We start from the raw sequence: 144,179 nt of genomic DNA, 5'->3' as shown, positions 1-144,179 counted from the left end.
ATGCCCAGCCACCCCAAACTGGGCCAGCTGGGAAAAACCCTCAGAGAGTACTAAGTCTGAGCCGGCAGCTTGAACAAAGCATCCCTCTGCCATTTATTAACTGAAGCCCCGAAGGCTTTGCCTGGGTTGGTATGTGCAATGGATGCATTATGTTCTAGCTGAGGTGTCCCATTGGGACACCTAGCAGCCAGCCACTGCCTCCAGGAGTGGTCGAAAATTCTGGATCTATATTCTCTATCCCACTGTAGGATGTGAGCCTAGGCCTCTGGGGCCTGGTGGTTCTCACTCATTCATCATTCCTCATTGCTGAGTCATAGACTGGTCCCAAATCTTGGCAAAGTTATGAAATAGTCAGCGATTTCTATGCCAAATGGTAAGCCAATAAATCCCACCCATATAACTCCTGTTACAAGTCAGCCTTGGGCTGTGAATATGGCTTAGCGGTAGAGTGCTTACATACTATGCACAAAGCCCTGGGTTCAATTCCTCAATACCACAGAAATAGAAAAAAACAAAAGTGGCCCTGTGACTAGCCTTAAGAAAAAGAAGCTAAGGAACAGGCCCAGAGCCTGAGTTCATGCCCGAACACTGGAAAAAAATAAAAGGGAGCCTGATGAGACATATTCTTCTGGGACACAGGAGGGCCAAGGTTAGAGGAAAGAGGTAGAGGGCAGGTGATTGTGCATCACCCCAGTAATTTCAGCTACTCAGGAGGCTGAGTTCTGAGTTCTGATCACAATGACAAGCGGGAAAGTCTATATGAAACACTTTTGTCTAATTAAACACCCAGAAAGCCAGAAGTAGAGTTGGGATTCAAGGAGTAGAGTGCTAGCCTTGAGCACAAAAGCTCAGAGATAGTGTCCAGGCCCTGAATTCAAACCCCAGGACTGGCACAGACACATAGACACAAACACTGACAGACACAGACAAACACACACACACACACACACACACACACACACACACACACACACACACACACACACACACACACACACACACACACTAAGATAGAGCATTTGTTAGCCTTCAAAATTTCCATCTCTATAGTGAAGGAAAGACTTGCTCCAGGAGGTGATATAAGCAGTGCCAAAATTCCACAGGAGTTCTAAGGCGTGGAACAGGATAGAGAGCCTCAGGCAGAAGGTACAACATGGGTAAAGGTCCTGAGGTGTGGTGTAGAGCAGGTGGTGTGAGTGGAATGAATGTTCTGTGGCTTCAGACAAATCTGGCAGGACATTCGAGTCTGGGTCAAGGTTTGTATTTGAGTCACAGGTAGGGAAGAGGATGGGGTCCCAGAATGAGGGCCAGGGGGAAGATTAGCTTGACTTTTCACCATGGACCCCAGCCATTTCTTGTGGCTAGAAGCCTATTTTTCACAGCTCCTGACATTCAGGCATCCTTTGCATTGAGGAGTAAGGGCAAACGCAGGGAAGAACTCTTGCTTAAGAAAAGATTCTGGTCCAATGCCAACAGTGGCTTAACCCCTGAAAATCCTGGCTACTCAGGAGACTGGGTTCAGAGATCATGGGTCAAAACCAGCTCAGAGGAAGAAACTTAGTGAGACTTTTCTTTCCAGTGAACTACCCAAAGCCAGAAATTGTGCTATGACTCAAGTGGTAGAGTGCCAACCTTGAGGGAAAAAGTTAGGAGATCATAGCCCAGCCCTGAGTTCAAGGCCAGTACTGGCACAGAAAAAATAAAGAAAAGCTTTCAGGAGCTCCTTGTCCATTGTTGTGAAAGGCCAGATCACCAGGCACTGGTGACTCATGCTTGTCCTCTTAGCTCCTCAGGAGGCTGAGATGTGAGGATCACCGTTCAAAGCCAGCCCAGGAGGATAGTCCGGGGGACTCTGAAACTCCAGAAAACTGGAAGTGGCCCTCTGGCTCAAGTGGTAAGCTGAAGCTAGGTGACAACGCCCTGGCCCACAGTTCCAGCCCGATGACCAACAGGCCTGCTTGGATCTCACTTTGTGGCTCTAAGCAGAATATTTTCCAGTGGGCCCCTGAGTTCTCCCAATGTCTAGGTATCCTACAAATCTTGAGAGCAGCCCATTTGGAGGCCTTTGCCTACAGATTGAGCCACATTATCAGAGAAGTGTCCAGCCTTGGGGCATGGAGGTCATCGTCTAGCTCATCAGAATGGAATCTGTCATGGGTACAGTGTGGGTCTGAGCAGTAAATCAATATCTCTGGGCCAGGAGGGGCAGAAGATGGCATGGCAGGTAAAGCCTATTCACATAGGTATCACAAGAGTGCAAATCTGTCGGCACACCTCGGATGGGTGTTGAGTTGGGCTCATGAAAGACTTGTGGATTCAGGAATCCACAGCCGGCTGGCTGGTGCTTGTAGCATTCACTATCCCTGGAGTTCTAGGGATCACCAGTGCTTGGGGTCATGGACCGACTACAAAAGAGCATCCATATTGTCCTTTCCCTTGGTCATGTGGCCCTGTGCACAGATGGAGCAGCAGGTTCCATGGAACTTACTGCCATGGACCAGACACAGTCAGGGGCTGCTGGGAGCTGATGTGTACTGTAGTTCAAGTGGTAGATCACAAACCTTGTGCAAACAAGCTAAAGGATACCACACAGGCTCTGAGTTCAAGCCTCGGTAAACAACAAACACACACACGCAAACACAGACGCAAATACACACACACACATGCACACACACATACACACACTCATGCACAAAAAAGCACACACAACATCCTTTGCCATTCCCAATGGCTCATACCAGCAATGTTAGCTACTTAAGATGCTGAGCTCATGGGATGACAGCTTGAAGCCAGCCCAGGAAGGAAAGTATGTAAGACTCTTCTCTCCAGTGAACTACCAAAAAAGATGAAAGGTGAGCTGTGGTTCAAGTGGTAGAGTGTTAGCTTTGAGCAAAGGAAGCTCAGGGACAGTGCCTAAGGCCTGAGTTCCAGCTCTAAGATTTTTTTTAGACACCTTTGCCTCCACCCCACCCCCAATCAGGCCATAAATCTAAATTTTGGTCACTTCCACTCCTGCCACTTTCATAGCACTGCCACAAATGACCAGTGTGTGGCCACACTAGATTAAGAGAACTTTCAACAAGAGGGGCATAGCCAGGTCAAGGCTAATGCCCCAGAACATTGAGGTATTGGCCATACCAGTCTCTCATGCCCCAGTTCCCTGGACTTAGAATCTAAAGTCTGTGCCTCTGTATTCTGGACATCCAGAATTGTCTAGAAGGACCTGAGAGGCCAAGCTGGGGCAGGAAGATAGACTTTCCTGTGACAAGTTACATTGACATTTCCTAGACACCAATGGATACTCCAAACCACTTTGGACTCATCTCCCATGTAGCCCCGGACCCTCCTTGCTTGGGAAGCCTTCAGTCAGCTATCAAGTTCAAGTTGGCCAGAGCCACCAGAAACCCCTTTTCCTCCACTCCACTGCCAGCTTGAAGGGAGGGACGTGCAGCCAGAGGCCCAACTGAGAAAAAATCAGGATATTGCATGACTAAGGACCCCCAGAGGCAGGGGAGACCCTATGCCAGTCGGCCCTGCTGGCCCAGAATCCCCTGGAGGTGCCCAAAGATTTGGACAGGCCAGACTTTGGTCCCAAAGTAAAGCTGAAATGCAGGCCTCTGCCAATTTAGGACTCATTGTTGACCTTGACAGGGGGCTAAAAGACAAGTTCGGCATGGAGGAGAAGCACTATCCGAGGCAGAAAGAGTCAAACAGGCACCCAGGAAGTGCACAGAGAAAAAAGAGGGAAAACACACACACACACACACACACACACACACACACACACACACACACACACACACACACACACATAAGTAGCCCAATGCCTCAGCAGTCCCTGAGCACTCTGAACATCCCACCCCCAAGAAGATGGCACTACTATCCTCAGACCAACCGTAGACAAAACTCATGGCCTCTCACATATCTGGAATGGCTCATAACAGAGGTTGGAATTTCCTAAAAGTACACACCACTATGCAGAAAATTCATCTACCTTATTTTTGGTTGTCTGTCATGGAGTTTGAACTCTGGGCCTGTGCACAATCCCTCAGCTCTTCAGCTGAAGGTGGGCACTCTACCACTGGAGTCACAGTGCCACTTCTGGCTTTCTGGTGGTTCACTGGAGATAAAGTCTCACAGGTTGTCCTTCACAAGCTGGCTTTGAACCATGATCATCAGATCTCAGCCTCCTGAGTATCTAAGATGACACAGTGTGAGCCACCAGTGGTGCCTGGCTTCAGCCACCTTCTTAGACCCAGGGGAAATTCAACTCGTCAGGCCACAAACCACATGCAGCCCTTCACTTCAGACTTTGACACCAGCATCCAAAACCATTCTTCCATGGATGGAGATCATATAATTGACACTAACATCCCAACCCTGCTCCCATTCACCCACTCCCTGCCTGCCACAGGCCACGACCTATGGAGTTCTTGGTAAGACACTACCCACCCTACTGTGGTTTCACACTGGGACAAATCTGGGAAGTTCTTAGAAATGTCTGTACAGTGGGGCCAGCACCTGGTCTCCCAACCACAGCAACCCCACTACTTCAACATCTCTTGCAAGCAAGGAAGGGGTGTCTTTCTTTCTTCCTTCCTTTCTTTGATTTTTGGTTGTGGGGCATGAACTCAGGGCTTGGATACTGTCCTTGAATTCTAATTTTCCTTAAGGCCAGTGGTCTACCACTTGAACCACAGTACCACTGCCAGTTGCAGATTGGAGATGAGGCTTTCCTGGGACTTTCCTGCCTGGTCTGGGAAATGAGGTCCTCTGGATCTCAGCCTTCTGAGTGGCCAGGATGACAGGCGTGGGATGACAGGTGTGAGCCACCTGCACACGGCTTAAGGTGTCTCATTCTTCAGAATTTCCAGCTAGTCCTCCTCTAGATGCTACCACCTAAACACCCCTCTACCTCCCTCAGTGACAACAAAGGGAAGCTCAGAATCTGGGTGGGGCCATGGGCATTAAAGGGCCCCCTCCACATCACTAATACTCTCTAAGCTCCCATTTGCCTCCTATGGATGGCCTGGTCGTCCAGGGCATATCAGACCCACTAGGAGTTCTGGGGCCTTCCCTCTATCCCCCTGCCCAACCCAACCAGTACCTGACAATTTCTGGGGCCAGTTGTTCCATGTCCCAGTGGAAGACGTTGGAGGGTTGCTGATAATGGGTCCAGGGGTGTCCAGGGCAGAAGGAGTGTCCATCTCCCTTCTGTCAAAGAAGGAAACACAAAGCATGGATGATCTATTAAGAACGACAGGGCATAGCCATCCACCAATCACCAAGGTCCCTTGGAGAGCTGTTTTATATTGACAGCCCTTGGGCATGGCCTTGGGCCTGGGTGGTATCCCCGAGTTTCTTTGGCTCCACGTAAGCACTTCCACCTGAGCCACGGTGCCACTTCTGACATTTTCCGTGTATGCAGGACCTAGGAATCGAACCCGGGATGTCCTGCATGCTAGGCAAGCCGTCTACCTCTAAAACACAATCCAAGCCCTACATAGGTGTTCTTCTGTGACCCATCAGGCTTGTCTCCAGACAGTCTTGCACATCTCTACCGAGTTTCTCACCAACAGTCCTGGCTGGAAATGAACACACTATGCTATGTTGTCCATCATCTGCGGCAACTTTGCTCTCTCTGCTTCCTGACAGCTCCTCCTTGTTAAGCAAGTCCCCCTTTTCAAGTGATGCCTCTAAGAAGCCCGTTCTCATCACCTTGGCAGAGCTGGAACCTCTCTGCTCTGCAGGCTTCCGGCCTTATCACGCCCTGCCTTCCATCCAGTGTGGGTTGAGAATGCACAAAGGGGAAGTCCTGGCTTACACCACCGGATTTCTGAAGGCACTGATACACCACCCAGAGACAGCTGTTGTACCACACTCTGAGATAGGGCCCTCCAAGCACAGGGCAGTCTGTGGGCAACAAGACGGGGCCATTTCTTTGTGTGGGGTTGAGCTCAAAATCCGGGAGCTGTCTCTGACTTTTCGTGCTCAATGCTGGTGCTCTAACACTTGAGCCACAGCTCCACTTCAGGCTTTTTGGTGGTTCCATGGAGAGTAGAGTCTCACAAGCTTTCCAGCTTATGGCTGGCTTTAAACTGTGATCCTCCGATCTCAGCCTCCCGAGTAGCTAGTATGACAGGTGTGAGCCTTAGCTCCAGGTGACGGGCACCAAAGGCTTTTCTTTTGTGCTCCAGTTTCAACTAGCAAGCCCAAGTTAAAATAATCAGTTACAGGGGATCAAGATCCTCTCCTAGGTCAGTTAATCCAAGGAGATAAAGTGTCTTTGGAAAAGGCTAGTCTGAGTAGGCCTAGTCGTGTGGGGGGGGGGTGTGGGTTTGTGGGAGTGTGTCGGGGATACCTACCCCCATCTCTCTGGTACCTCATCTTTCCAGCAGGGAGTGCATCCAGGATATTCACCCCAAGGAAGGCGAATGGGGGAGGGTACCTAAGGTCACATCCAGGGGGATGATCCCAATTATGTCCTCTAACCGAACCTGGACTGATAAAGGAGAGAAAGAGAAGTTTTGAGAAACATCAAGTTAAGCCCCTTACCTTTGGCTACAAGTACCAGTGAGAAGACTGAATCCATCTTTCTTGGTCGTCAGATAAAATGTGTACACTGTTCATTTATTCTATTATTAGCTTGTGAGTCCTAGGGCTTGGATTCAGGTTATCTCTGAGCTTCTTTTGTTCAAGTCTGAGGCTCTACCACTTGAGCCACAGCACCAAATCTGGCTTTTTTGTGCGTGGGTTTTGAGGGGGAGGTGGTTCATGGGAGATAAGAATCTCATGGACTCTCCTGCCCAGGCTGGCTCTGAGTCACGACCATCAGACCTCAGCTTCCCAATAGCCAGGATGATGGTCAGGAGCCACAAGTTCCTGACCACCACCATCCATTTATAATCCGGTAGGCCCAGGGCTGAGCCACCCACACTGCACCCCATTATTGGGAGTGGGAAGCAGACATGAGTGATTTTGATACTTTAACAGCCTACCTACCTCTGAGCATTGTTCTGGGTCAGTCTGATGGAGGCTTCCTTCTTGTCCACAGCAATGACTTGGCTCTGTCACAAGAACAAACATCCCCAGGGAGGTTTCAGGTCTAGGGTCTTTCCTCTGCACTCCGTTTCCCTAACCGAAATGACACACCCTAGCAAAGGATACTAGACACTGAATGTTTTCATTGATTTATACCAGGGTCTGGTCAGATAGGTGAGGGTGAGGGTTAGAGGCCCGAGATCATGCTGGGCAGGGGGACAATGCCTTCTAGTCCAATTTCCTTCAATGGTCTATCAGAGGGATTTGGGGAAGGACTCATGGGATGGATAATGAACAACCATCACGGTCTAGCCAGGGAACAGAGGGGCTGACCTCATGAAGCCGGTTCAACAGGCTAACCGACACACCTGCTGACCCACAGCTCACATCCAGAATGAGAAGGCCAGCTTGGGTTCCAGCCAGATAGGGATGCTGGGCCACCTCCTCCAGCACCCTTCAACCTTTTCCTGTGTGAGAGAAAGACAGAGAGAGAAAGAAGGCCAAAATTACACTTATGCCAGGTGCCAGTGGCTCAGGCCTATAATCCTAACTACACAGGAGGTTGAGATATGAAGATCATGGTTCATAGCTGGCCCAGGCAAGAATGTCTGTGAGACTCTTATCCTCAAAGAACCACCAGAAAACCGGAAGTGATGCTTTGGCTCATGTGGTAGAGCGCTATCCTTGATCTGAGGAGCTTAGGTACACTGCCCTGGCCCAGAGTTCAAACCCCATGACTGACAAGCAGTGGACTTCCCACCATAAGAAGTGGACTGCATAGCACCCACTGTCCTAGGGAGCATGGCAGAGTAGTCAGGCTGAGCTTCCAGTGTGCTGGGGGTCACGAGTAGATCACCTAGCTTCTCCATGCCTCATTTTCCCCAGCTGCAAAACTGAATAGAGTGAAGGATCCCCTTCATCATGGAGATAGGGTAATGATGAAAAAGAACCATGTTTTGTTTCATTATTCCACACTTATTGCATGATTAAGAGCAGACTCCATCTGCCACATCACCTCCTGCTGAGTCTGCCTGAGAGATCATGCCAGGCAAAGCATAAGCTTCATGGAAGCATGCCTGCAGGAAGGGGGTGTTGGTTCAAGCCTTCCTATACACTTGGCTGCACCTTTATTGCCTCTGCCTTTATTCTTACTATATTCTTCTTGACTGTACATTTGTTGCCTTTATTCTTGTTTTGGCTATTTTTCTATTGATCCACGAACAGAGCATGTTGTTTCTTTCCAGTCCAATAGAGACGGCTTCTCTAAATAATAAAGACTAGGACCAAAGTTTAGATGTGGACAATTCCCCAATCAATATATCATCTGATGAGACGTTGCCTCCAGAAACTCCTGCAACTTCAAAAGCAGTTTTGTGGCTCCCTCACAGTAAATATAGAAATTTAAAATTTCCAGATATGTTACAATAGGCAGAATTAATGAATTAAACTAAACCAGAAGGAGTTATCCCAAAAGCACAGAGACTTATAGAAAAAGGTACCTCTGATAATAAAAGGAAAAGAAAGATTCCCACAACAGTTATGACTAAGTTTGGTCCAGCTTACATTATAAGGAATAGATGGTGGTTTCCCACCTCTTTCATTTGGAAATATGATGGCTGACTTATTAACTAGGAGAAACCATCATGCTTTATTTGTAATTAATCACCTTAATACTAATGAACAAATTCTTACACGTATGCAAAAACATTGGAGATAAATTGGATTTAAAGTTCAGCCAAAAGTTAAAAGGAAAGATTTGCTCACAGGCACATGGAAAGGGCCTGATGAATTTAATCACCTCGGGAAGAGGGTACACATGTGTGTTTCCACAGGATGCCGAGTCACCCATTTGGAATCTCAACCGACTCGTGTGCCCCTACAAAAATAAGAGAAACCCAGGGGAAAAAAAAACAGAAGATGCAAATGAAGAAAGCAATGCAAAAGCACAAAAGTCTTCACCTTTCTCCTCAAAAGGCGAAGACAACAAAAGAAGCCCAACGACCAACTTGGGAACAAATTAAGAAGCTCACCCATTCTGCAGAGGAGGTTGTGGTTTCTACAGGAAACACTGTCACTGTTGAAAATATGTTTCTTGCTATGCTTGCCATTATTGCTGTGCAGGCAGTGTCTGTTTCAGGAGAACAATATTGGGAATTGAAGAATTAGAGAAATTAGGGCTGCGTCCATTTTACAATTTACTAACTGCTGACTCAGCTTCTGTAAACTTGCTTGCTTGAGCTAACACCAACCCCCCCCCCGGAAATAAGGAATTGGGTAAAGTCTCAGAGCCCAGGTGTCGTCCCAAGGACAAGGTCAGTGGTCGTAGATAAAGAACAGACAGTACGTGTTCCTCAGTTCCCATTGAGAAATTCCTCAGACAGGACCTTGAGATAATGACCACCTGGCAAGACCACAAGCTAAGCCAAATGTAAACCAATCATAGGCCTGTAACCATGTAAACCCCCTTAAACCAACCATGAGCCAGTCATTTTACAAAGAGTGTTATAAAATTTCCCGTGTGGCAAAGTGATTGTTGGTGTATATGATGACCTTTAAATGGACCAATCATGGGATGCTTTGTGTTATGCATTAATCTTGTGGTTTTTGCCTTTAAAAGAAGGCTTGTAACTGCTGCTCAGGGCTCCCTGTCTGCTCGGGACAGAGAGTCTGTTTGCGCAAACGTCAAATAAACTCCTCTTGCTTATTGCATCTCCTGGCCTGGAGTCTGAGTTTTCTGGGGCGCCCTCCCATTGACGAAAGTATCCTAGGGGACTAGGGTCTTTCATTTGGTGCATTGGCCGGGAACCAGGCGCCCCAAACCCCAGATTCCAGGACCGGCAGGAGGTAAGATAGAGCTTTTGTCTTTTGTGTTTGTTGTGTTCGTTTTATGTTTTGGAGATCCAAAACATAAAGGACATGTGTGGTGGACCAGAGGGAAAAGCAGACGTGCCCACTACCCTGGTCCCGCCCAGGGGTCCCACCCCAGGGTCGTGTGAATTCATGGTGGACTAGAGGGAAAAGCAGACGTGCCCACTACCCTAGTCCCGCCCTGGAGTCCTAATCCAGGGTCGTGTGGCGGGGGGACGAGATCCAAGTGTCTCTGTGTTCGGGGGAGTTAAGGCACGGCCGGCCTCTCCCTTCTGAAGTTTCCCTCCTCATTTGTGCTCACTCGGGGACCGCGCGGCATTTGTCTACTCTTGTCTGTGTCTGTCTGACGTTAATTGTCTTTGGTGTTTGTTTTGTGACTTTCAAGAAAATGGGTCAACAAGTGAGTCCACTCCTAGGACACCTGAGACCTTGTCCTAGTCAGTTTAAAAACAAAAACCGCTGGTTCTGCGTTTATAACTTGCTTGTTTTTCAATTATGAAGCTGCCACTGACCATCTGCAAGTGGCCCCAGTTAGATCTCAGCATTGGGCCGTGGCTCAGGTGGTCTGAGCGTGGGGGAGAACCTGTCAGTCTGAGGGGACGGCAGCTAGGGACTTCTTTCCCTTGCCCCAAGATGACTGGAAATTCTCCTCTGCCTTGGAAGGCCCCTGGGTCAACGTCTGCAGGAATCTAAGAGAAAAATCCTCCGGAGGTGAGTAGGGGTGTTGAGTCCCCTGGTAAGTGAATGGTGGTGAGATGTCGCCCCATTCACTGAGACTTGATTTTGTCTTTGTGGCCACTTGTTTGCCTTGTTTACTTTAGTGTGTGTGTTTGTTTTATGTTTTCTGGGGTAGGGAAGTTCTGGGTGAGTGTGGCAGGCTCACTCAGCAGACTCTGGATTCAGCTTGCTGAGTGAGAACAGCACAGAGTTCCGGTAGGGATAAACAGGGGCCCATTAGTCCCCAACTCAGCCTTCAGTTCTTGTCTAGTTCTGTTTTAGAATTGGTACCAGTTTTAAATGTGGATCCTTGGTTTTTGTGTTTATCTGTGTTTTTGTTATTTATTTGAACATCTCTGGGGGAATAAAAGTTCCAGCTGGGCTCGGTCACAGACCTGCTATTCCCCCCCTCCCCGTGAGGCATGGAAGGTTACTGGGCTAGTTTGGTTCCCTTCAAGCCTCAGGTTGCATTTTCTTCCTGTGGAGGCTGCCGGCAGGGAGGGTGTAGAAGGTTGTGTGCCTAGTTTGGACTTTTTCAGCTAGTCCTGACAATGTAACAATTTGTAAAGTGCTCTTGTCTAAAATTGAATTAAAAAAATCTGGCTAGTTTAGTTTTAGGTGACCCTATCCCCCAGCCCTCCTCCAACAGAAGGGATTCAAAGAGACTAATTAGTGAATTGCCTTGCTAGATAAGCAAGGTCTGGAAAAATAAAGCCCAACAAAGGTACCTAGTTTAAAAGAAATACTGTCTTAAATTTTTGTTTAAAAACTTTAAAACATGTACGTATGACTGATTTTGATTTTTGGGTGCTTTAAGACCTGTGTGAGTGTTTTGTGTGTGTGTGTGTGTAAACGAGTTCAAAGATAAAAATTGTCAGCATGCTGTAACAATTGGGTGAGTTTAAATTTAAAATTCAAAATGTTATGAGGTTTGCACATTACCAAAAATTCTAAAAAAATCTTCACATTGTTTTAAATGGCTTTTTAAAGATTATTTTTTAACTTGCAAATTAGAAAATCTGGTATTTTAAAAAAACTAATATTTTAAATGCATAAGACTGTTTATACTGTAATCAAGTTATCTGGCTTAACAAAATGCATTGGCTGTTTGGGAACTGGTTCCCTTGGCTAAAATTTGGGATAAATATTAAAAATTTAAATGTAAAGGTTAGTTTAACACTGTCAAAGATGTTACCTGTTCTGTCTGTCTAAAAACTGTGTATTTCATTCAAGAACCAAGAAAAGAGACAGGGGAAAACTTAGAAGCCAACAGAAGAACTATCTTTAGGGATAAGGGGTAAGCAAGCAGAAGTGCAGTTCAGCTGGTCATGCATGGTGGGACAGGCCTTAGGAGGAGTCCACACAGGGTAAAAGAGGGCAAGCTGGCACAAACGCAGTTCATCTAACCCTAAAGAGTCGGATTGGGTGTGTACCCATTCCATAGAAGTTGCTGAGTGGCCCATCTTTGTTCTTTCTTTTCCCTGCAGATAGACACTAAAAACATGATGGTTAAAATGAGTGATGTAATGATCTGATTAGTATTGCTAAAACTTCCCCTTGGATGTGTTAACATTAAAATTAAAAAGGCCTTAAAAAGAGGGTTAAAAGTTAATTATATAATGTGACTTGCTTTTAATGTTTTACAATTAGGATGTTTTTAAAAGTCATAAAGACACTAAGTCTAGCTTTTTGGTTCAGTTATGATGATTGTTATTTTCGCATTAAGAAAAAATTTTCATTTGAGTTTAAAAATCTTAATGTGTGTCTGTTTTAAAACAAGCAACTAAGAGGCAATGAGTGACACTTGGCCTCAAGATTTCAAGGGATCTTTTCAAAATGCAAATAAGAGGTTTTAAAAAAAATTAAAAATGGATTTTTGGATATAAAGTTTAAATGTAAAATTGTTCTTGACATTGGCCTCAATGTGCACAAAAGAAAAAAATTAGGATTATCAAAATGATTGCTATTCTAGTTTGCTCTTATAGGTTTTTTTAAGTTTCCAGCAAGCCCAGAGCAAAGCACAGAGGATTCTTAAAAGTTTGTCAGATGTAACTTTGGCTCTTAGCAAGTTTCAGGTAAGAGCATGCTTAAAAGCTACTTCTATGTTGACCGCCTTGTTGCTTTTAATTGATCTACAAACTGGTTCAAAGCCAGCCCGGGCACAAAAAGGTTCCTCTGAGACTGTCACCTCTCTTCAGCCAGCAGAGTACTAGCCCTGGACTAAAGAGTCAGGGGACAGTACTCAAGCCCCACGCTCGAGACTCACAGTGGCAGAGTACTAGCCCTGGACTGAAGAGTTAGGGGACAGCATTCAAGCCCCGAGTCTGGGACTCAAAGTGGCAGAGTGCTAGCCTTGAGCTGTAGAGCTGAGGGAGAGTGCTCAGGCCCCGAGTTCAAGTCCAGTGACCAGCTAAAGGGAAATGACAATGAGGCATTTATCCAAATGTGGAGAAGACACTCCTGGGACAAAAGCAATGGAGGAGCATCCAGAGGCAGTAAGCCACTGCTTGGATGGCAGAAATGTCAGATCCTAGAGTCATTTGTGTGTGGCCTTTCAAAACTGGTCAGAGCCGGGAGGTCATAGGAAGATATTTGAAAGCATGCCTAATGTTCATGACTACCTTGTAAGGGACAGGAACTTGCCAGTCCTCTTTGATAATAAAAAGCTAATGTTATAAAATGTGGGGGATAGTTTAAATCTCAACCCCTTTATGTGTCAAAAGCTCTAATTGGCAGCTCTAATTGAGCTGACACCAGTTACATGAAATTCATCTGCTCAGGAAAAAGTTTGTAAACCTGAGAGAGTGTTTCTATTGATATCTGTCTAAAGGCCTGCAAAGGTAACTTAGGCATTATTTGGGATCACTAGAGATCACATTCCTAAGCCATCTAGAAAGATGCTTTTGCAAACCAGAGTGCTAAACAAGCTACACTGTTGTAGCCGGAAAAAAGGTCTGTGCAGTTGTCAAAAGTTAAATATTGTTCTTAATGACATCTAACCCTGATAGCCTCTTTGTAAAATAGGCTAAGGTTATAGGTTCCTGGCTAGGTAAGATCAATGCCCCTGAAGTCAGCTTGAAGAAATTACAGAAGATGGACCTTCGCCCTTCTACCTCTTTTTTTAAGATCAAGGGTCCAGAGTCAGAAATTTTGGAAAAATGAGGCAAAAAGGCATAAAAAACAGTGTTAACAGTTGTCGGTGTGCAAGGTGTGGAGACTGCATCTGTACTAAGCCTTCTGAGCCTTCTGTGTCTATTTACAAAAATATCTGGTTAGTAAAAAAACGTTGTGATTTTGGTAAATTGTCCCGGACTATTGTTTGAAGATCTTAAAATCCAGCAGGATCAAAGCCTGCCAAGCCTATGCAATGTATCTTTAACCAGTCTTTGTAGGAATTTACAGCCCAGCATGAGGTGTGACAGTCCCTTGGAGCCACTGAGAGATCCTGCTGCTGCTGCTGCTGCTGCTTCATACCCTAATGGGTAAAGTTCAAAGACGGCCTGACAGCCACCTGGAGAAACTCTTGTCTGATTCCATCACCTGAGTCTGATTCCTGGTTGACTGCTGCTAAATCTAAGATCTTGTGGGACATTCTTTTGGCTAATATCCAGAAACCCTCTCTTCCCACAGTGGATATTGAAGACAAGGATCTCACTGGCTTAGGCACCTCAGTGCATAGTGACTGAAAATCCACTCTATGGTCACAGCCTAATTTGGCTCTGGTATTTTAATAACCTGAGTATGTTATCAATAAAAATTGTAAAGGAGAGGGGGGTAGTAAAGAAAGCCTTAGGAAAGGAATTGTACAGGAGAGGGGGATAATAAAGAAAGCCTTGGGAAGGGAACTGGGGAAAAATTGGTATCCCCTTTAGATAAGAAAGGATTTAAAAAGTAAGGATTGTCTTTAATTGTTTAAAAAAAAAAGAAAAAGAAGACACACCTCAGAAAGTTTAAGTATGTTGCAAATGGTATGAGTATGTCGCAAATGGTACGAGTATGTTGCAAATGGTGTAACTATGTCTTAAAATTGGAGTTTACAAGTACAGTTAACTGTGATACACGGAGGCAGGACTGGTAAAAAAATGTAAGGGGCTCTGGTACTGTTACTTTTGTTACAATCGGACCTTGTATACTCAACAGACTGATGTCTTTTGTAAAAGAACAAAAATCAGCGCAGTCCATCTATTAGTTCTGAGGTCTCAATACCAAGCACTGAGAACAACTGACACCCCACAAAATAATACAGAGACACCCTAAATTTTAAGATTAAAATTACTCCAGAGAAGAAGTGGGGAATGAAGAATTACAAAAATTAGGGCTGCGTCCATTTTACAATTTACTAACTGCTGACTCAGCTTCTGTAAACTTGCTTGCTTGAGCTAACACCAACCCCCCCCCCCCCGGAAATAAGGAATTGGGTAAAGTCTCAGAGCCCAGGTGTCGTCCCAAGGACAAGGTCAGTGGTCGTAGATAAAGAACAGACAATACGTGTTCCTCAGTTCCCATTGAGAAATTCCTCAGACAGGACCTTGAGATAACGACCACCTGGCAAGACCACAAGCTAAGCCAAATGTAAACCAATCATAGGCCTGTAACCATGTAAACCCCCCTTAAACCAACCATGGGCCAGTCATTTTACAAAGAGTGTTACAAAATTTCCTGCGTGGCAAAGTGATTGTTGGTGTATATGGTGACCTTTAAATGGACCAATCATGGGATGCTTTGTGTTATGCATTAATCTTGTGGTTTTTGCCTTTAAAAGAAGGCTTGTAACTGCTGCTCAGGGCTCCCTGTCTGCTCAGGACAGAGAGTCCGTTTGCACAAACGTCAAATAAACTCCTCTTGCTTATTGCATCTCCTGGCCTGGAGTCTGAGTTTTCTGGGGCGCCCTCCCGTTGACGAAAGTATCCTAGGAGACTAGGGTCTTTCAGGAATATGTTCCTAATACTCCTCTTCTACATCCCGTGGGATGGGTGGGATGAAGATATTATACAACTAATGTCAAACAATAGTGACCCGCTAGGGGATTTGGAGGACTATTCTAATTCTCATATGACTTCTCAAACAATTAATTATGAAGGAATGACAGATACCACTCTAATTTGCATAACGCTATCAGGAGAAAATCTCCCTGGGTGTTTGCCTATAAACTATAGAACTTTTTTGACTGATGCCCTTGATCAATCCAATGATAAAAAGTTCTAAAAAAAAGATTGATGTGGGAAATTGGCATGATGACATTAGGCTTTCATACTTATAATGAATCCGTTTTTCATTCCCAAGAGGAATATACATTTAGATAACTGTCTACAAAAATATCATGAAAAGAATCAGTTTGGGGATTCATTAATTACCTCACCAAAATGGTGGGAACGTGGATTTCCAAAGGCCTCTTTTTTACAACCCTATGGGGCACCAGATGGTATTTTTGATGTTTTCCATTGCTAACCCTGATTATGATTATGCCTCCTACTTAAAACATAATTCATGAAAGTTTAATGGCTATGCTCCTGATACGCATGGGGAACCCCTGAAAAGATGGCTCACTCCAGGGTGGGTGGCTTCCATTTTGGTGAGTCACTCTCCCTCTCACAATAAAACTGGCATTCAGCTGGATTTGTTCAGACTTTTTGCAGCAACAAACATAATTTTACTGAAAAAGCCCAAAGAAACTAAGAGTACTGCAATTGGAGTAAGAGCATGTGTGGGTTATCCTATGGGAATTTTAGCTGGAAAACTAGATAATTTAATCTTTATTAATCAAGGAAAATCTTATTATATTAGCGGTAAGGATTGTATTTTTACTAATTGTCTTACTTCTTCTCTGGATAAAACATATTCTGTAATTTTAATTTTAAAAAGACCTTCGTATGTAATGTTATGTGTAGATCTATAAAATGACCCTTGGTTTAAAAATTCTGCTTTACAAATGCTGAAAACACCGGATATTATGTTGCAGCCAAAACGCTTTGTTGCGGCCTTGATTTTAGGAATAAGTGCTTTAATAACAATTATTAGCTATTTAGCGATCTCTACAGCAGCCTTAGTAAATGAAGTAAACACTGCTCATTCTGTTACTGATTTAAGCAAAAATGTTTCATTAGCCCTAGCAAAAAAATAAATAATAGATCAAAAGTTAGAAATGAAAATAAATGTCCTGGAGGAAGTGGTTCTGGCTATAATAGGTCAGGAAGTTCAAAATTTCAAAACACAATTCTCAGTTAAATGTCATGCTAATTTTAAATATACCTGTGTTACTGCTCTAAAATATAACTTTTCTTTTAATTGGAATACCACCAGAAATCATTTGTTAGGAGTGTGGAGAGATAAAGATATCTCTCATGTTATGGAGGTTTTACAAGAAAGAATTACAGCAGTTAGTAAAGCTCATTTAGATGTAAAAAACAATTACAATCTTTTTTTTTAATTGTATTTTATTTTATTTGAGAACATACTGTATAGAGGGGCTACAATTACATGGGCAGGATAATGCATACATTTCTTACCAAGCATTGCAGCCTCCTCCTTTGTTTACCCTTCACTTCCCTACCCCGCCTCCCCCCTCCCCCCACCCAATTTTACCCCCCTCCCCCCCACACCGACATTGTAAAGCTGGTTTTGACATGACATTTTGTACTTCTCATTGTTGCCACAGGTCCACCTGAATCCTTAAACGACTTGTTTGTCCCCATCTGCTCCACATGTTATACTGACATCAAATATAGTGAAAGCGGGGGTTACACTGTGGGGGAGGGACATACAAAGCAACAAAGAAATAATCTTATAAATGCGTTAGAAACACATGCATGAAAGAAACGAAAACATTAAAATACATATTTAAGGGTTCATTTTCCTAACATCACATTATCTTACCTTTTCCCCTTGACTCATACCTATACTAGATATTGCAAATAAGGGAAACCATGGGACCTATGCTTCTTTGGGCCTGGCTTACTTCACTTAATATAATTTTTTCCAAACCTTTCCATTTCCTAACAAATGGGGAAATGTCATTCTTTCTGATGGAGGCATAGAATTCCATTGTGTATATATACCACATTTTCTTGATCCATTCATCTACTGAGGGGCATCTGGGTTGGTTCCATATCTTAGCTATGGTAAATAATGCTGCAATAAACATAGTTGTGCTGATAGCTTTAGTGTGGTCTTGTTTGTAAACATTTGGGTAAATGCCCAAAAGTGGGATTGCTGGATCATAGGGGAGATCTATGTGAAGTCTTTTGAGGAACCTCCATACTGCTTTCCAAAGTGGTTGAACAAGTTTACATTCCCACCAACAATGAAGTAAGGTTCTTTCTGTCCACATCCCCTCCAGCATCTGTTGTTGTTAGAGTTCTTGATTTTTGCTGTTCTAACTGGAGTGAGGTGATATCTCAATGTTGTTTTGATTTGCATTTCTTTTATGGCTAGGGATGTTGAACATTTCTTCATGTGTCTATTGGCCATCCTTCTTTCTTCTTCAGAGAAGCTTCTCTTTAAGCCTTTTGCCCACTTATTTATTGGGCAGTTGTTTCTTTGAGGATTTGTTGTTGGGTGGTTTAATTTTTTGAGTTCCAACTATATTTTAGATATGAGACCCTTGTCCGTTGTATGGCTAGTAAAGATCTTCTCCCAATCGGTGGGCTTTCTATTGATCTTGCCAGCTATGTCATTTGCCCTGCAGAAGCTCTGCAACTTCATGTAATCCCATTTGTCCAACCTTTCTTTGATTTGTTGGGTTTCCGGGTCTCTATTCAGAAAATTTCGGCCTGAGCCAAGGAGACGTAGGGTTTCTCCTATTCCATCCTGTAATGTTTTCAGAGTGTCTGCTTTGAGTTCAAGGTCTTTGATCCATTTGGAGTTGATTCTGGTGCAGGGTGATATATAAGGATCTAGCTTTAGTTTTCTACATGTAGTTAACCAATTTTGCCAGCACCATTTACTGAAGAGGCTGTCTTTCTTCCATTCTATTGTTTTAGCTTCCTTATCGAAGATTAGATGGCTATAGGTCTGTAGGTTCATTTCTGGGTTTTCAATTCTATTCCATTGGTCCTGAGGTCTGTTCTTATGCCAATACCAAGCTGTTTTGATTACTAGGGCTTTATAGTAGAGTTTGAAATTTGGTATTGATATTCCTCCAGCAGTGTTCTTTCCGTTGAGGAGCGTTTTTGCTATTCGAGGTCTTTTATTGTTCCATATGAATTTTTGGATTGCCTCCTCTATTTCCTTGAAGAATGAGGGTGGAATTTTGATAGGTATCGCGTTGAGTTTGTAGATAGCCTTGGGAAGTATTGCCATTTTCACGATGTTAATCTTGCCAATCCAGGAGCATGGGAGGTTTTGCCATTTTTTAAGTTCTGTGTTGATTTCCTTTTTCAAGATTTTAAAGTTTTCATCATAGAGGTCCTTCACTTCTTTGGTTAAGTTAATTCCTAGGTATTTTATTTTTTGTGGGGCTATTACAAATGGAGTTGCTTTCCTAATTTCAGCCACACTTTTCTCATTGTTGGCATATAGAAAAGCCATTGATTTTTGGGGGTTAATTTTATAACCTGCTACTTTCCCAAAGTTTTGAATCAGCTTGAGTAATTTGGGAGTGGAGTCTATGGGATTCTTTAAATACAAGATCATGTCATCTGCAAAGAGGGAGAGTTTTATTTCTTCTTTCCCTATTTGGATCCCCTTTATGTCTGCATCTTTTCTTATTGCTGTAGCTAGCCATTTTAATACTAGATTGAAGAGAAGTGGAGAGAGTGGGCATCCTTGTCTTGTTCCTGAGTTAAGAGGAAATGGCTTTAGTTTTTCATCATTGAGTATAATGCTGACTGTAGGTTTGTCATATACAGCCTTTATTGTATTGAGGAATGTTCCATGGATTCCTAATTTTTCCAGAACCTTCATCATAAAGGGGTGTTGGATCTTGTCAAATGCTTTTTCTGCATCTATTGAGATAAACATGTGGTTCTTATTCTTGCTCCTGTTGATGTGATGAATAATATTAATTGATTTGCGTATATTGAACCAGCTTTGCATCCCTGAAATGAATCCTGTTTGATCATGGTGTATGATTTTTTGAATGAATTGTTGAAGTCGATTGGCCAAAATTTTGTTGAGAAGTTTTGCATCAATGTTCATCAAAGAAATGGGTCTATAGTTGTCTTTCTTTGATGAGTCCTTGCCTGGTTTTGGGATGAGGGTTATGATGGCTTCATAGAATGTGTTCGGTAGTGAGCTTTCTCTTTCAATTTCATTGAAGAGTTGGAGGAGTATTGGTGTGAGCTCTGCTTTGAAGGCCTTGTAAAATTCCGCTGTAAAACCATCTGGTCCTGGACTTTTCTTAGCTGGGAGGTCTCTTATTGCTGTTTCTATTTCAATGCTTGATATGGGCCTGTTAAGCTGGTTTAACTCATCTTGGTTTAGTTTTGGCATGTCAATATTTGCTAGGAAAAGGTCCATTTCTGTCAAGTTCTCAAACTTATTAGCGTAAAGTTTTGAGAAGTATTCCCTTATAATGTTCTGAATCTTGGTTGTTTCCGTGGTGATGTTTTCATTCTCATCTCTGAGTTTATTAATTTGGGTGTATTCTCTCCTTTTTCTGATAAGGTTTGCTAAGGGTCTGTCAATTTTGTTAAGTTTTTCGAAGAACCAACTCTTTGTTTTGTTGATTCTTTCTATAGTTTTTTTGGATTCTAATTAATTTAATTCTGATTTAATTTTGATTATTTCTTTCTGTCTACTGGATTGGGGTTTATCTTGCTGCTCCTTTTCAAGGAGGTTTAGATGTGTCATTAAATTGTTAGTTTCCGATCTCTCCAATTTGTTGATGTAGGAGCTCAGAGCTATAAACTTGCCTCTGAGTACTGCCTTTGCTGTGTCCCAGAGGAGCTGGTAATTTGTGTGTTCATTTTTGTTGAATAGCATGAACATTTGAATTTCCTTTCTAATCTCTTCCATGACCCACTCATGATTCAGCAGTGTGTTTTTCAGCCTCCATGTGATACCGGACTTTCTTTGGTGGCTTTTGGTGTTGAGTTCTAATTTTATTCCCTTGTGGTCAGAGAGAATGCCAGGTATAACTTCAATGTTTCTGAATTTAGACAAGTTTGCTCTGTGGCCTAAAATGTGGTCTATTTTAGAAAAAGTTCTATGTGGTGCTGAGAAGAACGTGTATTCTGATGCTGCTGGGTGAAATGTTCGGTAAATGTCTGTTAAGTCTAGTTGATCTATGCAGCTGTTTAGATCTGCGGTTTCTCTGTTGAGTTTTTGCCCAGTTGATCTATCTAGTGTGGAGAGTAGTGTGTTAAAATCCCCAACAATTAATGTCTTCGTCTCTATATGGGATTTGAGGGAAAGTAGTGTTTCTTTGATAAATTTGGGTGCTCCATTGTTTGGCGAATAGATATTTAGAATTGTAATATCCTCCTGAAGGAGAGATCCTTTAATCAGTATGTAGCGACCTTCTTTATCTCTTCTCATGAATTTTAATTTGAAGTCTATTTTATCTGATATTAGGATTGCAACTCCCGCCTGTTTATGAGGGCAGTTTGCTTGGTAGATTTTGTTCCAGCCTTTAACCTTGAAAATATGTTTGTTTTTACGGGCAAGATGTGACTCCTGCAGGCAGCAGATAGAAGGGTCTTGTTTTTTAATCCAACTTGACAGTCTATGTCGCTTAATTGGAGAGTTCAGTCCGTTAACGTTAAGAGATAGGACTGAGAGGTATTTGGGAGTTCCTGCCATGTTATCCACCTTCTTGGGGGCTGTGAAAACTGGGTTCTTCCTAAGGTTCTTGGATTCTCAGTTTGGGTGCAGTTTCTTGGCCTTTGTTGCGTTCTTGTTGGTTTTCTATGTGTAGGACATCTTTAAGAATCTTTTGCAGGGCTGGTTTGGTGGAGATGTATTGTTTCAATTTTTCTTTGCTATGGAAGGTTTTTATTTGGCCCTCAGTTATGAAGGAGAGTTTATCTGGGTACAGTATTCTTGGTTGATAGTTGTTTGTTTTTAGGGCATGGCATACGTCATTCCAGGCTCTTCTTACTTTGATTGTCTCTGCTGAGAAATCTGAGGTGATTCTTATTGATTTCCCTTTATAGGTGATTAACCTTTTCTCCTTGACAGCTTTAAGGATCTTTCCCTTGGTCTGGGTTGATCCTGTGTGGATTATAATGTGACGGTGGGATGTCCTATTCTGGTCTGGTCTATTTGGGGTTCTAAAAGCTTCTTGTATCTATATAGGCCTATCTTTTTGTATGTTTGGGAAGTTCTCTGCTAGGATCCTGTTAAACAAATTTCCTAGACCATTAACTTCTGTTTCTAGGTGCTCCTCTACACCCATTATCCTTAGATTGGGCCTTCTGATGGTGTCTTCCAGGTGTTGGATAGACCTATCATATTTCTTGGACTTGTCTTGGATGGTTGTATGTTCTTTCTCTATAATATCTAGGCTGTCTTCAATCCCTGAGATTCGATCTTCTGCATGGTCTACCCTGCTGTCAAGACTCTCTACTTTGTTTTTTATCTCTTTTCCTTCTAATTGGTCAGCTTTGATGGCTTCAAGTTCTTTGTTGAAGCTCTGTTTTAGGTCTTGTATGAATTTCTTTACTTCCTTAATTTGGTGTTCAGTGTTTGTTCTCAAATCACTTAGTTGATTGGTTATGGTTTCTTTGGACTCCCATTCCTTCTGTTGGGTTCCATTCAGCATTCCCTTTGTGGTCTCCCTGACTTCCTTCAGCTCTTTGTTAATGGCTTCCATGAATGCCTTTAGTGATCTTTGTGTATTCTCTACCTGGTCTCTTAATTTGTGAATTACTCTTTGATTAGTTTCCTCCCTTCTGTGGGATTCCTGCAGTTCTCTTTGAGTGTTCTCTGCCTGCTCACGCCATTCCTCCCATTCTCTTTGAGTATTCTAAAATTGTTCACGCAAATCCTGTATCAGTTTTTGAGAAGCTTCCTCACGCTTATGATATTCTTGTATAAACTTCTGGGATGCCTCCTCTCTCTCCCTATCACGCTCATACAGAGTCCTTTGTACATTGTCAAACTTCTCATTTATCATGTTTGCTATTAGCGTTTGTAGAGCTATTTGGGAACTCTCCTCTGGATTATTCTTTATCTGTTCTAATCCCTGATTATCAAGGTTGGAAATTGAGATACCCGAATTTGCCATTTTTCTTGTGTTTTTCTGGCTTACTCGGACCATTTGAGATAAAGATTGCACCAGTTTTGTGCTAGAACACTATCTTAAGGCAACCATCAACCAAAGTTTGCCTTTATACAGTCAATAGTCTACAGATACAATCTAGTTCAACAGATACATCTATTCAACATCAAACGACTATATGTTAAAGGACTTCGAACCGCAGAAAAGAATTTGGAAAACCAGAAATTATTAGGATTAGGGAGAGATGTGGGTAAAAAATAGGAATAGATTGGTGTGGGGAGGCACAGGGAGAGTTATCTATGTCCTAATCACAGTGCAGTAAATGGGTTGGGTAGGATGCAAGTAGAGAGAGAGAGAAAAAGAAGAGACGGAAAGGGGAATAAAGAGAGACCAGAAAAAGAATAGAAACGTAAAAATTAATGTTATTATAGAGGTTAAAAGACCGTCTATTTAGAGAGGAATGTGAATATGTTCAGAGAAGGGGAGGGACATAGAGGAGATGTGAAAAACTTTAAGGATGGGAAAGGGAGAAGAAAAGATCAGAAGTTCAGTAGAGCTAGATAAAAAACAAAAAGATAATTAAGAAAGAAAGAAAAAGAGAAAGAAGACAAGAAAAGAAAGGAAAACTCTCATTCACGTATTCCTAAAATAAAAATTATAAGATGAGAAAAAAAAAAGTTACTGGAAAACAATTATTTTTTCAGAAGAGGCAAAAATTAAAGATTAATAAAAGTTTTAGAAGGGAAAAAATTTATATATATATATATATATATATGGTAACAAAAAACAAAAAACAAGCAAAAAAAAAAGAAAAGAAGAAGAAGGAAAAAAAAAAGTCTTTTGATTTTTTTTTTTGGGGGGGAGGAGTGGGAAGAATCCTGTATCTCCCTTTTGTCTGCAACCAGTCTCTTGTTGGAGTCTCTGGTCAGCTTGTGGTCCTGTGGCTTGATTGGTTTCTTAAGTCGGTTGGTTGGAAGAGGCAGAAAAATGCTCTGCTTTACCCAAGATTTTGAGATCCCCCTCCCAGGTTAGTTTTCTGGGAGGGTGGTCTGCTTTGAGAGTCACAAAAGAGGGGGATGTGGTGATGAGGCTAGGTTCTGGGTAGAGTTGAGGCCTTTCAACAAACAGTAGCTTTTCCCTGGGGCTATTTTGTGATAAAGCTCACAGCGCCCAGCCTGGAGCCATTCTCAGGGTTTCTGTTTTTCAATTGATTGTGGTGGCTGCTAGAGGGAGGGGCAGCCTCTGGCTCTGGTTACCCAGTGAGGCAAGGCATTCTGATGGCTGGCGCCTGAGCTGGGTGACTTTTCCCTGGATGGAGCTGAGTCTGGCAGGTCACTTCACCGTTAAGTTCTTGTGACCTGCTAAATGACTCATTTTATTCCAAGGCCTGAGCTGGAGCTAGCAGCTCCTCCGAGCTTTGTCGGTATCCAAGATGGAGATCACCGGTGCTGGGGGGGGAGGGGTGGCCTTCCCTCCTCTGCTCCCTGAGGAGTGAGGACGTCGGGCTTGTACTCACGCCGAGTCTTGGATCCTGGGTCGTCTCTGGTCTGCAAACAGCAGGATGAAGATGTTCGCTCCTTGTCTGTTCTTGTTGGTGTTGAGTAGAATCCGCTCGTCCGCTGCGTCTGGCTCCTTCGTCCCGGACTCTCTGTGTCTCAGGTATAACAATTACAATCTTTGGCAGCATTATTTAAGCATAAATTGGAGGCCCTCAATCCTCTGGATTGGATTTATGCAATAATTATAATTGCCATTGTCAGATCAATTCTCCCAATTCTTATTATTATATTTCCAGTCATTTTCCAGATGATCTTTAGATTTTTCTCTTCTGTGCACCAAGACATTCATGAGCTTCAATTAAAAAATAAAAAAGGAAGAAATTCCATGACATCTCCTGCTGAATCTGCGTAAGAGATCGCGCCAGACAAAGCATAAGCTTCATGGAAGTATGCCTGCAGGAAGGGGGTGTTGGTTTAAGGCTTCCTATATACTTTGGTGCACCTTTATTTCCTCTACCTTTATTCTAACTATATTCTTCTTGGCTGTACATTTGTTGCCTTTATTCTCATTTTGTCTGTTTTTCTATTGATCCATGAACAGAGCATGTGAAGCCACTTCCCCTAGTGCCTGTCCTCGCTCCTCTCTGCTCTCTCTCTCAACCTCCACTTCTCTCGCGGGCCGCCTCACACCCCCTGTGCATGCACACATGCCCCTCTGAGACCCTGGCCACTGCTGCCTCCACAGTGAGGCCCCTGGGCCCTGCCTCCTCCAGCCCTCGGCCCAGTCCCCTCTTCCCCTTGGCTCGACCCCTACCCTTGCCCACAAGAACAACTCTGACTGGGCCCTAAGGCTTCCAGGCCATGGGAATTACAGCTTCACCTCAGCTCAACACTCCCCGCCAACCCTAGCCCTTGCTCAGGGGATCAAATCTCCCCTCAGCCTCACCACTAGAGGAGACTCTCCTCCAAGCCTCTCCACTCCACATATCAAGCACGTGCACAGTGACCCAGTGAGAGAAAGAGAGAGAGAGAGAGAGAAAGAGAGAAAGAGAGAGAGAGAGACTGAGAGACTGAGATACTGAGAGACTGACAGACTGACAGACTGACAGACTGAGAGAAATTGTTGGGGAAAACTACCTCTCAAGGACTCAGAATGTAGCACCCTTTGGGATGACTCAGCACAAAGCATACTTCAAAAAACAGCAAAAAGCACCCTGAGTAAAAGACTCAGCACTGCCCTTTGAAGGACTTAGCATATAATAGCCTTTGGGATGACTCAGCACACAACACCCTTTGAAGGAGGGAGTCCACAGCATGCAGTATATAGGACTCAGTGCATGGCACGCTTTGAAAAACTCAGCATGTAGTACTCTTTTCCAGGACTCAGCACATAGCACCCTGTGTTAAGACTCCATACACACCACCCTTTGAAGGGCTGAGTATGTAGCACCCTGTGTAAAACACTCAGAACACAGCACCCTTTGAAAAACTCAGCACATAGCAGATTTGAAGGACTCAGCACATACCACCTTGAGGAAGAACTCAGCACACACCACTATATGAAAGACAGTTCAGAGCACATTGTCTACAGGACTCTGTACACAGAACTCACTTCATCCCTCTCTTCTCAAGGATGCAGCACATTGCACCCATTGGAATAACTCAGCACACAGCCCTCTTGAAGCACTCAGCACAAGTACCCTGTGTAAAGGACTGGGCCCACAGCACCCATTGAAAAACTCACCTGTCCCTCCCTTCTCAAGGAGTCAGCACATAGCACCATTTGGGATGAATTAGCATACCACACTTTTGAAGGACTCAGCATAAAGTACATTGTGTGATGGACTCAGCACACAGCACCCTTTGAAAAACCCAGCACAGCCTACTCTTCTCAAGGACTCTTAACATGGCACCCTTTGGCATGACTCAGCCCACAGCATGGTTCGTGAAGACTCAGAAAAAACACCCTATGTGGGAAGGACCCAGAAAACAGCACCCTGTGAAGGACTCAGCACATTCCTGTATGTCACAAGTTCAGGCGTCATTAGAATTAGGGTGCTTTGTTCAGTATCATCATTCTTCAGAAACACTTCACAAATCCTACTAGTTCACATTTAGCTAATGTGTGTTTTATGGGGGAAGGTCAGCTGGGGGTCTTGAACTCAAAGCTTGTGGCCCCTGTCCCTGAGCTCTTTGGTTCAATGCTAGAACGCTACCACTTTGATTCACAGCTCCAATTTTGGTTTGTTTTTTTGGCGTTGTTTTTTGACAGGCCTTATGGTGATCAGGAAGGCCAAGTTGGGGTGTCCATGGGCAAAGGCTCTTAGCTGGGCCTGGAGCTGACTTCTCACTTCCTTGTGCCCCTGGGATCAGGGCCTCCTGGAGCTCTCTTGGCCTAGGGTGGAACAGATCTACTCTGGAATCATCACTCAGGGTGAGCAAAAGTCAGGTTGGCCCCGGTCACTTCTCCAAATTGAACTCTAGAGGACTATAGTCCCCATGATGGCACAGGGACGCATGTTCCACCTCTGGCCACCAGGAGGCAGGAGTTGTCCACCATAAGGATTGTATTGAGTTGTGTTTACTCTTGTTTTCCTGGGGCTCCCATCATGCTTTGAAGCCACCATGGACAGGAAAGTCCTTGAGACTTCCCTACAAATAACCATCGAAAAGCAAGTGGGGCTGTGGTTCAAGTGGCAGAACACTAGCCTTGAGCAAGAAAACTCAGGGATAGAGCCTTGGCCCTGAGTTCTCTCTCTCTCTCTCTCTCTCTCTCTCTCTCTCTCTCTCTCTCTCTCTCTCTCTCTCTCTCTCTCTCTCTCTCTCTCTCTCTCTCACACACACACACACACACACACACACACACACACACCCCACATGCATGCAAAATCAAAGAATTCTACACTGCAATCTTTGGGTATTCTTTACCTTTTCCCCACTGAGTCTGGTGGCTGTTGGCCTAGATGTTTGATGCATCCAACACCACCTGGCATCTTTAATTTTGGGGAACAGAATGGCTAGAAAGTCAGCCTTTCCCCATACCAGCTCCTTGATTGGTTCAAGGTCTATCCAGGCCCTTTAGGTCTCATTTTAAAGACTCGCCAAGATGCCTTCAAAAGGTATCAAATGCTGGGCACTGGTGGCTCATGCCTGTCATCCTAGCTACTCTGGAAGCTGAGATCTGGAGGGTCATGGTTCAAAGCCAGCCTGGGAAGGAAAGTGTGTGAGACTCTTATCATTGATGAACCATCAGCAAACAAGAAGTGGCCCTGTGGTAGAGTGCTAGCCATGAAAGAAAGAGCCCCAGGACTGGAAGAACAAATCTTTATTGGGCTTATTTTCCCTTTGAAAACAATTTATTCTTTGTGATAAGCATAACATGGGTCTCTTCCCTGGCCACCAATAGGCCATTAGATGTCCCTTGAATATGGGCCACCTTTGCCCTAACCGACCCGCAGTTTACCCTTCCCATGACCAGCAGATGGAGGCCTGAGAGAAGGCCACCTGGCCACCTACTTATGGTGGCTGCTGAGGCTTTGGAGAGTCATTATGTCACAAAGCCATCATCTGCATCAGTCTAGAGAAGAAAAGGAGCGCTCCTCACCTGAGCCCGTGAGTTGTGGGTGGCTCTGGATGTAGGGCAGCTGTGGCAGGATGTGCTTTGTGGGGGAGGCCTCTATGGGGTTGGGAATCTCGATCTCTCCTCTGGCAGTTTCCACACTGCGTTGAAGTGGCAATTCTTCAAAACCTTTCTGCTCCTCCCTCATTGCTCCCTCCCTGGAGCCTGGAGGCATCCAAAGCGGCAGCAGTGACAGGAGGCTCAGCCTGTGCTGGCATCTGGAGCCCGTTGTCCATTTCTTCCCCTGTGAGGAGTGACAGCGGCTCCCGCAGCTCTCTCCTCTTCTCCCTCTTCTCCTAGGACAGCTGGTACACACGCTCAGGTTTCTTCTGACACAGCTCAGCCAGAATGAACATCTGCTCTTTACATGCCATGAGGGAATCCTCAACAGTGCGATGTGTGCCGACAGCTGGGTGCATCTATGTTGAAGATCACCCGCTGTACTATGGAAGTCCATCTCATCAGGCAGTTCATGGACATAGTATATTTTCTTCTCGGACGCCCACATGTCCTGATTCCCATCCCCACACAGGCTGTGGTGCCAGCTCATGGGATGGAGGGCCTTTGACTCAAGCTTTCTCTGGCACTGAGCTGCCAGGTGAACTGGGTGCCCGCATCAGGCCTGCCACTCCTGTTGCAGGAGTTTCCCTCTGTGGATTTCATCCACTAAGAGTGCTCACAAATCCACGTCCTTCTCAGTTTGGGGAATGTCTCCATCCTCTGAAATGGTCATGTGTAGGGGGGAGAGTCGACTCCTCACCTTTTGCTTCTCCGGGGTTTTCGACTTCCCCTTCCCCAGGGAAAGTCAGGAAGGTCAGCTGGGCCTGCAGCCGCTCTTCCTGTGGTCTGATTGCTTTCAGGCACTTGAGAGTGTCCTGCCACTTTGGGAGCACCACCTGGTCTCCCCAGTTGGTCGGGCCATGCACTTGCTTCAGCTACTCCAGGAGTTGGGTCTGCCTCTCCAGGTGCTGCTGCAGGGCCTCCTTCTTGGAGCTCAGCCACTAATTGGAGGTGATGTGCTGCTCACAGGTGGCTCTGAGCTCCTGTGGCTGGGCCAGGGACTGCTCCTGCTGGTCTTGAGATGCTTGGCTTTCTTTCTATGTCAGCCACTTCTTTCCATTCCTCTATCTTCGCCTCTGTGTGGACCAGCTGTTCCCGCAGGTGTTTCTTCACCTGCTGCTCTGTGTCTAGGATGCTGGAGAGCTCCTCCTTCTCACCGCTCACCATGTGGAGCGCGTCCCAAAGCAGGGCCAGATGCTCCTCCAGCTGTCCTTCACACACATATGCGCATCATGGGGTCTCAGGGATCTCCTGCCAATCCTTGGCCTTCTCCTCCAGTCTCCAACATTGCTCCTGCTTCTCTGGGTTCTGGAGATGTAGCCTCTTTTTTTCCTGGACCTGGATGTGAAGTTATTCCTTCCGGTTTTTCAACACTATCTGTGTGCAGTACGTCTGGGCCTGGAACTGCCACTTGGCCTGAGATGGGCCATGGTTCCTCCAGCCTGTTCTCTAGGCTGTTCTCTTGCCCCTTGGTCCTTCTCCTCTGTCAGTTGGTTCACCCAACTGACAGCTGCCGGGCCTCCTCCTTTCCTGTGGACCTCTCAATGCTCAGGTCTTCTGTGAAGGTATCTCTCTCTAGATTCGCTGTGTTCACTAGTCAGCTCACATTGTCCAGTAGTCTCTTCAGTAATTCATGCCCCACCAGTGCTTGTTGGAACTTGCAGATTCCTCTCTTCCTGTTGTCCAGAGCACTTCAAGCTTCTCCTATAACTTTGAGTTCACTTGCTCCAGGTCATCGAAGCTTCTGGCCATTTCCTTGAGCAGAAGGGTCACATCATGCAGCTGTTCAAAGAACATTTCAGTCGCATTCAGTGATCAGTGACCACAGAAGCTGACATCTCCAGCTCGGCCATGCACTGCTCTGTGGCCTGCCGGCAACTGGTGAGAGCTTCGTGCTCCCTTTCTGTATCATCGGCCGCCTGCTGCATGCAGGCGGGATTGTAAATTGCTTTCTGCCAAAACCAACCTCTGTATAGGTGCCTTGTGGCTCTCTAGCTCTATTTTAAGTGCTGCATGCACCTGTGCTATCTTCTCCCTCTCTTTCTCCCGTTGATCCTGAAGGTCTGTCTTTTCCTGCTTCAGTGATTGGATCTTGGCATAGAGTGCCTGGTTTCTTCTTTTCTGGGGTCCAGGGTGGGCACCACGTGTCGGTAGCACCTCTGCAGATCCTTGGTGGTATCAGGACCATTGACAATCTAGAACCTCATGGCTGTGACTGTGTCCAAAGGCATTCGAAGCCCATGGAGGGCATCACTTTTGGCCGGACCCTCCATTGAATCACGCTCCCCTGTGGTGTGTCTTGGGGATCCTTCCCTTTTTCATGTTCTTTGTTTTCTTGAATGCTACAGGTCTGTCAGGAGGATTCTTCTACCGGTGTTCTGGCGGCAGTTTCATGCCCGTAGCTTTCTCATGGAGTCTTGTTGTTTCAGACATCTGAGCGCTGAGATGGGAAAGATGGGCTGGCCATGTTCCCAGGCTCTGGGAAATCCTCTCTTCTCCGACTCACTGATTAGAACGTCAATTTCGTACTCTATTCCAAAGTCGCATGGAGTCTCTTGATCACCACTTAGCCACCACTACCTTCCTCAACTGCTGGTAGTGGTGTCAACCAACAGAGGGAATCCTGGTGCTTCCGGGCAGCATGGAATGTGGGTGTGGCCGCCATTCTTGTATCCCATTGGTCAGAAAGAACCGTGAAAGAATGGAGGTGTGACCAGAATACTGTGATGCAGGCAGAATGGGCGGAGTCAAGATGAGAACAGCCACTTTCCCAGGAAACTGTCCAATCCAGTTGGGGACAAGAAGGTGACCTGCTTTAGCTGGATGGCTGCACAGATTGTTCTGTATGTCTGTTTGTTGCCAGTCCCAGACCTTTAACTCAGGATCTGGGCACAGTCCGTGAGTTGCTTTTGCTCAAGGCTAGCCCTCAACCTCTGGAGCCACACGGCTCTACTTCTGGCTTTGTTGGCACTGAAGTTGGACAGAGGTCTCAAGGATTTTCCTGCCTAAGGTGACTTTGACCATGATCCTCCTATCACAGACTTGTAAGTATTAAGGAGGACTGCTGAGAGCCACGGGTGCCTGCCTAATCATTGGTCTTGCTGATGTTTTTGGACAGACCTGTGAGTTCCCTATCCTGGGGATTAAAAGGTGGAAGCTGGAGCCCAGAGTTTGAATCCTGTTCCTGCCACCTCCAAATGGCAGGAGATTCTAAGAAACTCATTCTTATCCATATGAATACCAATGGAATGTGATATATGTCATGATTGAATGGGCACTTCTTGAATGATTCTAGGATAAAATTATACACAATTATATCCTAGGACTCTGATCAATTTTAACTAACATTTCATGAAACTACTGCTTGAGTCACAGTGCTACTTCCGGGTTTCTAGTGGTTTATTGGAGATAAGATTCTCACGGACTTTCCTGCCTGGGCTGGTTTTCAACTGAGATCTTCAGATCTCAGCCTCCTGTGTAGCTTGGATTACAGTTGTGAGCCACAGGTGCCTGGCTTTGCCACTTTTTTTATGTGCATATTTTTCCCACTTGCAAGGCTTGGGGATCTAGGATCCCAGGATTGGCTGTGGCTCCAGTGGCTGCACCCCAGCCTAAGACAATGGAAGCTGAGGCAGAGTTGTCATGACCTGAGTTCAAGAAATTGCTTCGCAAAAAAAAAAAATAAAAAAAAATTGCTCCCTGGCTTGCAATTCACGCTGTTTTTTTTTTTCTACCAGGCTTTGGATTTGAACTCAGGGTCTGGGTAACTCTGTAGCACTGTGGACGAAGGGGAAGCTCACCATGCTTGAAGACAAGAAAGTCCCGCCTGGTCACTAGGCCTGAATTCAAAAGCCCCAGCCCTGGAAACCATACTATTTATATTCATTGTAAAGATAGAATTTGTATTTACCTATAGATGTTCAGTCCATATCCTGTTTGTTGTGGTTATTGATTGTATTTTTGTTTTATTCAATTATTTACCATTTATTGACTGTGATGATATGCATTCCATTTATTATACTGATGACATCCCATCACATAGTATCTAAATTTGTAGACATGATGTCCATCATGTCTGACACCCAGGACTCTCAGAGAAAAGGAAAACAGGTGTCACACTTGGCTTCTTATTCCACAATCCAATTGTTTGCAGTGAACTCAGGGCCTAGCAGACCCAATTCATGAATGAATGTGTCAACACGGCAACCTCTAGCCAAGGAAGCTGCCAGGCAGTTCCCAGACCCTGACATTGAGCCACAGGGGTGGACAAAATAACCATACATGGATAGGCAGGTGGTAGTATACCAATAAATATATATTTGTATAGAATTCCACAGACATCTACTTAGGATTCAATGACATCAACTACATTCCTACCAACTCTTAGGTATTTATTATGCTGCTATTGAAGGAATAGTATTGTTTTCATGCTTAATAAACCATTCATTAAGATCAATCAGCGTCCTAGGATCATTGCATCCCATTTTAGATTAGACCGATGCCCGCAGAAACTTATTCAGTCATGAGTTTCCAAACATTCCATCATTATTCCCGTGCATAGGAACAAGTCTCTTGGGAAGTCTCCCCACTGATAGGTGTCAGGACCAGGATTCAGTATCAGGACCTTCGATGACATATGGGCCTGTGGCTTCTGCGATAGCCCTCTAGCCTTGGCCAATGCAAAGTGAAGTAAACTTGTATCCATGTCATTCAGATCCAGGTTGGTCACCATGCAAAGGAATAAAATGTAAAAAATCCATACGGTGGCTATTTCTCAGTGAGGGTTTTTTTTTTTCTCCTGCAAGGCTTCAGGGTCTAGGATCACAGGATCGGCTATGTGCCCATGGCAACTCTGCCTCAGCTTCTGCCTCAAATCTCTTGGTTGGAAAAAAATATAATAAAATAAAAAATAATAAACCACCCTAGCTCAGAATTTGCACCATTTTTTCTGCCATAGCTGGGATTCCAACTCAGATCTGGATAACACTATAGCACTGTGGGTGAAGGGGAAGATCACCGTCCTTGAAAACTACAAGGTCAGGTCTGCTCCCAGGGCCTGAATGGAAGCCCCCACACTGGCAAAAATCATATGCCCACCTATTTCAAACACAGGATCTCTATTTAAATACATGTGTGGAATGCATCATGTGTTTAATGTAGTTATTCTTTTTATTGTGTCTTAGTAAGGGATACATTTTGTATTTTATTGATTATGATGACAGATATAACTGTGCTGGCAGGGATGAGAACTAAATCCCATGTCTATAGCATTGCTTGAGCCTTCTCCATCCTAGCTGAGACTCAATTTTCACAGGGCAGTAAAACAAGTGGACATCTTAGATTCTCACATCTGCATTCCTCTTTTGGCAGTGTTGGGGTTGGAACTTAGATCTTAGCAAACCCAACAGGAGAAAGGGTCAAGGTGAGGATACCATGCTGAGAGCTAATAAGGAACTAAGCTGTTCCCAGGACCTGAGATTGAGCCCCGGAAGTGAAAGGGGGAGAGCACAATACTCATCTATTCATAAGCTGAAGATAGTCTGCATATTTGTATACAGTAGGAGAGATGGCGACCTGTGATGGAATCCAATTTACCCCATGACTACCGATTCTTGGAGCTTTCCCGATGCCTCCATTTCATGACTGTGATGATTATGGTCAAGCTTCATCAACTCGTCATTGAAAATAATCGATACACAATGAGTCTTGCCTATCATTTCCTACGTGCATCTTGCAGGATGTACTCAAAGATGAGATTGATCGAATTCCACGACCCTTCCAAGTGCCGGAAAAGAGTATCTCAGGATTGCCCGCCATTCCCTCATTGGATGGTGTCTGACCTGGATTCGACCTTGAGGTCTCTGATATCCCGAGGCCCTTGGGCTTCAGCGAGAGCCAGCAGACCTTAAGTCAGTCCAGGTCACCTTCACTCTGTAGGCCGCCAAGTTCGGACCCAGCATGGTCACCAGGCAAAGGAAAATGAACATAAAAGCGATAGGTGGAACTTCCTGCAACTTTTTTTCCCCTTCACGGCTATTTCTTTTTTCCTGCAAGCCCTGGGGTCCTAGGATCCGATGATGGATTGTAGGTCCAGAGGCTACAGCCTAAGATTATCGGAACTAAAGCAGAGTTACCAAGACTTGAGTTCAACCTCTGACTCTGTTGAAAAAAAAATATGAAGGAATTTGCCTAGCTCCGAATACGCTCCATATTACTGCCAGAGCTGGGATTTGAACTCAGGTCTGGGTAACTCTGTTGCACTGTGGGAGAAGGGGAAGATCACCATACTTGAAGACTACATGTTCAGGCCTGCTCCCAGTGCTTGAATTGAAGCCCAACACTGGCAAAAATCATATGCCCACCTATTTTACACATAGGATCTCTATTTACATACATATGTGGAATTCATCACGCTTTCAGTTTAGTTATTTATTTTATTGTGTCTTAGTCAGAGATGCATTTTGTATTTTATTGAATATGATGATAGATATAAATGTGCTGACATGCATGACAACCTATTCCTATGTCTATAGAGTTCCCTATGCCTTGTCCATCTTAGATGAGACCCAGGACTTTCACGGGACTGGAAAGCAGGTGAACTGATGTACTGCTCACATGAGGATTCATGTTTCGACAGTGTTGTGATTTGAATTCAGAACCTAGCAGGGCCAATTGGTTAAAGGGTCAAGGTGAGGACACTGGCCTGTGAGCAACTGAGGAGCTAGACCATTTCCAGGACCTGACATTGAGCACCAGGGAGGGCCAGGATGGGCATAAATTCATAATTTAAACATAGGATCTCTATTGATATACATGTGTGGACAGCATCTTTCATTCAGTACACTTCTCCTTAATTTGTGTCTAATTCATGGAAATATTGTGTATTTTACTGAATATGGTGACAGGTATAACTGTGCTGACATGGATGTCAACCTGTTCCCATGGCTATAGAGTTGCCTATATAGCATGTACCATTCCTAGCTGAGAAGCAGGACTTTCACAGTACAGGAAAAGAGGAGCATCACTTGGCTTCTCACATCAGTATTCATCTTTTAACAGTGCTGGGATTTGAACTCAAGGCCTAGCAAACCCAAGTGATGAATAGTTCGTGGTGAGTACACCAGCCTGTGAGCCAAAAGAGGGTTAGGTCCATCCCGGGACCTAAGATCGAGCCCTGCCCGGGCTGGCTTTGAACCGTGATCCTCAGATCTCAGCCTCCCGAGTAGATAGGATTACAGGTATGAGCCACTGGCCCCCAGCACTAATATGATTTCTGTGTACTCCTTTTTATGCGCCTGACACAAGTCTGTTTCATGTACTCATCACTGGTCACCTAGTCTTAAATACCTTTTTACAAAGTATGTTTTTTCCCCATAGTGTTTTCATATTGGTCCTCTCCATCAACAAATTACTGTTCCTTGTAAGTGTGCAGAGGGAAGAGCTCAGACACAAATTCTAGTATCATTATTTACTCACTACATTTACTTTTGGCTTTACATTTCTCATCTATAAATGGATGTAATCTACCAGAAATATTGAAGAATACTTTGCTTACTCCTAGAGCAATTAAAAAGAAAAGTGCAGAGTCCTTACATTTCCACCTTAGCTTACAAATAAGGATAGAGTCAAATTCAGATTGTTGGTATAAAGTCACAAATTGCTTCATGCAAAAATAAAAATAAAGTTTACCTCCTGGCTCTAAGGGTTGTGTCCTTTTAAGGCAACTACAGATATGTAAGTGGTATTATGTAAATTGGGTCATGTGTCCACATTTGTATTTAAGAACATACTCAACATATCATTGGAAAACATTGGTTATTGAATAGTATCTATATGAGAATGTTACTTGAACTAATGACACTAAGTTGAAAACTAATCTTTTTCCATCAAAATTTTCTTATTGCTTTATGTGCTGCCAAGTGTTCTTCATAAATTTATACATAGATTTTCTTCAGTGAACTGGATAGAAACTAAAACTGATTAAGGATTTCTGCCTACTGAGTGAAGCAGGCTTGAGGCTTGTGTTGTTACCTTCTAGGTATGTATAACTAAGCTACTGGCTATGTCGGTGGTGAAAGGCTTTCTCCTAAGTTCCCAAGACTAGAACAAACAAGATCATTTGATAACAAAGCACAAATCTTATTATATTTTATCTATGTGGGATAATAAACATTTGAAAATAAACGATTTTATTTATAAGAAAACAATACCACCAAGAAAAGTGAGGATACATTAGAGAGACTGCAAGAACATTAGGGATTTACTGTCTCACCTGATTATGTGATTGTTATTTCTTGATATTGAAACTCTCCTTTTGTTATTCTTATTGTATGTAATCCAACACTGTTTATTATTATGTATTCAATGTGGGAAATCTAAATTCAAAGATGTCTAAAAATTTTTCTTTTTCAATCCTAACATTGCCATTATCAAGGTCACTCTGGTCATCATCATCTTCAAAAAATTACTATTAGCATCATAAATGCTAATTATTGAAAGTCTGGTATGTGTCTATGATTTTGTATTATTTGTATTTTGATTAATAATTTTAATATTATGACTGTGCATGCATCCGTGTTAAATTTTTGAATAAATAAACAAAAAAACTAAACCATAACAGGTAGCTTGATTATGTGATTATAACAAACTATTGAACAGATTTTTGAAGCATTGCCCATTTCTAACCAGTATGAATTAACTTCCCCTCTCTCTGTCATTACACACAAATATTAAAGGGTTTGAACAGAATTTTTTCAAGTAATATACTATAAATATTACTACTACATCATGTGTATATCTAAAATTCGTTTGAAAATAATATATTCTACTTTCAATTGAAATATTAGTCATTTTACTCTAGGAAACTTTTGGAAAAATAGACTATATCTTTGAAATGAAAAGCATAAAAGTTTTAGAGGGAATGTATATATTCAGAAATATATATATGTGTGTGTATAAATTTTATATGTAGAAGTCATACATTTTTAGAGGGAATTTGTCGTCATATATATATATATATGCATAGAATTATGTGCATTATAGTGAAACAAACATCTTAAAACGTAATTAAAATAAAAAAAAAATCATCAAACCAAGTGCCGGTAACTCACACCTATAATTCTAGATCCTCTGGTGGCTGAGATCTAACAATTGTTTTCACATCTAGCCCAAACAGAAAAGTACATGTTAGAATCTTATTCTCCAATTAACCATTCAAAAACAGAAATTAGCCTTGTGCTTCAAGTTGTGCAGTGCTGGCCTTGAACACAAAAAAAGCTTAGGGACAATGCCCAGGACTTGTAAACAACAACAACAACAACAACAACAACAACAACAACAACCTGTCTCACATTAATTTCACAAAAGCATTTTTTAACTGCTGTGATCATTTCTTAGAAACATGAATATACGCCCTTGGAAATTTTTAAGTAAAAAGTATAGAATATTTATGTCTATGTTAAAAACATGACTATTTAGATTGTGTAAGATATTTAGGTAATGATTAGGAATTAAGTATAATGATAGGTAGGTAATAATTGGGACTGGTCTTTTATTCTATTTTATGATAGTGATAAAATGATACCTGTAATGATTATATAAAATTACTCTTGCTTGGTATTTGAATTATAATAAGTGATAAACATTTTCTGAAGTTTTTTATTGTGAAAATATTGTACCAAGGGGTTACGATTACATGGGCAAGGTAATGAGTATATTTCTTTTCAAGCATTGTTGTCTCCTCCTTTGTTTCCTCTTCCCATCCTTTTCACTCCCCCCCCCCACTGATCCCCACGCCCTCCCTCCCCCATTCCCAGGCCAAAGTTGTAACATTCGTTTTTTAGACATAACAAAAAATAACTCCAGTTTTCACTGTGTTTTATGTTGGTATAATTTGTCGAGGGTTAGGGAAAAAACAAATCATTTAAATACGAATACAGGTGGAACCACTGCAACAATGAAATGTACAAGTCGTTATGTTGAAAAATGAACTTTACAACTTTGGTGGGGGGGGAGAGGATTGGGTAAAGGGAGTCTGGGAAGTGATGGGATGCGGAAACAAAGGAGGAGTCAACAATGCTTGATAAGAAATGTACTCATTATCTTGTCTATGTAATTGTAAACCAACTGTACTGCATTTTCACAATAAAAAAATACCTCTCAGTCCTATCTCTCAACATCACAGGATTTAATTCTCCAGTTAAGAGACATAGATTGTCTAGTTGGATTAAAAAGCAAAATCCTTCTATCTGCTGCCTTCATGAGTCACATCTTGCCCATAAAAACAAACACATTTTGAAAGTGAAATACTGGAACAAAATCTACCAAGTAAATGACCCCCATAAACAGGTGGGAGTTGCAATCCTAATATCAGATAAAATAGACTTCAAATTAAAATTCGTGAGAAGAGAAAAAGAATGTCGCTACATACTAATTAAGGGATCATGCCCTCAGGAAAATATTACAATTCTAAATATCTATTTGTCAAACAATGGAGCACGCAAATTTATCCTAGAAACACTACTTTCCCTCAAAGCTCACATAGATCCAAAGACATTAATTGTTGGGGACTCTAACACACCACTATCCCCACTAGATAGATCAACTCGGCAAAAACTCAATAAACTGCAGATCTAAACAACTGCAATCATAAACTAGATTTAACAGACATCTAACGAATATTTCACCCAGCAGTATCAGAATACACCTTTGTCTCAGCAGACTATAGAACATTTTCAAAAACTGACCACATTTTAGGTTACAAAACAAAAGTCCAAATTCAGAAACATTGAAGTTATACCTTGCATTCTCTCAGACCACAGGAAATAAAATTAGAATTCAGCGCCAAAAGCCACCAAAGAAATCCTGTAAGGCATGGATGCTGAACAACACACTGTTGAATCAGGAGTAAGTCATGTAAAAGATTAGAAAGGAAATTAAAGTGTTCATGATATTCAACAAAAATGAGCACACAAATTACCAGTTCATCTGGGACACAGAAAAGTCAGTACTCGTGGCAAGTTGGAGATATATGAAACCAACAATTTAATAAGATATCTGCACCTCCTTGAAAAAGAGCAGGAAGATAAACACCAACCCAGTAGATGGAAAGAAATAATTAAAATTAAATAAGAATTAAATGAATTAGATTCCAAAAAAAACATAGAAAGAATCAACAAAACAAGGAGTTGGTTCTTTGAAAACATTAAAAAAAATTGACAGATCCTTAACAAATCTTATCAGAAAAAGAAATAAATAAACTCAGAGATGAGAATGGAAACATCACCAGAGAAACAACCAAGATTCAGAACTTTATAAGGGAATATTTCTCAAAACTATGCTAATAAGTTTGAGAACTTGGCAAAAATGGACCTTTTCATAGCAAATATCGACATGCAGCTGAAACTAAACCAAGATGAGTTAAACGATTTTAACAGGCCCATATCAAGCATTAAGATAGAAAAGCAATAAGAGAAGTCCTATATAAAAAAGCCCAAGACCAGATAGATTTACATCAAAATTCTACAAGGCCTTCAACACAGAGCTCACACCAATACTACTCCAACTCTTCAATGAAATTGAAAGAGAAAGTTCACTACAGAACTTACTCAATGAGGCCATCAAAACCCTCATCCATAAACCAGGCAGCGACTCATCAAAAAAGAGAAGTTTAAACACATTTCTTTGATGAACATTGATGCAAAACTTCTCAAAAAAAATTTGGTCAATTGACTTCAACAATTCATCCAAAAAATAATACACCATGATCAAACAAGATTCATTTCAGGGATGCAAAGTTGGGTCAATATATGCAAATTAATTAATATAATACATTGCAACAAGAGCAAGGATAAGAACCACATGGTTATCTCCATTGCTTGAGAAAAAGCATTTGACAACATACAACAATCCCTTTATGATGAAGGCTCTCGAAAAATTAGGAATCCAGGGAACATTCCCCAATAGAATAAAGGCTGTAAATGACAAACCTACAGCCAGAGTTATACTTAATGGAGAAAAACTAAAGTCATTTCCTCTTAAATCAAGAAGGGGACAACGGATTGCTGGGTCATAGGGAAGCTCTATGTGGAGTCTTTTGAGGAACCTGCATACTACTTTCCAAAGTGGTTGAAAAAATTTACACTCCCACCAACAATGCAGTAAGGTTCCCTTCTTTCCACATCCCCATCCAACATCTGTTGTTATTAGAGTTCTTGATTTTAGCCATTCTAACTGGAGTGAGGTGGTATCTCAATGTCGTTTTGATTTGCATTTTTTTTATGGCTAGGGAGGTTGAGCATTTATTAATGTAACTATTGGCCATCCTTCGTTCCTCTTCAGAGAAGTTTCTCTTTAAGGCTTTAGCCCAATTATTTATTGGGCCGTTATTTCTTTGAAGATTTGTTGTTGGGGGATATAATTTTTTGATTTCCAGGTATATTTTAAATATGAGACCATTGTCCATTGTATGGCTAGTGAAGATCTTCTCCCAATCCGTGGGCTTTCTATGGATCTTGCTAACTATGACCTTTGCCATGCACAAGCTCTGCAATTTCATGCAATCCCATTTGTCCAACCTTTCTTTGATTTGTCGTGTTTCTGGGTCTCCATTAAGAAAATTTTGGCCTGTGCGTCATTTACCCAAATGTTCACAAACAAGAACACACTGAAGCTACCAACAAGACTATGTTTATTGTAGCATTATTTACTATAGCTAAGATAAGGAAACAACCCAGATGCCCCTCAGTAGATGAATTGATCAAGAAAATGTTGTATATATACACAATGGAATTCTATGCCTCCATCGGAAAGAATGACATTGTCCCATTTGTTAGGAAATGGAAAGGCTTGGAAAAAATTATATTAAGTGAAGTAAGCCAGGCCAAAAGAAACATATGTCCCAGTATCTGGTATATGACTGTGTCAAGCGGAAAAGGTCAGATAATTTGATGTTAGGGAAATGAACCCTAAATATTTATTCAAATGTTATTTTTTCCTTCATGCGATTGTTTCTAACACAATTGTAAAATTATTTCTTTGTTGCTTTGTATGTCCCTCCCTCACAGTATAACCCCTGCTTTCACTGTATTTGATGTCGGTATAATTTGTAGAGGGGAAGGGAAAAACACATCGTTTAAATACGGATACAGGTGGACCCATTGCAACAATGAGATGTACAAGTCGTTATGTCGAAAACGAACTTTACAACTTTGGTGAGGGGGGGATTGGGTGGGGGCCTGGGGAGGATGTGAAGGGATGGGAAGGGGAAACAAAGGAGGAGATTACAAAACTTGATAAGGAATGTATTCATTATCGTGCCCACGTAATTGTAACCCCTCTGTAAATATTTTTACAATAAAAAACAAAAGAAAGGGACAAGGATGTCCACTCTCTCCAGTTTTTTTCAATTTAGTATTAGAATGCCAAGCTACAACAATAAGACATGGTGCAAACATAAAATGTATCCAAATAGGGAAAGATTAAGTAAAACTAGCCCTCTTTGTAGATGGCATGATCGTGTATTTAAAGAATCCCATGGAATCCACTCCCAAATTAGTCATAGTGATTCAAAACATTGGCAAAGTTGCCGGTTATAAAATTAAACCTCAAAGACAACGGCTTTTCTCTAATCCAACAATGACAAAAGTGTGGCTGAAACCAGGAAAAAATTCCATTTATAATAGCCCCCCCCCCAAAATAAAACACCTAGGAATTAATCAAAAATGAAGGACCCTTATGATGGAAACATTTTTGTTTTTGTCAGTCATGGGTCTTGAACTCTGGGCCCTGGTGCTGTCCCACAGGTCTTCAGCTCAAGGAGAGCTCTCTATCACTTGAGGCACAGCACCACTTCCGGTTTTCTAGTTGTTTATTGGAGATTAGAGTCTCACAGACTTAACTTCCCTGGCTAGCTTTGAACCATGATCGTCAGATCTCAGCCTCCTGAGTAGCTAGGATTACAGGCATAAGCCACCAGTGCCCGGCTGATGAAAACTTTAAAAACATAAAAAAGAAAATCAAAACAGTACTTAGAAAGTGGAAAAACCTCCCATGCTCCTGGATTGGAAGGATCCACATTGTGAAAATGGCAATACTTGCCAAGGCTATCTGTAGTGACCGTCCACTCGACCAGCGAGGAAAAACGACCACCACACCAGGAGTCTTCTCAGATCACACTTTATTGGAGAGCCTTTTAGTTGTAGGAGAGCTTGGCCGCGAGAGAGCGTGCACCCGAAACACAGCCGCTTATATAGGAGAATCGGAACGCGGGTCTTTCTATTGTTGGTCGCCTGCCTTTCACCATCACCAGGTGTCATGGGATTGGCTGGGGGCTCTACCTGGCTCGTGCACGCGCACAGCCCAGGCCTCCCACCAAGCACCGTCTGGGGTGGAAACCTCAAAGCTGCAAGGGAGTGGGCGGAGTCTCGCCTCGGCTCCCTACAGCTATCTACAAATTCAATGCGATACCTATCAATATTCCAACCTTATTCTTCAAGGAAGTAGAAGAGGCAATCCAAAAATTCATACAGAACAATAAAAGACCCCGAATAGGAAAAATGATCAAAAACAGAAAGAAAAGTGCTGGAGGAATATCCATACCAAATTTCAAACTCTATTACAACACCATTGTAATCAAAACACCTTGATACTGACACAAGAACAGATTGAAAATCCAAAAATGAACCTACAGACCTATAGCCATCTAATCTTCGATAATGGAGCTAAAAATTAGAATGGAAGAAAGTCAGCCTCTTCAGTAAATGGTGCTGGCAAAATTGGTTAATCACTTGTAGAAAACTAAAGCTAGATTCTTATATATCACCCTGCACCAGAATCAACTCCAAATGGATGAAAGCCTCCGGAGTCAAAGCAGACACTCTGAAAACATTACAGGATGGAATAGGAGAAACCCTAGGTCTCCTTGGCGCAGGCCGAAATTTTCTTAATAGAGACCCAGAAATAAAAGAAATCAAAGAAAGGTTGGACAAATGGGAATGCATGAAGTTGCAGAGCTTCTGCATGGCAAAGGACATAGCTAGCAAGAACAATAGAAAGCCCACGGATTGGGAGAAGATCTTCACTAGCCATACAATGGACAAGGGTCTCATATCTAAATTATACCTGGCAATCAAAAAATTAAATCCTCCAACAACAAATCTTCACACAAACAACTGCCCAATAAATAAGTGGGCTAAAGCCTTAAAGAGAAACTTTTCTGAAGAGGAAATAAAGATGGCCAGTAGATACATGAAGGAATGCTCAACCTCCCTAGCTATAAAATAAATGCAAATCAAAACAACATTTAGATTCCACCTCACTCCTGTTAATATGGCTATAATCAAGAACCCTAACCACAGATTCTGGATGGTATGTGGACAGAAGGGAACCCTACTTCATTGTTGTATGGCTTGTAAACTTGTTCAACCATTTTGGAATGTAGTATGGAGATTCCTCAAAAGATTATACATAGAGCTGCCCTATTTCCCCGCAATCCCACTTTTGAGCATTTATCCAAATGATACAAACATGATTATTTTAAAGCTGCCAACACGACTGTGTTTATTGCAGCATTATTTACCATAGATATAGATATAGAACCAACCCAGATGCCCTTCAGTAGATGAATGGATTAAGGAACTGTGGTATATATGCACAATGGAATTCTATGCCTCTATCAGAAAGAATGACATTGCCCCATTTCTTAGGAAATAGAAAGACTTGGAAAAAAATTAATTAAGTGAAGTAAGCCAGGCCCAATGAAACACAGGCCCCATGCTTTCCCTTATTTGCAATTATGTATATATGTGTGAGAAGCAGAAACGGTCAGATAAGTTGATATGAGGTGAAATGAACCCAAACATAAGTATTCAAATTTTTTTCTTTCTTGTGATTGTTTCTAATGTTTATAAGATGATTTCTTTGTTGCTTTGTATGTCCCTCCCACACAGTATAACCCCTGTTTTCAGTGTATTTGATGTTGGTATAATTTGTGGAGGGGAAGGGAAAAAAACAAATAGTTTAAATAGGGATACAGATGGACCCATTGCAACAATGAGCTATACAAGTCGTTATGTTGAAAAATGAACTTTACAACTTTGGCCTTGGTGGGGGAGTTAGGGAGCACATGGTGGGGGGATGAGAATGATGTGAAAGGGAAACAGAGGAGGAGGCAACAATGCTTGATAAGAAATGTACTCATTATTTTGCTGATGTAATTGAAACCCCTCTGTACAGTATTTTCACAATTGAAAAAGAAATATACTATTCAGGAAAAAATATATAGAATTAGGGGCTGGGAAGGTGGCTCAGTTGTAGAGCACTTGTGTTGCATATGCTTGAGGCCCTGGGTCCAATTCCTCGGCACCACATAAGCAAAAAGAAAAAATCAGCAAGTGGCGCTGTGGCTCAAATGGTAGAGCACTAGCCTTGAGCTGAAGAGCTGAAGGACAGCGCCCAGGCCCAGAGTTCAAGCCCCATGAGAGGACCCCAAAAAATATATATCAGAGAGAATTATAAGATATAAAAATACTTAAGACTCAGGATCATTGTAGCATTAATATTGTAGCATTAACAAATATATGCCCTTTATCTGTTGCATGTATTTTCACTTCTGTTATAGTGTCCTTTGAATTATGAAAATTTATCATTTGATATTATCCGATTGATTCTTGCTTTTCTTTAGCCACGAATGAGCGTCCTGAGCATGTTGGATTACAGGCATAACATATTGGTGCATGTTTGTCTTTCAATATTTTAAGGGTTGTCTTCTTTCCTTTGAATTCAAACATTGTCCTGTCAGTAAATCTGCAAATTCTCCAACTGCTGTTCTCAAAATGATAAGCATCTGTTCGATGGGTAATTGTCCTGTTCATTGTGTTTGACATAGTTCTCATTTTTTCTATTGATTTGCCCTTCCTAATTATTTCATATGATGATTAGAATATTTAATATATAGACTTCGGTTTTGCCTCTATGGAGATTGTCAAAAGAATGTTTTAAAAGATTCTTATAGAGACAGAATTGTGAACTTTATACATAAAAACGAAAAAACTTTTAGTTGGTCATTGTTCCTATGAAGAAATTTTAAAAATAGGATTTAAATTATATAGTAATTATTTTTAAATGCCATATGAACCAAAAATATGATAATCAGCACAATTTTCCCTAGGTGACTGTCCCATTTATTCCCCTACCCCACTTTTCCCTGTTCTGGAGCCTAGAAAGGAAAAGGAAAATTTGTGTTGATTATTAAACATTGTGAAATTCTCAAACTAGCTTTTTAGAAGCTGTAGAGGGTTGGGATGTAGAACTGTGTTAGAGACCAAGCCTTTTATATTCAACCCCCTGCGCTGGATCTTCAGCACTGAGAAAAGAGGAGGAGGAAGAAGAAGAGCAGAAGGAGGAGGAGGAAGAGGAGGAGGAGGAGGAGGAGGAGGAGGAGGAGGAGGAGGAGGAGGAGGAGGAGGAGGAGGAGGAAGAGGAGAAGGAGGAGGAGGAGAAGAAGAAGAAGAAGGAGGAGGAGGAGGAGGAGGAGGAGGAGGAGGAGGAGGAGGAGGAGGAGGAGAAGAAGAAGGATGTCTGGGAAGATGGCTCAGTGGTAAAGTGCTTGCCTTGCATGCTCAAGGCCCTGGGTTCGATTCCTCAGCACCACATAAGCAAAAATAAAAAAGCCGGAAGTGGTGCTGTGGCTCAAGTGGTAGAGCACTAGCCTTTAGCTGAAGAGCTGAGGAACAGCACCCAGGCCCAGAGTTCAGGACCATGACCGGACCAAAAAAAAGAAAAAAAGAAAAAGAAGAAGAGGAGGAGGAGGAGGAGGAGGAGGAGGAGGAGGAGAAGGAGGAGGAAGAGGTACAGAATCAAATTTATCCACATTTTATTTAATGAATATTTATGGCAAAATAACAGGTTCAAGTTTCATTTTGATCTTTACAGTAGTTCCTATTTAGCCTTTGGATATACATTTCAAGTGGATACCTGAAATCCATGAAGTACTTTATATAGTTAACCCTCAGTATCCAGAATTTCCACATCTAGGTGTTCAATCAACCAGAAATTTAAAATATTCAGGAAAAAAATGATCCCCAAAGATTCAATATAGCAACTATTTACATACTGTTACATAACCTTGATGTAATTTAATGTGTAACTTACTTTGTATGATATACTATGCTATTTTTTATATGGGACTGGAACCTATCCTGATTTTAGTGTACTCAATCAGTTCTGGAAGCAACACTGTAAATACCGAGATGACCATTTTATGCTTTTACCCAACAAATATAATTACAATAAAGCTCCAGGTATAAATTAGGTACAGTAAGACAATTATAACAGTAACTAATAAAAATAGAAAAATTATAACAATATACTGTAAAAAAAAAAAAGTAATGTGAAATGTATGTGGAAGTGCGTACCTGTAATTCCAGGAAACAGAAGCCTAGGGAGGAAAATAATCAAAGATATATACAGTGAAACTTTAGCTCCAAAAGAACCCAAAAAAACAAAATAAAGGTATTATGTGAATGTTGTCTCTTTCAAATTATGAGATGATTTTCCATTAATCTTTTCAGAGCACAGTTGAGCACAGGTAACTTTTTGGGTCTTTGTCCATCCCAGGAAACAAGAAAGACAGAGGGGTCTGAGGAAAGGTAAGTGCGGTGCTGGCCCATTCTCCAGCCTCCCTCAGCCCGGGAGACAATCAGATACAGCGAGGAGCCAAGTCAAGTAGGAAGAAAACACATTTATTAACAGAGAGCAGCCCTTTTTAAAGCCAAAAAATCGGGTGGCATGGCAGGCAGGGAAGAGGAACCAATCACTGTCAAGGTCACACCCTATCATGCACCTAAGCTTTCACGGGCTGGTTAAGCACTGAACATAAGGTAAATTCGGCTCTGCCAACTCAACTCCCTCTCAGCGCCATCTTTGCTGCCCATGTGCTCTGCAGTAACTAACTACAGAAGGGGAAATTACAGTGAAGGGGACTACTGTATAATTGTTTTGTGAAGAGGAAAACTTATCTTATTAAAAGGTTATTTTCTGAGAAGAAAAAATATGCACAATTCTTTTGCCTTTTTCTGAAACTCTAAGACATTTCACCTCTCCCAACTAACCATCTTCCCACCTGGGTGCTGGAAAGGACAAGCACTCCCAAACTAGCTTAGCTCTGCCATCAAGTTTTTCCATAGCAACAATGTTTGATAAGAAATGTATTCATTACCTTTCTCAGGTAATTGTAACCTCTCTGTACGGTATTTTCACAATTAAAAAGAAAAAGCAGAAGTACAAACATGATTTATTCCTGAGCAATCAAGCTTCCTGTAGGCTGTTTCACTCTTCCTATTTTGCTCCCAGATGCCCGGGAGACCTTGGTTTGAAGACATATTCTGTATAGTCAGGTGTGTGAGATAAATGACTTCCTTAGAAGAAAATGTGAGTTTGAGGATTGAAATTGAGAAGGGAAATCAAACTCTTCCATCATTTTTACTAATGACCAGAAAACAATGATAATGTGCTTACTTGGTGAGAGTAAGCAACTTTTGCCACCTGTGGTAATGAATTTAATTTTGATGCTGTTGTGAAATGTATCGGACATGTGTCTTGAACCCTAATTCCTTATTTTCTGAAAGCACCACCTATTCAGAAATTCTGATTTGTGCTGTGAATATTTACTTCCTGTAAAATGCAGTTGTTTGGATATTTTGATTTTGTGAAATCTTGGTTAGTTTGATATTGTTGTCTCATTTAAATTATAAGCAAGTAAAAATCAATTGAACCTGATTAAATGAAGTTCTTTCTACCCATTTACTCTGGTACAGATTTCTCTGATTTAGGAAATCTACATTTTAAGTCATTCTGGATGCCTAACTAGGTCTGTGTATGTGGATGAGTCAATAAGAATTGCAGACTTTGCCACATTGATTTTGGAGCAAAACCTTATAGCTGGTAACTGCGCAATGATTCAAAAGACAGCTGAGTCTGAAGCCACGAGCTCTCCTGCCTGTGTTCAGCTCCAAATCTCTTCTAAAACACCACTCACTTCCCATGCAGTGGTTTCTTTTGCTATCCAAAAAGGTTTATGGAGCTTAATCTTATGCTGGCCTCCTAGTATGCCAACATGAGGGGAGTCAGGAAAGCAAGGCTGATGTGGCAGAGGCATTTTTTTGGTCAGTTGTGGGGCCTGAACTCTGGGACTGGGCATTGTCCCTCAGCTCTTCAGCTCAAGTCTAAAACCGCTGATCTAAACAGCTGCATATATCAACTAGATTTAACAGACATCTATTGAATATTTCACCCAGCAGCATTAGAACACACGTTTTTCTTGGCAGCACATAGAACATTTTCCAAAATAGACCACATTTTAGGTCACAAAGCAATCTTGTCCAAATTCAGAAACATTGAAGTTATACCTTACATTTGCTCACACCACAGGGAATAAAATTAGAACTCAACACCAAAAACCACCAAAGAAAGTCCTATAACACATGGAGGCTGAACAACACACTGTTGAATCACCAGTGGGTCAGGGAAGAGATTAGAAAGGAAATTCAAATGCTCATGATATTCAACAAAAATGAGCACACAAATTACCAGCTCTTCTGGGACAGAGCAAAGGCAGTACTTAGAGGCGAGTTTATAGCTTTGAGTTCCTAATTGGAGAGATCTAAACAAACAATATAATGAGACATCTGAACCTCCCTGAAAAAGAGCAGCAAGATAAACCCTAATCCAGGATATGGAAATAAATAATTAAAATTAAATCAGAATTAAACTAATTAGGATAGAAGAAAACAAAATTGACAGACTCTTAGCAAATCTTGAAAAGAAGAAAATTCACCCAAATAAATAAACTCAGAGATGAGAATGGAAACATCACCAGAGAACCAACCAAGATTCAGAACATTAAAAGGGAATACTTATCAAAACTGTGCTAATAAGATTGAGAACTTGGCAGAAATGGACCTTTTCATAGCAAATATTGACATACCAAAACTAAACCAAGATGAGTTAAAACATTTTAACAGGACCATATCAAACATTGAGATAGAAACAGCAATAAGAGAAGTCCCATCTAAGAAAAGCCCAGGACCAGAAAGATATGCAGCAGAATTCTACAAGGCCTTTAAAGCAGAGCTCACACCAGTAGCTCTTCAATGAAATTGAAAGAGAAAGTTCACTACTGAACTTATTCTATGAAGACATCATAACCCTTATCCCAAAAACAGTCAGGGACTCATCAAAAAAAGAGAACTATAGACCCTTTTCTTTGATGAACATCGATACTAAATTTTGGCCAATCAACTTGAACAATTCATGCAAAAAAATCAAACACCACGATCAAACAGGATTCATTTCAGATATGCAAAGCTGGGTCAATATATGCAAATCAATTAATATAATTCATCACATCAACAAGAGCAAGGATAAGAACCACATGGTTATCTCAATAGATGCAGAAAAGGCATTTGGCAAGATTCAACACCCATTGATAATGAAAACTCTGGAAAAAATAGGAATTCCGGGAACATTCCTCAATACAATAAAGGCTGTATATGACAAACCTACAGCCAGCATTATACTTAATGGTCAAAAACTAAAGCCATCTCCTCTTAAATCAGGAACGAGACAAGGATGTCCATTCTCGCCACTCCTCTTTAATCTAGTATTAGAATGCCTATCTACAGCAATAAGACATGATGCAAACATAAAATTGATCCAAATAAGGAAAGATGATGCAAAACTCTCCCTCTTTGCAGATGACATGATCTTGTAGTTAAAGAATCCCAGAGACTCCACTCCCAAATTATTCAAGCTTATTCAAACTTGGACAAAGTAACTGGGTATAAAGTTAACCCTCAAAAATCAATGGCTTTTCTGTATGCCAACAATGAGAAAAGTGTGGCTGAAATCAGGAAAGCAACTCCATTCATAATAGCTCCACATAAAATAAAATACCTAGGAATTAACTTAACCAAAGAAGTCAAGGACCTCTATGATGAAAACTTTAAAAACCTGAAAAAGGAAATGAAAACAGAACACAGAAAGTGGCAAAAACTCCCATGCTCCTGCATTGGAAAGATCAACATCATGAAAATGGCAATACTTCCCAAGGCTATCTACAAATTCAGTGCATTACCTATCAATATCCCAAATTCATTCTTCAAGGAATAGAAGAGACAATCCAAAAATTCATATGGAACAATAATAGACCCAGGATAGCATAAAAGATCATTAACAGAAAGAAAAGTGCTGGAGGAATATCAATACCAAATTTCAAACTCTACTACAACACCATAGTAATCAAAACAACTTGGTAATGGCAGAAGAACAGACCTCAGGACCAATGGAATAGAATTGAACCTACAGATATATAGCCATCTAATCTTCGATAAGGAAGCTAAATAATTAGAATGGAAGAAAGATAGCCTCTTCAGTAAATGGTGCTGACAAAATTGGTTAATCACTTGTAGAAAATTCAAGCTAGATTCTTATAAATCACCCTGCACAAGAATCAACTCCAAATGGATGAAAGCCTCCGGAGTCAAAGCAGACACTCCGAAAACAATAGAGGTCTCTTAGCACAGGCCAAAATTTTCTTTGTAGAGGCCCAGAAACACAACAAATCAAAGAAAATTTGGACAAATGGGATTGCATGAAATTGCACAACTTCTGCAAGGTAAGGAACATAGCTAGCAAGATGGATAGAAAGCCCACTGATTGGGAGACGACATTCAGTAGCCATACAATGGACAAGGGTCTCATATCTAAAATATACCTGGAATTCAAAAAATTAAATCCCCCAACAACAAATCCTCAGAAAAACAACTGCCCAATAAATAAGTTGTAAAGACTTAAAGGGAAACTTCTCTGAAGAGGAACAAAGGCTGGCCGGTAGACATATGAAGAAATGCTCAACCTCTCTAGCTATAAAATAAATGCAAATCAACCTAACATTGAGATACCACCTCAGCCCAGTTAGAATAGCTATAATCAAGAATTCTAATAACAACAGATACTGGAGGAGATGGGGACAGAAGGGAATCTTACTGCATAGTTGGTGGGAGGTTCCTCAAAAAGACTCCAGACAGAGCTCCCCTATCACCCACTTTTGGGCATTTACCCAAATGATCACAAACAAGATCATACGAAATCTACCAGCACAACTATTTTTATTGCAACATTATTTACCATAGATAAGTTATGGAACCAATCCAAATGCCCCTCATTAGATGAATGGATCTAGAAAATGTGGTATATTTACACAATGGAATTCTATGCCTCTATCAGAAAGAATGTAATTGCCCCATTTGTTAGGAAATGGAAAGACTTGGAAAAAATTAAGTGAAGTAAGCCAGGCCCAAAAATATAGGTCTCATGGTTTCCCTTATTTGCAATAACTAGTATATTTTTGACACAAGCAGAAAAGGTAAGATAAGTTCATGTTAGGTGAAATGAACCCCAAGATAAGTATTGAAATGTATTTTTTTCTTTCTTGAAATTGTTTCTAACATATTTATAAGATTATTTCTTTGTTGCTTTGGATGTCCCTCCCCCATGGTATAACCCCTGCTTCCATTTTATTTGATATTGGTATAATTTGTGGAGGGAATGGGCAAAGCCAACCTTTAAATAGGGATACATCGGACCCATTGCAACAATGAGCTATACAATTCATTATGTCCAATAACGAACTTTACAACTTTTGCCAGGGGCGGGGTGTTAGGGGGTTGTAGAGAGGAGATCAGAAAAGATGAGAAGTGGAAACAGGAGGAGGCAACAATGCTTGATAAAAAATGCACTCATTACCTTACCCATGTAATTGTAACCCCTCTGTACGGCATTTTGCGGAAAAAAAATGTTTAAAAACGTTTGGCAGAATAATGTCAAAAAGTTTTTGACAGAATAATCATTAGTGTATCACCTAGAATCTGGATATGGTTAGGAACTCTAGAGGATTTTCTCATACTTTCAGAATTTTCCTAAACATACATAATAAGTCAAATGAGGTGTTTTATACATATAATCCTAGCTACTCTGAAAATGGAAATGTCGATAGTTGCAGTTCAAGGTCAAGCTACAAGAGACCTCCAGCTCAATCAATAAAAGCTGGGTGTGCCAATGTGTGGCTGTCTTCCTACCTATGTTGGACATAAAACTATGAAGTTCACTATCCAGATAGCCTAGGAATAAACAAATACAAGATTCTATCTCAAACACAAACAAAGCAAACATTGCTGGATGTGGTATGGTGCAAGTGGTCAGATGCTTGCCTGGCAAATGCAAGGTTCTGAATTTGAATCCAAATACTTACCTCAAAAAATTAAAAATAAACAATATGAATTAATTCTCTAAATCACTTCTCAGTGCAATTATCTTATGTATTCTTCAAATAATCTTGTAGTGAAGGCAGAGAATTGATTAAACCAGATCAATATGATAGGTGAAATGAACCCAAGAATAAGTATTGAAATGTATTTTTTTCTTGCTTGCAATTGTTTCTAACATATTTATAAGATTATTTCCTTGTACTGGGAATGCCTAGCTTCTTCATAGTTCACAGGCTGGTGTGCTCATGTGGACCCATTCACCAATTATGCCTGCTATGCCCCGAGTTCAGATTCCAGCCCTGCCAAAAGATTCATCTTGATGTCAGAAGCAAATCGTTGCCCTGTTTTCCTTTCCTGTGCAACTCCTGGGTTTCAGCTATGATGGAAAATGCATGGGCCATCCTGTGGTCATGGGAATAAGTTGCTATACATGTCAGCCGAGTTATACCTGTCTTCATATACTCAAGAAAATACACAATACATCCATGAATAGCATATAAAATAAAGACAATAACTACACTTAACATACCATGCAGTCCACACACGGATGTGAATATATATCTCATGTTTCAATGATGCATTGAGGACTATTTTGGCCTCCCTGGGGCTCAATCTCAGTTCCTGGGAACAGCCCAGCTCCTTACTGGCTCACAGTCTGGTGTGATCACTTGGACCCAATGGGCAGTTGGGCTTCCTAGGCCTCGATTTCAAATCCCAGCACAGCCTAAAATTCCCCCTGATGTGAGAAGCCAGTCATTGCACCTGTTTTCATATGCTGTGCAAATTCTGGGTCTCAGCTAGGATAGAGACGGTATAGGCAACTCTATATTCATGGGAATAGGTTGTCATCCAGTTCACCACAGTTATATCTGTCAACCTATACTTAAGAAAATACACAATACATCAATGACTAAGACACAAAATAAAGAGAATGACTACACCAAAGGCAAGGTGTCGCCCACTCATGTTTGGAAATATAGATCCTTTGTTTAATTATGAATTTATGACTATATTGGCCCCCACCAGGACTCCATCACAGGTACCAGGAATGGCCTACCTCCTTAGTGGTTCACAAGCTGGTGTGCTCACCATGACCCATTCACCAGTTGGGCCTGCTAGGCCTTGAGTTCAAATTCCAGCACTGCCAAAAGATTCATTCTAATGTGAAATGCCCAGGGTTGCTAATGTTTTCCTGTTCTGTGAATGTCCTGAGTCTCATTGAGGATAGAAAATGCTATATAAGCAACTCAATAGCCATGGGAATAGGTGGTCATCAATGTAAGCACAGTTCTATCTGTGACCATATTCAATAAAATGCACAATACATCCATGAATAAGATAAATAAAAATGAATAAAAAGTGTAACTACACTGAATGCAAGATGCATACCACACCTGTAGGTAAAGAGAGATCTTATGTTTAAAAAAGGTGGGCTTGCTATTTTGTCCAGTGCTGGGGCTTCAAATCAGGCCCTAAACCAGGCCTGACATTCTAGTCTTCAAGGATGGTGAACTTCCCCATCCCTCTCAGTGCAACAGAGCTATCCAAACCTGAATTCAAATCCCAGAGCTCACAAAAGATTCTTCCTGATGTCAGAAGCCAGTTGTTGCACACGTTTTCTCCTCTCCTGTGAAAGTCCTGAGTCTCAACCAAGAAGAGGAATTCATAAGCAACCCTATAACCATAGAAACAGGTTGTCATCCATGTCAGCAAAGTTATACCTGTCACCATATTTAGTAAAATACAGAATACCTCCATGAAATAGAGACAAAATAAGAAGAAGTTCACACAAGATGCTGTACAAACATGTATGTCAATATAGATCTTATGTTTAAATTATGAATTCATGACTATAGTGGACCACCCTGGCAATCAATTTCAGATCCTGGGAATGGCCTAGCTCGTTAGTTGCTCACAGGTTAGTGTGTTCACCTTGACTTATTCGTCAATTGGTCCTACTAGGACCTGAGTTAAGATCCCAGCACTACCAACAAGTGGATCTTGTAGTAAGAAGCCAAGTGTGAAACTTATTTTCCTTTTCTCTGAATATCCTGGGTGATCCTGAGAATCCTGGCATGATGGAGAACATTTCTATAAATCTAGATGCTCTGTGATAGGATGTCATCAATGTAATAAAATTAAGGTGTTTCATCTTAGTACAGTCAATGGTAAATAAATGAATTAAACAAAAAATACAAGAACAACCACACCAAACATGTATGGACTGAACATCTATAGGTAAGTATAAATCCTATCTTTACAATGTATATAAATAGTATGTTTCCAGGGCTAGGGCTTGAATACAGGACTAGTGAACAGGCCTAACTTTCTTTTCTTCAAATACGGTGATCTTTCCCTTCATCCACATTGCTGCAGATTTACCCAGATCCTGAGTTCAAAGCCAAAGCCTGGAAGAATAAACAGCGTGAATTGCAAGCCAGGGAGCTAAATTTTTCTTAAATTTTACTTTCCTCAATATGGCGCTTGAACTCAGGTCGAGGCAACTCTGCCTCAGCTTTGATCACCCTAGGCTGGGTTGCAGCCACTAGATCTACAGCTCCTCCTGGGATCATAGACCCTCAGGCCTTGCAAAGAAAGCAATGCACAGAAAAAATATGGCCATTTTATGTTTTCTTCCTTTGCATGGTGACCCTCATAGGTCTGAATGACACTGTTGCAAAGGGTACTTCATCTTGCATTGCTGAAGGCTGCCAGACTATCAGGGATGCCATAGGCCCACGTGGTAACATAGGCCCTGATTTCGAATCCCTGTCCTGAGACCAACCAATGGCAGGAGCTACTAAGAAAATGGTTCCCATCCATAGGATTAACAATGGAATATTGTCAATGTCACGGTTGAATGAATTGACCATGAATGATGCTCCTATAAAATTAGACAGCATCATTTCAGGAGGTTGATGCATTTTATTTAATATTTATGAAGTATTGAAAGAATATTATTACTTAAAGGAATGCAATAATTAAAGGACACTGATTTCATTAACAGTTTAAGGATGAAAACAATTAATTACATTACCTTAATTACATTAATTACATGGAGGTATAATTAATACCCAGGAATTGGAAGGAATGTAGTCTATATAACTGAATACTGTATAGACTTCTCTGACACTCTATAAAGATTTATATTTATTAGCATACTGCCATCTGCATGTCAATCTTTTCTTATTTTGGTCACCCCTGGGCCTTGATCTGAGGACCTGGAAACAGCCTGTCAGCTCAATTTGCCCCAGGATGGCATGCTAACATTCACCCATTCATGAATTGGGCCTTGAAGGCTTGTAGGTCTTGAGTTCAGATGCCAGCACTCCCCAAAATTAATCATGGAGTAAGAAGATGATGGTGATACATGTTTTCCTTTTCTGTGAAAGTCATGGGTGTCAGGTATGAAGTGGAATACATATGCAGACCTATATCCTGTGTAATCAATGTAATCAATGTTTTATGTTCCATAATAGTCAATAAAATAAATGGTCAATACATGAATAAAACAACAAAATAAAATAACTACACTGAATGCAATATGGAGTCAACATATGTATATAAATAAAAATCATACATGTAAATTGTACATGAATAGGATGTTTTCTAGTGATGGAGATCTATTTTAGGCATAAGGAACAGACCTGAATTTCTTGACTTTAAGTTGGCCAGCTTCCCATTCCCACACAGTGCAACAGAGTTACCAAGACATTGAGTTTCAATCCCAGTGCTGGCAGAAAAATGGTACCTTTGCAGTATGTGAGGCCCAATTCTTAAGCATTTCATAATGTCTCCATTTTATGAATGTGATTGTTTAACTGCTTAATAAAGAATTAACTAAAATCAATCAGTGTCCTATAATATAATTGTTTATAATTATATCCTAGAATCATTCAAGAACTGCCCAACCATGACATACATCACATTCCATTGGTATTAATATGGATAGGAATGAGTTCCTTAGGATCTCCAGCCATTTGGAGGTGGCAGAACCAGGATTCCAACTGTGAGCTCCAGCTCCCACCACTTCAACCTGGAGATAGGGTACTCACCGGGCTGTCCAAGAATATCAGCAAGACCAATGATTAGACAGGCACCAGTGGCTCTCAGCAGTCCTCCTTGATACTTACAAGGCTGTGATGGGAGGATCATGGTCAAAGTCATCCTAGTCAGGAAAGTCCTTGACACCTCTGTCCAACTTCAGTGCCAACAAAGCCAGAAGCCCAGGGCTCCAGTGTGGAGGGCGAGCCTTGAACAAAAGCAGTGCTCAGACTGTGCCCAGATCCTGAGTTCAAGGTCCGGGTCTGGCAACAAACAGACATACAGAACAATCTGTGTAGTCATCCAGCTAAAGCAGGTCACCATCTCATCTCCAACTGAATTGGACATTGTTCAGTGGGAAAAGGGCTGGGGGAGCTGCTATCTTCTTGACTCCGCAAATGCTGCTTGCATCACAGAATTCTGGCCACACCCCCATTCTTTCATGATTATTTCTGACCAATGGGATATAAGAATGGTGACCACGCCCACATTCCATGCTGCCTAGTAGTACCCGGGATTCCCTCTGTTAGTTTACAACACTACCAGCAGTTGAGGAAGGTAGAGGTGGCTGAGTGGTGAGGAAGAGACTCAAGCAACTTTGGAATATAGTAGAAAATTGAGATACCTGCCCACACCCTCGCTCCCTCCTCACCTTTCCAAGTTGCAGGATTTCAAACCTCAGGCAATGGTACACTGCCAGCCCGCCTAAAGACCTGACCTGGTCCCTGGCCCTGGTTCTCTGCTCTTGGCCCATGTGTTTGCAATGCCGCTGCCATTGCTGCTTGCCCCACCTGGAGCAGCCTCCAGCAGCTTTTCCCAGCAGCACAGGTGAGTGGCTGCTCCCAAATGACCACTACCTGGGATCAGACACGCCTCTGGGGGCACCATGACCCCTTTCTTGGATCTGAGGAGCCACCTTTCTGTCTTGGGCATTTCTGAAACAGAAACTCAATATATGCTCTAGTTGGATTGGATTGAGGTTCTCCTATCTGGGACAGGTATGCCCCACCAGGCCTGGTCCTCTGTAGTTGTAAACATGTAGCGCCATGCTCAGTCAGCGATTTAGATGGATTATCCCAAACTTTTAGTTCACAGCACCCGATTCTTGACCACAGGTGAAGCTCTGGGTAGGGCCACAACCATCAGACCTCATTCTCCTCACAGGACGGTTTTGAGGAAACAAGGGATTTATAGAGAGGGAATCTCTGGAGCATGGCTTGGCATGGAGTGAGTGGCATACAGAGAAGGTTCTCTGCAATTCTGTGAGCAAATGACAGGAAGATACCCACAAAGGACTCAGGTGGAGCAGTTATTAATCATGCAACAGCTGGGGATTTTGAAACAAACCATGGCTCTCTTTCATCATTACCCTATCCCCATGAGGAAGGGGATCCTTTACTGTGTTGAATTTTGCATCTGGGGAAACCGAGGCACAGAGAAGTCAGGTGACGTCCTTATGACTTCAACTTCACAGGAAGCTCGGCCTGACTTCACTACCATGCTCCCTAAGACAATGGGTGCAATTCAATTCACTTCTTGTGGTAGGAAGTCCACTTCTTGTCACTTGTGGGGTTTGAACCCTAGGCATGGGCACTGTTCCTGAGCTCCTCAGCAAAAGGCTAGTGCTCTATCACTTGAGCCCACAGCACCACTTGTGGTTTTCTGGTGGTTCTTTGGAAATAAAAGTCTCAAAGACCTTCCTGCGGGGGCTGGCTATGAACCATGATCCTCATATGTCAGCCTCCAGTGTAGTTAGGATTAGAGTTCTGAGCCACCGGCACTCAACTTAATTTTAATTCTGACTTCTCTCTCTCTCTTTTACAAAAACTGGTTGAATAGGTGCTGGAGGAGGGGGTCCAGCATCCCCATGTGGTTGGAATCCAAGGTGACCCTCTCATTCTGGAGGTGGGCTGTGGGACAGGAGCTGTCTTGCTCAGCCTGTTGAAACAGCTCCCTGAGGTAAGCCCCACTGTTCCCTGGCTAGACCATGAAATTCATTGTCCATCCAGCCTTACTGGACTTATTGAATTGTATTGCTTTCTACATCATTTTCTAGCACCTGGCCAAACTTATGATACATAGTTACGGAGTGAAAATGTAATGCCTTCTTAAGAAAGTCATTTAGGGCTCTGGGAATGTGGCTTCATGGTACGGTGATTGCCTAGCATGCATGAAGCCCTGGGTTCAATTCCTCGGTAACACAGAAAAAAGAAAAACACTAGAAGGAATGCTGTGCCTCAAGTGGTAGAGTGCTAGCCTTGAGAAAAAAAAGCTCAGGAATAATTCCCTACCCCTGAGTTTAAGCCCCAAGACTGGCAAAAAAATTAGTAAATGGAAAATAAAGAACCCATATTTGAAATACATAATTGCTACTTCCATACTGACACCTAATAATAGCCCGTAATTCATGTATTTTACTTATGTTAGGATACTGTGTTGAAAAAAGTTTTGTTCATTAAGTCACCGCAATTAATGCCAGGAATGTGCTTAGATGTGAGCTGAAGATTAATTCTGCAAATTCAAGGATTCAAGGATTTTGTGTCATCACTGCTCATCACAAAGTGAAAAGTAGTCTAAGTGTGATTTTGAATTCCTTTTGATCAGTTTTGGCATCAAAAAGGCAGAGGCTAATTAATAGTTGTGACAGAAAATAAGGAGTAACTCCAGATGGAAGGAAAAAAATGATAGTAAATAAGGTATACCAGAAACTGGTCTAGAGAACCATTTTTGGTTATTGAAGAAATAGTTGTAAACTAGGCTTTTGCTCATTGCCTTTATCATTCTAAATCTCTTAGGCTACTTCTTAATCTCTGCGTGATAAAAGTTTCTTTTTTTTTTTTAACTTGTGTGCATTTTTTCCTTTTTTCTTTTTAAATTTTTTTTAATTTTTAATTTTTATTTTTTGTGAACACACTGTACAGATGCGTTACAATTACATGGACAAGATAATGAGTACATTTATCAATCATTGCAGCCTCCTCCTTTGTTTACCCTTCATATCCCTTCCCAGCCTCTCCCAACGCCCCAACCCCAAAGGCCACACCCCGCACCAAAGTTGTAAAGTTCGTTTTTGACATGACAATTTGTACTTCTCATAGTTGCATCGGGTCCACCTGTATCCTTAAACGACTTGTTTTTCCACATCTCCTCCACAAATTATACCAACATCAAATATAGTGAAAGCAGGGGTTGTACTCTGGGGGTGGGACATACAAAGCAACAAAAATATAATCTTATAAATGAGTTAGAAACAAAGGCATGAAAGAATAAAACATTTAAAAACATATCAAGGGTTCATTTTCCTAACATCACATTATCTGACCTTTCCTGCTTTACTCAAACATATACTAAATATTGCAAATAAGGGAAACCATGGAACCTATGTTTCTTTGGGCTTGGCTTACTTCACTTAATATAATTTTTTCCAAGCCTTTCCATTTCCTAACAAATGGGGAAATGTCATTCTTTCTGATGGAGGCATAGAATTCCATTGTGTATATATACCACATTTTCATGATCCATTCATCTACTGAGGGGCATCTGGGTTGGTTCCAGATTTTAGCTATGGTAAATAAGGCTGCAATAAACATAGTTGTACAGGTAGCTTTAGTGTGGTCATGTTTGTGAAAATTTGGGTAAATGCTCAAATGTGGGATTGCTGGGTCATGGGGGAGCTCTATGTGAAGTCTTGAGGAACCTCCATACTGCTTTCCAAAGTGGTTGAAAAAGTTTACATTCCCACCAACAATGAAGTAAGGTTCCCTTCTGTCCACATCCCCTCCAGCATCTGTTGTTGATAGAGTTCTTGGTTATAGCCATTCTAACTGGTGTGAGGTGGTATCTCAATGCTGTTTTGATTTGCGTTTCTTTTATGGCTAGGGAGGTTGAACATTTGCTCATGTGTCTATTGGCCATCCTTGTTTCTTCTTCAGAGAAGTTTCTCTTTAAGTCTTTAGGCCACTTATTTATTGGGCAGTTGTTTCTTTGAGGATATGTTGTTGGGGGATTTGATTTTTTTGAGTTCCAAGTATATTTGAGATATGAGACCCTTATCCCTTATATTGCTAGTGAAGATCTTCTCCCAATCCGTGGGCTTTCTACTGATCTTGCTAGCTATGTCCTTTGCCATGCAGAAGCTCTGCAACTTCATGCAATCCCATTTGTCCAACCTTTCTTTAATTTGTTGTGTTTCCGGGTCTCTATTAAGAAAATTTGGACCAGAGCCAAGGAGACCTAGGGTTTCTCCTATTCCATCCTGTAACGTTTTCAGAGTGTCTGCTTTGTCTCCGAGGTCTTTGATCCATTTGGAGTTTATTCCGGTGTAGTGTGTTATATAAGGATCTAGTTATAGTTTTCTATAAGTAGTTAACCAATTTTGCCAGCACCGTTTACTGTAGAGGCTGTCTTTCTTCCATTCTATTATTTTAGCTCCCTTATCAAACATTAATTGGGTATGGGTCTATAGGTTCATTTCTGGGTTTTCAATTCTATTCCATTAGTCCTGAGGCATGTTCTTATGTCAGTACCAAGAAGTTTTGATTACCATAGCTTTATATTAGAGTTCGAAATTTGGTATTGATATTATACCAGCAGTGTTCTTTCCGTTGAGGAGCATTTTTGCTACTTGGGGTCTTTTATTGTTCCATATGAATTTTTGGATTGCCTCTTCTATTTCCTTGAGGAATGAGTTTGGAATTTTGATAGGTATCGCATTGAATTTGTAGATAGCCTTGGGAAGTATTACCATTTTCACAATGTTAATCTTTCCAATCCAGGAGCATGTGAGATTTTGCCATTTTGTAAGTTGTTTTGATTTCCTTTTTCAAGATTTTAAAATTTTCATCATAGAGGTCCTTCACTTCTTTGGTTAAGTTAATTCCTAGGTATTTTATTTTTTGAGGTGGGATTACAAATGGAGTTCCTTTCCTAATTTCATCCACACTTTTCTCATTGTTGGCATACAGAAAAGCCATTGACTTTTGGGGTTAATTTTATACCCTACTACTTAGTCAAAGTTTTGAATCAGCTTGAGTAATTTGGGAGTGGAGTCCATGGGATTCTTTAAATACAAGATCATGTCATCTGCAAAGAGGGAGAGTTTTATTTCTTCTTTCGTTATTTGGATCCCCTTTATGTTTTTTATCTTGTCTTATTGCTGTAGCTAGGCATTTTAATACTAGATTGAAGAGATGTGGAGAGAGTGGACATCCTTGTCTTGTTCCTGAGTTAAGAGGAAATGGCTTTAGTTTTTGACCATTAAGTATAATGCTGGCTGTAGGTTTGTCATATACAGCCTTTATTGTATTGAGGAATGTTCCATGGATTCCTAATTTTTCCAAAACCTTCATCATAAAGGGGTGTTGGATCTTGTCAAATGCTTTTTCTGCATCTACTGAGATAACCATATAGTTCTTATCCTTGCTCCTGTTTATGTTATGAATAATAATACTTGATTTGCGTATATTGAAACAGCTTGCATCCCTGAAATGAATCCTGTTTGATCTTGGTGTATGATTTTTTGGATGAATTGTTATAATCGTTTGGCCAAAATTTTGTTGAGAAATTTTGCATTAATGTTCATCAAAGAAATGGGTCTATAGTTGTCTTTCTTTGATGAGTCCTTGCCTGGTTTTGGTATGAGGGATATGATGGCTTCATTGAACGAGTTCAGTAGTGAACATTCTCTTTCAATTTCATTGAAGAGTTGGAGGAGTATTGGTGTGAGCTCTGCTTTGAAGGCCTTGTAGAATTCTGCTGTAAAACCATCTGGTCCTGGACTTTTCTTAGCTGGGATGTCTCTTATTGTTGTTTCTATTTCAATGCTTCATATGGGCCTGTTAAGCTGATTTAACTCATCTTGGTTTAGTTTTGGCATGCCAATATTTGCTAGGAAAAGGACTATTTCTGTCAAGTTCTCAAACTTATTAGCATAAAGTTTTGAGAAATATTCCCTTATAACGTTCTGAATCTTGGTTGTTTCCGTGGTGATGTTTCCATTCTCATCTCTGAGTTTATTTATTTGGGTGTGTTCTCTTCTTTTTCTGATAAGATTTGCTAAGGGTCTGGCAATTTTGTTGATTTTTTCGAAGATCCAACTCTTTGTTTTGTTGATACTTTGTATAGTTTTTTTTTGGATTCTTATTCATTTAATTCTGATTTAATTTTAATTATTTCTTTCCGTCTACCTGATTGGGGTTTATCTTGCTGCTCTTTTTCAAGGAGGTTCAGACGTCTCATTAATGTGTTGGTTTCAGATCTCTCCAATTAGTTGACTTGGGAACTCAGACCTATAACTTGCCTCTGAGTACTGCCTTTGCTATGTCGCTGAGGAGCTGGTAATTTGTGTGTACATCTTTGTTGAATATCATGAATACTTGAATTTCACATCTAATCACTTCCATGACCCACTGGGTGTCCAACACTGTTGTTCAGCCTCCATGTGTTACCGGAAATTCTTTGGTGGCTGTTAGTGTTGAGTTCTAATTTTATTCCCTTGTGGTCAGAGAGAATGCAAGGTATAACTTAAATGTTTCTGAATTTGGACAAGTTTGCTTTGTGGCCAAAAATGTAGTCTATTTTAGAAAATGTTCCATGTGCTGCTGAGAAAAACGTGTATTCTGATGCTGCTGGGTGAAATATTAGGTAGATGTCTTTTAAATCTAGTTGACCTATGCAGCTGTTTATTTCTGATGTTTCTCTGTTGAGTTTTGCCGAATTGATCTATCTAGTGTGGAGAGTGGTGTGTTAAAATCCCCAACAATTAATGTCTTTGGATCTATATGGGATTTGAGGGAAAGTAGTGTTTCTTGGATATATTTGGGTGCTACATTTTTTGGCGAATAGATATTTAGAATTGTAATATCCTCCTGAAAGAGAGATCCCTTAATTAGTATTTAGCTACCTTCTTTAACTCTTCTCACGAATTTTAATTTGAAATCTATTTTATCTGATATTAGGATTGCAACTCCCGCCTGTTTATGGGGGCCGTTTGCTTGGTAGATTTTGCTCCAGCCTTTAACATTGAAAATGTGTTTGTTTTTATGGGCAAGGTGTGACTCCTGAAGGCAGCAGATAGAAGGATCTTATTTTTTAATCCAACTAGACAGTCTATGTCGCTTAATTTTAAAGTTAAGTCCGTTAATGTTAAGAGTTAGGACTAAGAGGTATTTGGGAGTTCCTGCCATGTTATCCACCTTCTTGGGGTTGCGAAAACTGTGTTCTTCCTATGGTTCTTGGATTCTCACTTTTGGTGCAGTTTTTTGGCCTTTATAGTGGTCTTGTTGGTTTTCTCTGTGAAGGACATCCTTAAGAATCTTTTCTAGGGCTGGTTTGGTGGAGATGTATTGTTTCAATTTTTCTTTGCTATGGAATGTTTTTATTTGGCCTATAGTTATGAAGGAGAGTTTAGCTGGGTACAGTATTCTTGGTGGATACTTGTTTGTTTTTAGGGCTTGGCATACATCATTCCAGGCTCTTCTTGCTTTGATTGTCTCTGCTGAGAAATCTGAGGTGATTCTAAATGATTTCCCTTTATAGGTGATTAACCTTTTCTCCTTGACAGCTTTAAGGATCTTTTCCTTTGTCTGAGTTGATCCTGTGTGGATTATAATGTGACAGTGTGATATTCTATTCTGATCTGGTCTATTTGGAGTTCTAAAAGGTTCTTGTATCTGAATAAGCCTATCTTTTTGCATGTTTGGGAAGTTCTCTGCTAGGATCCTGTTAAACAAATTTCCTAGACCATTAACTTCTGTTTCTAGGTACTCCTCTACACCCATTATCCTTAGATTAGGTCTTTTGATGGTGTCTTCCAAGTGTTGGATAGATCTATCATATTTTTTGGACTTGTCTTGGATGGTTGTATGTTCTTTCTCTATAATATCTAGGCTATCTTCAATCCCCGAGTTTCGATCTTCTGCATGGTCTAACCTGCTGTTAAGACTTTCTACTTTGTTTTTTATTTCTTTTCCTTCTAATTGGTCAGCTTTGATGTCTTCACATTCTTTGTTGAAGCCTTGTTTTAGATCTTGTATGGACTTCTTTACTTCCTTAATTTGGTGTTCAGTGTTTATTCTCAAATCACTTAGTTAATTGGTTATGGTTTCCTTGGACTCCCATTCCTTCTGTTGGGTTCCATTCAGCATTCCCTTTGTGGTTTCCCTGACTTCCTTCAGCTCTTTGTTAATGGATCCCATGAATGCCTTTAGTGATCTTTGTGTATTCTCATCCTTCTCTCTCAATTTCTGTATTACTTTTTGCTTAGCTTCTTCCTGTTCATGCCATTCCTGCCTGTCTCTTTGAGTATTCTCAAGAAGCTGCACACGCAAATCCTGTATCAGTTTTTGAGTATCTTCCTCACCCTCATGATATTCCTGTATAGAACTTTTTATTGTCTCCTCTCTTTCCCTCTAATGCTCATACAGAATCCTTTGTAAATTTTCAATCTTTTCCTGCATTGACCTTTTGTTTGTGTCCTCTCTCTTTCTATCATGCTCATACAGAGTTCTTTGTATGGTTTCAACCTTTTCATTTATCATGTTTGCCAGCAGTGTTTGTAGACCTATTTGGGAACTCTCCTCTGAATTATTCATTATCTGTTCTGTCCTCTGATTATCATGAATGGGAATGGAGATACCCGGACCTGCCATTTTTCCTGTGGTTTTCCGCCTTACTCTGCCCATTTGGAATGAAAGTAACACCAGTTTTGTCCAAGAACACTAACTTAAGGCAAGCATCAACCAAAGTCTGAGTTTGCATAGTCAATAGTCTGCAGACACAATCTAGTTCAACAGATACCTTTATTCAACCTCAAACAACTATATATTAATGGGCTATGAACCTCAAAGAAGAATTTAGTAAACCAGAAGTTATTAGGGTTAGGGAGAGATGTGGGTAAAAAAATACTAATGGAGTGATGTGGGAAGATACAGGGAGAGTTAACTAAGTCCTCGTCTCAAAGCAGGAAATAGGTTGGATAGGATGGAAGTAGAGAGAGAAAAAACAAGAAGAAATTGAAAGGGAAAAAAGAGACCAGAAAAAAATAGAAAAATAAAAATTAGTAATATGCAGATTTGAGAACAAACTATTCAAAGAATGGGAATATATTCAGAGAAGGGGAGGGATATAACGGAGATGTGAAAATTTTAAAAATAAAAATACTTAAAATGTTATATAGGTATAAAGAGATAGTACTGCTATTAAGGAATTTAAGTCTCAGAAGTTTTGAATTGAGTAATAAATTTGGATTAAGTGTGTACACAATGGGGGATAGAGCCTAATAGTTAACTACGGGTTTATCTGAGGATGTGCATAACAACAATTAAGTCCCATAAAGAGGAACAAAAGAGAGGAAAAGATGAGAAGGGTAAGGAAGAAAGAAAAAAAAAGATCAGAAATTCAGTCGAGCTAAGCAAAACACAAAAAGAAAAAAATTTTTAAAAGAAGAAAAAAAAAAGAAAGAAAAACGCACACACACATGTGTCCCTAAAATAAAGATTATAAGGGGGAAAAAAGTTACTAGAAAATATTTGTTTTTCAAAAAAGGTAAAAATTAAAGATTAAAAAAAGTTTTAGAAAAGAAAAAAAACTTTTTAAAGGTATAATAAAAAAGAAGAAGAGGAAAAAAAAGTTCTTTGATTTTTTGGGGAGGGTTGGGAAAATTCCTGTATCCTCCTTGTGTCTGTAATCAGCCTCTGGTTGTAGTCTCTGGTCTGCTTGTGGTCTTGTGGCTTGGTTGGTTTCTTAAGTCAGTTTGTTTGGACAGGCAGAAAAATTTTCTGCTTTACCCAGGATTTTTCGATCCTCCCCAAGTTAGTTCAATAGGAGGGGGGTGTGCTTTGAGTATCACAAAAGAGGGAGATGGCTTTTTCCTCAAGTTTGGAGATGCTGTGATGAGGCGATGTTCTGAGTAGAGTTCAGGCCTTTCAGCAAAGAGTAGCTTTTCCCGGGGCCTAGTTTGTGAGAAACTCACAGAGGACAGCCTGGAGCCACTCTCAGGTTTTCTGTTTGCTGATGTCGAGGCTACTAAAGAGAGGGGCAGCCTGTGGCTCTGATTACCCAATGAAGAAAGCCAATCCTAGGGCTGTCGCCCGAACTGGGTGACTTTTCCCTGGGTGGAGCTGAGTCTGGCAGGTCACGCCATTAAGTTCTTGTGACCTGCTAAATGACCCTAGTTTTATTCCAAGGCCTGAGTTGGAGCTAGCAGCTCCACCAAGCTTTGTCGGTATCCAAGATGCAGATCTCCGGTACTGGGGGGGGGGAGGGGTGACCTTCCCTCCTCTGCTCCCTGAGAAGGAGTGAGCAAGTCAGGCTTCTACTCATACTGAGTCTTGGTTCCTGGGTCATCTCTGGTCTGCGAAATGCAGATGTCTGCTCCTTGTCGGTTCTTGCTGATGTTGAGTAGGATCTGCTTGCCCTCCGTGTCTGGCTCTTTTGTCCCCAGACTCTCTCTGTTTCAGGTATGTCGGTACCTCCCCCACTGCCACCACTGCCACAACAGCAGCAGCAGTTGCTGGCAAGAGCGCAGATCTGTCACCTTGCCTGGATTTTCCCTCTCTGGCCTCTCTGTCCTGTGATGGCACACTTGGTGTGATTCCTGGCTTAGGACTGTCGACTGGAACTCTATAACTGCTTTCTATGGAAGAGCTTTTTATTTCCCTCCAGCTTCTCCTCTGCCATCTTCCCAGAATTCCCGAAATATACCTCCTTCTATGCTGTTGTTTCATACCTTATTTCCTTTGTTTTCTAAAAATCTCAGTCTTTCTATATTTCTCTATGAACATTTCCTGATAGTAAATACACCTATACAGATGTCACAGGATGCTAATATAAGGGTCCCATAACTCATGAGTCATTAATGTAACAAAATGGAAAACAGGACATATTTACTGCTACCTCAATTTTTCTGAAAAGCTGCAATGTCATCATTTGGTTAAAATTCCATTCTTTGTCTACACAGTGTCATTCAGTCCACCTAAATGCAAATATGAAATGGGTGCTGTTGGTTTACAACTGTAATCCTAGCTACTCAGGAGGTTAAGATGAGAGGATTGTGGTTCAAAGCTAGCCTTGTCAGGAAAGTCCATGAGACCCTAATCTTCAATTAATCACCAAAAACCCGGAAGTGGTGCTGTAACTAAAGTGGTAGTGCGCTCAACTTGAAATGAAAAGCGGGATCCTGTGCCCAGGATCAGAATTCAAACCCCACAACCAACAAAACAGGTGAAATATGACTTTAAGGTTCCCCAGAAGGAACGGCAAGATCAATAATCTTCCCAAGCAAAAAAAATTAATTCCAAAATTATTCAGTGCACCTACTTTTGGTGAGTTATGTTATGGAATCTGTGCTGGACATATTCTCTAAAAACAAATTGTTTAGGGATTCAGGTGGACCCATTGCAACAATGAGATGTACAAGTCGTTATGTCAAAAAACGAACTTTACAACTATGGAGAGGGGGAGTATGGGAAGGAATGGGAAGGGGAAACAACGAAGAGGCAACAATGCTTGATAAGAAATGTACACGTTATCTTGCCCGTGTAATTGTTACTCCTCTCTATGGTATTCCCACAATAAAAAAAGAAAAAATGTCAAATATTAGCTTCACAATAAACATCTAATATTTCTTCTTTGAAGAGAGACGTCTATACAGTTGATGTCACTTGGCTTTCTTACTATCTTAGTTCGAATCCAACCCTGGGAGGAGAGTCTGTCAAACTCTTATCTGTAATTATACAGCAAACAAGCCACAAGTGGAGTTTTGGTTCAAGCAGTAGAGTACTAGCTTTGGGGGCAGATTAGCAGGAAAAAAAACTGTTCAGGGACAGGATCCAGCCTATGAGTTCAAGCCCCATAACCAACACAAACTAAAAAAAACAAGCAAACACAAAAAACCCAGATATTTCATTGGGACCCTCCTTAAAGGAGTACTGATCATACTCACTGGATGCTTTTTTGGAATCCTTATTGCTCTGGAGAATTCAAGACCAAACTAAAGGAATTGAAAACTGACTCCTGAAACAAGAGAATCATCTCAGGAGTGAAAATACCAGCGGTAAGACACTTTAAAACTTCCATGTCATTGTTTCTTGGCAGTTGAACTGTTTTGGGGGGTCCAGTCGTGGGCCTGAACTCTGGGCCTGAGCGCTGTCCCTCAGCTCTTCAACTCAAGGCTAGCGCTCTACAACTTCAGCCACAGCACCACTTCTGGCTTAAGTTTTGCTTATATAGTGCTGATGAATCGAACCTGGGCCTCATGCATGCAAGGCAAGCGCTCTACCACTGAGGCAACTTCCCAGTCCCTGCATTAGAATATGTTTAAAACAATTTTATTTCTTTTTGTTCTATGCTGGCCTTCAAATGGCACATTATATCTTTTTGTAATTCTCTCAATTAGAAGTTTACAGAAAAGTTATATATGAGTAAAAACACACACGAAAAAGTCGGGGACAGAGTTTGCTTCAAGCCTTGGGACTTTCTTGTACAGTAAAAAGGAAAGCACAAGTTAACTTGAACTTTGTCAATCCTCTATATTCCATTCATCTCCTGGGATCAGTTTCCACATCCAGTAGCAGTTATTTCCAGGAACAATCTACGGTGCTGCCTGAGATATAATGAATGTTTTCTTGCTTTACCGAAATAACACAAAGACACCCTGATCTGAGGTTACACGTGTTTCAGAGACAACTTAGTAAAGAGAAAATATGAAATTTATATTGCTCTTAAATACATTTTCCATGAGTATTTTGAGTTCAAACTTTGTAAGTTCTCTATAAATTAAGGCGAATTTTAAACGGGAAGAAGGTTCTCAGATCATTTTTTTGTAAGTGTATGTGCTGCGCATTATTTCCCAACTGTTCATGAGTTAACAGTAAGAAAACAATAGCAATAATAGGAGAAAGAGAAGTTTTGTGTTTAAGTATAAGGGTTCAATACACTATAGAAGATTCTACAAATAAGACCACATTGAAACAATAAAACCAAGTCCAGTATGTAAATTTGAGAGTGATATAGAGAAAGCACTACTCCTACGTGGAACAGGAAGTATGAGGCCACTCCCTTTCTAAATCACGCTTGCTAATCACGCAACTTTGTAGACAGTAGAATGGAAGCATAATTCTCTTTCCAATGCAATTCAGATATAAGAGCATGGACTTAATTGGAAAAAAATTCCATCCTGAGAGAGCAGGGATTATACTAGCCGTGAACTGGTAGAAAAGATCACATTTATTTTCTTTCTTTTACTTATGTATTTTTTGTTGTTGGTGGTCTTGGCACTTGAACACTGGGCCTGGGAGCTTTCCCTCTGTTATTCAGCTCAAGTCTAATGCTCTATACTTGAGCCACAGTGCCACTTTCAGTTTTCTTGTAGTTAATTGGAAAAAGAGTCTCCGGGACTTTCCTGCCCGGCCTGGCTTTGAACCCTATCCGAATATCTCACCACCACCCAGCTTAGGATCACACTTCTAACAGTGTACACACAGCATATATAATGTGCATGTTCATCTATCTTTATATGAATTCGTAAGTTAAAAATCTAGGCTACAGCTTAGCCTTTACACTAACAAAAATGTTTGTAATTTAAAAGTTGATACTACTGGAGAAATAAAACCTAACAATGTAAAGGTGTATGGGAAGTTCAGTTTGCATCCAGCCAGGGCAGGACAGTCTTTGAGAAGCTATAATTAACCAACAAAAAGCTGGATTGGAAGCATGGCTCAAGTATTGGAATACCACTCATGAGCAAGATTGCTGAATAAGAACTTAACCCTGTTGTATACATGCATACAACCATACACATATATACAGAGACACTTATATGCACACACAAATACACATATGAAGCAACTCTCAGAATATGTGGAAAAGTTGGAAAACAATAGAAAATATGTCCTGAGTAAGACTAGAACCAAGTGATAATTTTTAATGTTAGAAACTCCTCAAGAGAACCTTCTTCAAAAAAGTTTATGAATATTACATAGATAGGGACCAGAGATAGTAAGAGAGTCAAGTAATTATTATTCATGAGAACGGGTCCATGGAGGAATTAATCAGAGACTCCTGCGGGTGCATCTGAAAATGTTCATATCCTGTGTCAAATGTTAGAACATCTTTGAAAAGAGTACATGAACACTTTGAGCAGTATTGTGGATAATATTACTGGAGAAATTCAGAATTGCTAGTCTGTATCTAGATTAAATAAACCAAGAAACTATGGAGGGGCAATGTGATACAAGGCTAGAATTCTAGCACTCAGACTAAGACAGGAGATTAGATAGTGGAATTATACAGTGATACCTTCCCTGGACCAGGTAGTATAATTTTGTCTTAATAAAACAAACCAAACAAGAAAGGAATACAAAGTTGGAAGTTTGGGCTAATTTTGCCATTATGTTTTGAGAAGTCAAGTTTCCTATTGAAATGCAACTCACATGTAATCCTCAGTTGTGTTTGAAATGTTCTCTTCATTACAGAACATTCTTAGATGCAAAATGGCTCATGATTCCCATCCAAAATTTGAAAAACTAAGTAATCATCATTTTGATATATTCCAAGGAAAGGATGAAGGATTACAAAAGCTTAAGCCTGGAAAAACTAAGTAATCATCATTTTGATATATTCCAAGGAAAGGATGAAGGATTACAAAAGCTTAAGCCTGGAAAAACAGCAAAGTTAATCTAATGTAGCACTATGTAGATCTTGCTAAATTAGAGTTTATATTTAAAATAAATATTTTGGTTTTGTTTGTAATTTCATATTCTATAGGATACTACAAAATTCTTTTTAAGTAGAGGTTTAATTGAAAAATTTACAAATGTTTCTTGCATTCTATTTGCCTAGAATTTTCTTTCATGAGAGTAATAATTAGAACTCAGTTAATAGATAATACCAACACTTCATGTATAAAATGATAATGTGAATAATGAAGACAGAGTTGGCAACAAATGGATGATATTAATTTATACATTTAGAAAAAGGGCAATTTTTTGAGGCTTTGGTATAACATCGTATGAAGAGAATAATTGTGTGAAATCTTCTTTCTTCTACCTGTATGTAACACAGGAAGCAATTTCCTTAATTACGTGCCTCTGTATACAGTGAGAAAAATGCTAAGTTTGGGATTTGTTTTATTTTCGTTTTTGATTTATTGGTTTGTCCTAGTCTTGAACTTCGAGACTGGACACTGTCTCTGAGCCTGTTTATGCTCAAGGCCCGTGTCCTACCATTTCCAACCTCAGCTCACTTGTGTCTGGCTTTTGCTAAGAAGTTTATTGGAGATAAGAATCTAGAGAACCTTCCTGCCTGGGTGGGTTTTTCTCAACGTCTAGTGCGTTGGGGTCCCTGGGTAAGGGTAACGAAATCACAAGGACACTGTGGATGCAGAGTGCAAACAGCAATTGTCACTGCATGCTGTGCTTTATTGTTAGTGGTATTTAATGACAAGCAAGCATGATCTTTGCCAAGATTTGGTCAGAAGACATTGACACAAAAATTTCAAAAGATACATTTTTACTTGACCTGTGAGACAATGTCTTGGTATATTATTATCTAAACTATTTTAGAGCAAGCTCAAACCAATCAGGAAAATGCTTGACCAGCTGTTCATCTATGATTAAGCAAGAAGAAGGGCTACTTCCTCAGCCTTCAGGAGTCTGTGACATGTCTTTTGAGATAGGGAGAGAGAACATTTTCCCTCTCTAGCCCGGCATACCAAGAGCTTTCCTAATACTCAAATACAGTCTTCAGATAATCCTGAGGCGAAGCCTGCATCATTCTGCCCCCTAAACATAGACCCTGAGTCTTCACAATTTCCTTCTTTTTTCTTTTGTTTTAAAAGTAAAGCTTTCCACAGAGTTATCATAGATGCTTGCATTGGTTTCATAAAAATCAAATATAACAGTACAAGTGCAAACAAAATAATAACAATCATAATTCCCATACCACTAGCAGTATGTGAAATGCTTTGTAGTATTTCTTTCAGATCCAACCCTTCCAAATGTTTAATGAATGCATTAGCAATATTAGAAGCATCATCATTTGTAAATTGTTTACCAAAAATCTCATGTACATTAAATTGTAACTGAGCAATCAATTGAGCAGCAGTAGAATTTCCAGAAAAATACTGCTGTATTACATTCTAATCATGTATAGATTTCTTATATTTTACATTAGTAATGCAAAAGGTAGTAAAATTCCAATTACATTTTAACAATAACTGTTTTTCTACAACCAATAACTTGTTTCCTAACCATTCCACTGTCTGTTTAAGAATATTAATGTGTTTGTAATAGAGCATCAATTTCTACCTGTGAGACCCACAATTCATGTGAATCCCGGTGCCATTCTTCCACAAAGTGCTAATTTGTAAGGAAGTGTGTAGGGCAATTCCAGACACCGCAGCAACAGTGGTAATAGCAATTAAGCTTAAGATCACAGCTACAATGGCTCCAATCATACGCTTTGCACGTTTTAGTAGTTTGGTAAAAAAATTCAATAACAACACTATCCACAGAATTTTGGGACTATTCTCTTCCTAATTTATCAGGCCAATATGAGTTCTTTCTTGTAATATCATAGTACGATCACTGTCATTAAAATTAAGAGAGGAATTATGCAAGAACACAGGTGACAATTAAAAAAATAAATAGTAGGAGAAAATGTAAAATTTCCCACTAAAAATGCATAAGGCAGAGGTACACAAGCTGTTGCATCATAAGATTTGTACAAAGTAAAATTATAAGTGGATGCAGAGTTCACCGTCCTTGAAAACGATCCATTTGATAGCATCACAGGTTTCAGCGCCGCTGCGACCTTCCAAAGATGAGTCTGAACAGCAGTGGGTGCAGGCATGAAAACCCATAGAGCATTGGCAATGCTTCCATCTCTGCAGGCCATCAATCGAGCTCCAGTAAGCGATCCATTAATGGCTTCCGGCATCCTAGTAACATTTGATAAATCATATATGGTAATATTCCATTCTGAACATGTGTTAATAAACTGTCCAAAAGGTCCTCAATTAATAAAATTATTGAACATTTTTCCAAATGTTCCTCTACACTCTTGCCACACAAAAGGCTGATATTTTAAATCAATATAAGTAAATCATTGCACATAGGTAAGGATAACTCTCCATCAGTGACATTTTCCCAGCTGCTATTAATGGCCAAGTAGTTAATCGCTGCAGCTGTGTTTTAGAATTGGAAGTGCATTTCCCAGGTAAAACCCAATGTTGCCAATTCATTACTAAACATGGAGGAGGCCCCAGACAAACAGGCAAGGAATGAGTATAGTAAGTAAAATTTTAAAAGCTACCATCATCCTTATTGCAAAATGTGAAATTATTCCAAGGAGGAGATAAAACAGCAGGAACAGTATAGATGGTTATATCCATGTCTACCCAAACAACAGGTTCCAATAAAGGAGGGTTAGGAATAAAGGCCCCAAAACTTACATTAGCATTAGCATGGACAGAGTTTACAGTAAGCAGGGCACACATGGCCAGGAACAAATTCTCAGCTGGGACAGGTTTACCATTGCATTGTAACATCTTTTGTCTTTCTCCAGGCAACTTTTTAACCTGTCCCTAGGTGGGCAGGGGGATTTCTTTTTCCTCAATTGGTGGCTGATTCCTTGAAGGATACAGGGCTGTCCTCACTGGGCCTCATCTGTATCCATCAGGCAGGAAGCTAGTATTGTTTGCCATCCTGTGTAGACACAAAATCTTATCCTCTCCCCTTATGTAATAATGTTCCTAGTTGCCATTCTGCATCCAATGCAATCTTAATCCATACCGAAGAATTTAAATAAGGTTTCTCTGATATATGTTCAAAATGGTGCTCAGCTCTAGTTAAAATATCTCCTTGTGGTAAGTTTAAAAAATTAAGAATATAAAGAGCTAGATGTAAAATTATTTTAAGATTTTGCATGGAAAACCACAAAATTTCCATACCCTCATCCAACCTTTTCCTCCTTTTTAATTTTTTAATTTGTTGTTGTAGTGTGCCATGAACTCGTTCAATAATGGCTTGTCCTTGGGGGTTATATTCTATTCCTGTAATATGTACCACATCATAAAGTTTACAAAATCTTTTAAATCTGATATTTTATAGGCTGGTCCATTGCCAGTCTTTATTTTAGCAGGCACTCCCATAATGGCAAAAGCTTCCAATAAGTGTTCTATTACATGGTTAACAGTTTCTCCCATAAGGGCAGAAGCCCAAACAAATTTGGAATACATATCTATTGTAACATGTAGAAAGGAAAAACGGCCAAAGGCTTATACATGGATTATATCCTTTTGCCAGAGCTCGTTCTGTTGTAATCCACGAGGATTTTCGCCAGCAGGTACAATTCTCAAATGCATTGGTCTGCATATAGGATACCTTTTTATAATTTGTTTAGTTTGAGAATAAGGTATTTTATAATGCATATGTAAATGGCTAGCATTTGTATGTAAATGAGCATGATCCTGTTTAGCAGAAGCAAAACTAACTAATTTATCAAACTGATTATTGCCATATACAAGGTACCCAAGTAACGAAGAGTGAGTTCTAATGTGAGTAACAAAACTTTGGCATTACGTTGTTGCAGTAATGCTTGTAATTTTTTAAATAGTTGGTTTAGCTGGGGTTTGGATGAATATGTAACTGCAGTGACTATATTAGTCACAACTCCTACAGCATAGGCAGAATCAGTAACAATATTAACATCTCCCACAAAATCTTGTAACATCTTATTAATAGCAAAATGTTCATTTTATTGAACTGATGCTTAAGTAGTTGTTTGTACCCAATATTTATTTGTTGTCCAATAGCACTTTTTGTTTTGGAGCCATCTGTAGAAATGGTAAGAGCAGTGGAAATAGGGGCCGTGGTAATTATATTGATAATGACAAGTTGTTGTTTATGCAAGCAATCCCACAATCTAACTTTGGGAAAATGATAGGAAAATTGCCCAGGAAAATTTACTAATGCTATTTGTAGCGTTTCAGACAGGTATAATAAATATTTTACTTGGACATTTGACAAAGGAAAGATAATTTCAAATAAATCATACACCGATAGGGTAAATACCCGTTGCCTGGCCTGTTGAATAATTATTGACAACTGTTGTTTATAAGGCATAATATATTTTGTAAATCTATGCCTTGTATAAATCCATTCTAATGGTACCTCATTTTGTCGTATAATTCCTGTTGGGTATTTCCATGTATCTAAAATATATAAATTTATGAGTTGATTTAGCGTTACTCGATGTAAAAACATTTTTTTATTCTCTGTTCTACAAATTGTACTTCTCTTTCAGCTTCCTTAGTTAAAGTTCTTTTGCTATGTAAATCAGGTTCCCTTGTAATAATGAAAAAAATTATATAATTGATAAGTAGGAATTTCTAAGGATGGTCGCATGGAAATAATATCTCCTAGTAACTATTGAAAATCATTTAACTTATGTAATTGATCACGTCGTAAAGATATTTTTGAGGTGTCACTGTTTGTCTACAAACAACATATCCTGATGGAGGCATAGAATTCCATTGTGTATATATACCATATTTTCTTGATCCATTCATCTACTGAGGGGCATCTGGGTTGGTTCCAGATCTTAGCTATGGTAAATAATGCTGCAATAAACATAGTTGTGCTGGTAGCTTTAGTGTGGTCTTGTTTCTAAACATTTGGGTAAATGGCCAAAAGTGGGAGTGCTGGGTCATAGGGGGGCTCTATGTAAAGTCTTTTGAGGAACCTCCATACTGCTTTCCAAAGTGGTTGAACAAGTTTACACTCCCACCAACAATGAAGTAAGGTTCCCTTCTGTCCACATCCCCTCCAGCATCTGTTTTTGTTAGAGTTCTTGATTTTAGCCATTCTAACTGGGGTGAGGTGCTATCTCAATGTTGTATGGATTTGCATTTCTTTTATGGCTAGGGAGGTTGAGCATTTCTTCATGTGTCTATTGGCCATCCTTCTTTCTTCTTCAGAGAAGTTTTTCTTTAAGTAATTAGCCCACTTATTTATTGGGCAGTTATTTCTTTGAGGTTTTGTTGTTGGTGGATTTAATTTTTTGAGTTCCAAGTATATTTGAGATATGGGAACCTTGTCCGTTGTATGGCTAATGAAGATCTTCTCCCAATCCGTGGGCTTTCTATTGATCTTGCGAGCTATGTCCTTTGCCATGCAGAAGCTCTGCAACTTCATGCAATCCCATTTGTCCAACCTTTCTTTGATTTGTTGTGTTTCCGGGTCTCTAATAAGAAAATTTCGGCCTGTGCCAAGGAGGCCTAGGGTTTCTCTTATTCCATCCTGTAATGTTTTCAGAGTGTCTGCTTTGACTCCAAGGTCTTTGTTCCATTTGGAGTTGATTCTGGTTCAGGGTGGTATAAAAGGATCTAGCTTTTGTTTTCTACAAGTAGTTAACCAATTTTGCCAGCACCGTTTACTGAAGAGGCTTTCTTTCTTCCATTCTATTATTTTAGCTACCTTATAAAAGAATAGATGGCTATAGGTCTGCAGGTTCATTTCTGAGTTTTCAATTCTATTCCATTGGGCCTGAGTTCTGTTCTTGTGCCAGTACCAAGCTGTTTCGATTACTATGGCTTTATAGTAGAGTTTGAAATTTGGTATTGATATTCCTCTAGCAGTGTTCTTTCCATTGAGGAGGGTTTTTGCTATTCGGGGTCTTTTATTGTTCCATATGAATTTTTGGATTGCCTGTTCTATTTCCTTGATGAATGAAGTTGGAATTTTGATAGGTATCGCATTGAATTTCCAGATAGCCTTGGGAAGTATTGCCATTTTCACGATGTTAATCTTTCCAATCCTGGAGCATGGAGGATGACATTGCCGCATTTGTTAGGAAATGGAAAGAAGTGGAAAAAATTATATTAATTGAAGTAAGCCAAGCCCAAAGAAACATAGTTCCCATGATTTCCCTTATTTGCAATATCTAGTATATGTATGAGTCAAGCAGAAAACCCTAAGATATGTATTTAAGTGCTTTTTTTTCTTTCATGCATTTGTTTCTAACGCAATTATAAGATTATTTCTTTGTTGCTTTGTATGTCCCTCCCCCACAGTATAACCCCTGCTTTCACTGTATTTGATGTCGGTATAATTTGTGGAGGGGAAGGGGAAAAACAAGTCATTTAAATAAGGATACAGGTGGACCTGTTGCAACAATGAGAATTACAAGTTGTCATGTCGAAAACAAACTTTACAACTTGTGGGGGGGATTGGGTTTGTGGGAGGGCAGATGGGAAGGAATGAGAAGGGTAAATAAAGGAGGAGGCTACAATGCTTGATAAGAAATGTACTCACTATCTTGCCCATGTAATTGTAACACCTCTGTACCATATTTTCACAATAAAAAAAAACAAGAAACAAAAAAAAAACATATCCTAAACATTTTACCACGATATTTTTTTGTATTTTTCCAGGTGCTATTATTAATCCAAAAATCTTTAAATATGGAGGGTAAACACTGTGACACCATTTCTAATTCTGTCATATTTGGTCCTCCAAATAAAATATCATCCATATAATGAGAAATATAAATGTGAGGCCATTTTTGTCTAACAGGTTTTAAGGCCTTATCAACATATACCTGTCACATAGTTGGAGAATTCATCATTCCTTGGGGCAACACCTTCCATTGGAAGTTCTGATGAGGGGTTTGATGATTTATTTGTGGTAAAGAAAAGGCAAATATTTTATAATCTTTTACATGTACAGGAATGGTAAAAAAGCAGTCTTGTAAATCTATTACTATTATTGGCCAATTTTTAGGAAGGATGACAGGCGACAGTATACCAGGTTGTAAAGCCCCATAGGGTACGTGGATGCCTTACCTCCTTGTAAATCAGTCCGCAATCTTCATTTCCCTGACTTCTTTTTAATAACATATATTGTAGAATTCCCTGGTGACATAGATGGCTCAATATGTCCTTTGGTTAACTGTTCTTCAACTAATTGATGAGCTGCTTCTAATTTTTCTTTAGATAAAGGACATTGTTGAATCCAAAGAAGTTCCTCAGATTTCCATAATATCTTTATGGGCCCCAACTAAAAATGTTAAAATTGAATATGAGCTCCCCATTGTTCCAGTATATCTCTATCAATTATGTTAACTGGAACTTCCATAATATAAGGTTTAAGGACAGCTGTCTGTCTGTCTTCTGATGTTATAGTAACATACGACACTGAGAGTTAGAAAAGAGCAGCGGGAGAGAGCCTCTGGGCCTGGGCTAGGCCTTATCTAGGGTATGGGCAGAGATAGGTGTTGCCACATCAAATTCAGATGTGACCTCAGCGGATGCAGATGTGACCTCTTCCAGGTGTCCCAGTTGCCTAGGTAATACAGGTACTGGGTGGAGACTTTGCTGTGAGAAGGGTGGAGTCTGCTCGCCATCCTGGAGCAGACCTTATATTCCAGCCTTTTAATAATCATAAAATAGTGTGTGGATTCTCTCTGGCTACTTGCTGCTGACAAGGGGGCTTCGACAATAGGGGTAAAAGGCTGGAATTCGGTCCACTCCCAGAGAAGGCAGTGAGCAGCAGTGGTCTCTTGGTGGCGTGAATCCTTAGATGAAGTCTGGAGAAGTCTCATGAGCATTGAGGGGCTGGAAAAAAAATACTAGTGAGCAAATAAATGGTAAGAGGAAGGACTTGTGGCTTAAAATGTTGTAGAAATGTCCCTAGCTACTTCTGACATCTGCCGACTAGGTAGAGAAGTCAGGTGACAAAGGCAAGAATTATAAATTCCTGTTCAGTTAATAGATAGATAGGTATAGACATTGGATGGGCACGCTTCTTACTTCCCCTGACCTCCAGACTCTGGTTAATTTTGAAAGGGCAGGCACAAAGTAGCTGATGTGTCATCTCCTCTTACTCCTTTCCATGTTCCCTTGTTCCCCAGACTGGCTGTGTCTAGGTGCTCATTTCTGGGATGGCTTGTCCCAGTTGGTATTCAAGGAGGTTTGAACTCAAGGCCTGGGCACTGTCCCTGAGCACTTCTGCTCAAGGCTAGTGCTCTACCACTTTGAGTTACAATAACACTTCCAGTGTTTGGCTGCTTACAGGTAAGAGTCTTGAGCCATGCTTCAGGCCGGGCTCTTTGCAGGTTAGTTGGAAGATGGAGTCTTAGGGATTTTTCAGCCTGGGCTGGCTTTGACCTGCAATCTTTGCCACAAAAGACCTTTATTATTTCAAATTAAAGCAACAGGGAGGAAGTGGCGCTGTAGCTCAAGTGGTAGAGCGCTCGCCTTGAGCTGAAGAGCTGAGGGACAGCTCTTAGGCCCAGAGTTCAAGCCCCATGACCGACAAAAAAAAAAAAGACTAGCACCTTACTAAAGCAACAGGGAGATCAAGTAGAATAAGTAGAGCTTACCTGGTTCTTAACAAGAATTGACTGACAAATATTCTGAAATGACAAAACTCATTAGATGTGATGAGAATTTCAGTACAGATATGCCCAGTATTTTAAAACCATGTAGTCAGTAGAATACACAACACAAAACAAAAAAGGCAAAACTCAAAACCTAAAATTTTGGCAACAGTGTTTAGACATCTTTGCTAACAAAGCACATCACATGGTTGGGCCTCAGTTACCAGGGCCTGTGAAAAAAGCAAATTGTTAGCAAGGCATCTTAGAATAGCCAGATGGAGTAGTAAGTTTGGTGGAAGGTTAAGGGCCAGATGGGGCCAAACCCTTAAGCCACCATGTGGCCAAGATGGCAAACTCAAGATGACGAATTTCTGAAAAAAAATGCAAAGACACCCTGAACAAATAGACCAAGACTACAATTGGCTAGCCTTTGAGATAGAACCTAGAGGGGGTCCCTGGGACCCAGCCTGCGTCGCACTCTTCAGGGCACAAGCCAAAATGTAGAAAAAAGAAAGGGAGAGATAGGGAAAGTTGGACATGAATGGCAGAGAGAGAGCAAAGAGAGCCTGGAAATAAACAGAATTCTGACCATTTACCATTGCAGTAGAAAAACTGTCTACATCTGAGAATGGCATAAACATGAGGTGCTCTGGCTTTCCAGGGAGCGCAGGAGACATTTCAAAGGGGTTTCACGGCTCAGGCATGATTTGCAGCACCCCATTAAATGAGTAGGAGAGTCAGTCTGGTGAGTGAAGGATAGCTGAGCATGCAGAAGGGGCTTCCCGACTTCCCCCAGAGCCCTCTAGAGAGAGCAACAGAGAACCTTAGAGTAGCTTCACTCAACGGAGTAGAGAAGTGGTGTGGACATGGATGTGAAGGCCAGCAATGGTATCGATGCGCTGTTTCCACAGCAGACAGATGGGTTCGCAAAAGGTCATTAGAACTGTGGGTATTCCTCAGAACAAAAAGGGGAAAACAAACAGAAAACGAAAAAAGAGGGAAAAAATACCAGAGAGAAGTCCCAGCTATCCTGACTTTAAGCCCTTTATCCGAGTCATGCCACCATTCATGTTAGGTTTTTAAAAAGAGGTAGCCGAGTAAGAAAAGCACCATGCACGTGATATTCAGGTAAGGGGTAGGTTTATTCAGTAGACCTGCTGGGACCAGGCAAGGTTGGAAATCCACGCGGCTGGGAAAGGCCTAGGAAAGAGAGATCTGGGAAAGAGAGAGGAAAGAAAGAGAGAGCAGAGAGAGCTAGAAAAGAGCAGCAAGAGAGCAGAGAGCTAGAAAAAAGCTGTGAGAGAACAGAGAACTAGAAATGAGCAGCAAGAGAGCAGAGAGAGCTAGAAAAGTACAGTGAGAGAGCAGAGCTAGAAAAGGACAGTGTGAGAGCAGAGAGCGAGAACAGAGAGCTAGAAAAGAACAGTGAGAACAGGGAGAGAGCAGAGAGCTAGAAAGGAACTGTGAGAGAGATAGAAAAGAGCAGAGAGCAGAGAGAACTAGAAAAGAGCAGCAAGAGAGTGCCTCTGGGCGTGGGCTATGCCTTATCTAGGGTATGGGCAGAGAAAGGTGTGGCCACATCAAATTCAGATGTGACCTCAGGGGATGCAGATGTGACCACTTCCAGGTGCCCAGTTGCCTAGGTAACGCAGGTGCTGGGTGGAGACTTTGCTGCAAGGAGGGTGGAGTCTGCTCTCAATGCTGGAGCAGACCTTACAAGGACCATACACCATCACTGCCTTCTTAAGTTTACCAATATCATCAACAGCAGCACATTCATATCTGGCTGGTTGAGATATACCATTCATAGGGGGTGGTCGAATTAAAGGATAAGAAAAAAATAGGCATTTCATCATCAAACTCACTGTCTGAGCCCTCTGTTTTGTGAGGGATTGATGCTATAAAAATTCCATCGGCCAGTGAAGGAGCCTAAGGCTGCTTTATTTTCACTTTCTCAGGTTCTCTTTTCACTCTGCTAATTTCCAACTCCATATGTTGTAATTTTGATAACAAAAATTTCATTTGCTCAGATATTTTATTTACACTTTCAATTTGTTCCTTTTCACGCTTTTTTACCTCTTGTTTTTTTCTCTGTTAATTGCAATGCATCCTTATCTATTGTGTCCTTAACCTCAGAGTCCAATTGTAAATATAGAATAGAAGGGGTGGCCTCTTTCTTTAAGTCTGCTATTAATCCTTCCTCATTCAAAGCTTTAAAAGGGTATGTAAAATAGCCCAAATGGATCAAAATCTAATAGGAATCTTTTTTAATTTAATTTTATTTGTGAATATACTGTACAGAGGAGTTACAATTACGTGGGCAGGATAATGTGTACATTTCTTACCAAGCATTGCAGCCTCCTCCTTTGTTTACCCTTCACATCACTTCCCAGCCTCCCCCCACCCCCCAAATCCCAATCCTTCTCTTCCCCCCTTCCTCCCTCCCCCCCCCCCGCACCGACGTTGTAAAGGTAGTTTTGGACATGACAACTTATACTTCTCATTGTTGCAACAGGTCCACCTGTATCCTTAAACAACAGGTTTTTCCCCATCTCCTCCACAAGTTATACTGACATCAAATATAGTGAAAGCAGGGGTTATAATGTGGGGAAGGGATATACAAAGGAACAAAGAGATAATCTTATAAATGCGTGAGAAACACATGCATGAAAGAAAAAAACAATAAAATACACATCTAAGGGTTCATGTTCCTGACATCACATTATCTGACCTTTTTCGCTTGACTCATACATATACAAGATATTACAAATAAGGGAAACCATGGGACCTATGTTTCTTTGGGCCTGGCTTACTTCACTTAATATATTTTTTTCCAAGATTTTCCATTTCCTAACAAATGGGGCAATGTCATTCTTTCTGATGGAGGCATAGAAATCCATTGTGTATATATACCACATTTTCTTGATCCATTCATCTACTGAGGGGCATCTGGGTTGGTTCCATATCTTAGCTATGGTAAATAATGCTGTAATAAACATAGTTGTGCTGGTAGCTTTAGTGTGGTCTTGTTTATAAACATTTATGTAAATGCCCAAAAGTGGGATGTCTGGGTCATAGGGGAGTTCTATATGAAGTCTTTTGAGGAACCTCCATACTGCTTTCTAAAGTGGTTGAACAAGTTTACACTCCCACCAACAATGAACTAAAGGTTCTCTTCTGTCCACATCCCCTCCAGCATCTGTTTTTGTTAGAGTTCTTGATTTTTGCCATTCTAACTGGACTGAGGTGATACCTCAATGTTGTTTTGATTTGCATTTATTTTATGGATAGGAATGTTGAGCATTTCTTCATGTGTCTATTGGCCATCCTTCTTTCTTCTTCAGAGAAGTTTCTCTTTAAGCCTTTTGCCCACTTATTTATTGGGCAGTTGTTTCTTTGAGGATTTGTTGGTGGGGGGTTTAATTTTTTGAGTTCCAAGTATATTTTAGATATGAGACCCTTGTCCGTTGCATGGCTAGTAAAGATCTTCTCCCCATCCGTGGGCTTTCTATTGATCTTGCTAGCTATGTCATTTGCCCTGCAGAAGCTCTGCAACTTCATGCAATCCCATTTGTCCAACCTTTCTTTGATTTGTTGGGTTTCCGGGTCTCTATTCAGAAAATTTCGGCCTGAGCCAAGGATACGTAGGGTTTCTCCTATTCCATCCTGTAATGTTTTCAGAGTGTCTGCTTTGAGTTCAAGGTCTTTGATCCATTTGGAGTTGATTCTGGTGCAGGGTGATATATAACGATCTAACTTAAGGTTTCTACATGTAGTTAACCAATTTTGCCAGCACCATTTACTGAAGAGGTTGCCTTTCTTCCATTCTATTGTTTTAGCTCCCTTATCGAAGATTAGATGACTATAGGTCTGTAGGTTCATTTCTGAGTTATCAATTCTATTCAATTGGTCCTGAGGTCTGTTCTCATGCCAATACCAAGCTGTTTTGATTACTATGGCTTTATAGTAGAGTTTGAAGTTTGGTATTGATATTCCTCCAGCAGTGTTCTTTCCATTGTGGAGCGTTTTTGCTATTCGGGGTCTTTTATTGTTCCATATGAATTTTTGGATTGCCTCTTCTATTTCCTTGAAGAATGAGGTTGGAATTTTGATAGGTATTGCGTTGAATTTGCAGATAGCCTTGGGAAGTATTGCCATTTTCACAATGTTAATCTTTCCAATCCAGGTGCATGGGACTTTTTGCCATTTTTTAAGTTCTGTGTTGATTTCCTTTTTCAAGATTTTAAAGTTTTCATCATAGAGGTCCATTACTTCTTTAGTTAAGTTAATTCCTAGATATTTTATTTTTTGTGGGACTATTACAAATGGAGTTGCTGGCTGTAATTTTGTCATATACAGCCTTTATTGTATTGAGGAATGTTCCATGGATTTCTAATTTTTCCAAAACCTTCATCATAAAGGGGTGTTGGATCTTGTCGAATGCTATTTCTGCATCTATTGAGATAACCATGTGGTTCTTATTCTTGCTCCTGTTGGTGTGATGAATAATATTAATTGATTTGCGTATATTGAACCAGCTTTGCATCCCTTAAATGAATCCTGTTTGATCATGGTTTATGATTTTTTGGATGAATTGTTGAAGTCGATTGGCCAAAATTTTGTTGAGAAGTTTTGCATCAATGTTCATCAAAGAAATGGGTCTATAGTTCTCTTTCGTTGATGAGTCCCTGCCTGGTTTTGGGATGAGGGTTATGATGGCTTCATAGAATGTGTTCGGTAGTGAGCTTTCTCTTTCAATTTCATTAAGGAGTTGGAGGAGTATTGGTGTGATCTCTGCTTTGAAGACCTTGTAAAATTCCGCTGTAAAACCATCTGGTCCTGGACTTTTCTTAGCTGGGAGGTCTCTTATTGCTGTTTCTGTTTCAATGCTTGAGATGGGCCTCTTAAGCTGATTTAACTCATCTTTGTTTAGATTTGGCATGTCAATATTTGCTAGGAAAAGGTCCATTTCTGTCAAGTTCTCGAACTAATTAGCATAAAGTTTTGAGAAGTATTCCCTTATAATGTTCTGAATCTTGGTTGTTTCCGTGGTGATGTTTCCATTCTCATCTCTGAGTTTATTTATTTGGGTGCGTTCTCTTCTTTTTCTGGTAAGATTTGCTAAGGGACTGTCAATTTTGTTAAGTTTTTCGAAGAACCAACTCTTTGTTTTGTTGATTCTTTCTATAGTTTTTTTGGATTCTAATTCATTTAATTCTGATTTCATTTTGATTATTTCTTTCCGTCTACTGGATTGGGGTTTATCTTGCTGCTCTTTTTCAAGGATTTTTAGATGTGTCATTAAATTGCTAGTTTCAGATCTCTCCAATTTGTTGATATAGGAACTCAGAGCTATAAACTTGCCTCTCAGTACTGCCTTTGCTGTGTCCCAGAGGAGCTGGGAATTTGTGTGCTCATTTTTGTTGAATAGCATGAACATTTGAATTTCCTTTCTAATCTCTTCCATGACCCACTCTTGATTCGGCAGTGTGTTTTTCAGCCTCCATGTGATACCAGACTTTCTTTGGTGGCTTTTGGTGTTGAGTTCTAATTTTATTCCCTTGTGGTTAGAGAATTTGCAAGGTATAACTTCAATGTTTCTGAATTTAGACAAGTTTGCTCTGTGGCCTAAAATGTGGTCTATTTTAGAAAACGTTCCATGTGCTGCTGAGAAAAACCTGTATTCTGATGCTGCTGAGTGAAATGTTCGGTAGATGTCTGTTAAGTCTAGTTGATCTATGCAGCTGTTTAGATCTGCGGTTTCTCTGTTGAGTTTTTGCCGAGTTGATCTATCTAGTGGGGAGAGTGGTGTGTTAAAATCCCCAACAATTAATGTTTTTGGATCTATATGGGTTTTGAGGGAAAGTAGTGTTTCTTTGATAAATTTGGGTGCTCCATTGTTTGGTGAATAGATATTTAGAACTGTATTATCCTCCTGAAGGAGAGATACTTTAATTAGTATGTAGCGAAATTCTTTACCTCTTCTCACGAATTTTAATTTGAAGTCTATTTTATCTGATATTAGGATTGCAATTCCCGCCTGTTTATGGGGGCCGTTTGCTTGGCAGATTTTGTTCCAGCCTTTAACATTGAAAATATGTTTGTTTTTTTGGGCGAGATGTGACTCCTGCAGCAGAAGATAGAAGTGTCTTGTTTTTTAATCCAACTAGAGAGTCTATGTGGCTTAATTGGAGAGTTCAGTCTGTTAACGTTAAGAGATAGGACTGAGACATATTTGTGAGTTCCTGCCATGTTATCCACCTTCTTGGGGGCTGTGAAAACTGAGTTCTTCCTATGGTTCTTGGATTCTCAGTTTGGGTGCAGTTTCTTGGCCTTTGTTGGGGTCTTGTTGGTTTTCTATGTGTAGGACATCTTTAAGAATCCTTTGTAGGGCTGGATTGGTGGAGATGTACTGTTTCAATTTTTCTTTGCTATGGAAGGTTTTTATTTGGCCTATAGTTATGAAGGAGAGTTTAGCTGGGTACAGTATTCTTGGTTGATAGTTGTTTGTTTTTATGTCACGGCATACATAATTCCATGCTCTTCTTGCTTTGATTGTCTCTGCTGAGAAATCTGAGGTGATTCTAATTGGTTTCCCTTTATAGGTGATTAACCTTTTCTCCTTGACAGCTTTAAGGATCTTTTCCTTTGTCTGAGTTGATCCCGTGTGGATTAAAATGTGACGGTGGGATGTCCTATTCTGGTCTGTTCTATTTGGGATTCTAAAAGCTTCTTGTATCTGAATAGGCCAATCTTTTTGTATGTTTGGGAAGTTCTCTGCTAGGATCCTGTTAAACAAATTTCCTAGACCATAAACTTCTGTTTCTACGTGCTCCTCTACAGCCATTATCCTTAGATTAGGCCTTCTGATGGTGTCTTCCAGGTGTTGTGTAGATCTATCATATTTCCTGGACTTGTCTTGGATGGTTGTATGTTCTTTCTCTATAATATCTAGGCTGTCTTTAATCCCTGAGATTCGATCTTCTGCATGGTCTAACCTGCTATCAAGACTTTCTACTTTGTTTTTTATCTCTTTTCCTTCTAATTGGTCAGCTTTGATGGCTTCAAGTTCTTTGTTGAAGCTCTGTTTTAGGTCTCGGATGAATTTCTTTACTTCCTTAATTTGGTGTTCAGTGTTTATTCTCAAATCACTTAGTTGATTGGTTATGGTTTCCTTGGACTCCCATTCCTTCTGTTGGGTTCCATTCAGCATTTCCTTTGTGGTCTCCCTGACTTCCTTCAGCCCTTTGTTAATGGGTTCCATCAATGCCTTTATTGATCTTTGTGTTATCACTACCTGGTCTCTCAATTCCTGAATTACTCTTTGATTAGCTTCCTCTGGTTTGTGGGATTCCTGCAGTTCTCTTTCCTCCCGTTCGTGGGATTCCTGCTGTTCTTTTTGAGTGTTCTCAGCCTGCTCACGCCATTCCTCTCTTTCTCTTTGAGTATTTTCAAGTTGTTCACGCAAATCCTGTATCAGTTTTTGTGTAGCTTCCTCACGCTTATGATATTCCTGTATATACTTTTGGGATGCCTCCTCTCTCTCCCTATCACGCTCATAGTGAGTCCTTTGTAAGTTGTCAAACTTCTCATTTATAATGTTTGCCACCAGTGTTTGTAGAGCTATTTGGGAACTCTCCTCTGGATTGTTTGTTATCTGATCTGACCCCTGATTATCAAGATTGGGAATTGAGATACCCGGATTTGCCATTTTTCTTGTGTTTTTCCGGCTTACTCTGCCCATTTGAGATGAAAATAGCATCAGTTTTGTGTTAGAACACTATCTTAAGGCAAACAACAACCAACGTTTGCATTTATTCAGTCAATAGTCTACAGATACAATCTAGTTCAACAGATACATCTATTCAACATCAAACAACTATATGTTAATGGGCTTCGAACCGCAGAGAAGAATTTGGAAAACCAGAAATTTGTAGGGTTAGTGAGTGTTGTGGGTTAAAAATAGGAATAGATTGGTGTGGGGAGGTACAGGGAGAGTTAACTATGTCCTAATCTCAGTGCAGGAAATAGGTTTGGTAGGATGCAAGTTAAGAGAGAGACAAAGAAGAAAGGGAAATGGAAATGAAAAGAGACCAAAAAAAAATAGAAACATAAAAATTAATATAGTTATAGAGATTGAAAGACCATCTATTTAGAGAGGAATGTGAATATATTGAGAAAACAGGAGGGAGATAGAGGAGATGTGAAAAACTTAAAAAAATGCTTAAAATAATATATGGGTATAAAGAGTTAGTACTGCTATTACGGAATTTAAGTCTCAGAGGTTTTGGATTGAGTAATAAATTTGTGGATTAAGTGTGTACTCAATGGGGGATAGGGTCTACTAGTTAACTATGGGTTTATCTGAGGATGTGCAGGACAAGAGTTAAGTCACATACAGAAGAAAAAAAGAGAGGAAAAGTTGAAAAGGATAAGAAAGGCAGAAAATAAAATATCAGAAGTTCAGTAGAGCTAGACAAAAAACAAAAAGATAATTAAGGAAGAAAGAAAAAGAGAAAGAAGACAAGAAAAAAAGGAAAACACACATTCACGTATTCCTAAATTAAAAATTATAAGAGGGAAAAAAAGTAACTGGAAAACAATTATTTTTTCAAAAAAGGCAAAAATTAAATATTAATAAAAGTTTTAGAAAAGGAAAAAAAATTTTATATATATATAAGGTACCAAGAAAAGAAAGAAAAAAAAAGAAAAAAGAAAAGAAGAAGAAAAAAAAGTTCTTCCTCTCCCTTTTGTCTGTAACCAGCCTCTTGTTGGAGTCTCTGGTCAGCTTGAGGTCCTGTGGCTTGATTGGTTTCTTAAGTCAGTTTGTTCCAACAGGCAGAAAAATGCTCTACTTTACCCAGGATTTTGAGATCCCCCTCCCAGGTTAGTTTAATGGGAGGGTGATCTGCTTTGAGAATCACAAAAGGGGGGTGATGAGGCTAGGTTCTGGTAGAGTTGAGGCCTTTCAACAAACAGTAGCTTTTCCCTGGGTCTATTTTGTGAAAAACTCACAGAGCCCAGCCTGGAGCCATTCTCAGGGTTTCTGTTTTTCAATTGATTGTTGAGGATGCTAGAGGGAGGAGCAGCCTCTGGCTCTGATTACCCAGTGAGGAAACCCACTCCAATGGCTGGTGCCTGAGCTGGGTGACTTTTCCCTGGATGGAGCTGAGTCTGTAGGTCACTTTGCCGTTAAGTTCTTGTGACCTGCTAAATGACTCGTTTTATTCCAAGGCATGAGTTGGAGCTGGCATCTCCTCCGAGCTTTGTCGGTATCCGAGGTGGAGATCACCCGTGTTGGGGGGGGAGGGGTGGCCTTCCCTCCTCTGCTCCCTGAGAAGGAGTTAGGACATCGGGCTTGTACTCACGCCGAGTCTTGGGTCCTGGGTCGTCTCTGGTCTGCAAACTTCAGGATGAAGATGTCCGCTCCTTGTTGGTTCTTGCTCCTGTTGAGTAGAATCCTCTCTCCCTCTGTGTCTGGCTCCTTCGTCCCGGAGACTCTGTGTGAGCGCTCAGGTATGGCCGTGGTGGCGGTTTCCGCTGTGACCCTGCCACCTCCGCAGCAGCTGCTGGCAGGCGCTCAGATGTGTCTCCTTGTCTTGGCTTTCCCTCTCTTGTCTAACTCTCTGTCCTGTGATGGCACACTTGGTGTGATTCTCTGGCTTAGGACTGTTCACTGGAACTCTAAAACTGCTTTCTATGTGAGAGCTTGTTCAGATTCCAGCTTCTCCTCTGCCATCTTCCCGGAACTCTCTAATAGGAATCTTTTCCTCTTCTCGAACATCTCTTTCTACTTTATTCTTTACTCATTTCAAATTATCAACATCTAATGTTCCTTCATCTGGGAACCAAGGATTCCATTCCCTAACTACATTAATACACATTTCTATGTCAGAAGAACAAATATTTAGACCAGAAGCAGCAAGTAAATGTTTAAGCATATGTAAGTACGGAGTAGATTTAACTTGTCCCATCACCCTGTAATTAAAAGTACTTACCTGAATATCCCATCCTGAATTCAACAATGAAGGGTCCCTGTTTGGGTGCCAATTGTATCGTCTAGTGCCTTGGGGTCCCTGGGTAAGGGTAACGAAATCACCAGGACACTGGGGATGCAGAGTGCAAACAGCAATTGCCACTGCATGCTATGCTTTATTCTTAGTGGGTGTTTAAAGACAAGCAAGCATGATCTTTGCCAAGATTTGGTCAGAAGACATTGACACAAAAATTTCAACACATACATTTTTACTTGAGCTATGACACAATGCCTTGGTATATTATTATTTTTTGGGGGGGGTCCGTTTGTGGGGCCTGAACTCTGGGCCAGGGCGCTGTCCCTCAGCTCTTCAGCACAAGGCTAGATCTCTACCACTTGAGCGACATCACCACTTCCGGCTTTTTTCTTTTGGCTTATGTGGTGCTGAGGAATTGAACTCAGGGCCTCATGCATGCAAGGCAAGTGCTCTACCACTGAGCCACCTTCCCAGCCCTGTCTTGATATATTATTATCTAAACTATTTTAGAGCAAACTTAAACCACTTCTCCAATTTCAGGAAAATGCTTGACCAGCTGTTCAACTATGCTTAAGCAACAGAAGAGCTACTTCCTCAGCTCCTAGGAGTCTGTGACATTTATTTTGAGATAGAGGGAGAGAACGTTTTCCCTCTCTAGCCTGACATACCAAGAGCTTTCCTAATACTCAAACACAATTTTCAGATAATCCTGAGCCCGGAGTCTGCATCATTCTGCCCCTTCAACATAGTCCTTGAGTCTTCACAGGCTTTGAACTGTAACCTTAAAATCTTAGCATCCTGATTATCTATGATAGTTAAAAAAGTATAAATATAAATAATTTTTCCAAGAATACCAGTAGGGGAAAAATGATGCAACCCAGTATATAGTGATCTTCTTTCCAGAACACGGAGGGCATCACATTAGCAGAGGTGCAGTGTATTTTCACAATGGAGATAAGCTATTCTTGATGTGAATTAAGGAAATTTTGAGGTGCACCGTACAAGTTGGAAACTGGTAGGCTAGGATGACTTTATGGCATAAATCTTGTGATTGATGGTAATTAAATAATAGCTTAATCTGACAAACAACTGCTTACTCCCGAAGAATTAATTAAAACATGCTTCATAGTTATATCCTATATCAGAATGTAGCACTTTTTCTGTTCACTTCTCGGTCTGTAACACACCATTGGAAAATTCATCTATTGCCGAATTACATAACATGCAAACAGGTATATTTTGAATCTGTCAGGTATGGAATGTTCAGAATTTGAAAATGAGTAGTTATTAGTCATAGGAATTTTGAAGAACACATACATTCTGTCCTCTTAACAACTTATTTACTTTTAAAAGTTATGGGTTTCCATTGAATTAAACTGTTTTCTGTTTTAGTATAAGAAAGTTCTAAATTTATTCTATTTTCGAAATATTGGCAAGTATATTGTGAAAAAATTGTCTAGTTGGATATCATTCAAGTTGATGACCGTCTAATAAAGAAGAGGTAATTAATTCAAATTAGATGCCAAATAATACTGATTTTTGAAAAGGTACTACATAAAGAATAATATTTACTATACCAAAACAGTGAAATTTTATTTCACCAGCTTATTTTTTAAATGTAATTTCAATGTGAAAGTGATGTGCACTGGGGTTACAGCCATTGTAAGGTACTGAATACATAACTTTTCAAACTTGTTATTCCCTCTCTCATTTTTCTCACAGTTTTTCCTTCACCCCAATATGCTTCAAAAGTTGTAATGTACATTTCCAACTTCTTGTCTTGTGAGAATTGCTATTGCATTGGTTTGGTCTTTGTCCTTTGCCTCACCATTATTTTTGTTCGTGTTCCCTTCCCTAATTAAGGTAAATGTATACACAATACACAGGATACCAAAATCAAACACAGCAGGGGATAAACCATACGGGAAAATCTCAAAGAAAATAGAAATCACATAGTACATCAAAAACAACAACCACAAATAAATATTTCTCTTTCCATATCTTGGAGTACATTTTGCTCAGCATCAGCTTATATGGTCATATATACGCATAACAAAGGCACTGGAAAATAGTAGTTTCATGGATACTATATCATGAAACAACATGTTAACTGTTTTTGATGGTAAAGGCGGGATTATGACTGGTGATTTCACGATTCTGATAAAGGAATTTCAAAAGACCTTTAAAATTTATGACAGGTAAATTTTAATTGTTCAAACTTTTTAACAACTTAGCCTATTAAGAAAATTTAATATTGTCTGGGAAAATAGGCTTTCATGCAAAGAAATCCTTGGAGACTTAGCTGAGAGGTAGCAATGTGGGTGAATATGGTTCATTTTCACAGTAAACTAACAAGCCTCACAAACCTTGCTGTAAATCTTGTAGGTTCCCTTGAGAATTGTCCTTATCCAGGAAATATACTCTCACTGTGTGAAACAAGGTAGCAGTGGAATTAAAATTCAAAGTTCTTTAAAAAAAGACATCAAAATTTGTGAATTGACATTTAATTACCAAACAGTAATTCTCTGAAAAAGAAGGAAAGATGTAACTCAAAATCACTTGACTTTATTAAAAGTATGAGAAAAGAGTAGTGAAGAAAGAAACCTTAGAGAACTGTTTTCTCCCCAGTGGTGTAATGGGTTCTTGACCTTGTTTCTTCCCTTCTATCTTCACAAGTTATAAAGTGTATCTCAAGACTGGAGTAACCAGTTCAGACAAAGAATACTCAAAGAATGGGGGCTTGGAAAGTGGCTCAGTGGTAGAGCGCTTGCCTTGCATGCCTGAGGCCCTGGGTTCGATTCCTCAGCACCACATAAGCAAAAAAAAAGCTGGAAGTGGAGCTGTGGCTCAAGTGGTAGAGCGCTAGCCTTGAGCTGAAGAGCTGAGGGACAGTGCCAGGCCCAGAGTTCAGGCCCCACGACTGGCCCCCACCCCCCCAAGAAAAAGAATACTCACAGAAGAAAATATTTGCAGTAGATGTAGGTAATTTATAACCTTTGACAATCTATTTAAATCTGTTCAAAATTCTCCCCTACCACAACTGCACTCTTTGAATAGTTTGTTTGCTTTTCCCATGACTGTCCTTCATTAACTGCTTAAAATTTTGTGAGCCCATATACATACTCTCTAAAGATTGCTGTTTGGTTGTGATTTTTGTGTGTTTTTGTTATATTTGAACTCTAAGTCAAGTTTTCCTAGCCTTGGTAGAACAATTATGGATCTAATATTCCAGAAATTATTTTTGGCCTACTTATGCTGTACTGAAATCTTCCACTCATCATTAGGAGAGGGGTATTAAAAATAATCTTGTGACATTTGTGATTTTGTTTACTCATATGGGCTGGTCATCTATAAATTAAAAGTTTGAACTGCAGTACTTTCTCTCATATTTTGTGATCTCATCTTTCATTTTAATTTGCCTTACATTTCACAATTGCTTACGGCTAATTCCTGCAAGGAATTGAGGTGGGTCTTCAATTACTTTCTCTTAGCATGTTGCATGGGCCAAGGTGAGAAGTCTTGCCCATGTTATATGATGATGCAGGTAACTGGGATCTGATATCCTCAGACCCATGGGTACTTCAGAAGAATAATAGATTTTAGGAATCATATCAGCAAAATTTGTGTATAATCAGTAAGAATGCTTCAGAAATATGGAAAAAAAAACACTGGGACTAGCGAGTTAACACAATAAACGCATAAGCAGTGTAAAATCTCTTCTAGATTAGAGGAAAACAATATTTTTTTTACAATGTGAATTCAGAAGACCAAGAACACTTAGAAGGTATCACAAGTTTATACCGAAGACATTGCAATGATACTTCTTATATTCTAATATATATTCTAAGCCTAATTATTTATGTTCCAATCTATTTATGGGAATAATTTTCAATTTATTTGCCAAATTATCAATTAATTCTAGTAAGATTCACTGTGTGAAATTTAAGATAAGCATATATAAAATATATAAGTATATATAATATAAGAAATTGTTATGCATTATTCTGTTGAGGTTAGGTTATCAAATGCAACTCTGTTTTAAAGTATTATTCCATTATCTCTACCTCAGTTTTTGGTAGAGTTAGACCTAAAACTTTACCATTTGTAAATTTACAACCTGGAGGCAAGAGGAAACACTTTGATTAAAACATTACCAATTTAAGGCCTAATATCGAGGAGAAATTTATGGACTTCTCCAGGAGCTATGGAAATATTTGGTGATAGAAAGTCAGTAGTGTAAGTTCCTGCCTGTTTGGATGGTAGACAGGTCAGGATATTAGGTAACATGAATATGAACACTTTTTTCACCTTCTTGGCTTTAGCTACTTTTGAAATGATAGGTATAATAAATAATTATATTTTGATAAAATACCTTCTATTCTGAACAATTCTGTCTGAAGTTTTCCTCTCTCTATGAACCCTTGTAACTAAGATTAGTTTTGTTCCAGTAAGACAATCTATGCTGTCAGGGTAAGATATTCTGGTTGGTCTGTTCCTACATGGAAGAAGGGTAAAGGGTCAGGAAGACATTTTTCCCTTGAGCTACCAACTCATGGACAATGTCTAAATGTCCATTCTAGGCTTCCTGATGAAGAGGGGTATACTTACCTCATTTCTAGTATACATGAGGGGCCTTTTTGGAAAGTAGTCTCGGCAGTGTAGTAAGCCAATTAATTTTGGCATCCCAAAGAAGAAATTTGTATGGTATTCTTCTCCATTATTTTCTTGCAATTGATACCTTCCTAATGTTTTCATCTTGTTCCGTGTCTTCATCAGAATTGCCTAACCAGAGACTTTGAGTACCAGTGGGAATGAGGTGTCCATGTATTTCCCCAATAGTTCACGTTGGTTGAAATGGTCAGCAAAATCCGGTGAATTTTCTGCATATGTTTTTTCACCATGATTTATTTTCTCTTTTTCCATTTTTACTATTTTAAATTATTCAGACTGGACAGTAGTGAATTGATAGAGAGCAGAGGAAAGATTTTCCTCCGTATAAAAAAGCACAGACTGAAAATGAGGACCAGTGGTGTATTCATGATTCATGTGCAGCTTATTCTAGGAAGGAGAAAATAGGAAACAATGCCTTCTACGTAAATAATTTGGGAAATACCAAGATATAGTGTAAGAGAACATACTATTCAATATATTAGCTTTAAGAGCTTTCTAATAGATCCATTATTTATTGGTAACCAACATTAGAAAAAAATGTATAATGTAGTAGTAAAATAGAAGTCCTATGTATGACTACCTAAATTCTTGTTTTTTTTTAAAAAAAACTTGTTTTCATCTAAAAAAGTAGGCCTGGGCTGGGAAGGTGGCTCAGTGGTAGAGCGCTTGCCTTGCATGCCTGAGGCCCTGGGTTCGATTCCTCAGCACGATATAAGCAAAAAGAAAAAAGCCGGAAGTGGCGCTGTGGCTCAAGTGGTAGAGCGCTAGCCTTGAGCTGAAGAGCTGAGGGACAGTGCCTAGGCCAGAATTCAGGCCCCACAACAGGACCAAAAAAATAAAAAAAGTAGGCCTATCTATTGTCTTCAGGTGATTTTGAATTTTGATGATTGAAGATGCTTAATGAGAATTCAAAATGTATTAGTCGTCCTTTGATATCAATTAAATTTCATTTTTCTTCTTGGAGAATATAATGATCAAAGCAATAGTTCAGAATCAGCAAGCAATATTTCACCATCATGCTTCCAGTGCAAATGGATCTCCAGTAAGTAATCCTCTATACCATTTTCCACAAAGTTTTGTTACAGATACAATCTGCCTGCCTTCTCTAGCTGCTTTCCTAGCCTGGACCTTTTCTTTCATTGTGCAGGAAAAGTGTGAGTCAACTGATTTCAGTCAGATCGGTTCCTAGAATCATCAAGGATTTTGATTCTTTTTTAAAAAAAAATTAGTTGTGGGGCCTCAACTCTGGGCTTGGGCACCGTCCTTGAGCTCTTCAAATCAAGGCAAGCGCTCTACCACTTGAGCCACAGAACCACTTCTGTGGTTCTGTTTATGTGGTGCTGATTTGGGAAATGGCAGAGCAGAAAGTGAAATGATGCAACCAAAAATATAAAAGCAAAATAAATTAGGATAATTATGGAACAACCATATTGTCTATGAGACTCATGAAAGAGAGAGAGGAAGAGAGATACAGATGTGCAATGACCTAGCTAGCCAAAAAATCCATGCTTCTGATCCATTTACAAAGCAAACAATTTTATTTTTTATTTGTTAAAAGAGATGGAAATAGAATTTATATATTTACTTGAAATTAGTAAATACATTTTTAGTAGCCTGCATAAAGAGACATAGCTTTGAACAAATTACAAACAAGAATCTTAATCCTTGGGCTGGGAAAGTGGCTCAGTGGTAGAATGCTTTTCTTGCCGCTTACTACAGTGAGGAGACTTCTTTCCAAAAAGGCCACTCCTATGAATACTAGGGATGAGGATGAGTATACCCCTCTTCATCGGGAAGCCTAGAGTGGACACTTAGACAATGTCCATGAGTTGGTAGCTCAAGGCAGATATTCACGCAATTACTGTGAATGTCTGGACACCCTTGCACAGTGCTTATATGTGAAACATATTGCAACAGTACACACACCACACACACACACACACACACACACACAAACACACACACACACACATCATCATCATCATCACCATCAGATTTCTTCTTAAGTATTTTTTGTGTATGGTCTTAAGAAGAAATTTACATTACTAACTTGAATTTCTGACAGAACAATATAATCACTATACATCTTGCTTCTATACTCTCAATATTAAATTGCTAAGTATGTGCAATAGATAAGTATAGGAAAAAGCTGGAGCCACACTGGTGGCTCATGTCTTTATTCCTAGATAATCAGAAAGACCAAATCTGATGATTGTGGTTTGAAACCAGACGAAGAAAAAAATCTATTAGATTCTGGTTTGAAAGTAACCAGCAAAAGCTAGAAATGGAGCTGTGTTACAAGCAATAAAATGCTAACCTTGAGAAAACTAAAACAAAACAATAACAAATTTTGGGACAGATCTAGGCCCTGAGTTCAAGCTCTAGTATTAGTATTTAACTAATGAAGGAATGAATTAGTTAAAGAATTACCTAAAATAAATGTAGTGGTCACATGTGGAGGGGCAGATAAAATGTAACTACCATGGTGACTGAATTATGTATTATTTTGTAATAAGGAAATTATCATTTGTCCTAATCACTAATATTTTATTTGAGCTTTTTTGTACAATAAACCCTGAATTTGGCATGCGTGTGCATGCTTGTGTACGTGTGCACACATGTGTGTTTATGTGTGTGTGTGTGTGTGTATGTGTGTGTGCTGTTGCAATGTTGCTTGCCAATATGAACAGGGTGAGGCTGAAAAGAACTGTGTTGCAATGTTTTTCTTTTTATCAGTGTTATGTCCTGTCATTTCAGTGAAACCACCCTTCTGTACATTTTATTTGTTAATAACATCATCATAATCAAAGCATTTACAACATAAGTTATATAAAAGAGATCATTTTCAGTTCTTAATTTATGTTAGGTAAAAAGATACACATATAATTAGGTAGTAAGTTATTGCTGTAAGATGACTGTCACTACAAAATATGTATTTGACTTCTTAAATTGTTTATATATATATATATATATATATATATATATATATAATTTTTTTTTCTTTTTGTCAGTCGTGGGGCTTGAACTCTGGGCCTGGTCTCTGTCCTTCAGCTCTTCAGCTCAAGGCGAGTGCTCTACCACTTGAGCTACAGCGCGACTTCCAGTTTTCTGGTGGTTTATTGGAAATAGGTGTCTCACGGTCTCTCCTGCCCAGGCTGGCTTTGAACCGCGATACTCAGATCTCAGCCTCCTGAGTAGCTAAGATTACAGGCGTGAGCCACCAGCACCCGGTTTAAATTGGTTATATTTTTTAAGAAATATTCATGAAGGGGCTGGGAAGATGGCTCAGTGGCAGAGCGCTTGCCTTGCAATGCCTGAGGCCCTGGGTTCGATTCCCCAGCACCACATAAGCAAAAAGAAAAAAGCCGGAAGTGGCGCTGTGGCTCAAGTGATAGAGCGCTAGCCTTGAGCTGAAGAGCTGAGGGACAGCGCCCAGGCCCAGAGTTCAGGCCCCACAACTGGACCCAAAAAAAAAAAAAAAAAAAAAAAAAAAGAAATATTCATGGAGTGATTTTGACCGACTTGACCAAATAGGTATTACTCTCTGGTTATTTCTGTGAAACTCAAGGTGGATAAACTCTTTCCAGATTTCTTTCGAAAATAACTTTCTTTGTAAGATCGTATCTATTCACACTAAGATAATAAACCCCGTATTGTTAAGGTTTGAATATCGCATCATATTGACTGAAAATCAGTATTGTGGCTATGCTTGTTAGATATATATTTAAAAAAAAAAACATGCATCATCTCCAGATTGTGGATGCATTTGAAGTTGTTTTGTACGTACAAAGGTTTCTTCAATAATAGTTCTTTTGTGGGAGTAACTATCACAACTTTAACAAATAAGGCTTTTCGAATATGTTTTCCAATATAAATAACATCTCAGACCGAGTCTTGCAATCTCTGAAAACCATCTAAATATTTTAGTAATATTTTAGTTCATTGATTATACAGCTAAAGACATTTCTGAAATAAATATTGTTAAGATCTGAAAATGTAAGTGGGTATATAGGCTTTTTTATGGATCATTTTATGAAAAGCCAGTTTTTATGAAACTAAAAGAAATAGAATAAAAGAATGTAAGTGAATTATGTAACTTAATTAGTATAATTTTGTTTTCTATTAGCACAGTCCTTTGAATGTAGATGATGCAGTTAAATTATTTTTGTGTCACTGTGCTTCAGTTATTTTTAGAATCTTTGTAGTTATAAGAGTGAATTTGCAGTAAAAATAAATGTCTTTTAATATGATTAGGATTAATCTTGTGTTTTGTGTTCTAGTCCCATGAAAATGAGTTATTTTCAAGTGTTAATAGTTTATTATTGAATCTTCAGTATCATAGTAAATTTTGAAAAAAATTGGTAGTATTGATGTCTTTATTTTCGGGGGGAAGGGTCCGGTAGTGGGGGCTGAACTCTGGGCGCTGTCACTCAGCTCTTCAGCTCAAGGCTAGCGCTCTACCACTTGAGCCACAGCGTCACTTCCAGCTTTTTTCTTTATGCTTGTGTGTTGCTAAGGAATCGAACCCAGGGCTTCATGCATGCAAGGCAAGCACTCTACCACTAAGCCACCTTCCCAGCCCTTCATGTCTTTTTAAACCAATAGTATTCACAAGTTGGAGAGTCTTTAATTCATACTTAGGTCTTGGTGTCTATGATTTTTTATCCTCTCATTCCTAATATTAGTGATAGGTCAGAGTGCATTTTTGAGTATAGGAAAGGTAAAATATTTATCTGGGGTCAAAGGTGATTTTTATATCAGTCTTGATTTAATAGCATTTTAAAGTAGTACCTTTCTCTCAAAATGTTAGGTGTAAAAAGCAATCAAAATACTTCGAATGGTAAACAACTTAGTTGAGCTTCAATGTGGAAATGAGACCTGCAGTCTGTTTCCATCAGGAATTGGGGAGGTCATTATTTCAGTAAGACAGTGTTAAACAGAGATAGGGTCCCCAGGGTGTTCAGTGTTGAGTGAAGGGATAAAATATGATTTCTACTATTTTGAGCTAGAAATCAAGAATATTATACTTTAGCAGTTGTTTTCACCAGGGAGCTATGCATTGATTATGAACTTTGAGTTTTTATATTATAGTTCCCTATTTTCTAACAAAGATAAAGTGAAATATTGTGAAAGTGAAAACAATAATTCTGGGAAATTTTCCTAGAATTTGTAAACTAAGTGCAAGTATTTTAGTCATAAAATAGAATGAGGTTAATTGATAGAGTGAGAGATGATCCTCAGGGTAACACTTACCATGAGTGCAATGTTGTACTAATAATTCCAACTCTGAAGACTTCAATATCATCATCTGAGAATTAAAAATGTAAGGAGTTCCACTTTATGCAATTATTGTGAGGATTAAATTATATACCATAGGTAAAGTACTTGGAAAAACAATCAATTAGTATTTGGCACATTCTACCTGTTTGTTATCATGTGATGAATTCTAACATTTTTACCGTGATTTTTTTTTTGATGTATAAGTAATATATTTGCTTGTTTAGTTTTTTTTAATATTATTTTATTTTATTTGAGAACATACTGTACAGAGGGGCTACAATTACATGGGCAGGATAATGCATACATTTCTTACCAAGCATTGCAGCCTCCTCCTTTGTTTACCCTTCACCTACCTTCCCAGCCTCCCCCCTCCCCCCACCCAATTATACCCCCCTCCCCCCCACCGACATTGTAAAGCTGGTTTTGACATGACATTTTGTACTTCTCATTGTATGTGCAATGTGATGTATTGATATGCATTGCATTGATCACTTTTCTGTCACTATGAGGAAAATACCTGCAAAGAAAATGTCTGAGGAGGAAACTATTATATTGACTCATGGTTTAAGAGAACACAGTTAAAGATCAAATGTCTCCATTTTTTAAATCATATTTTTATTATCTTAACTAGGTGTACATGGGAATTTCCTTTCAATAAATGAGTTTTTTAAGTATAATGGATCTTTATATAACTTTTCCCTACCCTTCCAAACCTCACCCCACTTTAATTTTTTCTAGTTTCATATTATTTGCATTGAATAAAATGTCTTCACTCTTACTCCATAACTCTCTTTATTTCTTCCCTTTGACTTCCCCTCACATCTTCCAAGTGATAGTTTCCTGGTATTCATTTTGTTGGATTAAAAGTTCAATTTTATAAGAAATGACACCTTTTAAATACTGCTCTGAAAAATGAAAACTTTGGTTAATACTGTTGTTTAACTTGCATAAAATTCTGGCTTCCAAATATGCGACAGAACATGGGTCCTTTGTGTGTATGGCTCTGACTTCATTTACTTAACATATTTTTATATCTATCCCTTTCTTTGCAAATAATGTAACAGTCCTCATAATGGATAGATGTAATCCAATTTTGTATATATGACATACTTTCTACAACCATCCCTCTGTCAAAAGGCATCTTGGCTGTTTCCATAACTTGGCTGTGGTGAATAGTGCAATAATGAACAAGGTTGTGAAAGTGATTTTACTGTAACCTTTTGGAAGAATTCATCACTCTCTTTCTGGGAGCAATCCTCTAGCCAGTTTTCTAGAATAAGCACATTCTTCCTTTCATCTCCATCACAAGATATTGCAAGTCCTCAAATACACACTCTACCATACATGTCTCAATAAGCTAAAACCACACTATGCCCATATTCTTAAAATATATTTTTAATACTTACATAAATTTAGTGAGAACCTTCTATGTGCTTTCCTAATGTGGGAATGAGAGACATGACAACAGAGTAAAAGTATGAAATATACATTTTAATTAGCTATTATTATATTTAAAACTTTTTCAGCTCTAACTCACAGACTCACTCACTATTATTTTAATCTTTATTTGATTACTTCATCTATCCCCTAAATTATAACAGGTGAGTTAAATACAGACAAAAAATTGTGGTTTGATTTTGACACTCATGTGTGAGGATGCACAATATGGGCAAATAGATGGATTGGAATTAATAGCAATTACCCATTTTGTTAAAGTAGAGATGGTTTTTTTCCAAACTGATACATATTTCATTCAACAAAAAGAAACTTGTAAAAATTCCCTTTGTTTTGCTCTTCATTAACTTTTGTTTCCATTTTATTTTATAATGAAGGATGATTTCATATATGTACTGTAGATACAAAAATATGTTAAACTATTTCTACCCCTATGTATTGATATATACATACATACATATATTACACAGGTTACAATGATAATTTATAACTTCTGTAACTATACAATTTACTAAATTATTAAAAACATCGATGGTTCATGCCTTGAATCCTGGTTACTCAGGAGGCCGAGATCTGATGAACATGGTTTAAAGCCATCCTCGGCAGGAAAGTCCATGAGCCTCTTATCTCCAAACAACCAACCGAAAATAAGAATAGGAACTGTGGCTCAAAGTAATAGAGTGGTAGCCTTGAGAGAAAAAGCTCAGGGACATCACCCAGGCTCTTAGTTCAATAACTACAATCTACCCCAAAAAATCTATCTAATTTACATCTGTGTAAGTAGAGTATTTCCATCACCCAAATGCACATCCATGCTCATTTGCAAGGTAAATCTGTTTTGTCTGAAGTACCACTAAACATTATCACTAAAGTAGCATTGGAACGTGGGTTCATTCTATATCTCTAATGGATTTTTCTCCACTAAAATACTCAAGTGTTACAATTATTCCAATTATTTAAAATCATACCTTTTTTCTTTAATACCCCTAATATTACAGTTTGAATTCAGTGTCTTGTGCCCCCTAAATGGGTGTTCTTTCCACTTTGTCATGTGTCCAGACCTAAATTATCCTGACAATTTTGCAGATAGACACTGGCTTCCTACATGTGTAAGATCTTAGCCTCAGTCCACTTTATGTTATTCTTCCTGGAATTTAGATTAACAAGTGCATGGTATTAGGTAAAGTTTTTTTCTGTCTAGTCTGGGCGTTAGCCACTGTTCTCACATCAGTGCACTCCCATGTAGTCAGGATTTTCATAAGCTTGTCATAGCTGAGTTTTAAAAAAATCTTTGCATTTCCTGCAGGTTCTTGAGTACTGAATTAATTGTGTTTTCTTGTCTTGTTTTGTTTCATTTGAATGTATGTGTTGAGTTGTTCCTCACTTTTCCTTGTTTCTTTCCCTGATGTTCTTACCTAAACTGCTGAGAAACCAATTTTTCTTTCTCAAGATTGTCAGGGTGAACATTATTTATTTTAAAGCAATTTCAGTAACAATTAAACACCTTCATATCTATGAATGGTATACAAATGCTAAGCGCTGAGAAGGGTGTTTGTACTTTCACGGTAGACTTTGTCATACACAGATCATGAAATATATGAGGATAATATAACTACAGATGCATGCCCGGAGGAGAAAAACCTATTATTAATGGTGTGACAGAGGCTTCCCTTCTAGTGAAAGAAATATATTGCTTTATGTAGGATTTCACAAAATCATATTGCTAGGAAGATCCTAAGCAATCCTCTAATACTATAGACTTGAGAGTGATGAATTGACTTCCTTAATAATTTACTTTTGGGTCAAATAAATGCAGGCATCCAAAAAGAGTGTAGATTTTAGAGAAACATGATGAATTTTATGTAAATAGGTCCTTAGCTGATTTTGTTAATTTGTGAGCTAATACAGGGAAATAAAGTACAGCAAGGTAAAAAAATAAAGAACTTCACATTGAAATACTCATTTGTGTGTGTGTGTGTGCGGTGCATGTGCTCATGCATGCACTCATAATTCTTGAGGCTTGATAGTGCCTGGGAACTATTCCTCAGCTTCTGTGCCCAAGGATAGTGGTCTACAACTTCAGCCACTTCTGTGGGGTTTTTTTGTTTTTGTTTTTGTTTTGTTTTTGTTTTTTTTTTTTTTTTTTTTTTAGATAATCGCTTGTATTTTCATGATTGGACTGGCTTTGAAATGGTCATGAGATTTCAGACTCCCTATTAGCTAGTTAAGCTTATTCAGCCTCTGAGTACCTAGTTAAAATTCTGGCTGTCCTCTTTGCTTCACTGCTCTTTTATTCATTTCCTGAGGTAATCACAAGCCTAAGTCATATATATGTCTAATTGCTTTAAAAATACTGTTACTGCTTGGCACCAGGGGCTCCTATCTGTACTCTTAACTACTTAGGAGGCTTGAGAACAGAACCCAGGCCAAAAGTTTAGTGGAATTCCTTCTCAATCTATAGCTGGCTGCATTGGATCATTTCCACCATCCTTCACTATCTAGTTACTACGATTGGAAGGACTGTGGATCCAGGCCAGTCAAGGTAGCAGGCTGGACAAGTTGGTGTTCATCTCGGATGCCACTGATGATGAGAAAGCTAAAAGGACAGATCAGGTGCATGTTCTTGTGGAAAGGAAACACCTATCCTAAAATTAACCACTGATACGACGCCGGCCTAGCAGGAAAAATATACCCCAAGTTGAAATACCCACAATTTCCCACAACCAAAATAAGTATATACATGAACATTCAAAAACTTAGTACAATCTGTTCTTTGCTCTAATATCAGCTTCATCTGATTATCGTATGATGTGACAGAACAGTTTCTTCATTAATCTTATGATAATTTAAAAAGACCTAAAAAAATTCTTTCTCACTTATTAAGTGCAAATTAATGGCAAATTTCATCATTTCTTACATATTTGACTACCACTATAAATTCATCTTATGATTATCATTAATAGTAATATATTCTGATTTATTACTTTACTTTGTAACAGTTTTTAAACTTTTTGCTTTTTTGCTGAAGTTGAAATATTTAAATAGTATCATCAAAGTATATTCCTTGGGTATTTAGGGCAGTTTTTTACGAAGTTTTTAACCAATGGATTCTAAGAATTCTTAATTGGTATATCATTTGGTTTATTTTAAATTTCAATTTAATTTTATTTTAATGGTAGTGTACACAGGGGTTACAGTTACATAAATAAGGTAAAGTAATGAGTACATTTCATAGGGAAGGAACATTGTTATCTCTTCCATCGATTTTTTTTGTACACTCAAAAGAAGAACTACTGATGCTTTTGTAGTTGCTATTGATACATGGGTAATTTTGCTTTCTTTGTTAATGCATTTTTATTATAAAATCAATATACAGAGGGTTTATACTTAATTAAGTCAACTAAAGAGTACACTTCATTTTATTTTCTAAATTTCAAATTTTGGGCTTAAATTATTTCTTTTGTTTCTTTAGGGCAATTCATTTTTTTCAGAGTTGTACGATTAGTTAACTTAATATTTAACATATGACTATTTAAAAATTATTTTCTTAATTTTTATATGGCTATTGATTTTAAATAAATTTATTTTCTTATAGTTATAAACATATTTGTCCAGGTAACAAATACTTACTGTATTTTCAAGAAGCACATACTTTATTAAGAAAGTCTTGGTCACTCTTTGGAAATATTTTTACTTGAATTAAAAAAAAAAGTTTGATCTCCGCATTGTGATTTGTGGCATCCATTTTCTAGCTATGGTGGGAAGTGCAAATAGGGTTTGTAATTCGAGAGATACTGAGAAACTCTGTGACCTTATTATAAAACTATTCAGAATGAAATGATTAGAGATATAGCCATCGCTAGTGTTATATAGGGCACCTCGCTATCATATTCTAAATCTTGAGTTAAAATACCAGTAACATCAATCTTTTGTCAAAATAAAAGGACACATGTTTAAAAATGTTTATTATTTAAACTTATTTGCCAAGATTCTCATGTCTTCTAATAATTTTCAATTTACTTAATCTATTAAAATCCAAGTATATTGTGATTGTTTTATTTCTACTAAACTTTTAAATTGTACGAGCAATATTAAGATTTCATATATTATCATACTTTTACTATTTGTGATAATTTCCTCCATTTAGTATGATAATATCAATATTCCAAATGTGTTTATGTGGTGTGTATGTGTGTGTTTAAGTGGTTTGTGTGTTTGTGTGCTTTGTGTGTACTTTGTAAAGTTTGGGAGATCACACCATTGCTTCACACATGCTAGGCCAATGTTTTACCACTGGGCAATACTGCCTTGTTATAATCCAAATAGTGTTTTAAATCATGACTTTGAAACTTTCATTCCTAGTATGTTTTTTCAAAATTATATATGATAAAATGTGATACATATTCTATCCACGCTAGCAATTTTTATTGTTATTTAGAATATTCCCACTGCCTTTCCACTTCCAAACTCTTGTGTTTGTTATTGATAAAGGTTTTACTTTGCTTCTCTCTTCATTCTTTCTCCCTTTATAGTTTAGCTATTCTTTCTTCTATTTCTTTGGGAATTAATTATCATATTCCTATTAAATTTCCTTACATTGTAACAGGTATATACAATGCTTTATTTCCTATTTTATTTTTTCCCATTTTTACTGACTTTTGGTCCAAACTATTAGATGGATTAAAAAGAAACTTGACTCAGGACACTTTACTTTTCTCCTTCTCTTCTCTGAAGTCTTTCTGTTTTTTGAAACACAATAGCAATGACATATAGCTCCTATGTGGTCCATCATTCTTTCCCCTCTCACTCTCCTCTGTTGTAAAGCTCAAGTTGTTATCATTCAGATTTAGTATGCTACAGCATTATCTAAATCTTAACTCATTCCTAAATTAATTTTATTTGTTTCCAGTATTCTCTAAAGGCATTTCTCTATGTATACTATCTGGGGTCTTGTGTTTTTCCAAGGTACAAAATATGAGTGACTATCAAACATCTAGATATCTCTGTAGAATATTGGTCCACCTGCTCAATAAATTCGTATGTAAATTCAAGGAATACAGGTCAGTCAGAACAATCTTGTAAAATGGTGTAGCTTCAGCCTTCATACTAGCTTTGAATCTTATTACCATGTTTAGTAGTGAAGATAAAATAGTTCTACTATAAGAGCAGATACATAGAAGAATGTAACAGATTTGTCAAAAATCAATTCTTAGTTTTATGAACAATAGATTTTGAAAACTATCCTATGACTTTATGAAATAAAAATAAAATCTTAAATGGGTGTATTGACACTATTGTCTCTTGAGATTTAAAGAATGATCTTAGAATACTACCTCAATCCTTTTTTGTTTTGTTTTGTATTTTTGTCATTCATGGGGCTTGAACTCTGGGCTTAGGCGCTGTCTGTGTGCTCTTCCGCTCAATGTGAGTGCCCTACTGCTTGAGTCACAGCACCAGATCTGGTTTTCTAGAGGTTTATTGGATATAAGATTCTCATGGACGTTTCTGCCTGGGATGGCTTTAAACCGTGATCCTCAATTCTCAGACTCCTCAGTAACTAGGGTTACAGATATGAGCCTCAGACACCCGTCCTACCTCCATCCTTATACAAAAATTTAAAATAAAAATGATTATCAAACTAAATGTGACATGTGAAAACCTATAAAACATAAATGTAAAATTTCATGACATTGCATCACTAAGGGTTTCTAAAAAGTTGACATGGAAAGCATTAGTGGCTAAAGAAAAGCAAGAATAAACTGGATTATATCAAGTGATAGCTTTTCATAATTCAAAGGATACTATAACCGAAGTGAAAACATATCCAACAGATAGAGGGAACATATTTGTTAATGCTACAATGTTAATGTTACAATATTTCTGAATCTTAAGTATTTTTATATCTTCTAATTCTATATAAATTTTTACCTGAATAGGATATTTCTTTGAAGAACATATATAAATTAATAGTCAATAGGAGGAGCATATGAAATAAGTTCTTCTTTAGTTTCTAAGAAAAAAGACAAAGAAAACTCACTAGTTTGACCCTAATATAAAAAGATGACAGAAAATATAGTAATGCATTTGTGGAGAAAATGATAAACTCTACATAGGAGAATGATTTGTATAATACTGCGATCATTTTAGCAAGCAAGATTGCAAGTCTTCAAAAGGTCAGAGAGAATTTTATATGATCCAGCCATTAAACTTCTATGTATGTATTAAAGAGAAGTAAAAAACTTGTTTGGACAGGGAATGTAGTTCATTGACAGTGCACTTGAATAATATGTGTGAGACCCTGGAAATAATCCCGAAAACAAATGTGAAAAGACACACTATAGAGGATGTATGCTGGACAAACTCCTATAAGTGAATTTTATATCTTTTTTAATGTCTGTTCTAAAATTTGCAGCATTTCTATTTGAGGAAATGCAAGTTTGTGAAAATTAGGCTTGGAAAACCTATTATTGTACAATTTAATTCCAAAGCACTAAAATGTATACAATAAAAGGAGATTATATATTGATGTGAATTTCATGTCAGCAAAAAAGTAAACTATTGTTAAAAACACTTCACACAAATTGCAGAATACCTAAAAAGATGTGTTCAGTGTTGGCTAAAAATTCCTTGTAAACTACAGCGTTTAAAACAAAGATGTGATTTCTGTGTACTTTGAGTTTTTTTGGTCCGTTGTTTTTTTGAGTTTATACAGAGATAACTCAATCAAAAAGTGTATGTGATAACTGTAATATCTAAGAATTATGCATCACTTATAACTAATTGATAACCTTTTCTGGAAGAAACTTTTAGCAAATCACAGATGACCCAAATCTATGCATCTGCATTCTGTGAAAGTCATATGTTACTTCCTCAATCCAATTGTATTCTCTACTTCGCTAGGAAAATAAAATATTCTTAAGGTAAGAGCCAATAGCAGCGAAAAGAAACAAAATACATAATCATCTTAATATATTTGTGAAAATAACAAATGAAATAAAACAATTCCAATATTAGTACCTATGAAGATGCTCCAGAATACCAATATCCATTGAATTTTTGGAATTTTAATTTCTACCAACATATAAAAACTAGAACAAGAAAACAAATATAGTCTTAGAGCAAACCAGCCTTGGACTAATTTTTTAAATTGTTTTGACATTACAAAATAATTGATCCCCTGGGAAGGTATGTGAAGGGTAAAAAAAGGAGGAAGCTGCAATGCTTGATAAGAAATGTACTCATTTTCTTGTCCATGTAATTGTAACTCCTCTGTGCAGTATGTTCACAATAAAAAATAAAATTTATAAAAAAGTGAGGAAAAGGAAAAAAAGGAAAAAAAGAAAAGAAAAGAAAAAAATCAAAAGAATTGATACAATTAAGATAATGATTTTTCCTATGGAAATCAATTTAAAATGTTTATTACGTATTATAGCTCAAATACCAAACAAGATTATTTTTATACAATCATTACAAATATCATTTTATTGCTATAGTAAAATAGAATAAAAGACCAGTCCTAATATACTATCATTATTCTTAATTCCTAATCATTACCTAAATATCTTAAACTAAATAGTCATGTCTTTAACATAAATGTAAATATTCTATAGTTTTTACTTAACATTTTCCAGAGGCTTGTATTCTTGTTTCTAAGAAATGTTCACAGCAGTTAAAAGGTGCTTTTTTGAAATTAATATGATATATATTGTTGTTGTTTGCAAGCCCTGGGCATTATCCCTAAGATTTTTTATGCTAAAAGCCAGCATTCTAAAACTTGAGGCACAGAGGTAACTCCTGTTTTTAGTGGTTAAATGGAGATAAGAATCTAACAAATACTTTTTTGCTGGGGGGGGAGGGTCCAGTCATGGGGCCTGAACTCTGGCCTGGGCGCTGTCCCTCAGCTCTTCAGCTCAAGGCTAGAGCTCTACCACTTGATCCACAGCGCCACTTCCAGCTTTTTTCTTTTTGCTTATGTGGTGCTGAGGAATCGAACCCAGGGCCTCATGCATGCAAGGCAAGCGCTCTACCACTAAGCCACCTTCCCAGCCCCCTAAAAAGTATTTTCCTCTCTGAGCTAGTTTCGAACACAATTCTAAGATCTCATTAACCAGAATAGCTCAAATTATAGGCATGAGTCACTGGCACTTGGTTTGATGTATTTTTTTAATTTTAATTATGTTTTAAGATTTTTGTTTCACTATAATGTACATCATTCTACACATAAATTCAGATATATGTATATATTTCTGATGACAAATAATCTCTAAAATGTATGTCTTTCTTCATATAATATATATATATATATATATTTCTGAAGACAGACTTCCTCTAAAATTTTTATGCTACTATTTTTTGATCTTTTTCATTTCAAAGATATACAGTCTATTGTTCCAAATGTTTCCTAGAATAAAATAACTAATATTTCAATAGAATGTAGAATCTATTACTTTCAAGGGAATTTTAGATATACACATGATATTGCAGTAACATTTACAGTATGTTACTTGAAATTATTCTGTTCACACTCTTAAATATTTGTGTGTAGTGGTGTGGAGAGAGCAAGTTCATTCATAGTGGTAAGAAATTTGCAATACTTCCAAAATCTATTCCATAATTTGTTATAAGCACATAGTCAATCTACCTGTTATGGTTTAGTTTTTTTGTTTCTTTATTTGTGCAAATCTTTAATATGGATGCATGCACAGTGGTAACATTAAAAATATTAATCCAGATTTTGTGCATATTTATATTTCTCTTGGGAAAACTAATGAGCTCCCAGAAAATGTCCATAAGGAGCCTTTCAATTCTAATATCACGGTTTGTCTTAAAATGCTTTAAATTCTACACACTCTAATGTGGACACAGGGTCATATTATGGAACTTTTCTCTTCAGAGTGTGAGCACTACCCTATTGCTTAACATGGACAATATACCTTCATACATATACTGGGCATGTCAAAGAAGAAGTGGTAGTTGAACAATTTTCTTAGCAGTTTTTACAGATGAAATGGAAATAGAGCACCTATGAACTCAAAAGGATTGTGCAAAGAAGACAAGGGCACAATGTAGAATGTGCCATGACATGCTGAAGTATATTTTCAAATAATGTGCTCAGGTGTGAGGGTGTGTTCAAAGTACAGATTCAGACAATGTACTTGGATATCTTGGGGTGGGGGAACTACTTTAACCTCTTCTGGGATAAATGTACAAGAACAAGCCTATAACTCTGACTCTAATCAGCCACATCATCAACTAGGGATATTTTCCAACTGCAAAGTGAGAAAAAAAAAGGCTCATCACAGTTAGTATTCGGGTTGAAGCAATGGCAATCACATAACTTTTCTTATAAGTTTTCAATTGTTTTGGAGCATTAAAGTAGGAAAAAGCCAAATAATTATTTTGCATGTACCTAAATTAAATGGGATGTATTCTACTGGTCTCTCTTTAACTTGAAAGTTATAGATTATGTCTTATTTACTCTATCTTGGGACAGTGATCTGCTGCCAGTTATTTTCTTCTCGTCCCCTTCTTTTGCCCTTCCACTTACATAATTATTAGTTAAAGAGACAAACTTAAGCTTGCATTTATAAATTCTTCAAAATTATCTGAACTACTTTATACTTCTGGCAGCCTCCTATATCTTTCTCAAGGGAAATATTTTTGACACTACCATTTTTATCCTCCATGATATTGGATAGCTTCCTGCCTAATTCAGTGCAAGATATACATGAAACTCATCCAGATTTCTCAAAACTCGTACCACCATAAAATCCTATCTTACATAGAAATCATGCTTTTAGAATGTCTGGGGAAGTGGCATCTCTCATTTTTGAATGACCCTAAGTGATACTTACATGGAGTCATATTTTAAACCAATATGCCACTCAGTAGATGAACGAATTGACAAAATGGGTTTATGTATGCACGGTGGAATTCTATACTTCAAATTCATACGGGGCTGGAAAGTCTAGGAAAAATCCCACTAAAACCTGTTGCAACAATGAGAAGTACAGAATGTCATGTCAAAACCAGCTTTACAATGTCGGTGTGTGGGGGGGAGGGGGTATGATTGGGTGGGGGGGAGGGGGGAGGCTGGGAAGGGAGGTGAAGGGTAAACAAAGGAGGAGGCTGCAATCCTTGGTAAGAAATGTATGCATTATCCTGCCCATGAAATTGTACCCCCTCTTTACAGTATGTTCTCAAATAAAATTAAAAAAAAAAGACATAAAGAAAGAGATTCCGTGGTTTCCTCATTTGTAATAAGTAGGAAATGTCTAGGATATTCCTAGCAGTTGAGCAGAATTGCTCAATAACTATGTATGTATGACCATATAAGATGATGATGAGCAAAATGGACTCCTGGATATGGGAACAGAGTTTTCTGTTGGTGGTTGTTGTTTTTAATGTACTATGTGATTTCTTTTTTCTTTTGTGTTTTCCCTTTGGTTTATCCTTGTTATATTTGATTTCAATATCCCGTGTATTGTATATACATTCATATTAATTTGGCAAGGGAAGAGGAACAACGAAATGGCAAGACAAAGAACAAACGGCAAACCAATGCAATAGCAATACTCACAAAACAACATGTTGGAAATTTACATTACAATTTATGAGGGGTCAATTGGGCTGAAGGAAAACTGTGAGAAAAATGGGGGAGGGGGTAAAAAGTTACACATGTTATGTATTCAGTACCTTATAATTACTACAACCCCTTCTATATATCACCTTGATGATATAATTAAAATAAAAATGAGCTGTATAAAATATAATATTACTGTATTGGTATAGTAAATATTATTCTATGTGTATTAACTTTTTAAGAAATGAAGATTTTTGGCTGCTAATTTGAATTAATTACCCCTTCATCAGAGGGTCATCAACTTGAATATCATCAAACTATTCAATATTTTCAGAATATAATTGTCATTATTTTGAAAAAAACATTGTTTTAGTATTGTCTCATACTAAAACAAAAATAGTTCAATTCTGTTGGAACTCCTAACTTTTAAAACGGAATAATTGTTAAGAGGACAGAGTATATATGTTCTTCAACATTCCTATGACAACTAATTACTCATTTTCAAATTCTGAACATGCAACACTAGAGACATTCAAAACAGTACCTGTTTGCATTTTATTTAATTCTGCAATAAGTACTGTTTTCAATGGGGCGTTACATATTTAAATTCAACAGAAAAAATAGCCACAGTCGGGTAGAAGGTAAAACTATGAAGTGTCTATATTAATTCCTCAAGAGTAAACATTTGTTCATCAAAGTAAGCCATCATTTCTATAATCATCAATCCCAAGTTTTTATGCCATAAAGTCATCCTAGCCCCAAAATTTCCAACTTGTAATGTGCACCTTAAGATTCCTTAAATTCACAACATGACAAGCATATAACTATTGTGAAAAAATACTACACTTCTGCTAATGTGATGCCCTTCGTATTGTGGAAAGAACACTACACTAAACTTTGCTGCATCATTTTCCACCCAGTGTTATCCTTGAGATCAGAACACTTGCAAATATTATTTATAGTTATATATTTTATCTACCATAGATATTCAGGAGATCTGAATGTCTGAATATTAAGATCTGAAGACTCTGGTTCAAATCCCACCCAGGAAGGACGGTTCCTTAGATTCTTACCTCCAATAAACTGCTCACGTAAAACCTGACACAAGTGGCACTGAGGTTCAAGTGGTAGAGCAGTAGCCTAGAGCAAAAACAGGCTCAGGGACAGTGCCCAGACCTAGAAGTTAAGATTTCACACAATTACTCTCTTCATACCATGTTACACCAAAGTCTCAAAAAGTTGCTCTTTTGGTAAATTTATAAATTAATAGCATCAATTTGTTGTCAACTTTATCTAGATTATTCACATTATCATGTTACTTATGAACTGTTGAAATTAACTGTTAACTAAGTTCTAATTATACCTTACATGAAAGAATATTTTAGGCAAATAGAATGCCAGAATCATTTGTGAATTTGTAAATTAAATCTTCTACTTAAAAAGAATTTGATAGTAAAGTATAGAATATTAAATTACAAACAAAAATATTTACTTTAAATCTAAATTCTTATTTAGCCAGGTCTACAAAGTCCTACTTTAAATGAACTTTCCTATTTCTCTAGGCTTAAGCTTTTGAAATTCTTCATCATTTCTTTAGAATCTAACAGAATGATGGTTGCTTTTTCAAATTCTTGGTTGGGAATCATGAGCTCTTTTGCATCTAGTAATGTTCTGTAATGAAGACGACATTTAAACACAACTGAGGATTATATATGAGTTGCATTTCAATAGGAAACTTGACTTCTCAAAACATATTGAAAAAATTAGCCCAAACTTCCAAATGTGTATTCCTTTCTGGCTTATTTTTTATTCCTTTCTGGGTTTGTTTTATTGACACAAAATTATACTACCTATTGCACTGAAAGTATCACTATGTCATTCCACTCTCTAATCAGCTGAGTTAGTCTGAGTGCTAGAATTCCTGGCTTGTATCACATTGTCCTACCATAGTTTTTTGATTTATTTAATCTAGATACAGACTAGCAATTCTGAACTTCTCCAATAATATTTTTCACTAGAGTGATGGCTCAGGCTGTTTATGTACTATTTTCAAAGATGTTCTAACATTTGACACAGGATATGAACATTTTCAGGTGCACTGAACGGGTCTCTGATTCATTCCTCTCTGGATCCGATCCCTTTATTAATGATGACTTGAATTTCTTACTATCTCTGTTCCCACCTATGTAATATTCTCAAGCTTTTTGGGGAAATTTCACTTGAGGACTTTCTACTATTAAAAATTATCACTTGATTTTATTTTTACTCAAGACATATTTTCTAACTTTTCTACAGAATCTGAGAGTTGTTCCATATGTGTGTTTGAACATATAAGTGCATCTGTGTGTATGTGTGTATTTGTATGTATATATGTATGCAAAAACCTGAAGCCCTTCTTCAGCAATCTTGCCCATAACTAGTATTCCATCACTTGAGACATTATTCTAATGCATCTTTTGCCTGGTTAATTATAGTATTTTGCCCAAGCTCGATACAATCTGAACTTCCCAGACTGCTTTACATTCTTAAGTTTTATTTCTCCAGGGGTATCAACTTTTGAACTGCACCCATTTTAGTGAGTGTAAAATCTGTTTTCCAGAGTCTTAACTCGAGTTCATATAAAGATAGATGAACATACACATTACATATGCTGAGTATACACTGTTAGAAATGTGATCATAAGCAGGGTTCAAGTGTTTCACACCTGTAATCCTAGCTAATTAGGAGGCTGAGATCTGAGGATTGCAGTTCAAATCCAGCATGAGTAGGAAAGTTTCTGAGGCATTTATCTCTAATTAACCACCAGAAAACTGGAAGTGGTGTGGGGTTCAAAGGTAGAGAAAAAGTTTTGAGCTGAAGAATAGAGGGACAGTGCCCAGGCCCGGAGTTCAGGCCCCACTACCATCAAAAAAAAGAAAGAAAAGAAAAAGTAAAAGAAATGTAATCTTAGCCACTAGTTCATTGCTAGTATAATTCCTACTCTCGACATGGCCTTTTTTCCAGTTAAGTCCATGGTCTTATATCTGAATTGCTTGGAACCAGAATTATTCTTCCATTCTACTTTTTACAAATTTGAATGATTAGCTATCATGATTTAGAGGTAGTAGAAGAAAGAGACTGTTCTCATCCTTCATGTTCCACTTAGTAGTAATGCTTTCTCTATGTCACTCCCATAGATCTACATACTGGCCTTGGCTTTATTATTTGAAAGTTGTCTTTTTTGCAGAGTCTTGTATAGAGTATTGAACCATTATACTTAAATACAGAACTTCTCTTTCTCCTATTCCTATTGTTTCTCCTTCTGTTAACTTATGTACACTTGGATAATAATGCACAACACAAACACTGACAAAAAATGTTTCTGAGTACCTTCTTCCCACTTAAAATAGGTCTGAATTTACAGAGCACTTAGGAAATTTGAACTTAATGTACTCCAGGATATTGTTTTACTTTTTCATGTTTTTTATTGTGAAAATGGTGGACAGAAGGGTTAGAGTTACATAAGTAAGTTAATGACTACATTATCTAACGAGCATTGTTACCTCCTATTTTGTCTTTCCCCCGCCATGCCTTTTCTCCCCACAACCCCAACTCTCCCCTCCTATCCCCAAGTTGTAAAGTTCGTTTTGAACATAGTGTTTTGTTCGTCTCATTGTTACAACAGGTCATACTGTATCCTTGTTTCACCATTTTATTTCCCTTCCCCTCCCCACATTAGAAAAATGTATGTGCAAGGTCACTGATATCAAACAGTGGAAATGGGTTATACCATGGAGGAAGAAAATGGAAGAGAAAAAAAAACCACATAATATATATTAGATACATTAAAAACAATAGTAAGAAAGAAAAAAAACAAGTTATGCCCCTATTTTGGGGCTCATTTCACTTAACATAATCTTATATGGCCATTTGTACATGGATAATGTTTTATAAGCCATGTAAATTCCATATTTTCTCGTTACTAAGTTGTCTCTGAAACACGTGTTACCTCATGCCCAAAGATGTCTTTGTGCTATTTCAATGAAGCCAGAAAATATTCACTTTGCCTGGAGCAGCACCGTAGATTGTTACTGAAGTAATTGGAAGGAACTTTTACAGGAAGTAGAAACTGAATCCAGGAGAGAAATTGAACATAGAGAAATGACAAAGTTCAAGTTAATTTGTGCTGTCCTTTTACTGTACAAGAAAATAATCCAAGGCTTGAAGGAAACTCTGTCCCTGACTTTTTCGAGTTTGCTCTTTATTCATAAAACTTTCTGTAGACTTCTAGTTGAGAGTATTACAAAAGGAAACAATATGCCATTTGAAGGCCAGCATAGAAAAAAATGGAAATAACATTGTTGTACAATGTTCTACTGCAAAGAAACAAGGATACTGAGGTTTTAAAATGTCTTATGCATGGATATTTAACTCCTGAGACGATTCTCTTTGTTGTAAAAGTCAGATATCCATTCCTTTCTTCTGGTCCTGAGTTTGCCATATCAAAAAGCAGGATCCAGTGAGTATGATCAGCAAAAGGAGCCTCTTTTCAAACCAGTGCTTTAAGGATGGTTCCAAAGAAATATGTGGGGTTTTTTTGTTTGCTTGTTTGTTTCTGTAGTTTGTGCTGCTTCTGGGGCTTGAACTCAGAGCCTGGACCCTGTCCCCGAACAATTGTCTTTCCTGCCCAACTGCCCCCACAGCTAGTACACTACTGCTTGAGCCAAAAGCCCATTTCCGGATGTTTTGGTGTTTAATTAGAGATAAGAATTTGACAGATTCTCCTGCCTGGATTGGCTTTGAACTGAGATAGTAAGAAAGCTAAGTGACATCAACTATATGGACTTCTCTTTGGAACCAAGAAATATTAGATGAAGATTATTATAAAGGTAATATTTGACCATTTTTAAAAGAAGAGAATACATCCAGCAAAGAAGCCATAACTTAAATAATTTAGCAAAAGTAGGTTCACTGAATCATATTGGAAAATTTTTTCTGCTTGGGAAGATTACTATTCACTTCATAGTTCCTTTTGGGGAAGCTTAAAGTATATTTGACATTTTTTGTTTGTTGTGGGGCTTGAACTCTGATCCTGGCACTCTTCCTCAGCTCTTGAGCTCAAATTGAGTGCTCTACCAGTTTAGATACTGCACCACTTCCTGATTTCTGATGGTTAATTGAAAATAAGTGTCTCATGTACCTTCTTGACCATGCTAACTTTGAACCACAATCCTCTGGTCTCAACCTCTTTGAGTAGCTAGGATGACAGGTGTGAGCCACCAGCACCCGGCTCATATTTGTAGTTATGTGCACTTAATGACACTGTAGACAAATAATGGAAATTTGAATCAAATGATGACATTTCAGCTTTTCAGAAAATTTGAGGTAGCAATAAATATGTCCTCCTTTTCCATGTTGTTACATTAATGAGTCAAGCTATTGGACTCTTACTTTAGCATCCTCTGATGTCTGTGGCGGTGGACTTAGTATAAATAATTATTAGTAGAGAAATATAGAAAGACAGATTTTTAGAAAGCAATGGAAATCAGATAGGAAAGAATAACATAGAATGGCATTCAATTTATCACACAGAGATTAAGAACTAGCCTAAGTGATATAGAATGCTAAAGATAATGAAGAATAAGCTTGGTTTATAACTAGTTCTTCAATAATCAAATATGGTTCCCTAGAAGAATTTCTGGTATAATTTAGTTATTATTATTGTGAGGTCTGCTCCTGGATGGTTCCTCTCAGCAAAGTCTCCACCCAGTACCTGTGTTACCTAGGCAACTAGGACACCTGGAAGAGGTCACATCTGCATCCGCTGAGGTCAATCTGAATTTGATGTGGCCACACTTTTCTGCACCCATACCCTAGATAAGGCCTAGCCCAGGCCCAGACGCCCTCTCTCTGCTCTTTTCTAGCTCTTTCTCAGGTCTTTCCTTCTCTTCTCTTTCCCAGCTCTCTTCTCTTTCCTAGCTCTCCCTTTCCCACCTCTTTCCCAGATGCTCTCTTTTCTAGCTCTTTTCTCTCTTTGCTAGCTCTTTTCTCTTTACCAGCTCTCTCTTTCCCAGCTGTTTCTCCTTCCCAGATCTCCCAGCAATCTTTCTCAGGCCTTTCCCCACCACGTGGAGGACCAAGATGGCCTGGTGCCAGCTGGAACTAAGAATAAACCTACTCCTTACCTGAATACCACGTGCATGGTGCTGTTTTTACTCGGGTATCTCTTTTTTAAAAAAACTAACAATTCTCATTTATTTCTTCCATCTGGATTTATTCCTTCACTTCTATCACAACTATTAATTAGCTGGTGCCTTTTTAGTGCCATACTGAGCAAAAAGATTTCCAATTCTCACTGAGATGACCCTTCTCATTGTGATTAGCAGTGACCACTCAAAAACCTGGAATCTTTGAATTTCCAGGATTAATCTTTAGTTGATATCTAAGCACATTCCTGACATTAATTGCAGTGACTTACTAACAAAATGTTTTTTTTCTCAACACTGCCTTCTAATATAGGTAAAGTACATGAATTAAGAAATATTCTTAAGTTATTATTGGAAGGAGCAATTTTATATTAAAATATAGGTTCTTTATTTGGCATTTATTAGCTAAAGAATTTTTTGCCAGTCCTGGGGATTGAACTCAGGGCCAGGGAACTCTTCCTGAGATTTTTCTTTTCTTTTCTTTTCTTTTTTGCTTAAGGCTTGCACTCTACCACTTGAGGCACAGCACCACTTCCTTTACTGTTTATGTGGTACTGAGGAATTGAACCCAGGATTCTTGCATTCTAAGCAATCACTGTACCATGAAGCCACATTCCCAGAGCCCTAAATGACTTTCTTAATATGGCATTACTTTTTCATTAGATTACTATGTAGTATAATTTAGGCTAGGTGGTAGAAAAGGAAGTGGAAAACAATACTAAGTCCAGTAAGGCTAACATTCCTATCACATCCCTAAAGTAGTACAGTGTTAAGACCTGCAGGACTCATAGGGATGTTGCATGTTACATTATTATATAAAAAAACATAAAAATTCATCCCTGACATCCACAACATTATACTTACACATTCAAATTCAAGAGCCAAAAATCTAAACCTTTTTATTGATTGATTTTATTTATTGTATTTCCTAGGAAGGAAGAAGGAGAATGTAGAAGGTGATGTTGGAAAAATATGTATATTGGCTCCTAGTCCACATTTTTGCACTTTTAAAAAGTGCTACTGATGAACTCCACATCTACTTTAATATGCTGTCTGCACAAAATGCAGAAAATGAAGACATTTATTCTGGTGGATAGTCACATATATTAACAAAATACAGTTCTGGATAAAAAAGTTACCATTATAAAGTCTTGTCTATAAAATTGTTTCATGTCCTACTAGAACAAAATGTAGTCTTGAAATTAGTCCAGCTTTCTTTGAGATTTTATGCTGTCTCAGTATTAAGATGTTCTCTAATTCCAGTAACATGGAAGCATAAAAGACATGATTTGAAGATCTCAGTAGTTTGAGAAACAAAAGTACATAATAGTTTCCTTCCTGCAGAGACATGTGATGGCAAGTATGACTGATTGTATTATAGTTCTCTTCTTTTTCTTCTTTATCTCAAGTACTGCATATCTTGGCATATTAGTCTGTCCTGCATCAGCTTACTGTAGGTGAGATTTACCTCTACTCTGCAATGTCAAGATGGGTCATGTCACTTACTTCGGCTTACAAAAATGACCCAGAAGTGGTCAAAGGCTATTTCTAGGGGAAAATTTCTATCCTATGGTCTGTGTCTAAGAGCTAACTTCTTTACTCTTACCGATAAAAATAGCATATTTCCAGAGGGAATCTTTTTTCAACTTATATACTGGAAGAATATAGCATGTAAAATTGAAGCAAAACTCAAACACAGCAAGAATTAAGCGAATATTAGTATGTGATATTAGTATGTTAGTTCCTTACCATTCTTGTATGACTATAGCACATCAGAATTTAAGAAATACTAAACAAGTACTAAACAAATAGATAACACTTCCTGTTTGATGCTATTACATTTTTTAAATAAATAAGCATTCTCTATGTGATCACTTGAGGGGTTAACTCTTTCTATAAATGTTTTCAATCACTCTAGAGTACTGTATCTAACATCCACAATCATTATCAAGAACTTGTGATTGAGATGAGAAAGAAATACCTAGATTTCTCGCTTCTCTTTTCCTCTTCTCCTTTTTCTAGTGAGAATTCTCAGCCTTTCTCCAAATTCTCCTATTAATAAAGAAAGAATGACACATTGTGGATATCAAGCAAAAGGCTTCAAAGCCAGAATTTTATTCTTTCAGAAATAGATGAAATAAATCAGAGTGGCTCAAGGAAGAAGAAAAGTATGATTTTTCTCTTTCTGGCTTCAACAATAGAGAGTGAACACGACTCTAAACAGTTTTCCTTGGCTATTTTTTTAAAAATATTGTTTTTTAATAAATAATACTTTTAACAATTAAAAAATTTAAAATATGTAGTAATTTGCTGTTTGCTTTTAGTAGGCATGAAATATGGAGTGATATTCCCATTCATTTATATGTTGTTTAATGATCAAGCCACATCATATCCATTAATTTCTGCTTGTAACATTTCTTTATGGGGAGAATGCTCAAAAACTTATCTTCTGACTGTGATGAAATATCTATTCTTAAGTATAATCACTTTGCTTCTTGTAGTATAAAATTAATATATTTACTTTTAGTCATGGAAGTTTGCTAATTAAAGTTATATAAAACTTGAATTGTAAAGTGAAAGAAATGCCTAGTTCCTTTACTTGTTTAAAGAAAATAATTATGCATTTTTTCAATTATATTTCTTTGGGAATGTGTAGCATTCATTGATTTAACTGTTAAAATTGATAACAGTTACATTATATCAAGTAGATTCAAACTTGTATTTGAAAATTGCACACTTAACACAAATATACTTTACTTTCTTCTGAAACATAATTAAAAGAATAGTATAGCAAAGCTTGGTGTTAGTTGTTCATGTGTAGAATCATAGAAACTCAGGAAGCTAATACCTGAATATTTTAGCTCAATATCAGTACAAACAGACAAAAATATGAAAATTTATCTCCAATTATCCAGCAGGAGGCAGAAGGTGAGGAGTGGTTCAAGGAATAGCGTGTCATTAGCCATGAGCAAAAAATACAAGGGAGACCATTAAACATTGTGTTCAAGCACTAAAAATGGCATATACACAAAAGACAACAAAAAAGTTGTATGAGCATCAATAATGAAGACAAAATAGTAGAAAAGATCATGAGAAATGTTGGGAAAACATCTGGAAGACAGAAATTATTAGACAGAATTTTGATTCATGAGAGGGAAAAGTCACAGTATAATTTGGACAATCTCATTGTAGTCATATGTGTTGAAACATGGCTATTGGGTAACATGTAAAAGAGCAGACTGGATTACCTGACATATCAGACTTCGTCTGTAACTATGCATCATCTCACTCTGCAAAAATCTAAAATCGTGCTTGTTAATTTAAGAAGAACCTCATGTTAGAGACTGTTTGGTCCACACAGAATGGGGTCCTTATTTTGAGGCTTCAGACCAGTGCTTTATTTTTATAACCACTCCTGTTTTACCCCTCTTCCCTGGTTCAGCTATACCTTACTAAGCTGGCACCAAGCCAAGGCTTTGAACTAGACCCCCCCTGCCTTTTTACATTTAGAAGCATTATTTGTTGCTGGGTTATAAGCTGCAAACCCTTGAGTATTAATAAAGTCATTTCCTAAGAGATGACAGTAGCTGTGTAAACAAACCTAAAATGTCAAAGACATATCACAATCTGTAGGTGTAGATTTATTTTTCCCATTGTTCCATGGGACCCATTTTTGTTAACAGATCACATTCTGCTGTCTTTTCATAAGAAATCATAGAGGTGATTTTTTGCCTCTTATTCAATTATATCTAATATTTTAAAATAGATTTGTTGGTCTGATTTTTTTCCAGTAAATCTTATCGCTTACAATAAATGAGAACATGTTGTTTCAGTATCCTATTAATATAACAAAATACATTATAAAATTAACTTAAAAGGAGGAAAGATAAATCTTGACTTCTGATTTTATACATTTCATTGTATGTTTCTTATCCTCATTGCTTTGGATTGCTGGTGGCACTGTACCCCATGTCAGGAATATGTGATGGATTATTTGTATTCATGAAAGCGAGGAAGTAAAGAAGAGGTGGAATAGGAGTGGGGGAAGGGAGAAATAGGAGGAGGGGAAGAGGGAGAAGGAGAAGGAAAAGGAGAAGGAGAAAGAGAATTAAAAGAAGGAAGAGGAAGAAAGGACTTTTATGTTAACATCCTCTTTGATCACAAGTTTTCAGTGACCAAATCTTTATGACTATGCCCACTTGAAAGGGTTCACCTCTTTATGGCAACATAGTGAAAGCTCATTATTAATCCCAATCCTTTTTGATTTCAGATTTCATTTATTGCGTGGTGGATAGATACATCTATACAATTGTGATAACTTCTATTCCTAAATATTTACATGACTTAATCAGAGAAGCTATTTGGCATAAAGGTGGTTTGGTTATACCATTGCTGGAGAAATGAATGAAATATTTAGAGTACAAATGCTTTTAATTTGGCAGATAAGGAAGCTTCAAGAGATTTCATCTTTGACCTTCAAAAATGACTATTTCATCGAACTCATAATAACTTGAATTTTTCATAATTATATGGCATTTTCATTCAAGTATGTGTCATCTATAGTGAGGTTCTTTCTTTCTAGTTGAAGTAACAATAAATACTATCATGATCATTTATTTTTTAGTTATTCTATAGAGAGTAGCTATTCAAAAATAAGTTCTATTAAAGGCTGTTGGAATAATTGGATAACTGATGGAATATCGTGCTTTAGTTATCTCATATTGAGATTGATTTACTTCTAAAATCACTAGTGACATATAATACATGAAATTCAGTGTTTCTCTGAAATGACTTGTTATTCAAACCTTAGAAATACATGACAAATAACTGAGATTTTTATATACCCCAAAATTTATGAATCTACTTTTTTCTGTCAAATATAGCTTATGTTTAAAGGAAGAGAAAATTATGTGACCAAAGTATATAATATTTAATGAAAAGTAAAATTGCTTAATTCAGCCTGACAGAGCCTGTTGCTTTTAGTTTACATGAGAAATTTGATTAATGATTCTTTTTCGCTTTTGAATAATAGAATATTTCAATTTGTCCAAAGATTCTGTCATCTAAACCTTTGAGTGTATATGTTTTAAATAAAAATGAAAACTAGTTTTCACACTGCATGTTCAAGTTTAATAACTAAATAAATATCTAAACGTTAATTTGTTAAATGGAGCCTCTAAAATCCAAATAATATGAAATTTAATTTATTCTTACACATATTAAATCTGTGCTAAGTGTAGGTGTCTCAAGTTTGTAATCCTCACTACTCAGAAAGCTGCGGTTCAAAGCCCAAACACATCACAACACACACACATATCACACACAAATCATAACACACACACACACAAACACACACACACACACACACACACACACACACACACACACACACACACACACACACACAAAGCCAAAAACGGAATTCTGGCTCAAATGATAGAGAAATACCTTTGAGGGAAAAATGAAACTAAGTTTTAGGTCTTGAGTTAAAATCACAAGAACCACACACACATACACAATATTATGTCTCAATTCTTATTTTAGTTTGAAGAAATAATATCATGAAAAGTATGATTTGTTACATATCTTGCAATGGTTGTGAAATTGTTTTTAGTATAATTTGTCAAAATATAACAGGATATTTAAATTCATATTAATGTAGTTATATTTATAATTACTCATAATACCTTGTAGTACAACAGTTGGTATATTTTCTATTGCCATAAGAAAGATTCTCAGTAAAAGAAAGAAAGGAAGATAGAAAGATAGAAAGAAAGAAAGGAAGGAAGGAAGGAAGAAAGATAGAAAGGAAGAAAGGAAGGAAGGAAGGAAAGAAAGAAAAAGAGAGAGTAGGGATGGAAGGAAGGAGGAAGAAAGGAAAGAAGTAAAGAAGGAAGGAAGAAAAAAAGGAAGGAAGGAAGAAATGAAGGAACAAAGGAAGGAAAGGAGGGTGAAAGGAAGAGACAAATCTAATTTCTAAAATCTATTAGTCCAACAGAAACTCGATGTAATTAACCCTTTAGTAAATTCAAGTTTGCAATTTTCACTTCTTTGCATGTTCTCCAAGCATGAATGAAAGTAACGAATAGAGGATCATGAATAACCAGGTATATGTGTTTGCATGTGTAGTAATATGCATGCAAATCTTTCTCTCATTGTCTATACATTGCAAACAATTTACACTTATAAATATTCTAAAAAATATAAACAATCTAAAAATTGATGTAACCAACGAATGTCAATGTATTATATAATGTGAATATTACTATTTTAGTGCTATTAACGTTACATTCTTCATGTTATATTAATTACAAAAATTTATTATGTATTTTATCAGAGAAATTAATATCCTCTGATTTTGGTGTCTGTGAAAGTCCTAATAGCAGAAAGTAATTAAAATCAAATGATATCTGTATTTGCTGGCTCAAACGAATATTTATGAAAGTAATTAAGTCATCAGAGATTCTTCAAATATATCAGAAAGGCCTTAGAAAGACTGTACAATGTTTACATGGTTACCTATGATGTGATTCAAGAGCCATTAACCTATCATACTTCACTTTGCCATCACTATAATTATTCCTATTTTAAGAAGAATCATCCACATAAGTCAAATGATATAAGCTTGTCCTTAAGTTATTATCTTCTATGAAATAATATCCAAATGATATACTACCCTAAGTTAAAGCAAAAGTTGCAAAGTGTATTGGACAATGTAACTCCTTTCAGATACACATGTTGAATATATATTCCCCTGTCAGGTGACATTAGAATCAACCTTTTAGAGATGACGCTGCAATAATGATCCTGATTAAGTAAGCCCAATATAAATTACTCTGCCTTATGAATGTCCAGCAAATAATTATAATGAACCAGAAAATGGACCCCCATGAGAAAAATAATTGCTTGGAACAACCATTTTTATAATCAATGTTCAAGCTTCTAGAGTATGGCTAATATACTGCTTTTGATTTTATGCCACTTACTTTGAAGTATTCTCTCATAAAAGCCCAATGGCTAACAAAGAGCAAAGTAGTATGGAGTTAAATATCACAAATTTTGATAAAAATATTTATAGTATTTTATTATTTGAATTGTATTCTCCAAGTCTCCAGGTTAGAAATATTTTTAAATTGGAATTGAATTGAGGTTCAACTCTATTCAACTATCATAATTAATTTTCAAAAAGTTTTTATCTTTAAGTAGTTGTACAAAGGAATTGACATTCACTGAAACAGTATATAGGATACAGTGTATCTTGATCAATATCACCCCTTTCAACATTCTCATCCACCCCTCCCAATCAAGCCCAATCCTTAAGTGTCTCAATATTTTGTTATGGAATTACTTGCCATTTAACAAAGCAGTTTATGTGTACAATGCACCTGGAATTGTGTTACCACTTCAACACCTCCACCCCCATTTCACACTACCCCTTCCTTTGTATATTTCAATTCTGGGAATTATACAATGGATTGTTGTCTGTATTCTATCGTTTTCCCCTTCAATTTCCTACCCCTCTCACATTGCCCCCCACTGTCCTCTCTTGCAGTACACATTTACTGTTATTTATTTTGCTGGGCTTTGACAGTCTTTTAAGAGAATTATAGTATGTTCACTCTCCACGGACTATGACATTTCAGAAAATTCATTTGTATCGCCTTGCATCCCGTAAGTGGATTGCTGGATAATAGGTAGCTCTCTATTCAGTTTTGTGAGCAACTTCCATAGTTTTTTCCAAAGTGATTGAACAAGATTACAGTCTCACCAACAATGAAATAGAGTTTCCTTTGGGCCACAGCCATATCAGTATCTGTGATGGTTCGTTTTTTTCATAATGAAATTGTAACAGGGTTGAGATGAGTCTCAGTGTTGTTTGGATTTGCATTTCTTTTATGGAGAGAGATGTGTCTATTTGTTATTCTTACTTCTTCTTAGAAGTTATCTTTAAGTATTTAACCATATTTTAATTGGGTTCTTTTTTATTTGAGGGTTTATTGTTGTTGGGTTTAACTTTTTCATTTCTAAATATGGGTTAGTTATGAAAACCCTTGTCTGATGATTAGCTAGTAAAATTCTTCTTCCATTCTGTTCTCTTTCTATATATCCTGCTAACTTTTCCTTTGCCATGAAATAACTCTTCAGTTTGATGCAATTCTATTGATCCAGATAGAATACTATTACGCCATTTATAAGGAAATGGAAAGACTTAGAACAAACATATTAAGTGAAGAAAGACACACTCAAAGAAATATAGGTTGCCTGATTTCCCTCATTTGTTTTATTATAATGTGCCTCTAATTCTACAAGTAAACACTCTTGGATGGTAAAAGAGAAAACATTACAATTGGACACGATAAATTATTTGGGATTTTAAACATGTATACAGTGAGATCAAAGCAGGATGCCCTTTGAGAGGATCACAAAAGCTCAATAGTTATATGAATATCATCATATAAAATAAAGTTCATCAAAATGATCTCCAATAAATGATAATGAAAGATTTTTTATTTGTTTGCTTTTTCCTTCTTTCTTCTGATGCTGGGTTTTTTTTCTGCACCTTTGGTCTTATATGTAAGTTTTCAAAGGGCAAGGGGGAGCAGAAATGGTGGGACAAAGGGTGAACAAATGCAGCAGTCCTACTCAATAGACACTGCATTAAAAATGAACTATACAACTTATAGGGGAAGGAGGTTGAAAGGGAAAAACTGGGAGAACATTAAGGAAGAGGTGACACTTCAAAAAGAAATGTGCTCATTATCTGACTTAAGTAATTGTAACCCTTCGGTACATCATCTTTAAAAATTAAAAATGGACCTCATAAACAGGCCAGAGTAGCTATACTAATATTAGATAAAATAGGCTTTAAATTAAAAGTGGTATGAAGGTATAAAATAGGCTTTAAATTAAAAGTGGTATGAAGGTAAAAAGAGACAAAGAAAGACATTACATATTGGTAAAGAAAACTATCCATTAGGAGGATATAACAATTCTAACTATCAATGCCCTGAATCCTAGAGCTCCCAAATTTATCAGACAAATACTACTTACCCTAAAAACATGTATACATCCAAACACATTGTTGGTTGCTTGAACACATCATTCTTACCTCTGGACAGGCCAGCCAGGTAAAAACTTAGCAAAAAACCTTCAGTGCTAAATAACTGTATTGACAAACCATACCTAACAGATATCTACAGAATTTTTCATCTAGCAGTGTCACAATATATATTTCTCTCAGCAGCCCACAGAACGTTCTCCAAAATAGATCATATCTCAGATCACAAGGAAAATCTGTGAAAATTAAAAAAAAATGAAATTACTCCTTGTAATCTGTCAGCCCATGATTGGACCAAATGAGATCTCGACATCAAAAGGCATCACAGAAAATTCTGAAACACAGAGACTGAATAACACATTGCTAAGTCATCAGTGAGTTACTGATGAGATATGGAGGGAAGTTCCAACGTTTATAGAATTCAATGGAAGTGAAATAGACAAAATGCTACCTCCTCTGGGATACAACAGCACAGGCAATACTCAAGGAAAATTTATATCTTTGAGTGTGTATATCAACAAATTAGAACAATCTTGAATCAGCATTAGGTACTTGAAAAACAGGAACAAGCCAAACCAAATCCAGTAGACAGAAATAATACAAATTAGAATAAAGAAATAAATGAATCAGAGTCTCAAAAACCATACAGACAATCATAATTGACTTATCTTCTAGTAGCTGACAACTTCTCCCAATGAGCTCACAACTTCTCCCAATGAATGTCAGTGTATCTATTTTCAAAGATAGACTCAACCAGCCCAAACCAGTGAACAAAGCAAACTATTAGGATTCTATGAAACAACATTTTGTTTGCCTTTAAATAAATTTAGTCTGTTATTATTAAGGTGATTTATAGAGGGATTACAATTACATGCTTCAGGTACATTTCCTTTCATAAAATGTCTTCAGTTCCCTCACTTGTTCCCAGTCCTACCCTCCTGTCCCTACCCGTTTGTTAAATAGTTCACTTTTATCAATGTTCAATGAACTCCACTGCTACAATTTTTCACTAAAGCTCTGTGCCCACCCCATACCTTCCTGAAGACATACAATGAATATACCAGGCATGGGATAAAGACTATAGAATCATCACAAATTATAAACAACAACAACGAACACAAAACAAAAAAGGAGTTTTTTTGTTTCCATATCACAAACTTTGTTTCAGTATATATATTATATAAATATAATTATTTTTATCATAAAATCAATTCAGGGATTGAAGAGTGATAACGTAATTTTGCTTTCTATTTAATAATACTTTTTATTCTAACATTAAAGATGTAAGTAACACAATTGAAGTCCTATGAAATTTGAAGGTTTTGATTTAAAGTTATATTTTCAAAAATTCTAATAGTTCCATTTCGGCAACCAAAATGAATAACAGGAATGTTTTATACTCAAGAATGTCATTATTTCATGTGCAAAAACTAAAATAAGTGTAATATTAATGTAGTGGAAATAAGAAATCAAATACTTATGCAATGCATCAATTCCATAGATTATGAGATTTATTGATAAAATTAATAAAACTTGTTTTAAGTAGATTACTTAAGACATGAAGCAAGTGATAATTTTCTTTTCTAGGTGAAGTTGATATAGAAATCAAAGCCCAAAGATTCCAGAGTCCTGTGTGCTTGATGCGTGGCAATTTACACATATGCTTGTCTCATCTCAAAGTTATTTTAAAATAACTGTTAACAGGAGTAGAATGAAAAGAATCACTCAAATGTTTACTTTTATTTTGTGACTAAATATGCCTTTTTATATGTATTTTATTTCAAAAATCTGGTAAATTTATTTAAGTCATACCAACAATAATGAGAAATAAACAGCCCCACTCTCCTTAAAAGACAATCAATAAAAAAATGAAACAACAAAGAAAAAAAATGAACCTCATTTTGCACGTGGTCTTTTATATTGTGGTGCTTTGTAATTGTGGATTATATGACTATCTCATGAGTCTGGGCTTGAATCACTAGGGAGGGCTACTGGAAGAAAATTTCATATCTAGAGCAGCTAACACAGCTCTGCAGTTGTTTGTGGGTTTCACTACAGTAGCAGCAGGACATATGATGTACAAAGGAAATGATTCCAGTGTTTTATAGGCCAGAATGTGATGAAAAGCATACTTTTATCTTCTTAGATGAAACCAGAAGACCACACTTTTAAAGATTACTAAATGATCAGCCCTTTAAAAAGCATTGCCATCTTTTAGGGACTCCAGGTAATTCAAGTCCTTCATCTCCCCACAAACATTGCTGCCATTCACAATCATTGCTAAGGTGAATAACCAGTTCTTTTTGACATTTCCAATGGTTTAGGAGCAATATAAACAATAATACAAGTTGTTGAGAAAAGTTAATTTAGAATCAGTAAACAAATCAGATTAAACTCTATAGCATAACCTTTAGGAAAAATGAATTAAGGAATATGGCATGTCCTTTGTAATTTAATATTAGACATTAGGGCAAAATGCCAGAAACAGACTCTGCAAGGAGGAAAGAGAAGTCTTTGATATGATATATTAAAGATTAACTAGGGAGAAGTAATTTTACCTACAATTTCTCTTATATGATAACATACTTTTGTCTACTAATCAGAGAGACTCAAAAAGATTTTTAATTATGATATGAAAAATGCATCGTCATGAATGAATAAAATCACGGAGTAGATGGCTCATTATTCTCATTATTTTGAATGATCTGGTGTTTTTGTTTGTGTGGAAGTATGAATGAATTTTATGTCTGGGGAGGAAAGTTTGATTATTAGATCATTGTGTGATATCCAATATCAGGAACCTAACATGAGTCAAAGTGGTAAATATGTATGTGAATGTGTGTGTGTGTGTGTGTGTGTGTGTGTGTGTGTGTGTGTGTCGGTCGTGGGGCTTGAACTCTGGGCCTGGGCACTGTCCCTCAGCTCCACAGCTCAAGGCTAGTGCTCTACCACTTGAGCCAAGGTACCACTTCCAGAAGCTATTATTCTTATCAAGAAAGGACTTCACATTGACAGGTATAATTACAAGAAGTAAAACGATAAATATTCACAGTGGCACAAAAATCCCTTAGGTGCCTAGCAAGACAGCACATTTTTCCAGACACGGCATGTTTGTGATGTGAGCGATTTGCAAACAAAGCGACCGTAGAAGATGTTGGACCCTAAACAAAACTGACAATTGCATAAACCCAGTCCTCTATGACAGATGTAGCAAGGCCTATCTTGGAGATTCTTGTTAGAAACTTGATGAAAAATTTATAGTTTAGTTGTTATTACAGAACTCTTTTACACCTGTCCCTCAGCCATTAACTATATTTAACATAGTTTCTTTTGCTCTAACATATTTTTTTCGCTCAGGAAACTCTTTTTTGTTTGTGAAAACTTGGTTGTTCACAACATAGACATGAGTCTTTTAAACCTTTTGAAATTGCTGCTCGCATAGAATTCAATGAGATGAGCTACTCTTTGTCATTTCATAGGAATAAACTTACTTTGATTCAAACCTGGACAGCAGCTAGCTTGTTCTCCCTCCTAGAAATCCATCTGTGTAGACTTCTTTACATGTAAACAGGCCCTCATTTACTTGCAAAAGTCTGTCAGTGAGTCAAAACTAATTCACCCAATGAGGTGAATTCCTTTCCCATGCTTCCTTTACATTAAAAATACAAACAATTTTTACATTTTGTTGAACATTAAAAATGTTCAACAATGTGCATACTTTTTAATGTGAAGTGTGATTCCTATTTTCCATAATGTGAATCAAACAGAGAAATCATTTTAAGATGTGAAAGAGCCTTTCAAACAGTCTTTGACCTTGAAAATTTTCCTGGGTATGAATTTTTTGAGAAAAATCTCTTTTCAAAAATAAAGTACTGCGGGGCGCTGGTGGCTCACGCCTGTAATCCTAGCTACTCAGGAGGCTGAGATCTGAGGATCGCGGTTCAAAGCCAGCCCGGGCAAGAGAGACCATGAGACTCCTATCTCCAATAAACCACCAGAAAACCGGAAGTGTCGCTGTAGCTCAAGTGGTAGAGCACTCGCCTTGAGCTGAAGAGCTGAGGGACAGCGCCCAGGCCCAGAGTTCAAGCCCCATGACCGACAAAAAAAAAAAAAAAGTACTCATTTTTTTATATTGTGCTGGTACTCGGGTTTGAACTCCCGGCCTTGCACTCTACCTGTGGAAGGTCTGCTCCTGGATGGAGAGCAGACTATATCCTCCTTGCAGTGAAGTCTCCACGCAATAACTGTGTTACCTAGGCAACTGGCACACCTGGAAGATGTCACATCTGCATCTGCTGAGGTCACATCTGAATTTGATGTGGCTACACCTATCTTCACCCATCCCCTAAACAAGGCCTAGCCCATGCCCAGACGTGCTCTTTCCCAGGTCTTTCCCAAGTTTTTCCCAGGCCTTTCCCAGCAGCGTGGTGGACCAACATGGCCTTGTGCCAGCGGGATTGATGAATAAACCTACTCCTTACCTTAATACCATATGTGTGGTGTGGTTCTTACTCAGCAACATCTTTTTAAAAACCTAACATAAATGGTGCCATTTGAACAACGGAAAGGTTTAAAGTCAGGATAGGAGGTGGGATTCCTCTCCTTTTTTTTTTCTTTCTTTTGTTTGTTTTTCCTTTTTTTGCTCTGAGGAATACTACAGTTCTGAAGGCCTTTTGGGAACCGGTCTGTCTGCTGTGGACAAAGTGAATCAATTCCTTGCTGGCCTCTGCATCTACCTCCATGCTTGTACATTTTGGTGAGTGAACTACTCTCTAAGGGTTCTCTGTCCCTCAGTCTCTCTCCAAATGTGATTCCACGTCAAAGAACCTGCTAGGCCTTTAATTGAAAGCCCAGTCACGTCTGGAGCTGAGGGCACTTGACTCTGGTTGCTTGGCCACTCCCTCCTAGAGGGCTCAGTGGTAAGTTGTGGGCCCACTTCCATCCAATAAGCCCACCTTCACTCACTGATTATTTTTCTCTCCTACACCCTTAATGGGGAGCTGTGTGTAACTCCAGTGCCTTGAAACCCCTCTGAAATGCCTCCTGTACTCCCTGGATAGCCAGAGCACCTAATTTTTTAGTCTCTTCTCAGATTTAGACAATTTTTGCCTCTGCAATGGTAAACGGTCAGAAGTCTGTTCATTTTCAGGATCTCTTTGCTCTCTGCTAATCATGTCCAACTTCGTGTATCTCTCCCTTTCTTTTCTACAACGTTTTGGATTGTGCCCTGAAAAGTGTAATGAGAGTTGGGTCCCGGGGACCTCCTCTAGCTTCCCTATCAAAGACTAGCCAATCTAGGCTTCATCTATTTGTTCAGGCTTTCTTAGCATTTTTTCAGAAATTCACCATCGTGAGTTTGTCATCTTGGCCATATGGTGGTTTCAGGTTTTGGTCCTATCTGACCCATAACTTTCCACCAAGTTTACTACTCCTCCATCCATCTATTCTATTGTATCTTGTTAACAAGTTGCTCTTTTCTCAGACCCTGGTAACTGAGGCCCAACTATCTGATGTGATTTGTTAGCAAAGATGTCTAAATATTAATGTAAAAAAATTTAGACTTTGAGTTTTGCCTTTTTGGTTTTGTGTTATGTATTCTAGTACCGACTACGTGACTCTAAAATATTGCGCATATCTGTGCTAAGATTCTCACATCTAACGAGTTTTGTCATTGCAGGATATTACTTGGTCAATTCTTGGTAAGGACCAGATAAACTCTACTTATTCTTTTTGATCTCCATGTTATTTAATTGGAAATAATAAAGAATTTTCGTGAAAAAATTGCAATTCAAAGCCAATAGGGGCTAAAAAAATCCCTAAGACTCCATCTCCCAGTTGCAAAGAGCCAGACTGGAAGTATGGCTGAAAATTCTTAACTCTAACCAGCCAAACACTGGAAGCGGTACTATAACTCAAAATGGTAGGGCACTAGCCTTGAGTAGAAGTGTTCAGGCACAGTGCCCAGGCCTTGAGTTCAAATCTCCATGAATTCTCACTGAGACAAGTCATCCCAGAAACGAGTACCTAGACTCAGCCAGACTGGGGAACAAGGGACCATGGAGAGGAGTAAGAGGAGATGATGTCATATCAGCCATTTAGTGCCTGCCCTTTCAAAATTAACCAGAGCCAGGAGGAATATAAGTAAGAAGCCTACCATCTAATGTTCATACCTGTCTACCTTTTAACTGGATGGGAATTCACATTCTTGCCTTTGTTACCTGAATTCTCCTCTACCTAATCACCAGACAGGGACATTTCTACCAACATTTTTCACCCCCAAGTCCTTCCACTTGCCATTTATTTTCTCTCTAATAATTTTTTCCAGGCCCTCAATGCCTCATGAGACTTTCTCTAGACTTCATCCAAGAGACTTGCCTCCACCAGACTTTATCAAAGGACTCACACTCACCAAGGGACAGCTGCAGCTCACTGCCTTCTCTAGGATAGGACCAAATTCAAGCCTTTTACCCCTAATTTCGACACACCTTGTCAGCAGGAATTAGCCAGAGAGGATCCACACCTTATTTCATGATTATTAAAAGGCTGGAATATAATGTCTGCTTCTGGATAGCGAGCAGATTCCACCCTCCTCCAAGCAAAGTTTCCTCCCAGTACCTGCGTTACCTAGGCAACTGGCACTCCTGGAAAATATCACTTCTGTATCTGAAAGTGATGTGGCCACACCTTTCTCCACACATACCCTAGATAAGGCCTAGCCCAGCCCTAGATGCTCTCTTTCTCAGGTCTTTTCCAGGTTTTTCCCAGGACTTTCCCAGCCGCATGGAGGGCCAACATGGCCTGGTGCCAGAGAGAATGATGAATAAACTTACCCCTTTCCTGAATACCTCGTGTTTGTGTGGTTCTTACTCGACCACTCTTTAAAAACCTAACAATCTGGGCTTTAATTCTCAATGTTACTCTATACTTCCTGAAACACACTTTCACTTCTTCCTTTTACCACAAGTGGATAAAAGAATCTCTTAGGTTTATCTACTTGGAATAGCTTTGAATTACAATTGTCAAATTTGAACCCACCTTGTATGGAGCTGTAAGCCACTGGTGCTCTGCTAGAACTCACTTCTTAATAATAAATATTCACAAAAAGAGGAGAAAACATATTTGTTCAATAACGTATGTATTGCCAGATAAACCAAATCACTTGCTACTGGAAGAGAAAAAGAGAGAAGTTAGAAATGAATATGGAGGAGAGAGACATAAAGAAAGAAGAAGGGAAGCGAGGGTAAGTGATAGGAGGGGAGGGGAAGGAAGGATGGAAGAGGAGGGGGAGCTGAGTATAGTTGTCTATTCCTCACCAAGGTTTTGTTGAACAATCAGTGCCTTTGCATTTATGTAACCAAAGCTTTCTATTTTTGGTAGTAGTAAGCTGAGATATAAAATACAAATTTACGTGTAAAACCTGTTAGTGTGCTTATTCTTGCAGGAAGGAAGCCACAGTTAGGTTACTGTTAGAGACAAGGCAAGAGTAAGCAGTTTAAGTGATTCTGAGAAACAATAATTGATATGCCAGGAATGCTCCCTTGCCCAAGTATTACTCTTGTTCCCTGCTCCAGTATTCCTTTCTAAAAGGATAGCAGAAACAGGGAGGCTGGGAAGGGATGGGAAGGGGAAACAAAGAAGGAGGCTACAATGCTTGATAAGAAATGTACTCAATATCTTGCCCATGTAACTGTAACCCCTCTGTAGAGTATTTTCACAATAAAAATAAATAAAAATTAGCAGAAACAGAAGAGGAAGGAGATATCTGAGCAATGATCATCTTTCTGTTTACCCTCATCTGTTTACTCTCATCCCCTCAAACAATAAAGCCAAAGGAGACTTAACCTGAACTAGTAGGGGAAAATGGGGGGGGATTTCATTCTAACTTAATGTGAAAGTTCTAAAATAATTGGGACAGCATTTCAAATATTGAAATAAAGCTTTTTTAATTATTAATAAAAAGTAATTCAAAATTTATTGAAAATTTAGAAGACTACAGCACTCACTACATAGTGGATTGTGCATAATTAAAACTGACTCCTGTTTCTATCATCAGAAATTGAAAATCGTCCTTAAACTTCCAATACTAGGTAAATTGTCCTGAATATTCACTTAAAATGTGCGAATATAATGCAGAAAACATAACTTTAAATTTATACTGTTGAAGTGATGAGTGATGGACATTCATGATGGAAAGCATAATATTGAGAGCATGGAAATTATTTTCCTTCCATCTTCAGTGTGTAGAAAGTGAGAAAGCTCTGTTTGATGGCCCTGAAAGTCCAATTCTAAATTTAGGACAGAAGGTGAATAATAAAGGAGACCTATCTCAGGCATTCACAGATTGAAAATGTGGAGAAATAGCCTCATTTATGTAGGTCAAATATGGAAGTGAGGATGTGGCAATCCCAAAGCCAAATGCCAAAGGAAGAGATATTTTACAAAATACCATGAAGATGAAATAAGCCTTAAATAAGGAGCTGGGCTTAAAGGGAGTAGGACAGAAGAATGGAGGGGGAAATGTTGGACTAATACAGTCAGATCACTCAACTCGGAGAATATAATTAGGAAACTTGAAGGGATAGGTGGGGTTGGGGAAAGGGAAGGAAGAAAAGTGGAAAGATTTACAATGATCCAGATGTGTTGTACAATGAAATGTACATACACTCTATTCCACACTGACATGATGGAGTGAAACCCCTTTGCACAACTAGCTAAAGATTAAAAAAAATTGGTTTTAATATTAAGAGACCAGAAGCATAAACCTTTAGAGATAAATAACAGGATAGCATTGACATATTGTTGAGGCTTATGCTCTTTTCAATATACAAAATTTAATAAGTGTCAAGTCTGCTGTAAATGTAAATTTTACTTTGCCAATTCTTTTTGCAAATTGCTTAAACTAGAGAACCAAATTCCAATATCGCTTCTCTTCAAATAAAAAAATCTTATAGACCTTTAGTTGTTTCTAAATATCTTAAGGTAATGCATTTTAACTAATTTCATTCCAAATTTAAATTTAAATTTTAAAGCACTAAAGTCATTTAAAATCCTCTCACGTGGGCACATGTATAGATAGATAACTAATATGGGCAGAATCAGAATTATTCAGATGGTTGTAAATGGATGCTTACCTAGTTTTCTCCCTGCGGGATCATAGAATACTGACTATCCTAATTGGAAAAATTTAGCTTTCCCAGGTTTTCTGCATATAAACACTCCATCAAAATTTTCTCTTTTTCTAATTTTAATTTTATTTTTTGTGAACCTACTGTACAGAGGGGTTACAATCACATGGGCAAGACAAAGAATACATTTCTTATCAATCATTGAAGGCTCCTCCTTTGTTTACCCTTCACATCGCTTCCCAGCATCCCCCCGCCCCCCCACCACCACCCCCCCGCACCAAAGTTGTAAAGTTCGTTTTTGACATGACAACTTGTACTTCTCATAGTTGCATCCGGTCCACCTGTATCCTTAAACGAATTTTTTTTTAATTTAAATTTTTATTTTTTGTGAACATACTGTACAGAGGGGTTACAATTACATGGGCAAGATAATGAGTACATTTCTTATCAAGAATTGCAGCCTCCTCCTTTGTTTATACTTCACATCCCTTCCCAGCCTCATTTCGCCCCACACACAAACCCAACCCCTCCAAAGTTGTAAAGTTCGTTTTTGACATGACGACTTGTACTTCTCATAGTTGCATCAGGTCCACCTGTATCCTTAAACGACTTGTTTATCCCCATCTCCTCCACAAATTATACAGACATCAAATATAGTGAAAGCAGGGGTTGTACTCTTGGGGAAGGACATGCAAAGCAACAAAGAAATAACCTTATATATATATATATATATATATATATATATATATATATATATATATATATATATATATGTTAGAAACAGTCACACGAAAGAAAAAAATCATTTGAATACATATTTTAGGGTTCATTTCCCTAACATCACCTGATCTGACCTTTTCTGCTTGACTCAGACATATACTAGATATTGCAAATAAGGAAAACCGTGGGACCTATGTTTCTTTGGGCCTGGCTTACTTCACTTAATATAATTTTTTCCAAGTCTTTCCATTTCCTTACAAATGGGGCAATGCCATTCTTTCTGATGGAGGCATAGAATTTCATTGTGTATATATACCACATTTTCTTGATCCATTCATCTACTGAGGAGCATCAGGATTGGTTCCATATCTAAGCTATGGCAAATAATGCTGCAAAAAACATAGTTGTGCTATTAGCTTTAGTGTGGTCTTGTTTGTAAATATTTGGGTAAATGCCCAAATGTGGGATTGCTGGGTCATAGGGGAGCTCTATGTGAAGTCTTTTAAGGAACCTCCATACCGCTTTCCAAAGTGTTTGAACAAGTTTACACTCCCACCAACAATGAAGAAAGATTCCCTTCTGTCCACATCCCCTCCAGCATCTGTTGTTGTTACAGTTCTTGATTATAGACATTCTAGCTGGGGTGAGGTGGTATCTCAGTATTGTTTTGATTTGAATTTATTTTATGGCTATGAATGTTGAGCATTCTTCATGTGTCTGTTGGCCATTCTTCTTTCTTCTTCAGAGAATTTTCTCTTCAAGTCTTTAGCCCACTTATTTATTGGGCAGTTGTTTCTTTGAGGATTTGTTGTTGGGGGATTTTATTTTTTGAGCTCTAAGTATATTTTAGATATGAGACCCCTGTCCATTGTATGGCTACTGAAGATCTTTTCCCAATCTGTGGGCTTTCTATTGATCTTGCTAGCTATGTCCTTTGCCATGCAGAAGCTCTGCAACTTCATGCAATCCCATTTGTCCAACCTTTCTTTGATTTGTTGTGTTTCCGGGTCTCTACTCAGAAAATTTCGGCTTGAACCAAGGAGGCATAGGGTTTCTCCTATTCCATCCTGTAATGTTTTCAGAGTGTCAGCTTTGACTTCGAGGTTATTGATCCATTTGGAGTTGATTCTGTTGCAGGGCGATATATAAGGATCTAGTTTTAGTTTTCTGCAAGTAATTAACCAATTTTGCCAGCACTATTTACTGAAGAGGCTGTCTTTCTTCCATTCTATTATTTCACCTCCCTTATCGAATATTAGTTAGGTATAGGTCTGTAGGTTCATTTCTGGGTTTTCAATAATATTGCATTGGTCCTGAGGTTTGTTCTTATGCCAGTACGAAGCCGTTTAATGACTCTGGCTTTATAGTAGATTTTGAAATTTGGTATTGATATTCCACCAGCAGTGTTTTTTTCCATTGAGGAGGGTTTTTGCTATTCGGGGTTTTTATTGTTCCATATGAATTTTTGGATTGACTCTTCTATTTCCTTCAAGAATGAAGTTGGAATTTTGATAGGTATCGCATTGAATTTGTAGATAGCCATGGAAAGTATTGCCATTTTCAGGATGTTAATCTTCCCAATCCAGGAGCATGGAAGATTTTGCCATTTTTTAAGTTCTGTTTGGATTTCCTATTTCAAGATTATGAAGTTTTCATCACAGAGGTCCTTCACTTCTTTGGTTAAGTTGATTCATAGGTATTTTATTTTTTGTGGTGCTATTTCAAATGGAGTTACTTTCCTAATTTCAGCCACACTTTTCTCATTGTTGGCATAAAGAAATGCCATTGATTTAGGGGGGTTAATTTTATACTCTGCTATTTTGCCAAAGTTTTGAATCAGCTAGAGTAATTTGGGAGTGGAGACTATGGGATTCTTTAAATACAAGATCATGTCATCTGCAAAGAGGGAGAGTTTTATTTCTTCTTTCCCTATTTGGATCCCCTTTATGTTTGCATCTTGTCTTATTGTTGTTGCTCGGCATTCTAATACTAGATTGAAGAGAAGTGGAGAGAGTGCACATCCTTGTCTTGTTCCTGAGTTAAGAGGAAATGGCTTTAGTTTTTGACCATTAAGTATAATGTTGGCTGTAGGTTTGTCATATACAGCCTTTATTGTATTGAGGAATGTTCCATGGATTCCTAATTTTTCCAGAACCCTCATCATAAAGGGGTGTTGGATCTTGTCGAATGCTTTTTCTGCATCTATTGAGATAACCATATGGTTCTTATCCTTGCTCAGGTTGATGTGATGAATAATATTAATTGATTTGTGTATATTGTACCAGGTTTACGTCCCTGAAATGAATCCTGTTTGATCGTGGTGTATGATTTTTTGGATGAATTGTTGAAGTCGATTGGCCAAAATTTTGTTGAGAAGTTTTGCATCAATGTTCATCAAATAATGGGTCAATAGTTCTTTCTTTGATGAGTCCCTGCCTGGTTTTGGGATGAGAGTTATGATGGCTTCACAGAATGTCTTCCGTAGTGAACTTTCTCTTTCAATTTCATTGAAAAGTTGGAGGAGTATTGGTGTGAGCTCTGCATTAAAGGCCTTGTAAAATTCCGCTGTAAAACCATCCGGTCCTTGACTTTTCTTAGCTGGGAGAGCTCTTATTGCTCTTTCTATTTCAATGCTTGATATGGGCCTGTTAAGCTGGTTAAACTCATCTTGATTTATTTTTGGAATGTCAATATTTGCTAGGAAAAGGTCCATTTCTGTCAAGTTCTCAAACTTATTATCATAAAGTTTTGAGAAATATTCCCTCACAATGTTCTGAATCATGGTTGTTTCTGTGGTGATGTTTCCATTCTCATCTCTGAGTTTATTTATTTGGGTGCGTTCTCTTCTTTATCTGGTAAGATTTGCTAAGTGTCTGTCAATTTTGTAAAGTTTTTCGAAGAACCAACTCTTTGTTTTGTTGATTCTTTCTATAGCTTTTTGGATTCTAATTCATTTAATTCTGATTTAATTTTAATTATTTTTTTCTGTCTACTGGATTGGGGTTTATCTTGCTGCTCTTTTTCAAGGAGGTTCAGATATCTTATTAAATTGTTGGTTTCAGATCTATCCAATTTGTTTATTTAGGAGCCCAGTGCTATAAACTTGCCTCTGAGTACTGCCTTTTCTGTGTCCCAGAGGAGCTGGTAATTTGTGTGCTCATTTTTGTTGAATAGCATGAAGATTTGAATTTCCTTTCTAATCTCTTCCATGACCCACTCGTGATTCAGCCGTGTGTTGTTCAGCCTATATGTGTTACTGGACTATCTTTTTGTATGTTTTGGGAGTTCTCTGCTAGGATCCGGTTTAACAAATTTCCTAGACCATTGTCTTCTGTTTCTAGGTCCTCCTCTACACCCATTATCCTTTGATTACGTTTTCTGATGGTGGCTTGCAAGTGTTGGATAGATCTATTATATTTCTGGGACTTGTCTTGGATGGTTGTATGTTCTTTCTGTATAATATCTAGGCTATCTTTAATCCCCGAGATTTGATCTTCTGCATGGTATAACCTGCTGTCAAGACTTTCAACTTTGTTTTTTTATTTATTTTCCTTTTAATTGGTCACCTTTGATGGCTTCAAATTCTTTGTTGAAGCTTTGTTTTAGATATTGTATGGACTTCTTTACTTCCTTAATTTGGTGTTCAGTGTTTATTCTCAATTCATTTAGTTGATTGGTTATGGTTCCCTTGGACTCCCATTCCTTCTGTTGGTTTCCATTCAGGATTCCCTTTGTGGTTTCCCTGACTTCCTTCAGTTCTTTGTTAATGGATTCCATGAATGCCTTTAGTGATCTTTGTGTATTCTCATCTTGCTCTCTCAATTCCTGTATTACTCTTGCTTAGCTTCCTCCCGTTCATGCCATGCTTATAGTTCTCTTTGAGTGTTCCCATGCTCTTTAGGCCATTCCTGCCTTTCTCTTTGATTATTCTCAAGATGTTCACGCAAATCCTGTATCAGTTTTTGAGTAGCTTCCTCACGCTCATGATTTTCCTGTATAAACCTTTGGATTGCCTCCTCTCTCTCCCTATCCCCCTCATACAGTATCCTTTGTATGTTTTCTATCTTTTCATTTATCATGTTTGCCAGCAGTGTTTGTAGAGGTGTTTGGGAACTCTCCTCTGGATTATTCGTTATCTGTTCTGTCCCCTGATTATCAAGATTGGTAATTGAGATACCTGGCTTACTCTGCCCATTTGAGATGAAAATAGCACCAGTTTTGTGCTAGAACACTATCTTAAGGCAACCATCAACCAAAGTGTGAATTTGTACAGTCAATAGTCTACAGGTACAATGTAGTTCAACAGATACATCTATTCAACATCAAACAACTATATGTTAATGGGCTTCAAACCACAGAGAAGAATTTGGAAAACCTGAAATTATTAGGGTTAGGGAGAGATGTGAGTAAAAAATAGGAATAGATTAGTGTGAGGAGGCACAGGGAGTGTTAACTATGTCCTAATCTCAAAGCAGGAAATAGGTTGGGTAGGATGCAAGTACAGAGAGAGAAAAAAAGAAGAATGGGAAAGGGAAACGAAAAGAGACAAGGAAAAATAGACGAGTAAAAATTAATGATATTAAGGAGAAACAAAAACAATCTATTTAGAGAGGAACGTGAATATACTGAGAGAAGGGGAGGGACGTAGAGAAGATGTGAAAAACTTAAAAAATGCTTAAAATGTTATATAGGTATAAAGAGGTAGTACTGCTATTAAGGAATTTAAGTCTCAGATTGAATTGAGTAATAAATTTGTGGATTAAGTATGTACACAACGGGGGATAGGTTCTACTAGTTAGCTACGGGTTTGTCTGAGGATGTGCAGGACAAGAGTTAAGTCATTTAAAGAAGAACAAAGGAGAGGAAAAGGTGAAAAGGATAAGAAAGGGAGAATAAAAGATCAGAAGTTCAGTAGAGCTAAACAAAAAACAAAAAGATAATTAAAAAAGAAAAAAGAGAAAGAAGACAAGAAAAGAAAGAAAAATGCACATTCATGTATCCCTAAAATAAAAATTATAAGAGGAAAAAAAAAGTTACTGGACAGCAATTTTTTTTCAAAAAAGGCAAAAATTAAAGATTAATAAAAGTTTTAGAAAAGAAAAAAAATTCTTTTATATATAAAGTAACAAAAAAAGAAGAAGAAGAAAAAAAAAAGTTCTTTGATTTTTTTTGGGGAGGTGTTGGAAAAATCCTGTATCTCCCTTGTGTCTGTAACCAGCCTCTTGTTGCAGTCTCTGGTCTGCTTGAGGTCCTGTGGCTTGATTGGTTTCTTAAGTCAGTTTGTTCCAACAGGCAGAAAAATGCTCTGCTTTACCCAGGATTTTGAGATCCCCCTCCCAGGTTAGTTTAATGGGAGGGTGATCTGCTTTGAGAATCACAAAAGAGGGGGATGCAGTGATGAGGCTAGGTTCTGAGTAGAGTTGAGGCCTTTCAACAAACAGTAGCTTTTCCCTGGGGCTATTTTGTGAAAACCTCACAGAGCCAAGCCTGGAGCAATTCTCAGGATTTAGGTTTACTGATTTTCAATTGATTGTCGAGGCAGCTAGAAGGAGGGGCAGCATCTGGCTCTGATTACCCAGTGAGGAAAGCCACTCCTATGGCTAGAGCTCGAGCTGGGTGACTTTTCTCTGGATGGAGCTGAGTCTGGCAGGTCATGCCGCTGTTAAGTTCTTGTGACCTGCTAAATGCCTCGTTTAATTCCAAAGCCTGAGTTGGAGCTAGCAGCTCCTCCGAGCTTTGTCGGTATCCAAGATGGAGATCTCCGGTGCTGGGGGGGTGAGGGGTGGCCTTCCCTCCTCTTCTCCCTGAGAAGGAGTGAGGACGTTGGGCTTCTACTCACGTCAAGTCTTGGTTCCTGGGTCGTTTCTGGTCTGCAAACTGCAGGATGAAGATGTCCGCTACTTTTCAGTTCTTCCTGGTGTTGAGTAGAATCCGCTCACCAGTTACATCTGGCTCCTTTGTCCCGGACTCTCTGTGGCTCAGTTATGGTGCCCTGCAATTGCCGCCACGACTGCTGCCGCCGCCATGGCAGCTGCTGTGAAGTGCTCAGATGTGTCTCCTTGCCTTGACTTCCCCTCTCCTGCCTAACCCTCTGTCCTGTGACGGCACACTTGGTGTGATTCTCTTGCTTAGGACTGTTCACTGGAACTGTAAAACTGCTTTCTATGCAAGAGCTTGTTTAGATTCCAGCTTCTCCTCCACCATCTTCTCGGGAACCGCTCTTTTTTAGGAAATGTGTTTAACAGGATCCTAGCAAAGAACTTCCCAAACATGCAAAAAGAAAGGACTATTCAGATACAATAAGCTTTAGGAACTCCAACTAGACCAGACCAGAACAGGACATCCCACAGTCATATTATAATCCACACAGGATCAATTCAGACCAAGAAAAAGATCCTTAAAGCTGTCAAGGAGAAAAGATCAATCACCTATAAAGGGAAACCAATTAGAATCACCTCAGATTTCTCAGTAGAGATAACCAAAGCAAGAAGAGCCCAGGATAAGGTATGCCATGCCCTAAAGGCAAACAATTATAATCCAAGAATATTATACGCAGCTAAACTTTCTTTCATTACTGAAGGTCAAATATAAACCTACCATAGCAAAGAAAAATTGAAACAATATATCTCTGCCAAATCAGGCCTAGAAAAGATTCTTAAAGATATCCTACACATAGAAAACCAACAAGACCACAATAAAGCCAAGAAACTGCTCCCAAACTGAGAATCCAAGAACCATAGGAAGAACCCAGTTGGTACAGCTCCCATGAAGGTGGATAAAATGGCAGGAACTCCCAAATACCTCTCAGTCCTATCTCTCAACATTAACGGAATGAACTCTCCAATTAAGCAACATAGAGTGCCTAGTTGGATGAAAAAGCAAGATCCTTCTATCTGCTGCCTTCATGAGTCACATCTTGCCAATAAAAACAAACACATTTTGAATGTGAAAAGCTGGAACAAAATCTACCAAGCAAACAGCCCCCATAAACAGGCAGGTGTTGCAAGCCTCATATCAGATAAAATAGACTTCAAATTAAAATCAATGAGAAGAGATAAGGAAGCTCACTACATACTAATGAAGGGATCCCTCCTTCAGGAGGATATTACAATTCTAAAGATCTATTTTCCAAACAACGGAGCACCCAAATTTATCCAAGAAAAACTACTTTCCCTCAAATGCCACATAGATACAATGACATTGATTGTTGGGAACTTGACACACCACTCTCCCCACTAGATAGATGAACTCGGCAAAAATTCAACAGAGAAACCGCAGATCTAAACAACTGCATAGATCAACAAGATTTCACAGACATCTACCGAATATTTCACTCAGCAGCATCAGAATACACGTTCTTCTCATCAGCACATGGAACATTTT

General features: G+C 38.6%; 1 long non-coding RNA gene across 1 annotated transcript; it reads left to right on the top strand.

Moving 5' to 3' along the window:
- The first annotated feature begins 56,881 nt into the window (after nt 1-56,881).
- On the top strand, nt 56,882-119,013 carry LOC138803111 (uncharacterized). Its single transcript, XR_011364864.1, has 3 exons — nt 56,882-57,159; nt 58,171-58,290; nt 118,826-119,013. It is a non-coding gene; the product is annotated as an uncharacterized lncRNA (long non-coding RNA).
- Nucleotides 119,014-144,179: the final 25,166 nt, after the last annotated feature.

The sequence above is a fragment of the Dipodomys merriami genome, unplaced genomic scaffold (assembly GCF_024711535.1).
Source record: "Dipodomys merriami isolate MVZ:Mamm:240054 unplaced genomic scaffold, mDipMer1.0.p SCAF_334, whole genome shotgun sequence".
Lineage (NCBI taxonomy): Eukaryota > Metazoa > Chordata > Mammalia > Rodentia > Heteromyidae > Dipodomys > Dipodomys merriami.
Note: the sequence above shows the minus strand (reverse complement) of the source record. Positions and strands in the feature narration are given on the sequence as shown.